This window comes from Zootoca vivipara, chromosome 14 (genome assembly GCF_965207765.1).
Source record: "Zootoca vivipara chromosome 14, rZooViv2.hap1.1, whole genome shotgun sequence".
NCBI classification, from domain to species: domain Eukaryota; kingdom Metazoa; phylum Chordata; class Lepidosauria; order Squamata; family Lacertidae; genus Zootoca; species Zootoca vivipara.
Genome location: NC_142597.1, coordinates 27927879 through 28042522, shown reverse-complemented (window position 1 = coordinate 28042522; position 114644 = coordinate 27927879). Strand labels below are relative to the sequence as shown.

Below are 114644 nucleotides of genomic sequence, written 5' to 3'. Positions count from 1 at the left end.
TATTATATGATTTGGCATAATATTCGGTTTAATTGATATGTATTTGTATAATTTGAAATAACGAATGTGATATAATTGTGTTTTAATTGGAAAATTAATAAAAATAGATTATTAAAAGAAAACTGCATCCAACTAGGTGCAAGCGTCCCTGACATTGTGCATTTTTGTAGGCTTAGTTTTAATGCAATGGATGTGTAGGTGGAATCAACACGAATTCAAAAACTTATATCACATGGAATGGCTTAATTTTAAAATAAGAGGTATGGAATCAATTTTTTCGTGAAAATCTTTATTGGATTCTCTTATATGGAAGTTCTTCACCTGCCCATAGATGTGCAAAGAAAAATATATTTTGTTCAGTCAGGAGACAAAGACATTCTGCACATGTGTAACAGCACACTTCCTTAAAGGCTGCACAAGCCCTATTGCGATCAAAACAACAAGGTTAAACATTGCAGTCCTGCTGAATCAAAATGTCACCAGTTGCTTTGCATATTCCCTAGCAAGGAACTGCAGCCAGTTCAGACCCCATCAGTGTTGCGAAATCAGGATTGTTATTATTATTGTCCCAATGTGCATCTCTTACCACTTGTATTTCTTTTGCCTATTCATCCAATCTGGAAAGTTCACAGTCTGTTTAGGCTTTCACCATCTTGAATAATTGGGTGCCATCCACAAATCTGGCTGTCTCATGGCTCACACTTTATTCCAAATGAACAAGTTAAAAAGAACCAATAACCAACACAGATCCTTGGGAGACCCCACTCCTTCCTTCCTTCTATTTCAAGACTTGTTTACTCCTATTCTCTGCTTCTTGTTGTTTAAAACTAGACAGGAATCTTTAAGAGGACTCATCCTCTTATCCCTGTCTGCTAAGTTACTCAGGAGCCCTTGATGAAGGATCTTGTCAAAATCTGGTTTAAAGGACCAGTTACAATGGTTACTGGACCACCTTTCTCCACATTCTTGTTACTCTTAGCAGGCAGCTGATGTCCAAAATAAGGGATTCTCCTTGAGATCAGAGGTGTCTATGCTAGAGCATGGAACAGATTAAGCCCCAGGGCTGTCAGCTGCCAATCTTCATCCTAAAATATAGGAGATGTGTCTTCTGGTTGTAGTGCTGCTGCACATGCCTTGGATCACCTCTGACAAACTAAGTTAAGGCTGGTCCCTTTAGGGCATGTGGGGCACATCCATATTTTTTGTGGCCATTTTGGGTGTTGTGATCTCACCATAGCTGCCAAGTCTCTCGTATTCCTCGTGAAACCCCCGTTTTTCCAGCTGTTCCCAGCCGGAAAACACGGATTTTTTTGTTTCCCCCCGGTTTATTTTGACGCGGCGGCCATTTTGGAACTGGGCGGAGCATGCTCAGAAGCAACTTTTGATGCTGCTCTGCCCTGTTCCAAAATGGCCACCGCACCAGAAGTCGTGCTGCAGCCATTTTGGAACTGGGCAAAGCAGCATCAAAAGTTGCTTCTGAGCATGCTCCGCCCAGTTCCAAAATGGCGGCAGCGCTACTTCCGGCCTGCTACTTCCGGTCCAGTCCCTTATTTCTCAGGCTGGAACTTGGCAGCTATGGATCTCACACACTCTTGCTCTGTGCTCTTGCCCTGAAAAAGTGCTTTTGGGGGAGCGAGAGCAACGCTCGGGTCACATGACTCGCATGGCAGCTCATCTTGGAAGATGTTTGTCCCGGTTTTGGGTCTCCAAATGTTGGGCGATATGGTGGGGTGCTGCCCCCACACCCCAGTCCACTGCCACCTGTTCGTCTTTTTCAGAACCAGCCCAAGAGGTGATCTTGCCTGCTAGCTGCTTTTTCCTCCTAAGCTTCATGGTTTTCATTGTAGGGAACAGCAAGGAGGTGGATGGGGACAAAACTAGGATTTGTTGGCTTTGCCTGTCATTGGCTCTGGTGCCACCTGTTGGGCCTCCATCCTTCCACCCCACCAGTCCAGCAGGCACCAGGTGACACTGGACCAACCTTATGTTCAGAGCAGAGTCGCCCAGAGACCACTGGAGCCTTCTGTCTGTGCAAAGGCCTGCTCTCATTTTCAGACATCCAAGATGTTCTATGGGCGTGAGCAGCCGGGATAGCCCTTGTGATCCTCAGCCCACTCCAAAAGTTGGAGGGTTGTGTGGTTGCTGTGTTTACAGGCTGTTCAGAAAAAAGGAATGAACTGTAAAACCATTGGCCTGGCCCGTAAGTGTACACCCTTGGTATTTGGGTTGCAAACATGCTGAGAGCCAGGTTTATTCCAGATGTGTAAACTTTGAGCAACCTCTTGTGGTCTGTTGCTTTGCAATACTGGAGAGGCAAGCTTTCCTCCGACCCAAGCTAGGGCTCTGCCTACGCACTTCCAACAGGGACACTCAGCACGAGGCTTATTAATCTGGAATGAACCCTGTGCCAAACAAGTGTGTGCAATATAATGCTATATCAATATTGGCTGGGCGCTCCGGGGTTGTCTATTAAACCTCAGTCCCAGGCTCTTTTGCTGCAAAAACAGAACAGCCTTGCCAAACATTTCCAATCTGTCTTTTGGCCCAGCTCACCTCTCAGAGGTTCACACCCAGCTCTAAGCACTTTCTCCCATCCCAGGGGTAGGAGATCTGCTCCCCTCCCACTGAATGCTGCTGCTTCCCCTCCCCAGGCCAAACTCTAGGCCACTAACCCAGGTGTGCTGCTGAGTTTGCCCAAAGCAGGAGGCTACCACTCATTTTGTCATGTGCTACAATGTGTCTGCAAACACATTTTTGCGGCATTAATGCATTATCCTTTCAACACGTTTTTGTTTCATCAATCAATTACACTTTTAGATGCACGCACTGTTAAATGGGAAGAAGCGGCCCTGCATTTGATTGTCTGGAAGCTGTGGGCTCTCATCAGTACAGCACATATTTGGATGCAGTCAGTTAACCTAGAATAACAGCTCTACTCTCAAAGTTCACTTTAACTTCTGTGGTTTATTTTCTGCGTCAGGTCTGAACATCTTGTGATCTGTTGAACTGAGTGCAGACTACCAGAAGAGAAGACACAGAGATGATATGATAGACATCTTCAAATATCTGAAGGGCTGTCACACAAAGAGGGAACAAGCTTGTTTTCTGTTGCTCCAGAGGGTGGGATCTGAACCAATGGATTTAAAATACAAGATTAACAGAGACAATTAGGGACAGCATAGCTGCCAAGTTATCCCTTTTTAAAAGGGATTTCCCCTTATGCTGAATAGGCTTCCTCGCGAGAAAAGGGAAAACTTGGCAGCTATGTAGGGACAACCCAGAAAAGAATTTCAAAAAGAATGGGGAAAATGCAGAGAATAGTTTACCAAACAGTGCCCCAAAATATATACCTGGACTTGTTTCGATTAATTTCTACAGGAGACTTTGCTTTTTTTAAAAAAAAAGTCATAACTAGGAAAAATTGTAATAATCACGTATAAAAGAAACAGTATACAAGAAGTAAATAAGGAGGCCATTTACAGGATAAAAGAAATATTTTATTTTTATGTTACGCTTTCCTTATGTAAGGGAATAGGAGTTTAATTTTGATAATTGTCAATGGTGGTGGGTTTGTTTGTACGTATGAGTTGTTGTGGACTATGTTGTAAATAAACTATTAATTAAAAATAAATAAATAAAATACAAGACAAGATCCTGACTAAACATTTGGAAGAACCTGCTGCTGCTGAGAGCTACATGACAGTGGAATGGACTTCCTTGGAAGGCGGTAGACTCTCCTTCATTGAAGGTTTCTGAACAGAGGTTGGGGGGGGGTCCTCTGTCAGGGGATTCTTTAGCTGTGATCAGGGGCGTAGGAAGATAGGGGAGGTGGGGGCGGTGCGCCCCGAGCGACACAATCCCAGGGGCGCCATCACCGCTGCCCGCCCCGCCCCCAAAACGCGTGCCATGCTCTTGCGCGCGGTGCGCCCTGCTCCTGCGCGTGGCACGCTCCGCCCTAAAATGCACGCCACGTCACTGTGCATGGCGCACCCCGCCCCAAAACACGCGCCACATCATTGTGTACGGCACGCCCCACCCCAAAACACACCCCGCCCCCAGAACGCGCACCACGTCGCTGGGGGCAGTACGCCTGCTCTCCGCCCCCAGTGGCGGAGCATGAAGTTCCGCCACTGGCTGTGATTGCTGCACTGCAGGGGGGACCTGGGCTAGATGACCCTTGGGGGTACCTTCTGCAATTTTGTTATTCTATTGTGCCCTGCCAGGCACTACTTCAGAAATCCTGCTTCTGGAATCCCAAGCAGGCAGCAAAATAAAGCAACATCTTGAGTCGCTGGTGGATGAGTCAACTATTTGTGGTTGGTGGGTTGCTCCCGGTGCGGTGGCTCACGCTCAGCACTTTTAAACATGTTCAGGGGATGAATCAGAAGCTGACACTAGTAATAACCCTGAATTTTGCATTTATCTTATTCAGAGTATGGGTTTCTGTGGTTCACAAGGCTTCAATGCACTTGGTGATTTCATACAAAGGTTGTGTCCACACCAGAGCATTTAAGTGCACACCTGGGTCAATTGGAACCACCTTGTGTTCCATCATCCACACATGACCTCATTCCGCTTTATGCATCTTGAAATGCAATGCTTCTCGTCCACATTGGTGGGTGGGGCTTGATGGGATGGGGTACACCAACATCACTTGGATAACTCATTCTGTAAGAACATCTCAGTTACCCACCAGGAACCTTTGCATGCAATTAATGCCCATGGTGTAAGAGCCAATATGAATTACTTTTGACATTCGCCGTTCCATTGCTCAAATGTGTTCTCAAAGGCTGTTGAAGGAAACTGCACAGTACTATTGATGAAATGCCACTGTCTCAGTTTGGGGCCAACGAAATAAAAAAAATCGACAGACCGGCTAGACGCTGATGTAAGAAAAACCTGCACCCTCCTTGGATTCTTCATCCCAAGTGTTGCTTATTGATTTATTTGTTGGCAAAACAGGCTAAAACTTTAAGTCCCTAATGCAGTACAAGCCTGTGGTTTTCAAGGTATGTTAAAAACCCAACATCAGTGTTATTTGGCAACAGGGGAAGAACCTTCAAGACTCTAAATCCATCACCTGGAGTTGTTTAAATTCCCCAAACACAGACAATCCCTTTGCAATTGCTAGAGATGACCCATTACAGTTCAGTCTAATAGGGTGTCTCCCCAAATGTTCTAGGGTACAGATTTGGAAAGCAGTAAAAAAAGAAGAAGCCAATCTGACGGGCATCCTGTTGCTCTTCTAATATAAGCCCTTTGGGGGCTCTGTTGGCATGGCCAGGGCTGACACCGTCGCCACTGCCTTATTTGGCGACCATTTTGATGACTCCAGAAAATGGAGGACTGTGTGTTTTGGTTGCTAGGCAATGCCAGGATGTGCTTTCCAGCCACATAGGTGACTGAGGAGCATCTCCTATGGTTGCTTAGTAACCATGACTTGCTCTCCCTGTTTGTTGGCCCTGGCAGAGCGGCTGGCTAGATTGTAAAGGCGAGGCTGGAGAATGCCACAGGCAGCCATGTCGTGGGGAGAGGCAGCAGTAACCATGTGGTTTTAGATGTACTGAGGTTGTGTTAGGTGTAGCTTTCAAAAATGCAAAATGAACATGGCAAACAGGTGTTTGAAAAAAGCTTGGGCCGTGCTAGTGTACCAATCAGGGAGCCCGGACTGAAAGCACACCAGGGTCTGTTACCAGGAAGGAGCAAGGGTGGGTAGGAAAAGAGCTGAGTAGATGGCAGAGGTGGGAGGAGTAGGGGACCTAGTTCTGTCTGGGTTGCAGCTATGGGGGTGGGCTGGCTATCAAATAATAATAATAATAATAATAATAATAATAATAATAATAATAATATCAGTCCTGAGTGCTCACTGGAAGGACAGATCGTGAAGCTGAGGCTCCAATACTTTGGCCACCTCATGAGAAGAGAAGACTCCTTGGAAAAGACCCTGATGTTGGGAAAGATTGAGGGCACTAGGAGAAGGGGACGACAGAGGACGAGATGGTTGGACAGTGTTCTCGAAGCTACGAACATGAGTTTGACCAAACTGCGGGAGGCAGTGGAAGACAGGAGTGCCTGGCGTGCTATGGTCCATGGGGTCACGAAGAGTCGGACATGACTAAACGACTAAACAACAACAAAATTAACTGTCCTTCACCAGAAGTTCCCAGGGTGGGTTACGGCAATAAAAAATGCAGCATTAAACACAGTTTTAGACAAATTACAAATGTATCTAGAATGGTTGTGTGTGTGTGTGTGTGTGTGTGTGTGTGTGTGTGTGTGTGTGTGTGGCCAAAGGTCATGACAAAGACGTGTGTCTTCAGCATGCAACAATAGCTGTCCAATGAAGGTGGTGGGTGCCCCTCGGTGGAGAGGGAATTCCAAAGGTTAGGGGTCACCTCTGTGAATCTCTGAAGATAGTAGAACCAACAAGAGCCCACCCACCCACCACAGATCACAACAGCCAAGAGGGTCTGTAAGGAAGGATGCCATCTCTTATTTATGTGGAACCTTGGACATTTAGGGATTTAAACACTAGTGTGAGCACCTTGAACTGGATCTGGAAACAAAATGGCAGCCAACATGACTTTAAAAAAATAAGATGGGTGATAGAGTTCTAAAGGGAAGCCAAGCTGGTATACCACCCTCTCCAGGTCCCAGATTGAAAACTCAGCACAACAAATAATCCCTCCGCCTTTTCAGGATAAAGCGTCATACCAAAATGCTCACTAGGGAGCCTGACTTGGGTGTGTCTGCTGGCACAGCAGGTGGCGTTGTGGTCTAAACCTTGCTGATCAGAAGGTTGGCAGTTCAAATCCCCGCTACGGGGTGAACTCCTGTTGCTCTGTCCCAGCTCCTGTCAACCTAGCAGTTCAAAAGCACTCCAGTGCAAGTAGATAAATAGGTACTGCTGCGGCGGGAAGGTAAATGGCATTTCTGTGCGCTCTGGTTTCCGTCACGGTGCTCCGTTGCGCCAGAAGCAGTTTAGTCCTGCTGTCCACATGACCCGGAAAGCTGTCTGTGGACAAACACCGACTCCCTCGGCCTGAAAGTGAGATGAGCGGCACAACCCCAAAGTCACCTTTGACTGGACTTAACCGTCCAGGGGTCCTTTACCTTTTTTTACCTTGCTGGCTAGCAAAACAAAGTTTACCACTTTGGGATGAATGAAATGGCCATAAGTCCCATGATGCAGCTCTTCCACAAGCATCTGATTACATTTAGGTTGGGCTTGATCTTGGTCCATCGCAAGAGTCCATCCTTCTTGGTCAGCCTGAGAGCTGTTGGCCCAGGAAACAGGAAGAATGTCCCTTGCACGCTCTTGGGCCGGTATCCAGCTTCTTGCTGCCGCCAGCCTTTCAAGTGAAGGCAAGTGGAGTGGAGATACAAAGACAACATTTCCTCAGCTTCTCAAGCCCTTTGCAGTCTATCTTTGGCTTGGAACTCTTGAAAGGGCTATATTAAACCAGAGTGGTTGTTGTTTTCGAAGCAGAATATAGGGTGAGATCTCTGGGTTTTCCCTCATCTTTCTTCTGGCTTTAAATTACTGACATTTCACACAAGGCTTCCAGAAGAGACAGAAATGTGCTTTTGTAGTAGGGGGAAATGGATGCAGTCAGAGAAAGAAGAGGGTGAATGTGCATCCAGAATAAGTGCTCTGATTTCCATATTAGGGCAGGGTAATTTGGATTCACTCAGCCAGAAAACTCCATTGCAAATTTTTGGAGAAATCTGAATTTCAAAGGATAGCTGTGTTTGAAAAAATGCAAATTTGCTTCAGTTCACTTTTAAATGGGAACTGAATCAAATTTCCCCCTCTTCCCTACTCCTCAGTTTAGTTAAGTCCACACAGACTTTGAGTCACAGATCTTGATGTATTTATGTCAATACACTTAACTTTAGTTTATCCAATGGCCTTGTGCTTGATCTCTTTATCTGGTGGTCCCTGGCAAAGGTACGATGCCCCCAAATTATGGAAGTTTGCTTTGTTATGAAAAACATTGTGTGGAGATGTGATGTTAAAGGGTGCATACTATATCACAAATGGGGACTCAGGTGGCGCTATGGGTTAAACCACTGAGCCTAGGGCTTGCTGATCAGAAGGTCGGCGGTTCGAATCCCTGCGACGGGGTGAGCTCCCGTTGCTTGGTCCCAGCTCCTGCCAGCCTAGCAGTTCGAAAGCACGTCAAAATGCAAGTAGATAAATAGGAACCGCTACAGCGGGAAGGTAAACGGCATTTCCATGTGCTGCTCTGGTTTGCCAGAAGCGGCTTTGTCATGCTGGCCACATGACATGGAAGCTATACGTTGGCTCCCTCGGCCAATAATGCGAGATGAGTGCACAACCCCAGAGTCGGTCACGACTGGACCTAATGGTCAGGGGTCCCTTTACCTTTTTACTATATCACAAGGCACTCAACCAAGATGATTGGTCGAAAATTGGTTTAGAACTAACTTTCATGGTTTTGACTGATGAGTCAACTGATTTAAATGACTGTTATAGTCCCTTGTGAACTGGAGGTGGTTTGATGATTCAGAATGAAGAAAATGGAGCAGTATTGCTGGAGTGTAATTTCAATCTATAATAGTTTGCCCCATCCCACAAGTTGAAATCAGATTTAGGTGGCAAAAGCGGCATTTTGCCATGGGCCCTTGAATCCTTCTCCAGATGTTCCTCTCCATCAGAAGCTGAAGTCCACACCCCTCATCATACATGTTGGCTCAAAAAATGTAACCAAAGCAGGAATTGTCGTTTCAGTCCTCTCTCCTTCCTCCTGGCTCTTGATATTTTCCCGTGAGTTGGCACAGATGAGGAACATGTTCACACGTCGTCATAATGCGCCACAACCACCAACGTCTAAGACAGCCCACATGAAATCTTCTGGCCATAGGACCTCACCTTCTGCATCATAAACCATTAGTCTTCTTGATGTACTGTGGCTGTGCACACACCGTAACTTGAAAGCACACTTCTCACCCCCATAAAGAATCCTGGGAACTTTAGTTTACCCCTCACATTCCCGGGACCCTTAACAAACTACAGTTCCCAGGATTTCCCTTTTCGGGGTGGAGGAGGAAATGTTCTTTATGTGCTCTTCAGCTGAAGCGTGTACTTCTGCCCTTAATGATACAATTAAAAAGGGCTTTGATTTCATGGGTCTGCGTGTTATCAGGTGCCTTTCGAGAGTCGGTGCCCTGCCGGATGGAGTTGACCTGCCCATTGTGTTTCTGTGCCCCTCCTTCGGCAAAGTCCTCATTCAACCTTTGCCAAAAAGTCTCCAAGTGCCCATTAAGGGGAGGCGTTTCCTGTTGACTTAGCAATTAATGACCTTTTCCTCGACTGCTCCCCTCGCCTTCCTCTTTACCGTTCCGTACTTGAAACACAAATACAAAAACTAAGGGGTGGCGAAAAGAGACCTGTGCAAATGCTACAGTGGGGGTAAGGTGACTGCACACAAGGGGAGGGTCAGGATTTCTTCCGGAGGCTCTTTCGGAAGTTTCCCCCCCCCATCTCTCATAACACTATAACTTAGGGTTACCGTATTCGAGCTATTTTTATGGAAAATCCAGACATACGGCAACCTACTAACTACTGACATCCAATGGAGCTTAAGGTTGGAAGATTCAGGTCGTTTTGGATGCCCTGAAATAACGTGATTTGGGGCCAAGATCTTGTCCTGAAACACCCCCCAACTTTTCATGGCCGCAATCATTTGCGGCACCCAAAATGTGCATTTGGGGGTACCATGAGAACACATGTTGGACAGTATGAAAGTGTATTTTAGCAGATTCCTCCCCCCCATTTCTGTCACTGGGTCCTGGTGGGCTTCCCAGTAATAGGCAACTGTGGGCAGCAGTAGTGCTCCAAGCAGTTACCCACAATGCACTTGGTGCAGGGTTACTTGCAGCTATTTGGGGACATTTAAATGGTGGCAAGACCCACATTCCTTGCACTGCTTGAAGCACACAGTCAGAAATGTTTTTAAAAGGAGCGGGGGCTTAGGGTAGAGGTGGGGAACCTCCAGCTCACAGTCTGAACATGACCCACTAGTCCAGAGTGGGAAAGTTCCAGCCCGCTGTAGGTATGTTGATCCAATGGCATCAAGGATGGGTAGCAGATTTTAGGATTACAACTCCTATCAGCCCCACCCAGTGCATAGCTGCCAAGTTTTCACTTTTCTCGCGAGGAAGCCTATTCACCATAAGGGAAAATCCCTGTAAAAAAGGGATAACTTGGCAGCTATGCCAGTGTGACCAATGGGGTCACGGATGATGGGAATTGTGATCCAAAAATCTGGAATGCATCATGTTGACTTTTTCTGCAAAACACACACACACACACACACACACACCAGTGCATAATGCCTATTAATAGGATCATATACCCTCCAGCATTTCTCCAATGAAAATCAAGATGTCCCATTCCATAATGATAACTTCACTATTTATACCCCACATATCTTACTCGGTTGCCCCAACCACTCTGGGCAGCTTCCAACATATATAACAACATAATAAAACATTAAACATTAAAAAAAACAACTTCCCTATACAGGATTGCCTTGGGCGGTTGGGTAACTCCAGACCCTCCAACATTTCTCCAATGAAAATAGGGACATCCTAAGGAAAAACGGGATCAAATCTGGAATCCAATCAGAAACCGGGACAGCTTCTCTAAATCTGGGATGTCCCTGAAAAATAGGGATGCTTGGAGGGTCTGGGATCAGCATAACTGCAATCCTGTGCACAGTTTTCTGGGTGCAAATTCCATTGAACTCAGTTGGGCATCCTTCTGACCTCATACGTTAAACGCCCTGAGCTCTCACCTTTGGCCTTTAATTAGAAATTTTGACAACTTTGCAAAGAAGTGCCACCACTGAAACGCTTCATTCAAAACTGTGTATCCCTAAAAGAAAGAAGGGCCCAGCCTCTGCCTGATTCATCTCCTCATCTTCTGCTTTATGCTGAACTCCCACCCCAAAATGATAAAACTTGAAAGCCATGTTATCCCCTCATTCACTTGCTAGAGCCACAAGGATCCCTCAACGACCCCTGGCAGATGACATCATCACTCTTGCTCTGAGAAAGGTCCCTGAGGAGCCCCACTTGCCTGCATTCTCCCTCGCTTCCACCAATGATGGGAACGTCATTTTTGTCTCTGAAGGATCATCTGACATGCATCTCAAGAGGTACACACAATTAGGGCCCAGCACTCTTGCGGAGGAGACAGTTCCAATTAAAAAAACCACACGTCAAATATGCAATTACTGAATCAGCCCATTCAGCTATACTCATTCTTTTTTCTTTTCTTTTCCTTTTCCAGCAATAAACTGTCAACGTCCCAGAATAAGGGAGAATCTTTTCAAACAAGGAACATCTGACTTTCTCTCCCTCTCTCCAAGTGAGTGAGGTGCTTCGGGGTGGGGAAGTTCTGTTAAGTCTCTGAAGTCCTTGAGCCCTGTAAGTGCAGCTGAATAAAAGCCCCTCTTTTCACCCGCAAGCAAAGTACTGTTCATTCAAGTAACTGAGCTCATTAGCTAAATTCACCCATTCACTCACTCTGAGTTGCTCAGAAAGCTTTTGTGGGTCACAGGTTTGGCCCAAAAGAGGCCTTGATGATGGCTGATGTGAGCACTAGCAACAGATCTCTAATTTTATGCGCTAGCAAGACAGGCTTGTGGGGTAGAGGGAAAGCTCTCTCTCTCTTTCTCTCAACCTCCTGGTAGACAGTCCCGTTGGTTTAGATTTCAGAAATGCATAAAATTCTTCAGCTGCAGCTGTCTCCCTGCCAAATCTTTAAATCAAAGCAGAAACCAGCTTGTCTGCAAGGACGGCTTCATTTACCATTAAACCATTTCAGGGCAATAAAAACAAGCATTGATTTTGACTACGTGACTTATGTGCAAACGTTTTGCACAGGGGCGGGGAAGGCGGGCATCACAGGGTGGGTGTGTTAGAGTGGGGCAGGTGTCAAGGGGCACAGATTGCTGGCAGAAACTGGCCAAGTTGATTTTATCAAACTATTTCCGTGTGATTTGCACCGACTGCCAGTTAATTTCTGGGCTCAATTCAAGGTGCTGCGGTTAACCTTGAAAACCCTTAATGGCTTGGGAGCTGGGGCATCTCTTCCCCAGTGCTTTGTGCCACCATTAGGCAGAGTGAGGCAAGTTTCTATTGGGGGGCAGAGCTGGGTTTGCCACATAGCCCAACGCGGGTCTTTCCAATGCCACAGAGGACCCTCTCCCACCTTAAGTGCTGAAGGCACATTGAACCACCCGTCGAGACAGCTTGTGGATCAGTTCTGCTTTCCCCATATATTTTTCCTTGCATGTTCCGATTGCCACCTGAGCCCCTGCTTCAAACCTCTTGGCCTCAGGGTGCAAGGCTGCTGTTAGCAACCAGTGGCAGGGCCTTTTGTGTTATTGCACCTACCTTGCCAAGTGGGGTTTGTCAGGCTCCATCACTATGCTGCTTCAGGTGATCGGAGAATAAGAAGAAGAAGAAGAAGAAGAAGAAGAAGAAGAAGAAGAAGAAGAAGAAGAAGAAGAAGAAGAAGAAGAAGAGGAGTTTGGATTTGATATCCCGCTTTATCACTACCCAAAGGAGTCTCAAAGCAGCTAACAATCTCCTTTCCCCTCCTCCCCCACAACAAACACCCTGTGAGGTGGGTGGGGCTGAGAGACTTCAAAGAAGTGTGACTAGCCCAAGGTCACCCAGCAGCTGCATGTGGAGGAGCGGAGACGCGAACCCGGTTCCCCAGATTACGAGTCTACCGCTCTTAACCACTACACCACACTGGCTCTCAGAAGGCCTGGCATTTTTCTTTTTCTTTTTATAAAAAAAATCTTTTGTTACTTATGTTCTTTCTGTGCTACTGAAATTTCCTAAAATGCACTGCATATTGATATGTTACTCATCAGAGGGCAATATAATGGAACTCCTTCCCTCGAGAAACTAGACAGGCCCTCTCCTTGTCCTCCTGTCGGCAGGTGAATATGTTCTTGTTCCAACAGGCTTTTGTAAAATAACTGCAGTGGTACCTCTAGTTACAAACTGAATTCGTTCCGGAGGTCCGTTCTTAACCTGAAACTGTTCTTAACTAGAGGCGTGCTTTTGCTAATGGGGCCTCTGCTGACGGCACATGATTTCTGTTCTCATTCTGGGGCAAAGTTCTCAACTCAAAGTAACTCTTCCAGGTTAGCAGAGTTTCCAACCTGAAGCATTTGTAACCTGAGGCATTTGTAACTCGAGGTACCACTGTACTTTTAATGAAATGGTTGGTGCCGTGATGTTTTTATTGTAATTACTAGTATGGTTTTAATAGATTTTAAGGCTGGCAGTTCAAATCTGCTCTGCATGATGGGGTGAGCTCCCATTGCTCTGTCCCAGCTTCTGCCAGCCTAGCAGTTCGATGGCATACCAGTGCAAATAGAGAAATAGGTACCACTGCGGTGGGAAAGTAAACGGCATCTCCGTGTGCCAATAGCAGTTTAGACATGACCCAGAAAGCTGTCTGTGGACAAACGTTGACTCCCTCAGCCTGAAAAGTCACCTTTAACTGGACTTAACCGTCCAGGGGTCCTTTACCTTTACCTTTAATAGATTTTAATGTATTTATGTAGCTTTAAAAACAAACAAACAATAAAACACTGATAGAATTAAAGCTACATAAATACATTAAAATCTAGTAAAGATAAAGGACCTTTTGTTATTTCCCTGTGGTTTTAGCTGTTCTTATTTTATCTGTAAGCCACTTTGAGTCCTTGTCCAGGAAAAAGGTGGGGTGTAAATAAATATTTGATAATAAGAATCATCATATAAGGGGGTTGTGTATGTTTTATTCTGTTTCTATTACTTTTCATTAGCTGCCTCAAGTCTCTTTGGTATAGTAGGTGGGATGGAACTTTTGAAAATAAATCAATAAAAATAAATCACCTCTCCTGGCAGAAAGCCTTTCAACCATGTGACTAGAATAAAATTTAAGATGAATGAATGATTCATCTTCATGAAGGAATAATCCTACTTTGATCAGGGCACAGGGATGGAACAGCAAGTCACAGGGGAGACCTGGGCAGGATGCCATCATCCCTTTGATGATGAAACCTTATAGCCTCCTCTTCCATCTTGCGTGCCTGTCCAGCGGACTGTCAAAACCTGCCTTTTCCTCCTCCCTGCTCTCTGCTGCACATCCATAAACTTTATTTAATTGACCCTGCACACCAGCTCAGATAAATGTACAGCAATATACGCAATAAGACATCAACCACCAATAAAACAATACCTATTAACCTGCACCTCTTTTTATCATGTCTTTAACTGTCTTGAGTGCAGAAACAAACAATTCAAAAACACTAAATAAGCCTGAACAATAATCGGATGTTATCAGTGTGTAGGAAATACTTTACATCTTCTGAGAAGGTTGCGGTCCTACAAACAACATGAGGGGTTTGTGCCACTGAACACAATATGGTTTTTATATAGGATTGCATCACATGTTATAATCCCAAAATGCAGACGTCTTGTATTTTTTGAAGGGACGTTCTTAATTATTTCAGATTGCTTAATAAACGCCTCCTCTGCAGTTTTCAAAAGTTTGACCTTTGTGTCTGTTTCTACTATGGATGGGAGTTAACCATTTTCAGTCTTGCATTTCTTTCTGTTTATGCTTTGGCCAGCTCTCTCTGCTCTGTTTTGCAAAGAAAAGCAACAGACAGCATCCTCTCATTCCTTTGCTGATGTCAGCATACAAAGCTCATATGATGTTGCTAGTGATAAGAAGAGGTTACTGGAGGGTTGCGAATCCCATGGAGACTTTTTCACATCCACATGGACGCTTCCCTTACAATTCATTGCAGACAACTTGAAAATAATACTGAGCATTCATATAGTGCTTTCCCAGTGTTCTGGGGGTGCTTTCAGGGGGGGGGGAGAGGGGTTCTTACTGCATTGGGTGAGATGGAGGAGAAATATGGGGGGGAGCAGCGCAGTCCTGCAATGTTGGTGGGTCTGCCCCAATCAGAGGGGACCTGAGAAAGCGCTTTCTGTGTCCACACGTAGGCAGTAAGCGCTTGAGAAAGGCATTCTCATTGGCACAAAACGGATTATAACTTCTCAGCGGAACGCGATTTAGGTTGACAAAACAGTGTGGGACAGGGACAATATAGGGAATGGCATCGTGCATGCAGCCAGGGCCGGCGCATCCATTAAGGCGAACTAGGCAGCTGCCTAGGGCGCCAAAATGGAGGGAGTGCTGGTCAGCTTGCCCGCCGCCCGCCACCCCCCTGGTGCTGCCTGGGGCTGCCTCCTCCGCGCCCTCAGCTGTTGAGTGGCCTCGCCCGCCTTTCAGCCAAGGAACACTCTTTTTATTTTATTTTTATTTTTTCTACTTTTTTATTTTTTCTATTTTTCTTTTTTTCTATTTCTTTTTTTCTTTTTTCTATTTTTATTTATTTATTTATTTTTTATTCCACTTATATATTTTTTCTAAAAAAGGTCAACAACTCTGGGAAATGGGGGGGGGGCGCCAGGAGGTGATCTCGCCTGGGGCGCAAAAAACCCTAGCACCGGCCCTGCATGCAGTACCCCGAAAGGCGCTTGCCAGCAGCACCGAATGCACACTATCACATAGTGTGTACCTTATATATTTGTTTCATAAAATTTATACACTGCTTGTTTTTTGTTTGTTTTTTAAACGACAACAAGAAACCAAAGTGATTTTCAATGAGATTAAAGAATAAAAAATTACAACGGTACTTTTAAACATACAAGTTGAAATACTGAAACAGATTAAAATTACCGCAACTTTCTAAGCACCTGGGCAGGCTTGTCTAAACAAGAATGTTTTTTATCAAGTGCTGAAAAGTATAGATGGAAGTCCCCCACTAGATCTCAATAGGCAAGGAGTTCCAAAGAGCTGGTGCTGCCACACTAAATGATTAAGTTCTTACAAATGCAGAATAGGTATTGGGAGGCAGCTGCAACTGTGTCCTTTCCACTGGTAGAAGTGGTTGAGTGGGTTATGGCATTGTTGTAGGCTGGGTCTAGCCAGACTTCCACCGTCATGCACTGTGAGTTTATAACTTTCTTCTAGCAAGACTCCTCCCCTGGGCCTTACCGGTAGACAAGCTCTGCCATGGCTTGCTCATGGAAACAGATGGATAGGTAGGCAGGTAAATAGAATCAAGGGCCAGGATAAAGGCAAACAACTGCTTCTTGAATGTGGCAGACACAACTCTTTGCCAAGGGAATTCCATCATAGACACCCACCAGGAAGCACCCTCCAAACCCTGACAGACAGGAATATTGTCACAATCCTCACAACAGTCCATGAAAGTCTCATCAGCAGAAAATTACGCCCATTTTTCTGATGAGGGGCTGAGGCTGTGTGAGCAAGAGTGGTTTTTCTAAGTCCGTCTCTGGACTTTGTAGGCGAGGCGACAGTCAAAACCCAGGCCTTTGCGACTCAAGAGTTTGTGACTCCACACTGGCTGTTGTTAACCCACCTTCTACTCCAAGGAGCTCAAGGCAGGGTACAAAGTAGTTCTCCCCCCTCATTTAATCCCCACAACAACCCTGTGAGGTTAGGCTGAGAGGCAGTGGCTGGCCCAAGGTCACCCAGTGAGCTTTGTGGCCACATGGGGGGATTTGAACCCTGCTCTCTGACAGGTCCATGGTGGTCACACTGTTCTGAGCTGCACCTGCAAGGTCTTTGGTCTCCAGGCTGCAAGGTGTGTGCAAACACGAGTGTGAAAATAAAGAAGGAATTTCTGTGGACGAAGGAAGGAGGACAATGGAAAAAGTTATTTGTTCAATTGCAAGCGGCCGGTAACAGGCGGTGCTCAGAAGTGCACACAGAGTGCTTTCCAAGTCGGAAATGATAAGGCGAAGGCTAATGAAGAGAAAGGAGATGGAATGCAGCAGCCTAAGGCATTTTTTGGCACACTCAGAGTGCATCTTTCTTTAGAAAAACACATACATGCACACACAAACATCCTTTTGGCTGGCTCTTTTGGCTTGTGAAAGCTTTCCTGGGGTTCAGGAAAACGCAGAAGATCTGGCCACAAACACAACGCAACAGCCCTGTGAAAAAAAGCAGAGTCAGTGGAACTGAGGAACTTCAATGAGAGGGGCTGCGCTGAAGTGGGGCGAAGGGGCTGCAGAGGAGGCAGGAAAAAGAACAGCAAACGTTGCAGATGGTCTCACTCTCTGAGGAAGAGAGAGAGAGAGACAGAGAGACAGAGACAGAGAGCGAGAGAGAGAGCAAAAGTCAGCTAAACTCGCTCTGGCTCTTTAAAACGCGAGGCGAGCGCGCCGCGGCGCGCTACTAGGAGGCACCGGGCGAGCTGCAAGTGGCTGAGGGCAGGCCCAATAAGCGCCTTCAGCACCTCCCCTCGGAGAAAAAAGCAGCAGGCGAAGGAAAAGCAACTCTGGCTCCGAAGCCTTGATTTAAAAAAAAAGAAAAGAAAAGGGACAGAAATTGGCACACGGCGGCGATGTATATAAAGCTCTCCTAGCAAGCGCGCTGCCTGTTTGCAAAGCCAGGCACCGTCGAGGGGGGTGGTAGCAGGAGCGCGCCGGCCGCGATGCCTCGCTGAGTGAGTGAGTGAGCGGGCGGCAGGCTGCTCCCAGACGCGAAGGACCTGCAGTTGCCCCGGCCGGCCCTGCCCGCGTCCTCCCCGCCGCGCCATGCCGCTCCTCCTGCTCCTCCTCCGTCGGGGTGCCCTCTTGCTCTGCCTGACCGTCCTGCGAGGGTTGTGCGCCCCGGCGGAGACGGAGCTGGTCACCCCCATCCGCCTGGACCCCTCCCCGGAGGGCGGCCGGCCGTATTTCTATGGGCCACCCGAGGGCGCCCCCGTCGGGCAAGGAGCCACCTTCCAGATCACGGCTTTCCACCAGGATTTCTACCTGCACCTGCGCCCCGACGCCCAGTTCCTGGCGCCCGCCTTCGCCACGCAGTACCTGGGCAGCGCCCCGACGGCGGGAGCGGCCGAGCAGGAGGGAGACCTGCGTCGCTGCTTCTACTCCGGGGACGTCAATGCGGACGCGGACTCTTTCGCGGCTCTGAGCCTCTGCGGTGGGCTCACGGGGGCTTTCGGCTACCGCGGCGCCGAGTACCTCATCCGCCCCGTCGAGAACGGTGGTGGGAATCGGGCGCTGTGGAGCGGCCCCGGGGAGCACCTGCTGCAGCGCCGGAGCGCGCCGGGTCCCGCCGTCCCGACTTCCCGCTGCGGCGTGGGCTCCGGCTGGAACCCGGCCATCCTGCAAGCCCTGGAGAAGTACAAGGGGGCCCCCGGGGCCCGGCGGGGCCCCCGCAACGGGACGGGCCACGCGCCGCAGCCTCCGCCGCCCCGGGCTAAGCGCTTCGTCTCCATCCCGCGCTACGTGGAGACGCTGGTGGTGGCGGACGAGTCCATGGCTAAGTTCCATGGCGGCGACCTGCAGCACTACCTGCTGACACTCATGGCCACGGCGGCGCGCCTCTACCGGCACCCCAGCATCCAGAACCCCATCCAGCTAGCCGTGGTCAAGTTCCTGGTCATCGGGCAGGACGACAAGGGGCCCAAGGTGACGAGCAACGCCGCCCTCAGCCTGCGCAACTTCTGCGCGTGGCAGAAGAAGCTGAACAAGGGCAGCGACAAGCACCCCGAGTACTGGGACACCGCCATCCTCTTCACGAAGCAGGTGGGTGGTGGCGATCTGACGGGGTGGGTTGACGGGTTGCCTCATGGCTCCTCCGGCTCATCCCGCAGGGCAGGAGGACCACAAGGTGCTGCCAAGCGAGGTGGGTGCGTCTCGCCTCCACCCTAGTGGTCCCTGCAGGGGCTTCGAATGGGTCCTTCGAGGGAAGAGCCTTGAGGTTGTACGGCAGCGCGGGTGAGGCTGATTCCCCTCCTTGGCCAGCAGGAGGCGCTGTAACGATGGTGGTTTTTACTAATAACATTCGCTGTGTGTATGGGACGGGATTCTGGTTTATTGCATCTGTATCCGGCCTTTTCCTCCAAGGAGCTCAAGGTGGTGAGTGTGGTTATCCACACCATCATTTAATCCCCACAACAGCCCTGTGAGGTAGGGTTGCTGTGAGGCGACTGCCCCAAGGTCAGTGAGCTTCATGACTTGTGTGTGCGAACACGTGTAAATGTGTGGTTGAACCCTGATCTTTCCCAGGTCCTACTCTGACACTGTAATCTTCATAATGCCATGAGGTAGGTTAGGCTGAGAGGCAGTGACTGGCTAAGGTCTCCCAGTGAGCTTCATGTCCTGAGTGAGAATTTGAACCCTGATCTCCCAAGGTGCTGGTTTGACACTCTAACCACTGCACCACTCTTGACTCCTCCCGAAACCGCATTAGTCCCCTTTCCCTTAGTCCAGCCTGGGGCGTTTCAGATGTTGTCAGATTACAGCTTTCATCACCTCCTCACCATTGGCCATGCAGGGCAGGAGCTGATAGGAGTTTTAGTCCAGTGTTTCTAGGGCATCATGCTGCTGTGGCCTCAGTGACCTTCAGACTACCACGCCCAGTACACACTCAGGACTAAGCCCCATTTGTTCTCAAAGGGTGGAGACTTCTTCCCAAATTAATTCAGGATTAGGTGGTACCTGCCCCCAATGAGCCACTAGAAGATGCCTTCCCAAATGAAAAGCAATAGCGCTTACTTGGCCGGTCACTTTCGGCTTTGCTGATTTTTCGAGAGAAGTGCAGGGAAGCTGCTTTGATGCCGTTCTCCTTTGTTTAGCCCACTACACTGCTGCCTGCCTGGATTGGCAGTGCCTTTTGTGGGTCCCGGGCAGGTCCAGCCCTGATGTCTTAAGGAAGCTCCAAGTTATGATGGCTGCACTCTGCCTCTGGCGTTCAGGTTTCCCCAGATGAGAATCCTGCTGGCCACTGAACCGGATGTTGGTCTAGATTGGCATGATCCCTGAGCCAGCAGGGCTCACTTTTTATGTTCTGATCTTTTTGCTGAAGCTGCCAGGGGAACGTGGGTTTGGGACCTTCTGCGTTGGGATGCATGCAATCTAGCCTTGCTCTCTGCCACCACCACCCCAATTGCTTGGTTGCAGCTCAGAGGGGAGCACGTGGGTTGTGAGCTTGGCATACATGGAATTCCTTTTGAACAGCAGCCCAGAAAGAAATAAAAAAAGTGGGTAGAGAAAAAAACACCCGTTGGCACAGTTTTTTTGCGAAGCCAGTAAATGGGTCAAGAGAGAGACATTCTTCAGGAGGAGTCATTTGTGACAAGAAGCTGCCCTTTGCCAGTGGAGCATCTCGCTGGGCGGGGCGGAGCCACGATGCTTCTCCTCTCTCCTCCTTCTGTCTCTCCCTCCTTCTCTCCTTCCTGCCTCTGCCAACTGGGTCAGAGCTGCCAATTACCCAATGCAGTGTCTTGGTTTGCCTGCCATGATGTGGCTGAGAAAACCATTGCAGGATGAATTTGTAGTTGCACCTTGAGAGTAATAAAAAACACACGGAAAACTTCAAGAGGAAAAAGGCAATTAATAGAGGCGATTAAGAATATAAGAAGAGCCTGATGGATCAGGCCAATGGCCCATCTAGTCCAGTATCCTGTTCTCACAGTGGCCAACCAGATGCCCATTATGGAACACCTGTAAGCAAGATTTGAGCACAAGAGCCCTGTTGTTTTCAGCAACTGGTACTTCAAATCATTGCTGCCTCCTGTTGTGGAGGCAGAGCGTAACCATCCTGGCTCATAGGCACCGATAGCCCTCTCCTCCTCCTCCTCCTCCTCCTCCTCCTCCTCCATCATCATGAATTTATCCAATCCTCTTTTCAAGCCATCCAAGTTGGTGGCCATCACTGCCTCCTGTGGGAGGGAGTTTCACAGTTTAAGTCTGCACTACATAAAGAAGTACTTTTAAAAATCTGTCTTAAATATTTGAACGTTCAACTTCAAATATTTTTATTATAATTTACAAAATAGGAGATACATAAATTGTAGGAACCATGTGGAGAAGGTGGAAAGAGATGCATCCATTCCCCCGCGCCCCGACCCCTAGGATGCTAAAATGTAGAGCAGGGGTGGGGAACCTGGAAGTCCAATTGCCCCTGGAGCATTGGAGGTCCCCCTCCTGACTTGGGATCACCCTCTGAAATTAACCGGCAGCAGATTCAGCAGACAGAAGAAAAATATCTCTTTTCTCCTTCCCTGCATAGTGAATTGATAGATTTTCCTTGCACCATGAAATGGTTATGGCTGCTGACATAAGTCCTGATACCTAAATGGAGACCCTCCATATTCAGAGGCAGTCTACCTAAAGCATAGTTGTTGTTGTTGTTGTTGTTGTGGGATGTGGTTGCGGTGGGAACCTTTGATGCTGCTGGATTCCAGCTTCTCTCCACCCAAGCCGGCATGATCCATAGTCAGGGATGATAGGAGCTGTAATCCAAAAACATATTGAGTGCCATAAACTCCTATCTCTGCTGTAAGAGAGGCAGGGAAGTCCTACGAAAAGGAAGTTCGGATCAATGGGCTCTTGGTTTCATCCAGATCTTCTCATGTTCTTGTCGGTCACACAGAGCCAGGGATTTGCTTTGTTTTCTGAACTCCCCCTCCCAACAGCTGGGCACAGCACTAATCTTTTTCTGAAATCTCTTGCAGAACCCTCTTTTCATTGCATGAGGTTTTGGAAACTTGAGACCTAATGTACTGTCTTTCTTTAGAAATTGTTAACTCTCACTCGCCTCATGTGTGAAGTGGGATTTATTCCCCCAGAGTAATTTTTCATGTCAACATCCGTTTACAGTGGACGTAAACAAGTTAAGTTTGTCTGGCTGCACGACTTTGCCCTTAAATAAACATTCCTGCGATTTCCCTGCTTAATTAGAAGGATTTGCTACTTCCTTTCCTGCTGTTCCTTTTTTGTTTGGGGGTGGTGTTTGTGAAATCCAGCGGAGAGAGCAAAGTTAAGTCCTTAGTTTGTCAGTGGAAATTTCATGGCAGTCAGGGGTGTCAGATCAGTGGTGGCTGCTGTCCGTGGGGACTGGTAGGGTAGAAGTCCGGGAGCCCAACAGTAGGTGGCGCCAGAGCCAATGATAGAGGCAATTCATTTTAGCTTGGTCCCTGTCCTCCTCTCTGTTGAGGGCAACTCTGAGACAACGGAGGAGGATGACAGGCAGTGCCACCCCTGGACTGGGTGTAAGTGGGAAGGCAGGCAGGTGCGGACAGCCTAAGATTGGTGGACAACGTCCAGTTTGCCCTAATGGACCAATCTCTGCTGACCTCCACCATGCATTTCCTTCTGGAATCTATTACTTATTGCATTTATTTCCCACTTTGTTCTCCAGGGGGCTCAAGGTTCTCCCCACCGTCATTTGATCCTCAAATCAACCCTGCGGGGTAGGTTAGAGTGAGAGGCAGGGACTAGCCCCTAGGGTCACTCAGTAAGCTTCATGGCTGAGTGGGGATTTGAACCCAGTTCTCCAGAATGCTAGTCCAAAACTCTAACCACTGCACTGGAACCCTGGCACATGCACACACACACTAAACTTTCAAGGTTCTAGTTCCCATTTCATCTTCACAACAACCCTGTGAGGTAGGTCAGGCTGAGTGGCAGTGCCTGGCCCTCAAGGTCGGGGGGTGAGCTTTGTGACCAAGTGGGGATTAGATCCCTGGTCTCCCAGGTCCTAGTCGGGCACTCTTTCTGCTGCACCACACTGGCTCTCATCCCCAAACCAGCATCTTTTTCAATAAGGCACAAGCTGGCTGGGCCTGTTCCTAACTCCTCCCCTCTGTAGCCCCTGTGCTCCTGCATCTCCATGTTGATGCTGACAGCCTGAGCATCCTCTGGGATTGCTCCTTGATGCTGTGGGCTTCGTGCCCGACAGGAATGCAACTGCTCCCTCTAGACCCGGTCGCTAAGCAGCCATCATCGCCTAAGAACGAGTGGTTTTTGCTTCCCTACACCTGGACGGTGATTCAGGCAGGTGATTGACTTGGAAATCTCCTCAAGGAATCCCTTGTCATCCTCGGGCTGAACCTTGGCTACACACACTGTTCTGATCCATGGCAGCCTTCCCAGTTTTGCTCGCAGGAAACATTTGGACACATCCAATTGGGATTTTTCATTTGACACGGCAGGAGCTTTGGCCAAACTTGTACCGGGAAACGTTCTGACCGTTCTGTTTCCATCTCCACCATTTGCTCATAGCCTTCTCCTCCTCCAGGGCTCTGTTGCCTAAGTGAAGGCTTCCTCCTTCCGTGTTTGTGCAGCCGGCTGCTGGGATAGGCAAGATTAAGGAGGCGCTTCTTGCCTTGGGTCTCAGGCAAAAAAAATGCCTCACCATCTAAACCTCAGATACATAGCCATAGTCTGGGTGTCAGAAACCAGTGGCCCTCTAATTGCTATTGGACAACAGCTCCCATCATTTCCAACAATAGCTGTGATTCCTCCATTGCAAGGCATTGGACTAGCAATGACTCAATGACCCTTTGGCTCCCAGTGATGCAATGAATATAGGGAGGGCCACATCTCTGTTTGCTGATGGAGAAAGATTAGAACAAACCTGTTGGTAGGAATGGAAGGCATCGCGATTGTGTATTTGTGTGTGTAAGGAACCAGCACAACACACTTGACCACTAACGTGTATGAAATATCTCCAAGACTATTCCATCCTTCTTCGTTCCTTCCATGACTACAGCCAAATGTCCACAGCTACCTGCATGACTCACACCTAGACTTGGGTTTTTTTGGGGGGGGGGCAGGCACAGCCCCTGCAAAGCTTTGAGCCATTCTGTGAACTTCCATAGGCACTTCTGTTTGTGTGAATCTCAGAGAAGGGGTCGAGGGCAAGGGGGATGGAGAAGCAGACCCAGAGATGTTTTGGGGTGGCCTGCCGTTTTTACTCATGTCACAGGGATGGCCCTCTTAACACATGGCAGAGGCTGCAATCATATGCACTCTCACCTGGAGAAGGGTCCCATGCATTCAGTGGAACTTGTTTGAGAGGAGACATTGCATTTAAAATTTAAAATCTAAATTGTATTTTAACTACTTGTTTTCTTTTTATGTCTTATTGCAATTTTATTGGTGTCAGCCGCCCTGAGCCCGGTTTTGGCTGGGGAGGGCGGGGTATAAATTATTATTATTATTATTATTATTATTATTATTATTATATTGGTGCGATGGCAAATTCTGAGGTGCACTAATGCATTGTGATGGCAACTCCTATTGCAGGGATGGGGAACCTCAGGCCTGGGTGCTAAATGCGCCCCCACCCAGGTCTTTCTGTTTGGCCCCCAAGGATCTCCCCTTTCGAAGCACAAAATGAGCCTGTTCTATGGCATCTTGGAGTGCTTTTGCCTGGTTGGATTTTAACTGTGATCCTGCTCCTTTCTTGCTTGTATGGAGGACAGGACAGGTGCAGTTGTGTCAAACCTCTGATTTCTGCCTGGCTGGTATGCAGCTTGTTGTAAAAAAAAGTAAGAGTCACATCCATTGCTCCGCCCAATGTTGTATCTGGCCCCTGCATACCACTGCATGTGTCACCTCTGCAGTACAGCTATAGGGACTGTGTGTTCCTTTAGTCTCTAGCCAGACCAAAGACATACTAACAAATTAGACCATCGTTCATGGCATTGACTGCAATCCCGTGCATCGCTTTCTGGGAGTAAGCTGAGTTCCGTGGATCTTCTGACTGTAGAGCAGGCACCCCCAAACTGCAGCCCTCCAGATGTTTTGGCCTATAACTCCCATGATCCCTAGCTAACAGGACCAGTGGTTGGGGAAGATGGGAATTGTAGTCCAAAATATCTGGAGGGCCGAAGTTTGGGGGTGCCTGCTGTAGAGGTTCAACTTGCAAAACACATTGAGCTTCAAGAACAAGTTTTTCTGCCAGCTGCAATGGCAGCCTTTTCAATTAGGAATGCTATCATCTTGCAAAGACATGTTGATGATGACAGCAGCAACAACAAGGCTCCCATCTGACTGGTGTGAAGCAGGTACCTCATCAAAGAAATGGAAGGAAGTACCCAGCCTTGATTATTTTTCTTGTTCTCTGACTTCCTCAGTGCTAGGTAAAAGTAAAGGGACCCCTGACCATTAGGTCCAGTCACGGATGACTCTGGGGTTGCGGCGCTCATCTTGCTTTACTGGCCGAGGGAGCCGGCGTACAGCTTCCAGGTTACGTGGCCAGCATGACAAAGCTGCTTCTGGCAAACCAGAGCAGCACATGGAAATGCTGTTTACCTTCCCGCTGTAGCGGTTCCTATTTATCTACTTGCATTTTGACGTGCTTTCGAACTGCTAGGTTGGCAGGAGCTGGGACCAAGCAAAAGGAGCTCACCCCGTCACAGGGATTCGAACCGCTGACCTTCTGATCAGCAAGCCCTAGGCTCAGTGGTGTAACCGCAGCGTAACATCCCACAAATCCTGGAGGTGGGGGAAACAACAACCTTGAAACCTCATTCAGTTGCTGGAGAAAATAGAGTCCATCAATTCCTCTGCAATAGATGATGTCATCGCTCATGCTTTGAAAAAGGTCCCCAAACTGTGCTCCCTCACATCCTCCCTCTGCTCCACCACTGGGAATAAACATGTGTGGGATTGGATTGTAAAACTCCTAGAAAGAGATGCAGAGTTTGAGGCAGTGAGTGAACATGGGACTCCGCCCTGTGACGAACCCTCCTTTCCTTGTCCCCTCAATTCCTCCCATGATATCAGACTGGAACAAGCCAGGTTTGGCTGCTCCTTCTCTGCCGGTCTATTGAGTTGGGACTGCAGGAGCCTCAGATGGAATGCATTAGAGCAGGATGTGGCTCGGGCTCATGAGACCCTTGCCTTGTTGAAAATGAGACCTGGAACTTTTCCACCGACTTTGGAAGGAGGGAGCCAGAGGCTTCCCCCAACTGCTGCATCCCAGCAGTGTGGCAACGGAAGTGAATGTGACAAATGTGATATTATTTGCAGGATTGTCAAAAAGCTGCCTTTATGGAAAAGGGGGAGAGAAAAGAACAGTTTCTGCATGTTAGGAATCCGAAAGAGTTCTTCAGCCCCGCAACTGCCGAGGGAACAGTAAAAAGAAAAAGAAGGGGGGAGAGGAAGAATACATATTTTTAATAGATAAAGCAAGGTGTCTTAGAGTTTCATTTTCCTCCCGATTCTGTGGAATTCTATCCTGGAGCAGATCAGTAACTCCCATTTCCCTTTTCTTTTCAGGGTGAGGGTTTCCACTGAGTAGGTTCCAAAATAAAACACTTTTTGGAATCGCAGGAAATTGGGCTCCATGAGTTTGTAGCTATTTAGGCAATGTTGATGACTACAAGCCTCAAATTTAGTGTTGACCTTCAGTTCAACCTAAGCTGCGTGTCCTGATCCTTACAAACATCAGATGGAGAGATAAACGTGGGTGCAGATTCATGTGACTTCAGACTGATGGGGCAGGGAGGCTGGAAGGAAACAGAGAATCACAGAATAGAATTTGTAGAGTTGGAAGGTGTACCAGTGGTCATCTAGTCCACCCCCTGCAATGCAAGGTTTATTTAAGCCAGACTTAAATAAAACAAAAATCATTGCATCTAGAAAACTAACATGTCAGGGAGGTGTGATTAGAACTCTTCCTCCCTTGATATCTGTTGCCGGTTGTTTGTTTGTTTTTGCAGAAGCAGGAGCTTTCAGCTCTGTGATTCACTCCACCCCACACTGCAGACTACAATGGTAGAATCCAGAGCCATTTCTACTCTAAAGTCTTGTAAGGACTGTTTGCTTTGAGTTGGGTGCCCTTGAATTCGATCTCTCCCTCTGGGTCGGTTGTGAACAATGACAACAAAAGAGTGGGCGGCTTCTCCTCTTTGCATCCGTGGGTTGTGTTCAATGCTAGTCCTACTCAAGAGCAGACCCTTTGAAAGGAATGAGCCACATCTGCTACCTTCAGCAGGTCTCCTCTGAGAAGGACTAGCATTGAGGGCAACCAAATACCTTGCATCTATTGGGGAAGCTTCCCAGGGATGGGGTTACACTTCTTTTTTTTGGATCAGAACCTGTCTGATTTAAGAAGATGTAGACCAGGCATCCCCAAACTTCGGCCCTCCAGATGTTTTGGACTACAGTTCCCATCATCCCTGACCACTGGTCCTGTTAGCTAGGGCTCATGGGAGTTGTACGGTAGGCCAAAACATCTGGAGGGCCGCAGTTTGGGGATGCCTGATGTAGACTCTGTGCACACTGTCCCTTTAAAGCACACCTGGAGCACATTTTCTCCCTCAAAGAATTCTGGACACTGTAGTTTGTTAAGTGCTTTTGGGAACTGTAACACCGTGAAGGGCAAACTACAGTGCCCAGGATTCTTTGAGGGAAAGAATGTCCCTTGAATGTGCCTTAAAGGTGTAACACAGCTCACAAATATGAAAAAGGCAGCCTACGGTGTTACATTTGGGGAGAGTTTGTGCTGCAGCGTTCCTGGGGCCTTGTCCCATCTTCCCAATAATAGCCAGCTTGCATTTTTTGTGCATTACTGAGCTGCTCATTCCTCAAACCCCAATGTGAGGGCACTGGATCAATGGAGACATCTGCCTTTCTTGAACTCCTCCATCTGTGGTCTCTTGATACCGCAAAATGTATCTGCCTGCCAAAAAGGCTGTTACGTAAACCCTGAGCTCTTGTTTCATTAAAAAAGGAGGGAGGGCGACAAGCTAATTGATAGGCAGTTTGCAGTGGCAGTCGACAAGTCCCGTGCAGAGCAGCTGGTGGGCAGGTTGGGGTGTTTGCCTTCTCATTCTGGTATCAGGAAATTCTGGAAAAGGCAGGTTACTCAGGCAGAAGCGGCACGAAACTTGAGAATGGCTGCAGCTCAGTAGCAGACATCAGTTTTGCAGGCAGAAGATCTCTGGTTCAATCCCTGGAATCTCCAACTAGAACTGGGAGAGAATCTCCTGGAACTCTCGTGATCTTAAGCTACCCTTCCATACCTGCAGTTTGGGGATAATAATACTGAGCCTACTTTACAGGATGGTTGCTAGGATTGCAGCAAGTTAATGTTTGCAGTAGTGATGTATGGAAGTGAGAGCTGGACCACAAAGAAGGCTGATCGCCCAAGAACTGATGCTTTTGAATTATGGTGCTGGAGGAGACTCTTGAGAGTCCCATGGACTGCAAGAAGACCAAACCTATCCATTCTGAAGGAAATCAGCCCTGAGTGCTCACTGGAAGGACAGATCGTGAAGCTGAGGCTCCAATACTTTGGCCACCTCATGAGAAGAGAAGACTCCCTGGAAAAGACCCTGATGTTGGGAAAGATTGAGGGCACAAGGAGAAGGGGACAACAGAGGATGAGATGGTTGGACAGTGTTCTCGAACATGAGTTTGACCAAACTGAGGCAGTGGAAGACAGGAGTGTCTGGTGTGCTCTGGTCCATGGGGTCACGAAGAGCCGGACACGACTAAACGACTAACAACAATGTTTGCAAAACACTCAGCTCGCTCAAAAGAGGGCATCATTCCATATGATGCACTACTTGCTTAGTTGCATGATGAAACTTGGGAGAATGCACCAACGGTGACTTTTAAAGTGATATTGGAAAGATGTGCAGGACCTTGAAGGCACATCAGAATGCCATCTTGGTGAGGTCCAGTTCCGTGGTCTGTTCTCTTGGAGAACAGAAGAAAACACGGTGTAAATGCAATCAACAATATTTAGCATTTATATAGAGCAGGCACATCCAACTTCCAAGAGAGTGCAATCTACTCACACTGGCAGTGATCTACCCACTGTATTGATTTTTTTAGGGAGGGTGAGCCATGAGCCAAAGTTATTGAGCTTTTTTGGGGGGGGGATCCCGCAACCGACCAGGGACATCATGTGGTCGACCTGTTGGACAAGCCAGATATAGAGGTAAAGGCACTTCATATACATTATCCCAGGACTCCTCCTAGCTTGGGATGCCCGAGGAACTCGGCATTCATAAATTCTGATGCACGTTGACCTGATTTACATCTTCAAATGCGCAGGTCGATGCAGAAATGGGATGGGAAAAACTTATGAATGAACATGTGCAAAACACGTCAGGAAATAGTGATCTGCCCATCTCTCTGCTTACAACAGTTCTGTAAGGCAGGCCAGTCTTATTCTTTCCATACTGCAAATGTGGGCAGGGCAGGGAGTGGTCTGGCTGAAAACAGCAGCTGACTTATAGCTACTATAGGCACCTTCTGTCATAGCACTGCACGATTCGCTTACAATTTGTTTACAGAAAGACACCTTTCCTGTAAAAAAAGAAAGGCTTTCCTTTAACCTCTTACTATCCACCAGCAACCTCAAGCAATGATACTGGACAGGATCCAGGGCCTGTCCTCATAAGCTGCATCCTAGATCAATGTGGGTCGAATGATCTCCAAGGAAAAATGACTTTGGGTGACCCAGGTCTGGGGTGGGGCAAGAGGGCATTAAAGGAGGGCCTGTTAAAAGCTCCTTGTTAATCTCTGCCTGCAACCAGGAGGCAAGGCTCACTAGAGAAAGTGGGTCAGTATGTCAGTGCAAGTCTTAGGCAAGAAGCCAAGAGATCCTTTCAGCTAGCAAGGCAAGGAGAACTAAAATAAAGAAAAAAAGGAATCGGTAAGGCAAAAGAAACAACCAACTTCCATTTTTTGGTCAGAGGCAGTAATGCTTCTGAATACCAGTTGATGAAACCACAGGAGAAGGGGAGCTCTTATGTTTGGGTCCTGAATGTGGGCTTCCCCATTTGGGCACCTGTGATCAGGATGCCTCTCTAGATGGGCACTGGCAGCAGAGCTCTTATGCTGTTCCCATAAAGCAACATTTCTCCCTCTCCAATTAACTAAGGTATGACTTGTAGACCGTACTTTCTGAACCTAGAAGGTTTTCAGGAACTAAAGACCCATCGTGCTTTGCTTCCTCTGGGCTGCACATTTGGACAAGGAGCAGGGGCAAGGTAGGGTTGTGTCCACAGCTGGCATCTTTGCCTCAACACTAAGCTGAGCTGCCCTGCAGATGCCACTGGACTCCAGCCCCCACCAGGTCCAAGCAACATAACCAATGGCCAGGGATGGTGGGAGTTATCATCCCACAGCACCTGGGTTCATTGTTGTGGACTGCATTTCTCCAACAGAAGAAGAGTATATGTGGAGTATATGCAGAAAACGTTTCTGGAGATGGGTGAGAATCCGCATAGACTTTGCAGAGAAGATCTGTGAGCATTAAGATCTGCCTTCCTGGATCAGAGCAAGGGGGTCCAGCTAGCTTTTCCTTATGTTCTCAGCTGGAGCTATCCAGATGCCTTTGAGAAAGCCACAAGCAGGACATGATGCTTGAGACAGCCAACCCCAACCTTTCTGGGTCCTGCTTACAAACCTATTTATACATTCAGCATAATGAGGTGGCCACATCAGCCTGAGAGAGGGGGTGAATGACATGTTTAAAATGCCCCCCCTTTATAGAAAAGTGACAAGCAAACAAGCACAAACTCCCTGCACTTAGAAAGCTAACATTTACAGAAGGAAGCTTCTACCCTGGTCCTTTCTCTCGTGTGCTAGATATCTGCATGCAAAGTCACCTTTTTATTTTTTAAAAAAATGCAATCTTGCATTTTAAATCTTGCATTGCAATCTTAAGCATATTTACTCAGCAGTGACTCTCACTGTGTTCAGTGAGGCTTACTCCCAGGTAAGTGTGCCTTATAACCTCAAGCAAGCAATCCTACACCAATAGTCCCTAAAGAATGTTGCAGCGTACATTTTTTTCTGAAACGTAAAGATTGACTTTCAATTTGAATCTGGTGGCCAAGTTATTTTGCAGGGTTTGGAGTTTCTCTGGCAAGGCATGTTGTATTTCAGAGTGGGCGTGAATGGAGAAAGCGTCTAGAGGATGAACAGAGAGTGCAACGTAGCTGGATACCATGAGGGAGGAATGGCTAGCCTGCTAGCCACGCAGGGCACAGGTCCAGTGACCCTGAACTTGCAGCCTCTCACAGGAAGTTACTGTGTGTTCTCAGATGTTATCTTTGCATGTGCAAGGGCTTGAACATTGTCCTTAAACTAACAAAATCTCAAAAGCTTAGATTCTTCAGTGAGAGATTCCAAAATAACCACAAACAGTCATGCTTTTTTTAAAAAAATATTTTTTATTGAATTTTATAAGAACATTAAAAAATATAACACATTAACAAAATAACACTACAAAACATAAAAATACAAAACGACATAAACAATAAACACATTTCATCTTATATCTTCTTTAAAATCATTGTCTCTTTTGCTTCCCCAAGTCCCTTCTATCTGATTTTCATTTTAAAGTCATCTGTAACAGTTTCTAGCTCATTACTTTTTAAATTCATCATCATAATTTTTTCCCCTTAATTCATTTATAACTCAATTTATAACTCAATTTCCAGTTTTATAATCTTTTCCTTATATCCCTAATGCCTTAACTTCGGTCTTTCCCTAGGTGATCCATCTTTTATTATTCAGAAATAATTCCCTAAGTACACTTTAATTTTTTTCCAATCTTCCTCCACTCTCTCATCCGCCTGGTCTCGAAGTCTTCCTGTCAATTCTGCTAGTTCCATGAAGTCCAACATTTTCATTTGCCATTCTTGTAAAGAGGGTAGTTCTTCCTTCTTCCAGTATTTCGCAAGCAAAATCCTCGCCGCTGTGGTGGCGTACATAAACAAGTTAACATCCTCTTTTGGGATTTCCTCCCCGATTATTCCAAGCAAAAAGGCCTCTGGTTTTTTCAAAAATGTGTTTTTATATATCTTTTTCATTTCGTTATAAATCATTTCCCAGAAGCCTTTTATCTTGGGGAAGTCCACCACATATGGTAGAATGAGCCCAAACAACCACGCTTTTAAGCAGTATGCCAGGGGGTGGGGGGACATCTGTGGTCCTCCAGATGTTGCTGAACTACAACTCCCACCATCTCTGACAATTGTCTAGGCCAGCCGGGGCTGATGGGAGCTGGAGTCCAACAACACTCCTCGCTGTGCAAGGCGATGTATTCAGCATGATGGCCTTGGCTGTGAACCTTCTGTGGAGTTGGCAGGTTGACTTGGAAATTATATTAACATGGGTCATTGTAAAGTGTGATAAGTGATCAGCAGAGCTGTCTTGTGAGCTGAGAATTTATTCCCACCCACCCATGTTCCTCTTCTGCTAGCTGCCACCCTGCCTGAATCGTTCCAGAAAATGGACAGAGATGGGTGCTGACCAAGGAATTTTGTAGATTCTTATCTTGATCTCCTGAGAAGCAGGACACGACAATCTTGCTGATGGACGACCTTAGCTTCCTCCTGAAGCCCATCTATCACAATGAGGTGAATGTGATTCCCGTTCCCTATGGCTGCAGGAAAACTGCCCCTGGGGAACAACCAATCTCTTGCTTCAAAATGCCTGTCAAAGCTCCTTAGTGCAAGCCTGTAATTGGCCTGTCATCACTTTTGCATCATTATACCCAGTTTTGCACTTGATAATCCTCAAGTTGTTGTTGTTTAGTCGTTTAGTCGTGTCCAACTCATCGTGACCCCATGGACCATAGCATGCCAGGCACTCCTGTCTTGCACTGCCTCCCGCAGTTTGGTCAAACTCATGTTCGTAGCTTCGAGAACACTGTCCAACCATCTCGTCCTCTGTCGTCCCCTTCTCCTAGTGCCCTCAATCTTTCCCAACATCAGGGTCTTTTCCAAGGATTCTTCTCTTCTCATGAGGTGGCCAAAGTATTGGAGCCTCAGCTTCACGATCTGTCCTTCCAGGGAGCACTCAGGGCTGATTTCCTTCAGAATGGATAGGTTTGATCTTCTTGCAGTCCATGGGACTCTCAAGAGTCTCCTCCAGCACCATTGATCCCCTTCATGGATCAATGCCTTGTCGTGGTGAAGGGGCTTGAATAACTCAGAGAAGCTATGAGCTATGCCATGCAGGGCCACCCAAGATGGACAGGTCATAGTGGAGAGTTTTGACTAAACGTGATCCACCTGGAGAAGGAACTGGCAAGCGACTCCAGTATCCCTGCCAAGAAAACTCCATGGACAAAGACAACAGGCATATAATCCTCATACTCTGTGCAAAGATGTGCCAGCAGGGGTCCTGCCTCAACCTGACCTCATATAATCCCTTTTAGCCCCTGGGGGTGGATCTACACACAGGAAAAAATGCTACAAATAAGCCAGAAATTAAATCAAGGTAACAAAAGAAAAAAAGGAACGCTATGGAAAATTGCTTAGAAATTTCTTTTTGCTCTCTGGTGCCATCTGGTATTGCATGTTTATAATGCATTCAAAACGCTGTTTCTGGACTAACGTAGCTGAGGCCTGGGACTCAGCGGAAAAAGCCCTAGGGCTCCATTGCGCCTTGAGGGGTACCAGGGCCACATTCACACCATACATTGATAAAACTGCAATTTCACTTCAAGCAGTTATGGCTCCCCCGCAAGGAATTCTGGGAGCTGTGGTTTGTTAAGGGTGCTGAGAGTTGTTAGGGAGACTCCCCATTTCCCTTCCCTGAGCTGCAATTCCCACAGTTCCCTGGGAAAAGGGCTTGACTGCGAAACCGCTTTGGTAATTAGAGCTCCTGAAGAGGAATAGGGGTCTCCTAACAACTCCCAGGACCCTTGAACTACAGCTCCCAGGATTCCTTGGGGGAAGCTACACTGACTCTTCAGAGTGGGATCATCATGCTTTGGCTGCATGGTGCGGATGTGGCCTTTAGAGCCAGCCCTGTAGGCGCCTCTCCACTTACAACACCAGTAGCCCTTTAGTCATCTTGAGGCTCTTACTGGGGCGAGAAATCTCATGTCCCTCTCTTGCATAAGGGCCAAAAGTTACATGTAGTGGCTCTCTAGACCCACCAGTGAGCTGCTTTACCAGATTGTTGTTAAGGACCAGCGATTGCCTAACAGGAGAGAGTTTTTGGCTCATTGCTCTCTATTCACTTTCCTCTTTCTCTTTCTTTTATTTTTTTTGGTTAAAGCCAGTGCCAGATTATCTGCTCCATTGACCATCATCTGCCACAGAGAGGAGCGTGAGCTGGCTAGGGAGAGGCAGTTTGCGCAGAGACAATGGAAAGCTCTCTCTGGGTCACAGTGACGAAGGGCTTCTCTGGTTAGCATCCAGCAGAGGAGGGGGAAGATCTTGGCTACGTTGGCAGAAGAAAATTCCAGAGAGAGAGAGAGAGTCTTATGGCACCGTGAAGATAAACAGCTGTATTGTTTGTGCAATACAGTGGATGCGAACCATTCAGGCGAATGGGGGCACCACCAGGGGGCTAGCATGGGCAATAATAATAATAATAATAATAATAATAATAATAATAATAATAATAATAATAGTTACAGGTAGGTAGCTGAAGAAGTGTGCATGCACACAAAAGCTCATATCTATGACAAACTTAGTTGGTCTCTAAGGTGCTACTGGAAGGATTTTTTAAATTTTGTTTTAATAATAATAATATAATTTATACCCCACCCATCTGGCTGGGTTTCCCCAGCCACTCTCGGCAGCTCCCAAAACATGATAAAAGATCAAACATTAAAAACTTCCCTAAACAGGGCTGAGTTCAGATGTCTTCTAAAAGTCAGGCAGTTGTTTATTTCCTTGACATCAGGTGGGAGGGCGTTCCACAGGTTCCATCTTCTTCCACCTTAGTCTTGGTCAGGCATCCCCAACCTGCGGTCCTCCAGATGTTTTGGCCTACAACTCCCATGATCCCTAGTTAACAGGATCAGTGGTCAGGGATGATGGGAATTGTGGTCCAAAACATCTGGAGGGCTGAAGGTTGGGGATGCCTGGTCTTGGTGTTGCCTTTGTAGATCTCAGCAAGTCAGAGAATAGGAATGAAGCTCTAATTCAGGCATAGGCAAACTCTGCCCTCCAGATGTTTTGGGACTACAGCTCCCATCATCCCTGACCACTGGTCCTGTTAGCTAGGGATGATGGGAGTTGTGGTCCCAAAACATATGGAGGGCTGAGTTTGCCTATGCCTGCTCTAATTAGTAGGCCCTGCCTGTTACTGGCTCTGGCGCCACCTACTGTTGAGCTCCCTGCTTTCCCACCCAACCATTCCCCACGACCATTAGTTAGCCCACTGGTATCCCAACTCCTCCAGTCCTGATTCTTTTGTGTAATATTTATGACTTATCACGGCCGGCTCCTGGTGGCTCACATCCGAGCATCTTCATCCTGGATTCCTTCAGTTGTCGGCGAGATTGCAGAAGACGATAGCCTTGAAATACGATGCATCTTCCCCAAAGGTTGAAGAATGCCCATGTGTGAACTCCATGCAGCCATTTATCTTCCTCCTCGCTCTCCCCACCTCACTCTCTTGTGTGGGCGCACTTCAAAGGAAATGATCCGCACAGGAAAGGAGGCGGCTGCATTTGCCTCTGAGAAGGAGGAGCACACACAGGGACCTGAGTGGGGTTGGATGACTCAGGATGCAAGCCCAGTCCTGGAGGTCGGCCACCCCTATGATGTTTGGAAAGGAATGCTGTCCTGGTGGGATCATCCGTCAGCTGACTGTGCGCTGCTGGTGCAGAGGCATGGCGCTGATTCTCAGGGCCTTCAGGACTCGACAGAAGAAAGGCCCTCTTCACAGAAAGGCAAAATCGCCCAAAGACGCAGCGATGTAGAGTTAGGTCACCTGTTTTCAGAAAATGAAAACAAAACTGCCAGTACAGTGGTACCTCGGTTTAAGTACACAATTGGTTCCGGAAGTCTGTACTTAACCTGAAGCGTACTTAACCTGAAGCGAACTTTCCCATTGAAAGTAATGGATAGTCGATTAATCCATTCCAGACGGTCTGCGGAGTACTTAAACTGAAGCGTACTTAACCTGAAGCGAACTTTCCCATTGAAAGTAATGGAAAGTGGATTAATCCGTTCCAGACGGGTCCGCGGAATACTTAAACTGAACGTACTCAAACCGAAGCGTACTTAAACCAAGGTATAACTGTATCATTATGACAAATCTGTGCTGTCAACGCATTTGGAATACAGTGTACAGTTCTGGTTGCCTCACCTCAAAAAGGATGCGATAGAGTTGAAAAAGGGCAACCGAAACGATGATTAGAGGAAAGTTTTTTTCTTCTCTCGTAACACAGGGACTCATGGACATCCAGTGAATGTTGGAAGATTCGGGACAGATAGAAGAAAGGCTTTCTTCAGGCAGCACTGAGTTAAACTGTGGAGCTTGCTCTCTCGGGAGACAGGGATGGCCAACAACCTAGATCCAGGCATAGGCAAACTCGGCCCTCCAGATGTTTTGGGACTACAACTCCCATCATCCCTAGCTAACAGGACCCAGTGGTCAGGGATGATGGGAGTTGTAGTCCGAAAACATCTGGAGGGCCGAGTTTGCCCTATGCCTAACCTTGATGGCTTTAAAAGAGGATTAGACAAATTTGTGGAGGAGAAGGATTATCAGCGCTCCTTGCCATGACGGCCACAGATGGAGGCAGCAATGCTTCTGAATGCCAGTTGTCAGGAGTATGGGCAGGAGTCAGGCTCTGGGGCCTGTAGTGCTTTGCAGGACTGGGGCCTGCCTCAGCTTGTGCTGGAGAAGCAAGGCGTGGTCACACAGGTGAAGTCCTCAGCTTGTGCTGGAGAGGCAAGGAGTAGTCACCCAGGTGAGGCCACTTGAGATCTCACTGCACCTGGTGGCAGGAGCTGGGAGGGATAAAAGCCCAGCATTTCCCTTCAGCTCTTTGCCACAGCAACGCTATCCCTGCCTGGTTGCATCTGGCCTCCTGCTCCTTGGACCCTTGCCTTGCTGCCGCCTTGCTTCTTGTTCCTGGATCCTCCGCCTTGCTCCCTGCTCCTTGGACCCTTGCTTCGCCTTGCTTCGTGCCCCGTGGACCTTCGCCTCTGCCTTGCTCCTCGACCCTGCTTCTTCACCACCATCTTGCCTCTGGTCCTGACACCCGCCGACCGGACCGTGACACCAGTTGCTGGAAACCACAGGAGGGGAGAGGCCTTTTGGGCCTCAGGTCTTGCTTGTGGGCAACTGGTCGGCCACTGTGAGAACAGGATGCTGGACCGGATGGGCCATTGGCCTTATCCAGCAAGGTTTTTCTTTCATTTCCCCACCCCCCACCCCCGGAGCTCCCTGCTGTCACCAGGGAGCACCCCCCAAAATCCAAAATGATGAAAAGAAGGGGTGGGACCCATGCCCTTGGTGTAACCCCAAGAAGATATGCTATGCTGCATTTGGGTGAGGTGTTATTAAGGCGTTCTCCCCCCCTGCCACAACCTGCTGTGCTCTGCACCCTGTCCTTTGGGCTCCACATTGTGATCGCGGAACATGACAGCACGCGTTCCCATTGTTGTCTTAGTTTAACGTCGTTCCTGAGGGCATGCCTTGAATCTGTTCGCTCTGCTCTTGCGACCGGAGGATATGGAAGCAATTTGTAAGAAGGCTAATGCCCTAACTGAAGCTCACGCGCTGGCCTCGGCAGGCAACATCTGCATGCCATGATGTCAGACCTGGCTCCTGACAGCAGCAACGGGGCTTATCGCTTAAGATGAGGATGTGGCAGAAATCCCCCACGGTGCCTCTGACGCTGGAAGCCGATGCTCTTGTCTTTTCCAGCTGGGCCGGTCACGGCCTGGGGCTTTAATGCTTGCGAGATGAGAGGACTGAGAGCTGCAAGGAAGTAGCTAACCTCCAGGCTTCCAGCCGGGGAGCCGAAACCCTTTGCTCTTTGCTTGCCCTTTGCCGATCGAGAGAGCATCTCTCGCACATGTGCACCGCAGAGGCCTTTTTTCGCCTGCTTCCCTTCCTTGGCTGCAAAGAAAGCTGGAAAGTCTATCAGCAGCACCTTGTCAAGAGCAGGAGGGACGGCCTCCCCCATTGCGGAAGGAACCCTTTCCAAGCTTTGAAAGCAAAACCGCCTTGCTTCCCTTTTTGGCCCTGGGGGTTTTCCATCCCCTGTCCAGTTCTGTCGATGCTTTTTGAGGCCTATCTCCTGCCTCCACGCCTTGATGCCAATAATCCTTCCTGCCCTGCTCTTGTGCTACAGAACAGGGGTGCCAACTTGAATAAAATATTGGGGGGGGAGTAAGCCCCACCTTGTATAATTGATCACAAGATACAGCATGCACACACCCTTTGAATGGGCAATGCCCATCAATTTTGGGAGGCCCCAGCAACTTCACATATTTTATTTGAGGGCCTGAAGGGACCTTGGCCCCTAGGACTTGGCTCCTATGCTACAGAAGGTAGTCATGTCCAGCCGCTGAGACCCCCATTTTCCAGCTCTTCCACAGGTACAAGGGATTCTCAGAATGGCAGGTTTACTAAGCTGAGCTGCTCCACAAGGCATACACCCAGGTTTGGATTTTAAAGTGTGAATGTGACATGCAGGCGTTAGCAATCGCAGGTGTCCTCTGTGGCTTGGAGTGCCTTTTCCCAGCCTGTCTGGTTCACCAACTCTGGCTGTTCCTGGACAGGGATAGCCTGACCGCTGTAGTCAGGGTCGGATCTATTATGAAGAAGAGTTTGGATTTGATATCCCGCTTTATCACTACCCTAAGCAGTCTCAAAGCGGCAGACGTTCTCCTTTCCCTTCCTCCCCCACAACAAACACTCTGTGAGGTGAGTGGGGCTGAGAGACTGCAAAGAAGTGTGACTAGCCCAAGGTCCCCCAGCAGCTGCATGTGGAGGAGCGGAGACACGAACCCGGTTCCCCAGATTACGAGTCTAACGCTCTTAACCACTACACCATGAAACTAATAAGTTTAAGAATTGGGGCCCCTAATCCCCAGACTTTAGTCTACATTGCTTTTATTTTTTTTGCATCTAGTAGACCTAATTTGAATCGCACAGCTCAAATCGATTAATTTCCCCCTGTATCTATTTCAACAATCCCAAAGTTTGAGAGTCGGTTGGCTCAGGGATATTATTTTTCTACTCACAATAATTAGCCGATAGAGGAAGTTAAGATGGGAAGTGCTGTAGAATTTCATCTGGATTGCATTTTAAAGTGAACTGGTCTAATCTTTTACTTCCCAGACTAATGTGTGGATTGGAATGCAGTTATCCTGCAGACAGCATTTCTAAGAACCTTGCAAAAATGTGTAAATGATTGTGCATTATTGGGGGGCGGGGGGGAGAGACACATGCAAAAATGCAGACTTTATGTGTTTTAAAGCAATGGCAGAAAACACGAGAAAATGGGCATTTGAGTCAATGTGTGTGAGAACGACACAGATCCAAAATAGGCTGATCCTCCCATCCCTAGTTACGACTCCATTGGCAATTTTTTTTTAATAAATCAATTCTATGGATGCAGAGCTTTGGTATGGACACTTGAAGCTACCATTGATCCCCTTGCCTGCGATCAGCTTCAAAGACCTGCTGTCTCGCTTGTTGCTATTATTAGTTAGTATAAACCTGGCAGCTGCAAGGCCTGTTCAGTGGTGTCTCCACAGCTGTGGAACTCCTTCCCCAATGGACTCCCTCTTTTCACCTTCTCTAGACATGCAATGAAGGTCTCTGTGTTCCACAAGGCTTTCTGTGTGCAAGGCTTCCTGACTGTATGTTGATTCAGTTTTTAGGTTCTTCTGCTGAAATGTCTTCCAACGTACCTTTTTGTTCTTTGCTGTTGTTTTTATTTCATGGAATTGTAGAGTTGGAAGTGACTCAAAGGGCCGTCTAGTCCAACCCACAGCGATGCAAAAATCGCAACTATTTCTCCTGTTGTAAACCACCTTGGGAAGATTGTATCTCGAAAGGTGGCGTATACACGAATAAAACAGATAAATTGCGGTTGCCTTGAAAGTTCATGTTCTGGGCCAAAAAAGTTGCTCTTTAGTAACCACCTTGGCTGCAGCAACCAGCAACCCCTGGTACCTTTCTTGCCATGAGATTAAAAAGCGCCTTTTTGTTCTTGGCAGGATTTGTGTGGTGCTACCACCTGCGACACCTTGGGCATGGCAGATGTCGGCACCATGTGTGACCCCAAACGTAGCTGCTCTGTCATTGAGGACGATGGCCTCCCTTCTGCTTTTACAACAGTTCACGAGCTAGGTAAGTAGTAGCTTTGGCAAAGTACAAGATTTAGCCTGAAAATGCATTCAACATCATTTACTTATTGCCATTTCTTATATGATGTAATTATACTATTGACCCCACACTCTTCTGCCAAAAGGGTTCCTAGAGCAGCTTGCAGTTCCATAGAAACAAGCAAACAAGATAACTCATGCCCTTAGGCTTTCTATCTAAAAGACACAACACACATGGAAAAAGGGAGGAGGGCGGAGGAAGAAGAAAGTAAGCTCAAGTGCCAGGAAGGGAGGCATAAACATGCTCAGAGCTGGGATCCCCCAGAATATTGCTTTCAATCCAGCACCACAGAAAAGCGTAGTAGAGTCTTTTGCTGCCTGCGCTGTTGCATCTGTCTGGTTTTGCCGGCTCTCCTTCAAATGTTCGCCAGACCGTTCTTGGCTCGAAGCCTCCATCCATCATTTTGTGGCTTAGGAAGTGGCCACTTAAACCAAAGCCACAGCAAAGAGGCAGAGCCCCTGTCTGTGGTTTCCACCTGGGAAGCAGATTTAGACCAGGGGGAAGTGGAGACACAGGATTGGACCCATTTATGTATAAGTGTGTGTGTGTGCGCGCGCACACGTGTGTGTGTGCGCGTGGAGAGAGAGAGGGAGAGAGAGTCAGCCTTAATCCATAATTTGGAGATGAGCCTGATTTTATTTTATTTTAAACTATGACTACTTTGCTCAGGAAGTTTAGACAATAGCAAAACTTCCAGAATAGCTTTCTTGGGAAACTCCACATGTGCGTGTGAGTGAGAAAAAGAAAGCAAGTGAGAGTGCAGCCTTGTTCCCTGTGTGTGTGTCAGAGAGAGAGAGAGAGAGAGAGAGAGAGAGAGAGAGAGAGAGAGAGAGAGAGAGAGAAAGAAACGCCAAGTTTATTCCCAAAGGGGCAGGGAGCTTTGAGTTAAACTGTTGGGAAAGCAGCTGTTGGGAAGACAAGGGAGCCCAAGCCACAAATTCGCCTGCTCTGGCTTGGTCACTACCTCGTTTCCCAGGCTTTAGAAATCCTGAAATAGCATGTCATGGCCGGGACGCATTCGACACACACCTAGATCCGGAGAAGTGGAATGCCAGATTGTCAACAGGATTCGTAGCCAAATTGCTAGACTCTCATTTGGATAACAGGAAAAGGTTCTGCTTTTTTTCTTTACTTTTTTTAATTAGTGCCACAACAAATTCTGCACTCGCAATTTTAATTTGGATTCCACTGCACAGCCGGAAATGGAACTGCCAGGAATCAGATTTCCCTGGTGGGAATGGGCTGGTTCACACACGTTCAGCTGTGAATGAGCAGCCCCCAGTTCAGGCTGCCTCTGGGCCATGGGTTGCATCAAAGTTTATAAAATTATGTATGGTTTAGAGCAGGAATTTGGATGTGGGCCCTCCAGGCTTCTCCACCTGGTCTTGGGACTATCTCTGAGCAACACCTAGAGAAGGGCCATTGGCCTGATCCAGCAGGCTCTTATTGTGTTCTTAATGGCACCTGGCTGATGATAATGCCTCTTTGTTGCCTGGATGGAGGATGGAGAGGCATGTCTGAGGATCAGGAGCAGCTGACATGATGTCATGGTGCTGTGACGGAGCCAGCCTCCCTGAAGCAGCAGCGCTACTACTCACCAGGATGGGGTGGGGCAGGGTGGCAGTCAGGATGGAGTGGCACATGTCGTTGCCTGGATCTCGCCTCCCCTCCTGCTCTGTTCTGGTAAGTGGAAGGGATGCTCCTGCTGGAATCCTGGATGCATAAAGCCACATTGCCTGACTGTTTGCTCTCTAGAAACCTCAGTCTCTTGTGTATACTGGTGCATATTGTACAAAGGGGAAAAGCCACGTCTATTGCCCTGCCCACTTTTGTCTCTGGACAACATGGGCAAAAGAAGAGCCTGGGATGGATCAGGCCAATGACCCATCCATAATAGCATCCTGTTTCTAACAGTGGCCAACCAGATGCCATAAAGGGAAACCCCCAAGCAGGACCTGAGCGCAAGAGAACTCTCCTCTCCTGTGGTTTCCAGCAGCCGGTACTCAGAAGCATTGCTGTCTCCAACTGTAGAGGCAGGGCCAGGGGCGTAGTGAGGCGCCACGACACCCGGGGCGGCAAATTGCCATGCAACCGGGGGGGGGCGCATCGCTGCTACGTAACAATGCATGCGTGTTACGTAATGATGCATGCGTCGTTACGTGGCGGGGTATTGCCGCCCCCCCCCGTGCCTCCAAATCCGCGCACCTCCAGCTACAAAACTCCAGGTAGAAATCCCGCTCAGCTTTTAATGTTTGATGGATTTCTGTATTTTAATATTTTGTTGGAAGCCGCCCAGAGTCCCGCTGCGCATGCGTGTTATGTAGCGGGGTATTGCCGCCCTCCCGGCGACTCCAATCCATGCGGTGCGGTGGGGTGTGTGTGCCACTTGGTGCGGAGTTTTTACCAGGAGGCTGGAGGCTCAGCTTGGGAGTTGCGGGGGTGGGGGTGGAACACGGGGCGGACTGCCCCCATCGCCCCCCATTGCAACGCCCCTGGGCAGGGCAGAGCCATAGTGGATAGTAATCATTAATAACCCTCTCCTCCTCCATTAATTTGTCCAATTCTCTCTTAAATCTATCCAGGTTGGTGGTCATCCAAGAGCATGTGGTCCTTGGAAGGTTCCCCATGAGGGGATGTGACCCTCAGGCTGAAAAGGGGTTCCCTATCTCTAGTGTGGAGGACTGAGAGGCAGTTTTCCTCCCTCTCTCAGAATGCTAGAACTGGGAGTCACCTAATAAAGCTAAACAGTGGGAGATGCAGAAGCGGGCAAAGGGAAGTTCATCTTCTCACTACAGTGCATAACTCATTTGTGGAATCTGCTGCCCACAAGGTTGTGGGTGGTGATGGCCAGTTGTCTGGGTGGCTTAAAAGAGGGATTAGGAAAAAAAAATCATGGCAGGAAAGCCTGCCAATGGCTGCTAGCCATGATGGCAGTATGCAGTCCTCCCAGATCAGAGGCCACAGACTACCAGTCACTGGGGAGCAACAGCAGGCAGTGGCATAGTGAGGGGGCACAAGAGTGGTTGCCCCAGGCACAAAATTCTTAGGGGTGCACAATTTCAACAGCCTGTGCTGCCTCAATACAGCTGTGCACTTCAAGAGCTCTGTTGAAAACCAGTGAACCAGCAAGTGACCTCCCCAGACAACATAATTACTCTTCTTTTTTTATCTCTGTGGCTGCAGTCTCCCGAGTGATGAGCAGTTGAATGCTCATGCATCCTCTGTTTTGTTCCCTGCCACTCACCCCTGCCATGCCCCCGGCACTGGCAACCCATGTTATGCCACTGACAGCAGGAAGGAGCTATTGCCTTCAGGCCCTGCTCATGGTGTTCCCAAAGCCTTCAATTCCCCTACTGCAGAAAACAGGATGCTGGTCCAGCAAGGCACAGGAATCTGCCTTATACCGAGTCAGCCTATTGGTCCATCTAGCTTAGTATTGCAAGCAGCTCTTCAGGCAGGGGAGTCTCTTTCACCTTTACCTGGAGATGCCATTGAGGACCAAACCTGGAGCCTCCAGCATGCCCAACGGATGCTCTGCCACTGAGTTCTTGCCCTTCCCCACGAACATATTTGTATGCTTAACACAGATGCCCAGGGATGCAGGTGCCTGCAGGATGAATCAAATCTTCACATTGCAAGTTTGCTGCCTGGTTTTAATGTTAAGGTTTTGGCAAGTGTCAAATTTAGAGTGGTTTGTTTTTTTAAAGCAAAACAAAACACGTAGCCCTAATTTTAACAGCTTCCCCAATCACAGGAGGCATCTGCTTTCAGATGTCCAGGGGAAATGGGCAGTTGTGGCAGGACCTTCCTCTCGTAGAAGTTGGCAGGAGTTGGAAGGAGGAAATCATTTCTTGCCTCCCCCTCGGATTCTCAGGTTTCCTCCTCCTGCCTTCTGCAAGGGCGAGTGTCCACACACAAAGCAGATGGTGTGAACCTTGGCCAGGATGTGGCTGGCTTGCAGGCTCGACCCTGGCAGGGTTACACGCATCTGGTGTAGCTTTCCCCCTGCCTTTGGGGGGCAATCTGATTAGAATGTGAGAAGCAAAAAACAACGCAGAGCCAGGAAGCAGATCCAACAGAGCAAAGGCTTTACTTGCAGGCTTTTGCAGAGAGCCGGGAGTCCCAGGAGCGACCGAGATGCCTCTTTTATGGATTATGCAGGGAGGGTGACGGAAGAAGCGAAGACACCATTTGTGACCCACCAGGCCAAGCCACAGTCTACCAGCTGTGTGTTCAGGGGCCTGCCAAGCCATTGGCGCTGCTCTTCAGACTGTTTTCTGCTAGCCCACGCATCCAGGACAAAGAGGAGAGGTTTATCAAGCCCCTTGTGGGCCGCAGTACGCTGTTGATGAGCTGTGTTTGACCAGACATTGTGCAGGCACCCGCCGCAAGATGCAAGTCAAAAGGGGATGTGCAATGAGCATCCTGGACAGGCTTGGGGGGAATCTGATCTGGGGTGTGTGATGGGAAGCTTCAAGGAACATCAATGAACACCTGAAGCTGCCTTGTCCTGAGTGTTATATTAGCCTAGTATTGTTTACTATGATGGGCAGTGGCTTTCTGGCATCTCTTGTGTCTAAGGATCAATGGTACAGCATCAGCCTTGCAGTCAGAAAGTCCCAGGTGCAATTTCCAGCAGGGTTGGCAGAGACCCCTGCATGAAATTTTAAGGATGTGTAATATGTGGCTACACGGCTACACCCTCCCGCTGTCAGGGCACAGTGAGAGTGGCTCTCAGAGTCCTCTCTAGCAGACTTACAGGAAAACTCTGAGGTTCAGCTCCTACCATGTGCCTATCTAGCAAACATGCATTGTTGGTTTGACTGCAGTGTAAATATCCCACAGTGCAGACTAGAGTAGTCTAATTGTGCTCAACCTTTGCAGACCCAGGACCCACCTCTTGCCCACGCATGTGTTTGGGGACCTGCTTCTTAATTCTTTACCGTCTATATGTATGGTTAATAGGGCTGCTGTTGTGACCCACCTTTGGTCAGGCTGGAGAGAAATTGGATTCAGTTTCAAGTGAAAGATGAACGTACCTGATCTGCATTGTCCCAATCCACACACAAACTGAAATAGAGCCATCCTTTGACATTTGCACTTCTCTGAATCTTGCAATGCAGCTCTCCAGGAAAGCAATAAATTCAAAATGCATATATTGCTGTAAAGTGTCCATATAAATACATGCATTAGTGAAAAGCATTATATGAGGAGAAACTGAAGATGCTGTGTGTGTCAATGACTTGGTCTCCTTCCACTCCTGGGTTTAGGGTGGCAGTGGCCCTGGAATGTGCTGGGTGGCTCTCCAATGTCTGCTATCATCAATCTGAAGTGCAAACCCACAGCGAATTTCTGCATGGAGTTTGGTGACTGACTAGGGATGGGGGAGTAAATTGATACAGTTTGCATTTAAAGCCAAATCTATCCAATTCACATGCTCTGAGACAATATGAAAACCGAAACACAGACATCCTTCAAAATATGTACTCGTCTGGATTTTATGATGCAGTTCTCCAACCAAACAGTGTTTACAAAAATGCATCTATTTCAAAGAAGTGTGCCTAAATAGGAATATATTAGTGAAAATAGCATGCAAAAATGCAGGCGGAATGTGTTCAAAATTGCATACAAAAATATGTTTGAGGCCGGAGGAACATCGGCCGGCTGTGAGGCATGAAGGCCGCTCCCTGCAAGGCCTTTTTCACCTGGCCTAGGGGGCAGGGCCCAGACTCACCAGCCCCACTGAAGAGGCTCCTCATGAGGCCGGAGGAACTCGGCTAATGTTTTATTGATTGATTGATTTTAACATGCTGTACCCTGCTTTGACATTTTTATTAAAAAATATGAATGAATGAATGAATGTTTATTAGGAGACATTTGCACTAAAATGGAAGAATAATTTTTTAAGTTTAAAAAAATGCAACTTGCCGTAGAAACGTGGGAATTTAAGATTGAAAACATGAGAAATGGAGAGAACTGAAATTGCTAGATCCATCCATCGCTATGGCTGACCAAATAATTTAGAGTCCACACTCAGCCCCCCATGAAATCACTGGAGAGGTGATTGGTTGGACACCTTGGTTCACTGTGAACTTCGTTGCCCAAAGGCTGCTGGAGGTACTCTCCGTGGTTTTTGAAACAACTACTGTTTCTCCTTCTAGGACACGTCTTCAACATGCCCCATGACAACGTGAAGGTCTGTGAGGAGGTCTTTGGCAGGCTTAGGACCAACCACATGATGTCGCCCACTCTTATCCAGATTGACCGCATCAGCCCTTGGTCAGCTTGCAGCGCTGCCATCATCACCGACTTCCTGGACAGCGGACATGGTGAGCAGGGGATAGGGAGTAGGTAGGTGAAAAGGGGTGAGCGAAGGAGGCATTTGGGTGCCACCCTGTGTATTGCTTTGTTGTCAAAGCTAGCCAGAATTAGGAGGTACCTTACTTTGACATTTGCTGGGCGTACATAGCAGTGAATGCTAAATGGTTTCAGTCACAAACAAGGAGTCAAAGGGGAGCTTATAGGAGCGTTCTTCCAGGCCTGAAGGATAACAGTGGAATGCCATTTCTGGAAGACCAAGGAGATTGGTTAGGCCAAAGCTTCTGTTCCCATTCCTCTCCCTGGCAATGATGAAGGCTGGAGCTTATGAAGAGAAAACATATGGAGGCCTCCGAGTGCAGCATTTGTAATCTTCCACCGCCAGTGAACTGAGTCCTCCCCACCTCTTGGTTGTCATCCAGCCATGGCATTTGATGCGAACACAAGTCTCTCCCCGCCTCCTGCCTCCAGACCACCATTTGGCCAGAAGCTGCCAGGAAGATTAACTTATAAGGCACCACCTTCCTATAGAGCTGCTGCTGAATTTTGCCCAAAGTGTAATTTTAATTGGAGGATATTGGAGGTTCCTCCTCAGGTAAAGCCCTCAATGGATTTTGGAGTCTCCTGCTCAGGTGGAGCACCCAACCATTTCAGTAAGACAAACAAAATTTCCCAGAGGAGTTCTGCAGATCTCTGCAGACTTTGGCCCACAAAAAATATGAATGTGTATTGTTGGTCAAACTGTACACTTTGCGTGCCATCCTTTGTTCCTTGCCAGCACTGCTGGGAATCTAGAGCTGGTGAAGGAAGCCTTTATTTATTGCGCAAAGTTGCTGGGGCCTGGGATTAGAATTGCCATAGGATTTTGCCTAAAGTTGAATCTGAAGGTTCTCGCTTGAGAAAAAACATCTGAGACATTGCCGGTCAATCAAAATCTTTTATCAAGGCTAGGGGAAATTATCCAGTGAGTTCTGTACATCCCTACCATGTTATTGTACAGACAAAATGGTTGTGTGGCTCTGCTTTTAATGAATGTGAGGCATGAGGCCTCAGCAAATGATGGGCCTAGAGAAGAAGGGATGTCGGAGAGGCTTCAGTCCAACTGCCTCCAAGGTTGGAGTCATCAAGCACTGACCCAGAAGACTTGGCCTGCTCCTCTGGTTTTGTTAAACAGTTTATACCGGGAGGGCTGCAAGTCTTTAAAAATGCAAAACCTGAATGCTGCTTGAAACAGCTGTGTTACGTGGCGCCCAGAATTGTGTTACGACAGTTCAGCTGAAGCTCTCTTTCACTGGTTTTTGAAGCCTTCTTATATTAATTTAATTCATGAGATTTTTACATCCCCTTCCAATACAGACGTCCAATGCAGTATACTATATAATACTGCAAGTCAGAAAACACCAGATCAAGTAATAATCTATTTTTTTAATGTTATAAAAGTAAAACGGACAAGTAAGCAATCAGCAGACGTGACAGCCCTTGGGATATCGGAATATGGCTATACATATCTCCTCTCATCCAGGCTAAACATACCCAATTCCCTCAAACGTTCCTCATCAGGCTTGGTTTCCAGACCCTTCTTGACCATTTTGGTCACCCTCCTCTGCACAGCTTCCAGCTTGTCAATATCCTTCTTAAACTGTGGCACCCAGAACTGGACATAGTATTTCAGGTGTTCAGGTATTCTGACCAAGGCGGAATAGAGCCCTTGATCACCATCATCATCATCATTATTTGTTGAATTTATATACCGCCATCTACCCGCAGGTCTCATGATAATGTTGAAAGTGCACCTGATTTTCCGTACAGTCCCTCTGGGAGCCGTTCTGTACAACATCTGAGACACACATCCAATGGAGCTGTGCGCACGCTTTAGCAGAGTTCAGCAGAAAGCCAGACTGTGGCAACTTACTTTCTTGGGGAAGCTGTCAAAAATCTATGAAGTCTCTCTTTTGCTGACTCCCTCCCCGTTCCCCTCCTCTCCCTCCCTCTTCCAGGCGACTGCCTCTTGGATGAACCCACCAAGCCCATCCCACTGCCTGAAGACCTCCCTGGTTCCAACTACAACCTCAACCAGCAGTGTGAGCTGGCCTTTGGCATGGGCTCCAAGCCCTGCCCATACATGCAGTACTGCACCAAGCTGTGGTGCACAGGGAAGGCACGGGGACACATCATGTGCCAGACGCGCCATTTTCCTTGGGCGGATGGCACCAGCTGTGGAGAAGGGAGGTTCTGCCTGAAGGGTGTCTGTGTCGAGAGGCATAACATCAGTAAGTACCGGGTGAGTACCTATTGGCTCCGTACTGAGGATGTGGCTTGGGGAGGGCTGATATCTGTGGAGGTCTAGACTTATGTGTTACAAAGCTCTAAATCAGGCATCCCCAAACTGCGGCCCTCCAGGTGTTTCGGCCTACAACTCCCATGATCCCTAGCTAACAGGACCAGTGGTTGGGGAAGATGGGAATTGTAGTCCAAAACATCTGGAGGGCCGAAGTTTGGGGATGCCTGCTCTAAATCATGTGTAAATGAAACAGATACTGTGTTTCTCCGAAAATAAGACACCCTCTTATATTTATTTTTCCTAAAACATACACCCACAGTGGCTTATTTTCAGGGGATGTCTTATTTTTTATTACGCGTCCAGCCTCGCCTCTTCCTTGGGGCCCTCCAGAACTGCGCCTATCACTATGTCTTATTTTCGGGGTATGGCTTATATTGCGCAAATGCTTAGAAATCCTGCTATGGCTTATTTTATGGATATGTCTTATTTTAGGAGAAACAGGGTATATGAAAAGCATCTTAGCCTCTTCCACTGACTAAATCGAGGGCTTTAGAGAATTTGAATCTTTGACAGGCTTCTGAGATTTCACCAGCCATCACTGACCCGCTTCCTCTTTTGCAGGCATAACAGCTAGAAACTTGCTTTAAACAAACAAACAAACAAACAAAAACAAACAAACCCTAAAAGCTGAGCTTCTCAGAACGCTGAATTCTCCACCCAGTATTAACTGCATGCTTGCACAGAATCAAGGAGTTCACAAGTTCTGCATGAAGGGGTTCCCCAGAGGTAGTGATGCTAGAAACCTATCCCTTTTCTTTCTACTGATTTTTATTTTTATTATTATTATTTGCCAATGTATGTCTGGGATACTTAGCAGCAAGAGCAGATTGCAATTTGTGCAGTGCTGATCTTTATCCTTGCTCCCCGTTGCATGTTGCCTTATTTTTGTTGGAGGGGCACACAATTAAGGTTGAAGTAGATGGGTCGATGGATCAATTGGTCACATTTGCATTGGAATAAATACAGCTTCCGAGCAGAAAGCAGTGTTGCATGCTTGTGCCTTAGCAGGCAGGCATCAGAAAAGGCATTGCCTCTTGTGTGAAGAAGAAAGGGGTGCTACTGGAGAGGATGCTTGCCATCTGCAGACTTTTACAGTGGTACCTTGGTTTAAGAACAGCTTAGTTTGTGAACAACTTGGATTAAGAACCCGGCAAACCCGGAAGTAGGTGTTTTGGTTTGTGAACTTTGCCTTGGAAGCAGAACATGTTCCGCTTCCTGTTGAGTGTGTTCCATTTGTAAATTGAGTCTCCTGCTGCTATGGGAAAGCACGCCTTGGTTTAAGAACGCTTTGGTTTAAGAACAGACTTCCGCAACGGATTAAGTTCATAAACCAAGGTACCACTCTGCAATATTGCATCAGCACCATCATCCAGAGTACCAGAGTACTCTTTTAGCCCATCACGAGGGTTTAAATTAATTACATATTGATTTAATTACATAATGAATTTTCATAATTGCATGTCAACAGGGCTTTTTCACTCAGTTCCGGCACCTGTCAGGTGTTCATGAGGAGTTCTGGCACCTCTTTTCCAAGAAAAATAGCACTGCATGTCATGTCATCCACAAGTGTGGCCATATCTGGACCAGGGATGGGGAACTTGTGGCTCTCCAGGTGTTGCTAGACTACAACTCCCATTATCCCCTGGTCGTTGGTTTTGCTGGCTGAATCTGTTGGGAGTTGGAGTCTGACATCTGAAGCGTGCCACGGGTTACCCATCAATACAATGCCAGACTGAATTCTTGTGCACTGCATGAGCAAGTGACTTGATTAATAGCTTGCTGGCTTTCTCTCTTGTCTTTTGCTTGCAGAGCAGGGGATAATATTATTGAAGCTACTGACTACAGAGAAGGGCATTTTGCACGTGCTCAAAAGATAGCCTTTTCTTGCCTAACATGGCTCGAGCAAACCACGGCATACAAAGTTGTTGTTGTTGTTTATCAAGGCTAGTGATAAATCCTAAGTAGAAATGTGATGAATATAATTGGCTGTGGTTTTCACGTCTGCCTCTCTGCGGTGTGCTTTGGCAGGTGGATGGCAACTGGGGGAAATGGGCGCCCTACGGCCAGTGCTCTCGGACCTGTGGCGGAGGAGTCCAGCTGGCAAAGCGGGAATGCAACAACCCTCCCCCTGCCAACGAAGGGAAGTACTGCGAAGGAGTGAGAGTGAAATACCGCTCCTGCAGTCTGGACCCCTGCTCTGATTCAGGTGAGCTTTGCAAAGGCTGAGAGCCAGCGAATGGTCTGAGACCATCTGAGGCTGCAGCTTGGGTGGAGCCAGTGAATGGTTTCGGAGCATCTTCTTGCCACCAGCACCAGCTTCTGCTGCCACCACCACCAGATGATTGACAACACCTGTCACTGGACAGGAATGTGTGGATTGAACTTTTTTTGTGACTTGCTTTATGCATATTTTCATTTTGTAGTTGTTTTAATTACTTACAGTGGTACCTCGACTTACGAAGGCGATCCATTCCACGGCACTCTTCGGAAGTCGAAAACTTCGGAAGTCGAAGCGTCCATTTTGCGCATGCGCAAAGTGCGATTTTGCGCTTTGCGCATGCGCAGACCGCATGCGGGGCAAAAATACTTCTGGGTTAGTGGACTTCGGAAGCTGAAACCTTCGGAAGTCAAGGCATTCGTACGTCGAGGTACCACTGTATTTAATTTTGTTGTACATTGCCCTGTGCTATGTTTGAAGAAGAGTGATTCAGTAGTAGTAGTAGTAGTAGTAATAATAATAATAATAAATAAATAAATTAAATATCTGAGGCTGAAGCACTGATGAATCTAAGCAGATGAGGAGACAGGCAAATCCTGGATGAGAGGCTTCTGGGGGGAAATATATCACAAGAGCAGGATATAGTAAAAGCAAACATATAGTATATGATTTCTCATATTAAAAATATATGGGAAATGAAACTCAGTACAACTTTTTCCAAATAATTTTTTATTAGTTTTCCAATATTCCCCCAATAGTAGCCGAATTATAACAATATCAAAATCCAGTACTTTGTTGTTCTCCTGCAGTCATTCCAAACTGCACCTTAAATACCAGGCTCTGACCATCGGGCCGCGCTGTCTGGGGCTGATGGGAGTTGGAGTCCAACTTCACCTGGAGGGCAACAGGTTCTTGTCTCCCTGCTCCCCCTATGTAAACTCATGTATACAACATGCTTCTTTTATGAGACTTTGGCCCTCCTTCAAGTGTAACCTGCATCATATAATGCATGCAGCAAAGAGACCTGCCTTCTTCAAAACAATGGTCACTTGGAGGAGACCCTAAATCAGGGGCAGGGAAGGTGACGGAGCATCTGCTTTGCATGCAGAAGGACCCAGGTTCAACCCCTGGAGACTCCAGGCTGGGCTGGAAACACTTCTGCCTGATACCCTGGAGAGCTGTGTAGGCAATACTAAACCCAATAGACCAGGCATCCCCAAACTGCAGCCCTCCAGATGTTTTGGCCTACAGCTCCCATGATCCCTAGCTAAGAGGACCAGTGGTCAGGGATGATGGGAATTGTAGTCCAAAACATCTGGAGGGCTGAAGTTTGGGGATGCCTGCAATAGACCAACAGTCTGAGTTAATATAAGTCAAGCTTCCTTTGAACAACTTCAGTTCCCATCAGCCCAAGCAAGCAATAGCCATAGATGATGGGTATTGTAGTCCAACCACATCTGGAGGGCCACAGGCCTCAAAGAGTTTTCTCAACCGCTGCCTGAAATTGTGAGCATGTGTGAAATAGACATGGCAGGTGAAATAGCACGTCAAACACTGGGGACAGCTCCGACACTCAGCGGAGAGTCGCTACACGATGGTATAACCTGATAACTTGTTTGCATGTGTGAATCAGCCCCAAAGGGTTGTTTCTTTTCTTTTTTTAACTGCATGAAATTGTTTTCACACAGTCCCCGGAAAGAGCTTTCGGGAAGAACAGTGCGAGGCTTTCAATGGCTACAACCACAGCACAAACCGGCTCACGGCCACAGTCTCTTGGGTCCCCAAGTATTCTGGCGTGTCTCCTCGTGACAAGTGTAAGCTGATCTGCAGAGCGAATGGAACCGGGTACTTCTACGTCTTGGCTCCTAAGGTGAGCTGGGATCCCAAACCGTGGTCTCTTTGGTAAATTGGGAGAGGAAGGCTGATGTGGGGGCAAAGGCTATTTGCAGAGTTGGCTTGAGCGGGGAGGGAAGGGGAATGAAATGCAGTGCAGAATTTAATCAGCGATAATGTGTTTCTGCAAACTTTCAACTAAGAAACAATGAGAATTAATAATGGAAAAGAACCGTCGTTGGAGAAAGAACATACTGTATGAGGTTGTTTTGATTGAATGTTACTTGAAATATAAATAAGTCCCGCCCCCCTGTTGAGCTAAATGGAGATGTTTTGGAATCACCTGAATGATGTGGATCGTAATCTGGATTTGCGTGAATCATACACAAATTAGCAGTGCCTACCCACAACCAATCGATGCTTCACTTACCCTTCGCCCCACGCATTTGGTACAGCTGTTCTGGAATGCAAACACAACATAGAGGGTGTGTCCCAAACCGTTCCATCTCCACGGGTGGAATATTGGCATTCTACATTCCAGTGCAAGTGTGCATTGGGCTCTGCTATTGTTCAGGACTAGTTCTGGTCACGGTGCCCATTCTTTCAAGGGGAGTATAATAGCATACCTGCCTTCCAATCAGATGTCTGTAGGAAACCCACATATAGGACCAGGGCACAAGAGCTCTCTCCCCTCCTGTGATTTCCAGCAACTGGTCTTCAGAAGCATTGCTGCCCCCAACCAGGTGGTAGAGCATGGCTAGTATGCATTCCTAGTCCTCTCCTCCATGCATTTATCTAATGGTTGTTTTTTTTAACTGCCACCTAGGTTTGTGGCCACCACTGCCTCCTGTGGCAGTGAGTTCCATAGTTTAACTATGCATTGCATGAATAAGTACGTACTTTTTTCTGCCCAGGTGGTGGATGGCACGCCATGTTCTCCAGATTCCACCTCGCTGTGCGTCCAGGGCAAATGTATCAAGGCTGGATGCGATGGGAGACTGGGCTCTAAAAAGAAGTATGACAAATGCGGCGTGTGTGGCGGAGACAACAAGACCTGCAAGAAGGTCTCTGGCTTGTTCACCAAACCCATGTGAGTGAGCTTCTTTTTTAAAAACCTCTGCCTGCTTCCATGCAGACACCGCTCAGTGGGGCAGCGCCCGGTTTGCATGCAGAAAACCTGAGGTCAGATCTCTGGCATGCAATGTAGAAAACCACCTTACGCCACGTCTCGCCATAGGCCCATCTAGCTCAGGGATGTCGACACTGACTGGCAGCAGCTCTCTAAGCCCTACCCGGAGATGCCAGGGATTGAATCTGAGGCCTTCTGCATGCAAAGCAGATGCTCTGCCCCTGAGCTGTGGGGAAGTGTTGGGAAAGAGCCCTGCTTGAGATCCTGGGGGGGCTTTCTGTAGACATTACAGAGCTACACCCAACAAATGTCTGATTCAGTCCATAGGAGGCTAGATTTGAATAATGGAGAATAAGCATCAACATTTAGAGTGGGGGTGGTGGGGAGGTGCTGTTGGGCTCCAACTCCCACCAACTGCATCCAGTCAGGGATGGTGGGAGTTGCAAAGCTACTACTGCTGCCCAGCTAAAGACATCTTCTGTATGTTTGTTTTAAGCTTTCAATTTATGTTGCAAAATGACTATCGACGCCTAGTTCAGAATGGAAATGCTGGTTTCAAGGCCAGTTTCAGCTGATGCCCTTTTATGGGGCTCTTGTAGGGCAGGCAGTGGCCCTCTGATTAGCACGGGAAGGTGAGCCTCCATTTAAATTTCCCACAGTGCCCTAGAATGACACTCATACCTTACATTTAAAGTGCTATGATACTGTTTAAAGTAGTATCATGGTGCTCTAAATGTGTGGTCTTAGCCTCCTGACACCAAAGGCCCACAGCAGGCATGGGGGGGGGGGCTGGTAGGATGTAGTCTTCCCATCAACTGCTTGAGGATGCCATTGCTAATTCTGGGCCCAACTGGCTCAAAAGCTTCCATCCTGAGATATTTTGAGACTGAATTCTGCACTCCATGCAAGCCCTATGCTGTGTGAACTTGCTAACTTGTATCACATCTAATCTCCCCCCTCCCTTTTCTCATCCAGGCATGGCTACAACTTTGTGGTGCTCATCCCAGCTGGAGCGTCCAGCATTGACATCCGGCAGCGGGGCTACAAGGGCTTGGTCAGTGATGACAACTACCTGGCTGTGAAAAACGGGCACGGCAAATACCTCCTGAACGGGCATTTCATTGTCTCAGCAGTAGAGAGGGACCTGATGGTCAAAGGGAGCGTGTTGCGCTACAGCGGAACTGGGACAGCTGTGGAAAGCCTCCAAGCCTTTATGCCCATCCAGGAACCATTGACAGTGGAAGTGTTGTCTGTGGGGAAGATGACCCCACCTCGCGTCCGCTACTCTTTCTACTTGCCCAAAGAAAGCAGGGAGGACAAGTCCTCATACCGCAAAGATGGGAAGCGCCCGCCAGTCCTCACCAACAGCATCCTCACCCTCTCCAACCGCCTCGATCCTGGCAGACCGGATTACAAACGGCCCTCTTACAAGTGGGCCACCACCAGCTGGGAAGAATGCTCCGTCACCTGCGGCAATGGGCTGCAGAAGCGCATGGTGCAGTGTCGCGATGCACTTGGCCAGGCGGCCTCTGCGTGCGATGCCACTCAGCGGCCCACTGACATCAGGATATGTGGGGACCCCTGCCCGGTGTGGGAGGCCTCCTCCTGGTCACCGTGCTCGAAAACATGTGGCCGGGGTTTCAAGCGACGCATGCTGAAGTGCATGGGCAGGGGGGCTGTCCTGCTGCCCCGCGACCGCTGCAACCTCAGGAAGAAGCCACAGGAGCTGGACTTTTGCACCCTGAGGCCGTGCTGACTGGGCTGGACCCTTGTATTGACCAAGGCCTAATGAGCATAATTCTGGCTCTTGATGATCAAGTGGCTGAAAGTGTAAAAAAAAGAAGAAACAAAAATAGCCTCCGGGGGGAGGGAAAAGGGAGTCGACTGAGTGGAGTGGGATCTGTTACATAGTGCATTTGGACGAACAAAAGGATTCTGAATGGGCCGAAAGAAAGAGAGAATGAGAGCAAGCAAGGAAGAGTGCCAATGAGAAGGGGCTGAGTAGGGGGGTTTGACAATCTGGGCGCTCAGTGGTGAAGCAGGAATAAACAACTACCTCGAAGCTGCCAAACCACCCAATCTCTGCCTTGCATGGCCTCGCATGGCCCAACCTGCCGTCATGAAGTAGAAAGGCAAGATCGGAGATTGAGAGAAATTGCCGTCCAAGATGGACCAGAGACAATGACGGCCGTTCCTTAGAGTCATGGCCCCAACCTATCCCGAAATACAAAGGGGTCATCTCCTATTGGGGACCCATCACCCCAACACCCTCCCATTGTAAAGGACCATAAGGGATTACCATTGCACCCACAGCAAAATGCAAGGCTTTCCAACCGGTACCGTAAGGTACCTCCAAGGCCGACCAGCCCTGATGCGTTGTGGGTACCTAGAAATTCCCACCCCCTTGTTGCTTTCAGGCTTCTGTGCAGGGCTGGCGATGGATGGGTTGATTTACTTCTGTTCATGTTTACGGGCCAAACATGTGTAGGTTTAAATGGTGCTTGACCTCTTTTTCCCTTTTTTGTCTTTCTTGGTTGAAGTAAACCATTTGTTTGTTGCCTATTTCCCTTGGAACAGCCCCTATATCAGTTTGAGGGGGGCATTTTATCTCCCCAACACATGTACACGGGAGTTAGAAAACCCAGGTTCTTCTCTTCTCTTCTTAGGAGTTATCCATAAGCCACACCTCTTCCAAATTCATTGCTGTATTGTGAGCATTTCCAGAGATTGCAGTAAGCCTCTGCAAAATACCTGTGAATCTGAATGCCTCTTTCTCTGAAGTGCTCTGGATATTTGCCAAGCTGACGTTGTACTGTGCATGAAAAATCTTTAAGGGCCAAATTGAGTTTCCCACACCATCCTTGTCTGCTACTTGAACAATTTGCAGGGAAGGGGGAAATCATACGGTTAGGTGGATATTTACAGCTGCTCTGACGCCTGGGGCTAAGTCAACCATTATACTAAGGATATACTGAAGAGGTGGTCCCCACTACTCCACTTCTGATATCTGGAGCTTATTAGTGTGATATTGCACCTTAAGGTTTTTGTCTTTAACTCTCCAGGCTGGAATGCTATGGTTGTTCCCTTATAGTGAGAATAGCGTGCTTGTTCCCACCATGAGAGGATGGGCCATAGCTTAGTGGTAGAGCATCTGCTTGGCATGCAGAAGGTCCCAGGTTCAATCCCTGGCATCTCCAGATTGGAGATGTTTGAAATTCTAGGGGACGGCAGGTTTTCTCCAATAAAAAAAAATTGTTGCTGCTGTTAAACAGCAATTCAGCCAGAGATCTCCTAGTCAAGCTGCCTTTTGCCCACCCATGTCTTAGTGCCCCTTTGCCTTTCAGTTCAACTCTGCTACTGCCTTTTCATGTGTCTGCAAATGGGTTAATCAATACCACCATCACCACCATCACCGTCACCACAAGTTATCTTCATTGGATGTAAGGTGGTCAATAGCTTACATAGCATTGTAGAGTTGGAAGTGACCCCCAAGGTTCATCTAGTCCCGCCTGCTGCAATGCAGCAACCACAGTGAAAGGATCCCTGTTTAAGAACCTTCAATGAAGGAGAATCCACCATGTTCCCAGGTGACCCATTCCACTGCTGAACAGCTCTTAGCATCAGAGGTTTAGTTGGAATCTCTTGAATCAATTGGTTCAGGTCCTCCTCTCTGGAGCAGCAGAAAATTAGCTGGCTCCCTCTCCCATGTGATAGCCCTTTAGATATTTGAAGATGGCTGACTATCATATCACCTCTCAGTCACCTCCAAGTTCAACATGCCCAACTCCCTCATGGGAGTGTTCCTCATAAGGCTTAGTTTCCACACCCGTCATCATCTTTATAAGAGTCCCTTCCAGTTTGTTTGTTTCTCTGCCACATGTAGCAAATAGGGGCACTCTTGATTTCAATATGGTGCTGATTCTATGGTATTTGGGGATGGGAATTTCTGTTGACTAAAAACAGTGGCATTCCCACTTCTTCCTTATCCAATTGTTTACAAGGTTGTAAAATGGAATTATATATTAAGAGAGGTTGTTAATTCAGGTTGCTGGGCCTGATATTCTGCTTGTCCACACACCCTTGGTGTGTTCCATTGAAACTAAGATCTGCAGCGATATTCAAAGAACTTGAGAATGGGATCAGAACTTCTGGGTTTATTTCTTCTTCTTCTAAAGATGGTGAGAAGAAAAAAATTGTGAAGGTATCAGGTTGATATACATATATTTACAACATGGAGGACATTGGGAAAGTCACTGGGTGGGGCAAAATGGCCCCAGTTGACATTCTTCTCTAAAAGCACCATGTGGCCAAAGTTCTAGATCTATGCCCTCAAAATTCTAGACCTGGCAGTCCCTCTGGGCAACCAGTTACACCTGTCAAAACATATTAGTGCAGCTCTAGATGACAGAGATGGGGGACTGATAGAGTCCAGATGTTGATGGACTCTATCACTCCCAGCCAGCTTAGCCAGTGGCCAAGGATAATCACAGATAGGGGCCAATAACACCTAGAGGCCACATGTACCTTACCTTAGGCTTTAGATCAGGCACCCCCAAACTGCGGCCCTCCAGATGTTTTGGCCTACAACTCCCATGATCCCTAGCTAACAGGACCAGTGGTCGGGGAAGATGGGAATCGTAGTCCAAAACATCTGGAGGGCTAAAGTTTGGGGGGTGTCTGCTTTAGGCCTTTGTACACCACATGTGTACATTGCATTTATACCAGTTTTCCTAGGCTTGCAAGTAGCTGCTTGCCTGTCTGCCAGTGAAGAGTAAGGAAAAGAACCACAAAGGGGTAACAGAGTTGCATGTGGTATGATGGGTTAGTACACCTTGCAAATTTACTTGCAATGGTGTATGGTGGGTTCACTCCAAAGAATCCTGGGAATTGTAGTTTGGCGTGGAGGAGTCTCAATTAGAAATCCCACCCTTTTGCAGAACTACAGCTCTCTGGGGGAGACAGAAGGATCTGCTCTTAATTCTGTAATGCAGATATCACACCTGTGACTTGTACAGACTTCAAATCTGACTTCTCTGAAAATGCATTTTAATTTGTGTTGGGTTTCCCCCCCTGTTGTCTTCTGCCATGCCCAGTAATGCATTCACTAGCCTTTGATGGCTTCAGAGGCTTCCCTTTATCAAAACGGTTGGTTTCCATGATCAGCTATGCAGCACTGACATCCTCGCCCATTGCAGTGTGTTTGGGAAGGGAGGGGCTTTTAATTTTTGTTAAAAATATGGTTCTTTTGCAAGATATACAGCAAAAGGATGGAAATGCCTATTGTACTGGCTGCTTTGTGTATACCATGTATACTATGTGTTGGTCTCTGCTGTTTGTGTGTGGATAGCAAACCTAAAATAAAACTGTTAAGTATTTAAACAATCTGGCTGTAGCGCAGTTTTTTGGGTCCTGGTGCACATGTAATCACTGATGGGCACATTGCATCTTCTATAATCTATATTACAAACTTTCAGATTTCAAAAGGTTTGTATTCTATTTTTCTATACTGTTTATATTCTAATTCCCTACAAGCGGTATGCATGAAACTCACTACAGAAAAGGTCAAAATCGGTCAAAACTCTAAAATCAGACCCAGCTATTTATTTATTCATTGCATTTCTATCCCACCTTTTCCTCCAAGGAGTTCAAGGTGCAGTACATGGTTCTCCCCCCCTTTTAAACCCCCACAACAACCCTATGAGGTAGGTTAAGGCTGGGAGGCAAGGATTGGTCCTGGGTCAGCCAGTGACCTTCCTGGCCAAGGGGGTGGGGATTTGAACCCTGGTCTCACTCACCTAGATATTAGTCCAAGACTGTAACTTCAATTAATATGTTTGGTGGAATAAAATATGTCTTCAGTGGGCACTGGAAGTTCAATAGCTTGAGCTGGCTGGGAGTTGCACTAAATTGGACCCGCAAGACAGAACGTGCATGGCTTCCGGTGGATATGGGTTGTGTGTCTGAGCCATGGGGGACCACTAAAAAAAAGATAAAGGACCCCTGTATGGTTAAGTCCAGTCAAAGGCCGAGGGAACCAGCGTTTGTCCACAGACAGGCTTTTTCTGGGTCATGTGGCCAGCATCACTAAACCGCTTCTGGCGCAATGGGACGGAAACCAGAGCGCACGGAAATGCCATTTACCTTCCCGTCGCAGTGGTACCTCTTTATCTAATTGCACTGGTATGCTTTTGAACTACTAGGTTGGCAGGAGCTGGGACAGAGCAACGGGAGCTCACCACCAACACACGGATTAGAACCGCCGACCTTCCGATCGGCAAGCCCAAGAGGCTCAGTGGTTTAGACCACAGCGCCACCTGGGTCCCTACTGTGGGACCACTAACAGTGACCAGGAACGGATATAAGGGATTAGGTGGCCCTTGAGGTATACTGAGCCCAAGAACCTTGAATCTGTCCCAGTGGTGTGGGCAGCCTGCATGGTCTTTGAAGCACTGGAGTTACATGCTGGCATAATTCTGTCCCCATAAACAGCCCTGTGGTTTTTACATGCTGGGGTAAGGAACCTTTTCCCATGCAAGAGCAAGATTCTCTCACTCCCTGCTGCATAACATTCTGACGACTTGCTACCCATGCAAGATTCAGAGGTTTGAATGTCATCTCCGAGATGGCAACATTTGAAATGTCATTGGAGGCCATCATTCATTCTTCCACTGCCATAAGGTCCCATGACAGCCCACATCAGATTCAAATACAATATTAAAAGCAGTTGTAAACCAGTTAGTCACAAGAATAAGGTAGGTCCCTAAAAAATCTCTCTCAAGTGTCAAAGGCCAATGTAAACCGATGTGCCTCCAGCAAACGACAGAAACTGCAAAATGAAGATGCCATGTTTTCACTGTCAGATAATCAAGGCAACTTCATCATGCTTCGAGGATACATTCTAGCCAGGCAAAAGCATTGCAATTAAAGAATTTAAAGCGGATTGGTGACATTTGCCTTCAAAATTATAGGAAGGGCTTCATTTGGTGCAGGTATTTTATTGTTAGTATAAACAGGGCTCCATTTTGGCACCTCTCTCTCACTCACTCACTCTCTCACACACACCACTTTTAATTGTTCTCTGAAACGTGGAGGGGAGGAAAAAGGAAAACCTGGACATTCCGAGATCAAATCAGAAACTGGGATGGCTTCTGTAATTCTGGGATAGTCTCTGGAAAATCATGACACTTGGAAGGTATGGAAGATGACTCAACCAGCTTCTTGCCACCTTTCCCCCCAGCACATCCTGGATGAAACAGTCTATTCTTGGGAAACAAAATTGGCTCCAGCCTTGTGATAAGGGCTCCAGCCCCATCCCTTTTCTCCTCAGAATGTGTTTGTGATGAGAGGTTTATCCGAAACAGAACAAGGGGAGGGGGAGTCTGTTCTAGGGCACACCATCCTGCTCTCTCTTAGAAAAAAAATACTCCACTCCAAAATAAATGAGACTCTCTCTTTTTTTATTGCAAAATTTGGCAAATTTAGAGGGCCTCTCGATTTTGTGGCAGAGACAGAAAGGTTTATTTGCATAAAGATGGGTGGGTGGGAAAACCACTATCCTTTTCCGATAGCAACACCCTCTACCAAAATCCTCGTTAAACCATTCACGGAAAATGATTGATAGTTTTGTCTTCAGCCAAAAAAGGTCTTGCATATGTTCCATTTTGCTGTGACAAACAAGCTTTATTAAGAACATATGGCCACCTCTTCTAGCAAACCATTAGGCAGAAGGCCCCTGCATGGTGACAGGACATGTGCCTTGCATGTAGAAGGCCCTGGTGTTGCCCATTACAAGGCTTGGAAAGTCTCTGGAGGGCCAATGTTAGTCTGATGAGGCAGCTGAGAGTGAAATGCCTCTCCAAAAATAGCCTCAATGTATGTACAACTGCAGCAGGGTTACCTTTTTTTTGCAGTGTTTTATCAATGCATACATTGATTGTTTTATTCACTGCAAAAGTGAATAAAGAAACAGATTTGTTGAGGACTTCCGGTTTGCCGCGGCCATCGCTCCGGAGGCGCGAGACGACCGTTCCGGGAGTCTCGAACGTTGCGGGGGTTTTTTTAGGGGTTTTGTGAAGGCTACACAAACCCCGGTACCTCAGGGGGGGTTACCCTGAGGGAGGTGTACCCAGCGGCGCCCTAGAAGTTCTCCTTAACTCAGGATTTTGTTCGTAAATCCCGGAGAAGGATCGGAGCTGTGGGCGCAAAGGGGAGGTAGCGCAACCCCCTCAGCGCGAAGTCTCAAGCCTCTGATGAAAGTGGCAGGCTTCCAAGGAAGAAAAAACGAGCCAGGATCTCTTTTAGACGCATTGGACTATTAAGAACACCTAAAGTTAAAAGATCCTTAGACTCGGACTGCTGCGAGTGTAAAAAGGGAGTCCGCTCCAGCAGATGGGAGATCATGGCGTACGACGATTCACTGTGAGAGGGAGAAGCTGGTAAGAAAGTATCCATCTAACGAGAGAACGCAAAAGACCTCAGCTACTTTGTAAATTTTCTAGCAGAGAGCTGAGGCAGAGTTTATTTGTTGGACTTTATTTGACTTAGCTGGTGGAAAGGTGGGAGTTTCCACTTCGTGCTGCCCGTGATTCTTTTTGGAAGGGGAGGCATGACTTGCATTTTCGCTGCGCTCCTCCATTTTGAGTAAAAGAAAACGTACTGACCTAGATTTCAATACTTTGCAACTAAAGGTTTGGGACTGTCTATCTCTCAACGCTCTTCTATCTGGTTTTTTTTTTATATCTTCTGGATATTTCGAATATTCTGGGACATTCTGCGTTTGAGGAGAAGAAGAAAGGCTTGTGACTATCTTCGCCAGCATTAGAAAATAAACCCTCCCCCCTCTTCTCCACCGCTGGCTACAGCAGTGCAACGATTGTCTTCTTGGCGACTTTGGACTTTTAGATCTCAACAACGGTAGCCTCAGAGCCATAGACGTTTTGAAAGTACTGTGTTAAACGCCCAGGGGGATCCAGTGTCTTGTCTCCCTAGAGGAGACCAGAGCAGAGGAGCAGAGTTTTGAGACTCCATTTCAAAAAGGAGGAAAGCTGGAAGAGTTCATTTTCCGTATACTCTAAAAGGACTGGAGCTGACGTGTGGTGGAAGAATGAACTGCAGTACCCTATTCTAAAGTAACGTAGTATCAATCTTAGAGGGGAACCAGACTCTGTATAAGAACTCTTCCAAACGCAAGAAGAACTCTGATTTGATTTATACTCTGGGGTTTGAGTTGGGGTCCAGGCTTGGCCTGAGAACATTGATTGTTGACTCTTATTAGACATTGACATACTGATATTTTGAGATACTGATACATTGGTTTATTGCGGTGCCTAACCAGCCCCAAAGTGTTTCTCCCCCCTAAAGGAAAGATTTAAATTTACAAAAGTTGAATTTTTTCCACTCCTCCGTGAATTTATTTTCCCCTGTTTTCCCTTACCCCCTCCCCCCCTTCTTTTTGCTTGTTTGTCTGGTTTGTTTTTCCCTCCCCTTTCTTCTTTTTTTTCTTTTCTTCTTTTTCCTTCCTTTTTTTTTCCTTTTCTACAGGTTGAAGCTATGTCAGGAACGGGAAAGAAAGGAGTGGCAGGGTCTACTGAGAGACGCTCTTCAAGACAGGAGAATGGAAAGGAGAGCAAAGAGATTAAAGACTATGACACCTTAATGGCAGAGATCAGAAAGGAATTTAAGCATAATGAACACTACATTGACAAGAAGCTATCAGAAGTCCAAGAGACACTGGATAAAAAACTCGAAGGCTTAGTAACAGAAGTAAATGACCTAACAGTAAGGTCCAAAACAATGGAAGACAATATTAAAAAAACTCAAAAAGACTTCAAAGAAATCATGAAGGAGACGGAAAAAATGAGGGAAGACATGTCTGATATGAGTAAATTACAAGAAGACATACTGGATAGCATCGCTATGCTAGAAATGAGACAAAAACAACTAAATTTGAAGTTCAGGGGGATCCCAGAAGAGATCAACGAAAACATCCGGCCGAAAATAGTGACAAATCTAGCAATGTGGCTTGGCTTGCAAGAGGAAGAAGTAGATAGCAAAATAAGCAATGCCTTCAGGATAAAAGTAAGATCAGTTAAGGCAAAAGCCAAAAAATTACCTGGGGACTGCTTAGTATCATTTACCTCGATGGATTTTAAGAACAGGATCATGCGAGAGAGTTACAGTAACAACCTTAAGATAGAGGGAAAGACGATCATCCTTTTTAAAGAGGTCCCGACTAGATTTTTGAAAAAAAGAGAACCGTTTAAGGAACTCGCTGGCTTGCTAAATAAAAATGGGATCTCCTATAGGTGGGAGTACCCACGAGGGCTGATCTTCTATTACAAGAATAAAAGATTTACGTTGACTAATGAAAATGATGTAGATAAATTTGCCAGGAAATATTATAAATTCCTCGGAAAACCAGAATCGTCAAATCCAAGAACAGACCAAGACCAAGAAGAGGAAAAGAAGGAAGGTACAGACGAAGAAGAGGGAGAGCAAGAAGAAGAAACCGAACCACCCATAGACATTAACACCGAAATGCAATCTTAAATTGATTTTAAACTCAACTACCGAAATGACATTAAAAGTAATATCTTGGAATGTAAATGGCCTTAATGACAAAAACAAGAGAAATAAAATTGAACATGTTCTGAAAAAAAAAATCTCGATGTAATTTGTTTACAGGAAACTCATATTGCAAACAAACATAAAAAAATTCTGAGTAACAAAAGATTGGGCAATGAATTTATAGCATCGGATCAGAGTAAAAAAAGGGGAGTGGTTATCTATGTTAAAAATAAGTATGAATCTGAATTAATTTACAAAGATGAAGAAGGTAGAATTTTGATTGTACAAGTTACTTTACAAGGGGAAAGGATAATTCTTGTAGGTATTTATGCACCTAATGAAAGAAAGGCCGAATTTTATTCTAAATTAAAAGAAATTATGCTAGACCACCTTGATGCTAGAATTATCCTTATGGGAGATTGTAACGGGGTAGTGATGCCAGAAATCGATCGATCGGAAAGAAGAAAAGATAGAAACGAAGGCAAACTCCCGAGATCCTTTTTCGATTTGGTAGAAGACATAGGAGTTACAGATTTATGGAGATTTAAATATCCCACTACTAAACAGTATACCTTCTTCTCAGGATCCAATAATAGCTGGGGAAGAATTGATTATATTTGGGCTTCTAATGATCTAATCCCCAGAGTTGCGAAAATAGACATCCTCCCCAGAACTTTCTCTGATCATAACGCAGTGTATTTGGAATTGAAACTAAAAGATAAAGTCAATTTTAGATGGAGAATGAATGAGAATCTCTTCTATGATAAGCAGATAATTGGGAAAGCTAAAGATACAATTCGGGAATATTTCAATTTAAATATGCATAAGGAGACATCAACCCATATTGTATGGGACGCTAGCAAAGCCGTCATGAGGGGGTTCCTCATACAAAAAAATAGTCACAAAAGAAAAGAAAGAGGGAAAATAAAAGAAGAAATCTTGACACAAATAATGGATTGTGAAAAACAGTTAACATCAATGCCGACAGACGAAACTCTGAAACAAACTATCAAAAGACTCCAGACACAGCTTTCCATACAAGTAAACTACGAGGTCGAATGGAAAATCAAATGGCTAAGACAAAAAAACTTTGAATTTGCAAACAAATCGGGTAGATTTTTGGCATGGCAGTTAAAAGCACGGCAAAAACAGAGTACAATCACTAAGATTAAGGATGAAGGATTAGAAATAGAAGATCCTAAAGAGATAAGGAAGGTCTTCTTAAGATACTATCGAGAGTTATATAAGAAGGGAAAAGAAGACAAGACCAAAATCGAAACATACATTCAAAAATATGGCCTCCAGAAAGTATCTCCAGACCAAAAAGACCTCCTTAACAAAGATATCACTAATCAGGAAATTGAGAAAGCCATTAACAAAATGAAACTGGGCAAGGCCCCTGGGCCAGATGGTATATCCGCAAAGTACTATAAGGTCCTAGTAAAAGAAATCACACCCGTACTCTGTGAAGTTATGAATAACATCCTTAAAGAAGGGATAATCCCTAATACCTGGAAGGAAGCCCACATTACCCTGATCCCCAAAAAAGATACTGACACACAAAATGTTAAAAATTTTCGGCCAATCTCTTTACTTAACAATGATTACAAATTATTCACAGATATTTTGGCAGACAGATTAAAACAAGTTTTAAACACAATAATTCATAAAGATCAGGCGGGGTTCCTTCCAGGTCGTCAGATGCGGGAAAATGTGAGAAATATTGTCAACATAATCGATTATCTTGAGGTGAGAAACGAAAAGCAAGCGGCGCTTTTATTCGTCGACGCTGAAAAGGCGTTTGACAATGTCTCTTGGCAATTTATGTCGTACAACCTAAAAAAGATGGAAATAGGAGAACAATTTAGGAGAGGCATCGAAGCAATCTACACAGAGCAGACCGCAAGGCTAATAATAAATAACAACTTGACAGAAAAATTCGATATCTCTAAGGGGACTAGACAGGGCTGCCCTATCTCCCCCTTGTTATTTATCATGGTTATGGAAATCTTGAATAATCGTTTGAGAAATGATACAGAAGTAAAGGGCATTAAATTAGGGAAAAAAGAATATAAAGGCAAGGCTTTCGCCGATGACCTCGCAGTAACTGTAGAACAACCAGACACAAGCTTACCGGAAGTCTTGAAAATTTTGGAAGAATTCGGCAAGGTGGCGGGTTTCAAGCTCAATAAAACAAAGACCAAGATGATTCTGAAAAATCTAAAAAAAGAAGAAAGTGAGAGATTAGAAGAACAATTAGGAATTTCATGTGCCAAAAAGATAAAATATTTAGGAGTGTGGCTAACGGCGAAAAATATTAATCTGTTCAACGATAATTACAAAGCAGTCTGGAAAGAAATCAACAAAGATATGGAATGCTGGAAGAAACTTAAATTATCTTTCTGGGGAAGGATTGCGGCGGTGAAAATGAATGTTCTGCCACGGCTCTTATTCCTATTCCAAAATATTCCTATAATAAAAGGGACTTCCCAATTTAAGGAGTGGCAAAGAGCACTATCTAAATTTGTGTGGCTAGGAAAGAAGCCCAGAATTAAGCAAAAAATTCTTGTAGATAAAAAAGAGAGAGGAGGGTTTGCCATGCCTGAGTTAAAGCTATACTATGAGGCAGCTTGCCTTGTATGGATCAAGGATTGGATTATGTTACAAAATACGGATTTGTTAGACCTTGAGGGATATACAAATAGATTCGGCTGGCATGCCTATCTGTGCTATAACAAAATCCATACTGGCTTTAAAAGTCATGTATTCAGGGGTCCAATTTTGGAAGTATGGAACCGCAATAAAGCTCTATTAGAAAGGAAAACACCATGGTGGGTTGCTCCCTTAAATGTTTTAGCTATACGAAAAGTGAACATGGATAAGAAAGGAATTATGTATGAGGATATTGTTGTAAAAACGAAAGATGATTTTAAATTAAAAATTTATGACCAGATTAAGGATAAATTCGCCGGTTGGCTACAATATTATCAAGTTAATGATTTATTTAATAAGGATAGAAGAGAAACTGGTTTTGAAGCAAAAAAGTCGAAATTTCAAATCGAATTATTGGAAAATAGTCAAAAATTATTATCAAAAATGTACAATTTATTACTGGATTGGTACACGTTGGATGAGTTGACAAAGGATTGTATGATCAAATGGGCGAGAGATTTCGGGCACAATATACCCACCGATAGCTGGACCAAATTATGGAAAGAACATCTAAACTTTACGGCATGTACTTCTCTTAAAGAAAATGTAATGAAGTTAGTACACCGTTGGTACCTAACACCAGTAAAATTATCTAAAATATATAGAAATCAAAATAAGTGGTGCTGGAAATGCGAAACATCGGTGGGAGAATTTTACCACATGTGGTGGGAGTGCAAAAAGGTTAAAAAGTTTTGGGATTTGGTTTACAATGAATTAAAGAAAATTCTGAGATACACCTTTCCCAAAAAGCCGGAGATTTTTTTGTTGGGACTTTTAGATAAAGAAATAGCAAAAACTGATAAAAATTTCTTTTTGTACGCCACCACAGCGGCGAGAATTCTAATAGCCCAGAAATGGAAAATTAACGAAATGCCATCAATTAATGAGTGGCAGTCGAAACTTCTAGAATATATGGAAATGGCCGTACTCACCAACAGAATCCGGGATCAGGATGAAGGAAAACTCAAATTGCAATGGAGTAAATTTGTTGAATATGCAAAAATTAATTATAAAGGTATGAAAACGTTAGTGGTAATAACATAACTCCCACAATGATACATATATAATGAATTAAATAATACGATATGAGATTGAAATAACTTACCATCTACTGGAAGGAAGGAAGTCGTGCTGTCAATCTTGATGTATATAATGTTTTTTTTTTCTTGTATGTTTGTATGTTGGAAAATCAATAAAAATTTATTAAAAAAAAACAGATTTGTTTTTTAAATGCTCATGTAATTCTAGGTTGCATCAACAGACTAGGGTCCAGGTCAGGGGAAGTAACAGTACCACTCTGTTTTGCCTTGGTCAGCCCACACCTGGAATATTGTGTCCAGTTCTAGGCACCACAATTTAAGAAGGATATTGACAAGCTGGAACGTGTGCAGAGGAGAGAGACCAAGATGATCAAGGTTCTGGAAACCAAGCCTGATGAGGAACATTTGAGGGAGGCTTTTAAACAGAGGTTGGATGGCCATCTGTCGGGATTCTTTAGCTGTGGTTCCTGCACAGCAAGGGGTTGGACTAGATGACCCTTGGGATCCTTCCAACTCTATGATTCTATAAGATGAAAGAAATCTGAAAGCAAACCTGTCAGCAAAGTTCAGGAAAAGCAAAAATGGAGACTGCTGGTGCATCTGTTCCATTTTGGAAAGAAGACCAGGTAATTCAAAAGGACAGTGAGATGAGAAATTTGGATGAGGAGAAGCTCAAAAGCAGCCCTCATTTTTCTGCTGAGCAAAGTTCAGCAAGAAAAATTCAAGCTTGGTTCTAACTATTCCAAAGCTGGATCTAACGAGATGTTTTCCTGTCCCTTCATGGAGAAATCTTACATTCAGATGCAACATCAAGAAAGGGGCAGGAAAGATCTGTGGGCAGGAGATTAGATGTCTGCACCCTGTTGTGTGTGTGGTTGCGCACATGGATTTCTACATTTGTCAACATTGTTTCTTCCCATGCATTCCTCCATGGGTGTTCCTCTGTGGTGGGAAAAATGTGACACAGGAATTCATCCTCAGGCAGCATAATATACAGTATATCAGCAGAGGCCTGCAGTCATAGATTTAGCTGGGCTCTTGAAGGTTGTCTCCGAAGGAGCACCAGACTTCCACCAGTACAGTGGTGCCTCGCAAGACGAATTTAATTCGTTTCGCGAGTCAATTCGTTTTGCAAAAAATTCGTCTTGTGAATCACGTTTTCCCATAGGAATGCATTGAAATTTCTTTTTTTGCCCATGGGAACGCATTAATTAAATTTCAATGCATTCCTATGGGAAAACGTGATTCACAAGACGAATTTTTCACAAAATGAATTCGTCTTGCGAGTCACCATCAGATCGCAAGACGCATTCGTCTTGCGAAAAATTCGTCTTGCAGGGCATTCATCTTGCGAGGTACCACTGTACATGGCTTTCTGCTTGCACAGTGGGACTGCCTCCCCCTCTCCTCCCCTGTATGTCCCCTTTATCTGTTCTGGAGTTCCCCCAATCCCCTGGAGCAGATATGGGGAGTGTGTGGGGAGTGTACAGGGGGGTGGTCCTGTTTCCGATCACATATCCTTATGCTGATGGGGTGTGATAGTTGGCGACCACTCCTTGTCAGTATGGAACCTGAACATTCCTCACTTCTTCAGCAGCTGTCCTGGCCGTGCACAACTCTCCTCTCTGTATTCCTTCTTTTCCCAGACCCTTCTTTGCACCAATTTTCCCCTGGAGTTTTTGCTTTTCAAATCCCCAATACTAATTTCCTAAGTCTCCTAGTTTGTTTCTTTTCCCCCCGTCTCCCTTCTTCTGCTTGGACTTTGTTTGCCCCATCTTTCCTAGGCTTGGTATCCCACAAAGGGCTTATACACGAGTATAAGCCGAGGCACCTAATTTTACCACAAAAAACTGGGAAAACTTAGTGACTTGAGAATAAGCTTAGGGTGGGAAATGCAGCAGCTACTGGTAAATTTCAAAAATAAAAATAGAATGCACCTACCGATTTTATTTTATCTGAAAACCATGAAAATCTGGAACAGCATTAGCTCCAGCTATGTGTTTTGTAGATTCCAAAAAAGTAAGTATTACTATGGAATATAACCTAGGCAAATCATATTTAAAAGCAAGAAAGCTGGATTTGCTACTAAATGCTATGTGAAGTCTCTTGGTTGTTCTTGAAAAGACCCCTACACTTTGCTACAGACTGCTTGCATCATTCTACCAGAGAGAAATTAGATTACCTGTGAATGAAATACAGCTATTAAAATAAATCAGGGCAGTATAGAATCAGAAGTATGGGGTTCTGATCAAGGGACCTAATAATACTGCTCTATTCTGCCTTGGTCAGACAACACCTGGAATATTATGTCCAATTCTGGGCACCACAATCTCAGAAGGATGTTGACAAGCTGGCATGTGTGTAGAGGAGGGTGTCCAAGATGATGAAGGGTCTGGAAATGAAGCCTTATGAGGAACAGTTGAAGGAGTTGGGTGTGTTTAGCCTGGAAAAGAGGAGACTGAGAGAGAAAAATATATGGTAGCCATCTTCAAATATATTAAGGGTTGTCACATGGAAGATGGAGCAAGCTTGTATTCTGCTGCTCCGGAGGGCAGGACTTGAACCAGTGGCTTTAAGTTACAAGAAAGGAGATTCTGGCTGAACAGCAGGAAGAAGTTCCTGACAGTAAGAGCTGTTTGACAGTGGAACCTTCCTCAGAAGGTTGTGGTCTCTCCTTCCTTGGAGGTTTTAAGCAGAGGTTGGATGGCCATTTGTCATGGATGCTTTAGCTGGTAGACCTGCATTGTAGAGGGTTGGAGTAGATGACCCCTGGGGTCCCTTCCAACTCTACAATTCTATGATTCTAGAAAGGAGATGCCAGGCAGAAGCTCCTGCCTTCTCCTGCAAATATGCAGCCGGTCAGCTAGTTAAACCAGAGGGGTGGTGTCGGAAGACACTGGGCAAAGCAAGCTGGGGAGCAATCCAGAAATGGAAAGGGAGAAATTGTTTTGTGCCAGGCAGAGCTCCTTAGAGGAAGGGTGGGCTGCAAGGATAACAAACAATCATGTACAGGAAGCCCGAATCTCCACAGGGGTTGTGGGGCAAGGAAAAGGATGGTGCCAATGAGGAAATTTACCAGCAAGAGCAAGGAGAACGGATTGCCTGTGTGTGGCACAAGTGACTCAGCTGCCCATGGTTTTGGGAAGCCGGTGTGCTCAGTGTTCCTGTGAAACAATGGGGATTATGAATGGCTCAAGTGAGAGTGGCTATTTTTGGTAGGCATTGTTGTCAATGGATGAAGCAGGTGATGTGGTCCCCAAACTGCCATTTCCTCTGACTGAGAATTTCCCCTGTTTCGCTGATTGCCAACTTGGCCGTGATCATGTATCGGCAGGAGACTGAATCACTGCTTCTGCATTGTGCCTTTTGAGCTTTCTTGTACAGGGGCCGGCCCTAACAAGAGGCAATATGAGGCAAGGGGCCTCTAGCAGCAGAGTTTGGCTGTTATTACAGGCTGGGGTTTTGTATTTTATTCTATTTATTGAGGCTCAAACAGTATAAGTATCTGAGAGAGCAATGAGAGAGGTGCAAGAGAAAGTATATTTCCATGGAACATTTTTTTTGGGGGGGGCTGTTTGCAGAATAGGCAAGGGCGTAGGATGATGAGGTTTGAGGTTAGGTATAGGTCAGGAGCATCCCAAAGATTTCAGGGCCCAAACCTGAGACCTAGAAGTGGCCATTGGTGATGTCACAGGGGTAGGTCCCATTGATGGCACCAATCACAACACATTAAGCATTAACCACAGTCAAGGAACCCAGAGTGGCTTTGCCATAATTTGCAAGCTGCAGACATCATCATCATCCTCACCACCACCACCACCAATAATTGTAAGGTTAACTGACCCACCTGCAGATTCAAACACTCCCCCTGCCACCTAGGGGAGGGGCAAGGAAACCTGGAGACTTCAGGTGATCCATGGGGGTGGTCTCACAGCCTTAGTTAGGAGGGATGGGGAAAGGGCCTTGGGATAAGGAATGAACAGAAGGAAAGACAAGTGACAAAGGTGGTGTTGGCGATGAGGTCAGGAGTAGAGCTTCCTCCTACCCCCAGTCTGATCACTTTGTCTTGGAACATACATGGAGTTTGATCTTCAACTAGCTTCTAGTTTATTGTATTAATAGCACTCCTTTTAAGATCTTCCATAGATGCTGCTGTGACCAATCTTGCTAAGTATAATGAATCAAGATGTTTAAACAAGCTTGGGGTGGGTGGGTTAAGGAACAGAAAGGCTGCACAACAAGTTACTTCTAAAAGTGTGCTTTGTCACATTATTTGTGCGCACCCTTTGGTCGGGCGGGGGGTGGGGGTGGGGGAGGTCCAGCTCCCACTAGAAAGGGTTGCCAGGGGGATCTTCTGCCTCAGGCATCAAAATGCCTTGGGCCGGCCATGGTTCTCACTTCTCTGCCCCTTCCAAAAATTCTCTATGTGCGTGCATATCTTTGGAAAGCCTTATCTCGCCCCACTCTCTCTCCCAGAGTCAAGCTTGTTGCTGCAATTCCTCTGGGTGGAGCAAATTTTGCAAATGCCATCTGTTTATCATAAAAAGCAGAACCTCGTCTACTGCTCTTCCATTCCAAGGTCAGAGTAACCCCAAAGTTTTGCGCTGCTGTTACCCAGGCGAAGCTCGAGTGGCCAGGCCAGCTTTCTTATTCTCCTGATTTATTTCACTTGAATAGTTCAGCAAACTGGAGGCAAAACACAGCAAGGATAGGCCATAGCTGCCAAGTTCTCCCCTTTTTTAAGGGAAATTCCCTTATGCTGAATAGGCTTCCTCGCGAGAAAAGGGAAAACTTAGCAGCTATGGGATAGGCCACTGCTGGTAGCTATAAACCCTTCTATTTCAACAATTTTTAAAATAAAAAATATGATGCCCCTGTTTAGGGAAGTTTTTAATGTTTAATGCTGTACTGTTTTTAATATTCTGTTGGGAGCTGCCCAGAGTGGCTGGGGAAACCCAGCCAGATGGATGGGGTATAAATAATAAATTATTATTATTACCATTATTATTATTATTATTATTATTATTATTATTATTATTATTCAGCACCATAATTTGATTCCTTTGCACATTGGGCCTTCAGGCGTCTCAAAAAATGGGAATGGATGCCGTGAAAGTCAAATGGGCTTTTGATTGACAAGGGAGCGATGATCTGTCAATTTCACTTTTCTCTTCTTTTTAAAAATATATTAAATTCAGTTCTCCACAGTTCTGCAGCAATTTGCCATTTGTTTTAAAAATCCTCATGAAAACTCACCAGCATTTTAGAGCTGATTTCCTCAAATCCGCACATTTTTTTAAAATTATATTTATTGACATTTTCAACTTACAATTTCCATTCCCATCATCATCTTATATCATAAACAACCATCTAACAAAGAAAAAAAAGAAAAAAGCAAAAAATTGCAAAAAGAAAAGAAAAACAAAACACGAAAACCAAAAACCAAAAAAGCACAAACAGAAAAAATACAGAATAAAAAAGAAAAAAAGAAAAAAAGAAAAAATCAATCTAATGTTATTAACTCTGTCATATCTTTGACTTCCTCGCTCCTCCCCCTCCGAGTCTAATCCATCCTTTGTTTGGCAATTTCCCCTTTTTCATTATTTCACTTACAAACTTCTCCGTTTAATTCTTATAATAATACCGTATATAAAAAATATTTCTACCACTTAACAAATTTCTTATTACTCTAAGTATTCCCTTTAACCTCTTGTTTATTCACTAAAATTTATTCTAGTTTAATCATTTTACATTCTAACATCTCACTCAGTCTCTATTCTAAAGTCCCCCCTCCATCCCCCGGCGACCAGTCCCTGGAAGTCCCAGATCAACTCCTGTGTACAGTCCAATTCCAATTCCAAACCGTTTTATCAATCCCTCATTTACATTACCTCTCAACCCACACCATCTCTCACCCACTCCAGCCCCGATTCCTCCCCCCCGCACCCCCTCTGCCAATCCCCCTTAAAATTCTTCTTTTTCTTGTCCCCCCATTTAACAAGACCTTCGCCTGGATCTCGCCTCCTTTCTCTCACTGAGGAGGTTCGAATCCAGGCCACCTCTTTATTCTTCATCACAGCTTGGTTGTTGTTACCAGGGGCACATTCTCCCTCTCTCACTGAGAGAAGCTGCCCCTGGGAGTCTGAATCTAGTGTAGCTCTTTTGTTATAACATAGGTCCCGTGCAGCCTCTCCCACCGGTTGCACTTCGTTCACAATACAGAGTTCGTCTTGGTCCTCTTCTTCTAGTACATTCGAATTTTTGTCCTCTATAATTTCCTGCTGTGACTCTAAGCTGTCAGTTGGAGCGAGTTGGTGCAGGGATTCAGTCAGTAACTTTGTAACTCTTCGGTACTCGTTTACTCCCATCGAAACTTCTTGAATTTTTTCCCAGAGACATTGTAACTTGTTCTCCCACATCTTGTCCGATTGTTTTGTCTATCTAAGTCCTTTGTCTTCTCGGGTTACAAAATGGCGAATAGGCTGTTGTGTCCGAGACGGAATCAAAGCTGAGCTGGTCAGTTCCTCCAGGTTCCCGTCGCCGGGCTACTGGTGGGTTCGTTGAAGGTCCATTCCCAATTTTGCAGAAATCAGCATAATAATTCACCCCCCTAGGCTCTGCTACCCCGGGGAGGGGTTCAATTTTTCCTTTTTAGCAAAGTTCAAAGCCCCTTTCCAGCGTTATGGCTGCAGGCTCGGCAATTGCATCTTGTTTCCTCGATAAGGGGGGGGGGACGACCTCCGTTAATTTTTGAAATTCCCCTCCCAAGTCCGAATTCTTTCCAAATTTCCAAAAGATCTTGATTACTCACGGCCTGATTCTTCTTAATTTGAAGGTATCTGGTGCTCTGAAGCGACGGCTTAGGGCTTCACTCCGCCGAGGTAGCGAATGGATCCAAGGCTCCGTCCCGGACTGACTGCTCTCGGGGCTCAAACTTCGAGCTTACCGGGCATCAGCCAGGACTTAAGGGGCACAGCTGGATCTCCACGTCCCCCGAAAGCCAAATCGGGGGGGGGGGTTTCCGGGCGGCCGCTTCGCCCAAGCGGCTCACCCCTCCTCGGCGGGGCCAGGTTTCTCGGAGACCGAGAAATCCGTGCCGATCGCTAATGGCGCCAGACCGGAAGTCCAAATCCGCACATTTTTAATGCAATTTTGAATAATAAACACGTTTTTGCAAGGGTTTCCTCCTAATATGTTGCAGCTCTGTACATTATTTTCACTGTTATATGCATTTCTATGCACACTTTCCCCTAATATATTTATTTTGGTGCATACTGGTTGCAGAACTGCATTGCATTTTTTAAAATATAAATTTTTTAAAGGGCAGCTGTGTTTTAGTTCTCACATTGCTTCAAGAAGTGCAAATTTAGTAGTTTCTTGTTGACATGCAGGCTTGCAATCGATTAGACATGACACAAAAGGAAAAGGGGACTGAGGAGGGAAGAGGAAAGCAAGCAGAGGAGCAGCTACTCCTTCACTAGCCAGTGGATGAAGCCAGGCTGGTCTCCCCCTTGCCATGATTTCCACATGGCACAGTCAGAGTCAGAGAATTTCTGCGCACTTATTCTAAATTTCACACACCAAAAAAATAAAACATTGGCCCAAGTAACCCCTGCTACAGAATATATTCAGATCTATCCCCTTGCACTGCCTCATACCTTCCAGTTGGGTTCTCATCCATGACAGGAAACCTCCCTGTAAGGATCCAAGAGTTGGCACTGAAAGTTCGTTTAATGCAAATTTCAAAGCAAATGTGAAAATTTAGATGGCAATCGTATATGTACTGGATTTGTTTTTCAAAATAAAATAAAAATATTAATACTGATGACATTTACCATTCGCTTTATAAAAGAAAAAGTATTGAAGTGACTTGACAAGATAAAATGCAACAAACCGAAGCAATTTAAAACCAGAAAAGTATGAATATGAGTATGAATAAGGGCAAGTCCCACCCACACCACTAAAAGATGAGCCTCAGGGAAGGAGGAAGTTTAAGGGAAGTATGTGAGGAACTTCAAGGGCAGTAGAAAGAGTTTCTACTTGCCTGGTGAAATTTCCTGGTTGGGTAGAGAAGGATTGTCCACAAAGTCTCAGGTTGTCAATGGTTTTTGCATCAAGTGAATCACTGACACAAATATGGAATAACTGAAGCCAAAAGAGTTCCGAAATCAGCCCCATTACTTTCCTCTGGGGGAGTGTTGCATTTTCCTGGCTGGAAGGGCTGCACCTAGGTGGGGGAGCATCAGCTTTGCATGCAGAAGGCCCCAGCTTCCTGCATCTCTTGGTAGGGCTGTGAGAGATGCCCTTCCTGAAACCCTGCTGGTCAATGTGGATGAGACAATGAGATGCTGCTGGTCAATGTAGTAGACAATAGTGAGTTGGATGTCCCTACGTACAAGGCAGCTTAGTTCATGACCTGGAAAAACCTGATATTGGGCAAGAAAGATGACCTCTTCTTGAAGCAGCCAAGAAAGCTATTAATGGTTGGCGATTGTGGTGGTGTTTGAAGGGGGAATGTCACAACAGGATCTGGCCTGAATCCCACCCATCCGTCCGATGTAACCCCTGCTGAGCTGTAAAGAGGAGAAAACACTTCAAGTTGAAATGGGGAGCAAACTGGGCCCAATTCACAGGAGTCACCAAGATGCTGAGTGCCCCCAGCTCCCCCTCAACTCTCATTTCCTGTTCTCATTCATTACCACCCCCCTTGGCTGGAATGTTTAAGTAATTTGACCGTGGTCTTTTGGACAATGCTAGAAGCTGCAAAAGTTGTTTCAGAGGACCGGTCTTTAACACCTTCTTTCTCACTCTTGGGGACTTTGCTCCATCCTTGTCTTGTAATATGAAAATTTATGTGTGTGTTTTAAATGATATCATGTTGATGTATTTTTTCCTAAGCCTGATGATGTTGTATTGATGTTTTTTTTGTTTATTGCTGATTTTAAGTATTCAGCATGTTTTAAATACAGTGGACCCCACAGATACGAATTAAATTCATTCCGGGGGTCCGTCCACAACCCGAAAAGTCCGTAGGCAGAGGTGCTGCTTCTGCACACACATGCGGTGCGATTGAGCATTTCTGCGCACTCGCGGGCAGTGAAACCTGGAAGTATACACTTCCGGGTTTGCCGTGTTTGTAACCCGAAAGTTACCTCTCCAGAGTGGTACATAACTAGAAGGTCCACTGTAGTTGTTTTAACTGTTTCTACCAATAATTTTATTGTTTTATTTTTTATGTAAACCTCTTTGAAGTTTTTATTACAATCAAGTGGTCAATGGATAGCTCGGCTGATAAAGCATAAGACTCTTAATCTCAGGGTTGTGGGTTCGAGTCTCATGTTGGGTGAAAAGATTCCTGCATTGCAGGGGGTTAGACTAGATGATCCTCATGGCACCTTCCAACTCTACAGTTCTTTGATCCTGTGAATCTGTTGGTCTACTGTTGGCATCTCTCTGTCTCGGGAGACAACAGAGGAGTGTGCCTTTGGGGCTGAAGACAAACTGTTGAAAGGTTACCTTCTGCATGCAAAACACGTGCTCTACAACTAAACTACCTGGTTTGATGACCAGGACTTAACCAACACGTGACTGTTGACGTGATAAGAGATTATAACATGCTTCCAAAGTTTATGTCTGAAACTCTACACATCGGGGGAATCAAAGGACTGGAGAAAAACAAGCAGCTGTTAAAGATTATAACCCTTTTAGCTAGGTAAATCTTCCTGCTGTTGTGGTCAAGGCTGACTGTGGTAGGTTTTTTGATGGACGCCCCCATTGCCATGTGGTTGCCGGGGGTTTCCATTTAGTGTAATTAACACTGACCTCAGCAGAGAGATGCCGAACCCTCGAGGCTGTTAAATGCATGTAAAGGCGGCATGAGAGTAATTTAATTTTGGTTCAGCCATTTATTTTTGAAATGTTTGATATTGGGAGGGGGGGAGGGAAGAGAGAGGGGGAGTGTAAATGAATTCAGCACTCCAAAGAGGTGCCAGACAGAAGGCTACAAAGAATCAGGAAGGCCTGGAGCATAAATGAGACCTGGAATCTTTGATGGTAGATGGGCATCTGCACCAGCAAGCAGCCAGCTCTGAATAGCTCAGGGGCGTAGCGTGGGTTGCCTGTGCCCAGGGTGGGGCAAGGGGCCTGGGCACTAGTCAGTCCTTTCACTGGGACCAGCATCTAATCAAGGGAGTCTCTCCTTCCCAAACAGCTCAAACTTGGGAGCAGAGATAAAACAGGAAAACACCAAGCCAGGAGCGCCGTGGTGTTGCCTCAGCTTCCTGTCCTTGCAGCAAGGTGCTTTGGCTATGCATGTGGCTCCAGCAGTGCTTTCCTGCTGCCTTCTTCCTCCCTCTGTCCATGGGGGGAGGCAATGGCAATGGCCTCAGCCTCCCTCCCTCTCAGTCATCCCAGGGGAAGGGCACATGTGGGCATCCCTTCGCTGGCCACAAAGAGAAGGAGGAGGAGGTAGCTCCCCAGCCCTAAAGGCCCAGCCCAGATGCAGCTTGCCTCCCTGCAGCTCTGGCCTCAGTGAGGGAGCCTGTCATGGGAGCCCCTGGTTGCTCCAGCTCATAAATTTGCACCTGGCCCCCCATGCCACTGAAATAGCCCCCCGCATTGTCATTTGTTTAGAAAAGAAAAAGATAGGAAGAGGAGGACAAAGTCTTGCTTTTGCACCACCGAGTTAACACAATAGCCCTCTGCTCTGCAGTTGGGGACGCGGGTGGCGCTGTGGGTTAAACCACAGAGCCTAGGGCTTGCCAATCAGAAGGTCGGCGGTTCGAATCCCTGCGACGGGGTGGGCTCCTGTTGCTTGGTCCCTGCTCCTGCCAACCTAGCATTCGAAAGCACATCAAAGTGCAAGTAGATAAATAGGTACCGCTACAGCGGGAAGGTAAACGGCGTTTCCATGTGCTGCTCTGGTTCGCCAGAAGCGGCTTTGTTATGCTGGCCACATGACCTGGAAGCTGTACGCCGGCTCCCTCGGCCAATAACGCAAGATGAGCGCCGCAACCCCAGAGTCAGTCACGTCTGGACCTAATGGTCAGGGGGCCCTTTACCCTTTACCTGCAGTTGGGATGGCCTAATTGCAACCTAGACACAAATCTTAAAAAGCCAGAGGAAGCCACCTTTTACCAAGTCAGACTATTGGTCTTGCTTGACGAGTACTATCTGCATGGACTGAACATATGAAGAGCCTTCTGGATCAGGCCAGTGACCCACCTAATTCAACATCCTGTTCTCACAGTTGCCAACCAGATGGCCTGGTTGACCTCTTACTTTCCTTTCCTTCCCTCCCCTTCCCCCCTTCCCCCCAGAAACAGCAACCTTTCCTCCTGGGGAGCTGCCCCACCCCTTTCATCATTTGGGTTGCCCTTTTCTGAACCTGTTCTGGATGCTTGCCTGTTGCCTGTCTGATAGGAAAAAGAATTGCGAGGGAAAAGATTGTAGAAAAGCTGCCTCTGAAGGAAATAGGGAGGTCATACGATGATTCCTGTAAAAGTGCATTGACCTCATATCACCTTGCTATGAAGGCTGGCTTATATACAGCTCTGGTCACTTAACAGAGATGGATTTCTCTATGGAGAAGCTTTTCACTGCATGTTTGCAGTGCACACATGAGGGGCTCTGCTTGCCTGTTGTCGTATGGGAGCGCCCAACACCTCCCGGAAGTGGCCTGCAGGAATCTCGGCATTGGCATCCCATATCCATCTGGCAACTATCTCAGCAAACATAAGTGAATGCAGAGAGCAGATAAGACTCAAAGCCACGGTTTCCCACATGGCCTGTGCAACACACAAAGGAACCGGTGATAAAGAGAATAAAGCAAGAATCCAGGCATGATCAACGAGGCAAATCTTTCGGACTCCTGTGAGAGATACCAGAAAGGCAAAAGGCCAGAACAACCAGAAAATAAATGGGAGTTTATGATAAGGGATGCGTCCAGAAAGCTCAGACCTGGCCACATCCGCACCATAGATGTAAATCACTATTATACCACTTTAGATATTCAAATGATAGACTGGGAAAGGCTATGGAAGACACATCTGAAATTTGCGGCATGTACTTCACGGAAAGAAAATTACATGAAAATGATGTACCAGTGGCACTTGACCCCGGTTAAGTTAGCAAAAATATATAGAATATATGTTGGAAATGTAAAGAGACAGAATGCACCTTTTACCACATGTGGTGGAAATGTAAGGTAGTCAAAACATTCTGGGAAATGATTTATAATGAAATGAAAAAAACTGCTTAAAGTAACTTTTATTAAAAAAAAAAACCTGAAGCTTTTCTGTTAGGAATTATAGGTACAGAGAGCCCAAAAGATCAAAGGAAGCTGTTTATGTATGCTACAGCAGCCACCCGGATGGTGTTAGCCCAGAAATGGAAGGAAGAAGCAGTCCCGACAAAAGAAGAATGCCAAACCAAGTTAATGGACTATGCTGAAATGGAAAAATTAACTAAGAAGCTCAGAAATCAAGACGACAACAAATACAAAAAAGAATGGGAAATGTTTATTATGTATTTGCAAAAGTATTGTAAACAGGTTAAAACATTAGTAGGATTTTAAGAACACTTGTAATTTAAGGAGGATTTATAGATAATATGAACTGTGAAAAACTGGAATAGTATTGATATGCAGGTGAAAAGAAAATTTGAAGGACCCAGGGATGAGATGGGGGGAAGTCGTGAGATTCATAGAATCTCAATTTTTTTTTTGATTTGTTATAGTTTTGGATGTATATATATTATCTTTTTCCTGTTATTTCTTTTTGAGAAGCAAATAAAAAAATATTAAAAACAAAACAAAACTATTACACCACTTTGGAACATAGTCATTGTGGTTGGGAGCCACTGGTAGCCTGATCCACCATATGTGTAAAGCCATACCATACCATTATCAACAGCTATGATTCCACCCCCCTCCCAAAGAATCTTGGGCATTGTAGTTTGTTAAGCATGCTGAGAATGGCTAGGAGATGCTGATTCCCCTTTCAAAGAGCTTAATTTCCCAGGGTTTCCTGAGAAGAGAGATTGAATGTTAAACCACCCTGGAGACTGTACAGGATGCAACCAGGTGTAGAGGTGCTGTCTTGGTCTTCTTTGGGACGAAGACTGGAATGCAAATCTAATAAATGGATGACAGTTTTTGGAAATAATTTCTGCCATTTAAATAAAAACGCATCTCGCCATAAGTGGCAAACACGTCTGCCCAGGTACTGCTCACCTACCTCAAGGCTCCTACCTTTTCTCTCTCTTCCTATCAGGGCTCTTTAACCTTAAACTGGACTTGGACACTGGGCAGCCCTTCAGACAGAGGACCGTCCCCTGCAAAGCAGGACACACAGCCACCCCATGCAAGGTGAGACCCACCTTTTTAAAACAAAAACCCTCCAAAATCTAAGCTCCAGGAAGAATGTCTCGCATCTAAGGATTTGTAGGCTGTGCTGACCTTGTTGTGGGTGTCAGAAAGTCCAGCTACTTCGGGCTGACTAATTTGCTTTCAACTGGGAGCAGTTAAAAGGCCTCACTGGTGACGCCTGAGACAGCTCGAAATGAGTAATGAGAGGGTGGAGGAAGCTGTTTTACAAGGGAGGAGAGACCCTTCGTGCGTTCAGTGGGCCAAAGGCGCAGGCTTTTCTCGGGGGCTGAAGGGGGCCCAAACTGGGAGGTTTGTTGAGAGGAGGAACATGTAGATCTGGGGGAAAGGGGATACAGGAGGTTGCGGAAAACTCTGGAGAATCAAGGGAAAGGTTGGGCCAGGCCTGTTAAAGCGAGGTCAAACCGATAAAAAGTTTCTGCGAGTCTGAGAAAGTGTGTGTAATTGGTCACCCTCGGGAGCTAGTTTTGGCAGGGCTGCACATGTAATAGCTATCAAGTGCAATTCAGTGCTTTAGCAGATTGGAAAGGACTGGTGCGGCATTGGGGAGGCGGGCTGGGCATGCCAGGGAGGCTCCGCACTTTGCACAGTGCCCAAAATGCAATTTATTTATGCCACTTGAACGCATTTGCCTCTTAGCATCTGCAAAAACGCTTGTCTCTTGCTGCGTCATAGTGTTGCAAGCAAGAAGAAGCTGGGTGCTTCCATTCAGCTGCCAGCTGTCGGTGCTGCATGCAATGAGGTCAAAAAAATCCCCTCGGTTTTCCAGGGTATGGCCAGCGGTGGAGGAAGCCGTTTGGAGGAAGCCATGGGGCGGGGTGCACCGCAGAGCCTCCAGAGTCTGCCTGCCTCCTCCCATTCAGCCGCCCTACAACTGGGGGGCAGGGTAGGTGAGGCAGCGGGTGAACTGTTTGGGCAGCACAGAGCCTGCGTGCGCCCAAGCCACCGCGTCTCTCCCAGGAGAGATGTGTGGCTCGGGTGCTCTGCAGGCCCCACGATGAGGGCCGCCCAGAATTTTGTCACCCCTCTCAGTAGTGACACCTGGGGCGGACCACACCTACCGCACCCCCTTCCTCCGCCCCTAGGTATGGCAAAGTCAAGGAAAGGCAGATGGAGATGGTGGCGGATGTCTCAGGGAGAACAGGAAGCAGAGACTGTAAGGACACCTATGACGTGTGATGTACAAAGATGCTTGAGACTTGGCGTTCCCTCTCTCCTTTTCTGAGGATTTGACAATCTGCCACCTGTCCTCTTGCTTTAAAGAAACTTGCACACCTAGGACAAAGGGCCTCTGAGCATTTGCAGAGTTGCTTTGCTCAAAGAGAAAGAAATTGTTATGATGTACCCAAGCAGAGCAGCCTGGGCAATCTCTTCTGCGTTGCCCTAAAACAGGACAAAAGAGAATGGCATAATATTTGCACATCCTAATTCCTAGGTACAGAATTAAGTAGCAATCTGATACATTTCACCATTGTGGGGAAAACTGTGGCTAGGGTTGCCAGACTCAATAGAGGACAGGACTTCTGTGCCTTTAATTGCCCTGCTCTCTTTTGAGTCTGGAAACCTTAAAGAGAAACCAGCAAACCCTTTGCTTGGAAATTAAACAACAGGTCTGCTGGTTTCTCTTTAAGGTTTCCAGGCTCAAAAGAGAGCAGGGCAATTAAAGGCACAGAAGTCCTGTCCTCTATTGAGTCTGGCAACCCTAACTGTGGCCAAGTGAGCTGTGTGCCTGCTAAGTCTATTGTAAATGAATTGTAGTGCTTTAAATGCATGGTGTGCTTGTGGCCTAAGTGTCTGTACCACATCTTTGCCAGTAGCTGGGAGGGGAGGGGATGGAATGGCAGGCCATGAGCTCATTGGTTCCCAGGCCCCCTTGGTTCCATGAATTCATCCCAAGTGCCTCCTACCCTATCAAAACCACCATTCAGAATTGCGGTTAAAGAAGATTCTTTAAATCTAAAAAACACAGCAAGATTCAAAACTGTAAAAATATACTCCTTTTGGGAAAAAGGTGTTTCACGTTATTTCCAAAATTCCATAGCAATCCCAGTTTGGCTCTTGCCTTGTTATCATTTGTCTCAAATTTAAACAATTACCTTAAATGCAGAGATTTAGTATTTCTTCTATTATCAGCAGCCCAATTAACAAAAGTCCAATACTGGAAACAACATGTAGAAATCCCCATTGAAATCTGGTTGAATAATATTTGGAATGTGGCTCCATTGGAATGCCTTATTCGCTACAGACGGGTTATTAAAGGATGGACACTTTTGGCGAGACTTGGCTTCCGGTCTTTAGATAGATAGACAGACAGACAGACAGACAGATACTTTATTGTCATTGTACATAGTACAATGAAATTGAATGCCATCCCATAAAAAACAAAACAAAAACATAATTACACACACACACACACACACACACACACACACACACCCATCACAACTCCCCAAGATTATATTATTTAGTTACAGCATTAAAATGGTTATAGCTCTTGGATAGAAACTGTTTTTTAATCTATTCGTTCTTGATCTAATTGTTCTGTATCTCTTGCCCGAGGGCAACAGTGCAAAAAGACTATATCCAGGATGAGATGAATCTTGAAAAATATCATTTGCTTTTTTAAGGCAATGGGAATTGTATAGTTCTTCCAGAGATGGGAGAGGATGACCGATAATCTTTTAGAAACGAGACAGAATATACTTTTATTCCACCAACAACACAAGAATCTCTGCAGAGAGGGTAGTTGAATTGATAATGCATAAATAAGTGCATTGCTTGTGTACTGCATATGAAACTGAATAAGACGGGACAAATTATTGTAGTTATATATTGTTCTTGTATTTACATGAAAACCAATAAAAATTATTTGGGTGGTGGTGGGGAACCAGTAACAATTATTTGCACATTTATTCAAAATCCAATTAAAACTAAAATGGGTGAACTTGATGCAGTTATACCAGCTTTTCAAGGTCTGGTCGTCATTTGCATCTTCAGTGACATAGCTGCCAAGTTTTCCCTTTTCTCGTGAGGAAGCCTATTCAGCATAAGGGAAATCCCTTTAAAAAAGGGATAACTTGGCAGCTATGATCTTCAGGGCCCCCCTGCTGCCCTCTTGCCTCTTAGAGTCCCCCTAGATAACCCAACCCTCCCAGGGGCCAATACCGCCAATTTGGGAACCATTGGATTACAATGGATTTCGTGACAGCAGTTAAAGCTATGGTTTTCCCAGTAGTGATGTATGGAAGTGAGAGCTGGACCGTAAAGAAGGCTGATCGCCGAAGAATTGATGCTTTTGAATTATGGTGCTGGAGGAGACTCTTGAGAGTCCCATGGACTGCAAGAAGATCAAACCTATCCATTCTTAAGGAAATCAGTCCTGAGTGCTCACTGGAAGGACAGATCGTGAAGTTGAGGCTCCAATACTTTGGCCACCTCATGAGAAGAGAAGAATCCTTGGAAAGACCCTGATGTTGGGAAAGATGGAGGGCACTAGGAGAAGGGGATGACAGAGGACGAGATGGCTGGACAGTGTTCTCAAAGCTATGAACATGAGTTTGACCAAACTGTGGGAGGCAGTGCAAGACAGGAGTGCCTGGCGTGCTCTGGTCCATGGGGTCACGAAGAGTCGGACATGACTAAACGACTAAACAACAACAGATTACAAGAATGCACTGTGCATCCCCCTCACCCCAGGCGATGCCTCAATGCACAAGCATGCTCAGCTAGGGCATAGTGCGCACATGTTCAAGAATGGCCCAGCTTGAAATTGCAGCCATTCTTTCCATTCTCTAAATCTGGCAACCGGCCAAGAGGATAACATTTCGGCTGTGCCAGTAAAGTGCTGGCTGCGTGGATACCCTGTAACATTTTCAGCCTGATGTCCCCCCCCACCCAGCCAAAGAAACTGGAATTGAAATGTTACTGAAGTGCTTGGATTACATCTTGAAACGAGTTGTTATTGACGCAAGTGAAACCACCAGCAAAATGTTGCAGCGTGGAAGGCTCCTGTTCAGCTGCGCCTCCTCCGAGAGTCCTCAGTTCCATGCCTCCTTCCCGCACACTTTTTTGGGTTTCCTCCCTCCAGCAGTGTTTATTTGTTGGTCCATCTAGCTGAACATTGGGCATCATTATTGCAGGTATTTCAGAGAGAGATTTCATCCAGTCCTACCTGGAGCTGCCAGGGACTGAATCTGGGACCTCCTGCATGCAAAACAATGTGAGCAATGCCTTTCCCCCAGCAATTCTGCAGACTGCCCACCCCCACATTCCTCTTTTTTCAGTGTTTTGCTTGAATTCCAAACTTTAGGAAAGAGTTCTGCCTTGGACTGATGAGCATCATATTTAGATGTAAATATGTGCTAGTCCAACGATGGCTTGTTGAAAAAAAAAAAGATTTAGCTGATTTCTTTTTTAAGAATTCACATGAAAGTACAGTATATCAGGACTGACTACAAGATAAACACCTGGTTGTTGTTGATCTTTCAACCAGATGCAACTGTTTTCTTTTTGTCCCCTCCAGGGCCCGTTTCACATAACTCCAGCCTAGTGATTCTCTATTTTTCTTTCCCGAGCAAAAGATCTCTGTGTTGCTCAAGCTAATCTCTCCTCTCTGAACCTCCTCAGGGCTGATAATGGGGAACTTTTCCACTGCTTCTGAAATGTTGCTTTTCCAGATTAAGAAATAATCCCTCGCAGAATCCCGGTTTGCAATAACAAGGGCAGTTATTAATGAAATGTAATTTGGGAGGAAATCTAGCCTCCCTTTTGGGTGACACGCTCAGCCGTTTGGGAAAAAGGAGTCAGGGTGTCTTCTCATTGGGAATCCAGCACAATTCCGCAGAAGGATGAAACTGGCTAGCTTGATCCCCTGCCAGGAAACAAATACTCCTCACAATAAAAGAAGGAAAAAAAGACTTTAAAGGAAGTGGTAGCTAGGAGGCTTCTCCTGTAACTTTATGGATCATGCAAGATGTAATTATTTTTCCATTCTGATTTGCAATTTCTATTCAGTCTTTTTGGCCGTTGTTCAGCGCTCCACCTGACCTAAATAAATAAACAACAATAATAAACTCTGCATGAGTCACAATACAAAAAATTGTCCTTGCTGACTTTAACTCTGTAAATGCACCCAAACCTCAGTACTCTGTGGATGGCTCCCATCATCTCAGGTGCCGTTCGAGATTTCCCACACTACGCTTTTAAAAAGGTGACAAGCAAGTGTCTGACTCACTGGTTTGTTACACCTCAAATGCATAAGTTGTGAAGAAGTCCGTACGAATGCCAGTTTAAGGTTATGGCAGGCATGGGGGATCTGTGGCCCTGCAGAAGTTGGACTACAGCTCCCATCCTCCTTGACTGTGGGCAATGCTGGTCAGGGCTGATGGGAGGGGAGAGTCCCAACATAGTGGGTGTGGGGGACACAGGTCTCCCATCCTTGGGTTATAGAATGGGTTTGCCCATCAAAGAACAGGAATTAGCTGCAGCTGCATTCAGGGGTAAAGCCAGAATGTTTGCTGGGTAATGTGTAAATCAGTTCTGTAGGATTTTTGTTGGAAAGTGAAGACTTGAAGTGGTAGGGGCTGTCACTCTTAGAATTGTAGCATTGGAAGGGACCCCTGTGTCATCTAGCCCAAGTCCTTGCATACAGAAGGTCAATTCTTCATAGTTCCAACAAGGACCAGGAAAGACCTGATGTTAACCAGGGTCCTGTCCGCACCATACATTTGTTGTTGTTGTTGTTGTTGTTGTTGTTGTTTAGTCGTTTAGTCGTGTCCGACTCTTCGTCACCCCATGGACCAGAGCATGCCAGGCACTCCTGTCTTCCACTGCCTCCCGCAGTTTGGTCAAACTCATGTTCGTAGCTTCGAGAACACTGTCCAACCATCTCGTCCTCTGTCGTCCCCTTCTCCTTGTGCCTCCATCTTTCCCAACATCAGGGTCTTTTCCAGGGAGCCTTCTCTTCTCATGAGGTGGCCAAAGTATTGGAGCCTCAGCTTCAGGATCTGTCCTTCCAGTGAGCACTCAGGGCTGATTTCCTTCAGAATGGATAGGTTTGATCTTCTTGCAGTCCATGGGACTCTCAAGAGTCTCCTCCAGCACCATAATTCAAAAGCATCAATTCTTCGGTGATCAGCCTTCTTTATGGTCCAGCTCTCACTTCCATACATCACCACTGGGAAAACCATAGCTTTAACTATACGGACCTTCGTCGGCAAGGTGATGTCTCTGCTTTTTAAGATGCTGTCTAGGTTTGTCATTGCTTTCCTCCCAAGAAGCAGGCATCTTTTAATTTCGTGACTGCTGTCACCATCTGCAGTGATCATGGAACCCAAGACAATAAAATCTCTCACTGCCTCCATTTCTTCCCCTTCTATTTGCCAGGAGGTGATGGGACCAGTGGCCATTATCTTGATTTTTTTTTTATGTTGAGCTTCAGACCATAATTTGTGCTTTCTTCTTTCACCCACATTAAAAGGTTCTTTAATTCCTCCTCCCTTTCTGCCATCAAGGTTGTGTCATCAGCATATCTGAGGTTGTTGATATTTCTTCCGGCAATCTTAATTCCGGCTTGGGATTCATCCAGTCCAGCCTTTCGCATGATGAATTCTGCATATAAGTTAAATAAGCAGGGAGACAATATACAGCCTTGTCGTACTCCTTTCCCAATTTTGAACCAATCAGTTGTTCCATATCCAGTTCTAACTGTAGCTTCTTGTCCCACATAGAGATTTCTCAGGAGACAGATACATTTAAAGTACTCTTATACCACTTGGACAGCCATAGCTTCCCCTTTGGTAGTCTGTTAAGGGAACTGTAGCTCTGGGAGAACCCTCACCACCCTTAGCAAACTACAGTTCCCAGGATTCTTTGGAGGAAGCCATGACTGGGGGAAGTGGTGTGATGCAACTCAACTTGCTGTCTCGTGACCATCACCTGGCCTCATGCTACTAAATTCAATTAAGTTCATAGACTCATGGGATTCCAGAGCCGGAAGGGACACACAGCTAAGTTAATGGCCGATGAGTAGGGATGTGTGAACCTGGCAGTTTTGGCTTCTTTGTCTCATTTTCCCCCTATGTTAAATTCAGCTACCCACATTTCCACATCGGTCTCTCTTTCTGTGTGTGTGTGTGTGGTTTTTTTTTTTAAGTCCTCATGAAAATTCATCAGTCTTTTAACAGGCATTTCTACTCACATGCATATTTTTGTAGGGAATCTTGGCTAACGTGCATTTTTGCAAAGCAATTTTCTCATATATGAGGCACTCTTGTATGCTGTTTTCACTAACGTAGGCAATCTCTAGGCGTACTTTGCCCTGGTGTAGGCATTTGTGATCACATTACTTGGCTGGAGGACTTGCACTACAAAATTTGGCGAGAAGAGTGAGGAAATAATGCAGAATGTACCTCTTGTGTGGCTTATTCTTCCTCAGACAGACAGGGTAATGGAGACAGTGTTGAGAAGGATATGGATCCATGATAAGGTGGGGGCGGGGGGCGGGGAAGGGGTCTCACTGAGGACATCTTGCCCAAAGTCGCCTCCCTGCAGAAAAACTTTGATGACCCATGGAAGGCTATCCTTCATGGATACCATTTCTCAAAGGGGTATTTGCTAATAATACATTTTGTCACAAAGCATTCTCTGAACGGGTTATATTTACCAGTCCTTGGGAAAGCTGTGCTTCCAATGGTCTTTTAAGAAATAAACAAATAAAGGTCTTTATTTTTACATCAAAGTATTTTTCAAAAGCTGCTTTTTTCTTTTGAACCTCTCCGCTCCCCCAAAAGTTAAAAGGTTCTGAGTGACACCAAACCAAACATTTTGTCCCTTATGTACACACTTGGACCAGTCCTAAGCAGTAAGAAGTAATGGAAAACCTTCTCCTAATAGACAGAGCAGACACAGAAGAATGGTCCAAGTTCCAGGTACAAAGGATTCTGGGAAATGTCGGCATCCTCCCCCCCCCCCAGTCAGTGCTCTTGCTCCCTGAGAACCATCATTTGGTGTGTTTATTTGTGAAAATGCCGTTCCCGTTTCGTTCTTCATTGCCTTATATAGCAAGGCAGCCGGGGGCCTAGACTCCAAGCAAGGAGGGTGGGGGGGAAGCACATCCAAGTCCCAGCAGTGGAAAGAGGTTGAAAGCAACTAAGCTTTCAGGCTTGGAAAATGACAGATACGTGCATTTCTGGAATGCGGATCTCGCTGGCATTTTTATTTTATTTTTTGCAAGTTCCTTTTCAAACAGTGGGCTCCCATTGCAGTCACAAAGAAACTGGTTTTTATATTGTGTTTGAATGCTGCAACCTGCCCCAGAACTTTAGGGTGAAGGGCTGGGAATGAATGAATGAATGAATGAATGAATGTAATACTGTATCAATGTATCTACCAAGCTCTATTTTTCTAGAAAAAGAAGTGCTGGAACTCACCATGAATACATTGCTGCTTCTCTTATAATGGCAATGGCTCCCAACTGAGAGGTGCCAGAACTGAGTTCCAGTGAGTTCCAGCTGAAAAAGAGCCCTGGATGTTGTTGTTGTTGTTGTTCCTAATCTTTGTGAGCTCCCACTGCTCTGTCCAAGCTCCTGCCCACCTAGCAATTCAAAAGCATGTCAAGTGCAAGTAGATAAATAGGTAGCGCTCTGGCGGGAAGGTAAACAGCATTTTCATGCGCTGCTCTGGTTCGCCAGAAGCGGCTTAGTCATGCTGGCCACATGACCCGGAAGCTGTACGCCAGCTCCCTCGGCCAATAACGCGAGATGAGCGCTGCAACCCCAGAGTCGTCCACAACTGGACCTAATGGTTGGGGTACCTTTACCTTTACCTTACTTTTGTGATGGGGGTTGTAATTAATAAATCCCTTGGGATGACACCCCCTCACACACAATTACCTTCCCTGCAGATAACACTATGTGGAAAAGGAAATTTATTTTCACTGAGAGCAGCAAAAAAATTGCCTGATCGCTTTCTGCCCAGCTTATGGTTGAAGTTCACGACACGTCAGGCGCCTCACTATGGATCTGAATCAAAACATTACAGGCTCCAGTTTACACATGAAGATGTCCAAAGGTTTCCTTTTGATGCGGTCTCCTTCCTTCCTTCCTTTGGGTAACCTGAATCCCCTCCAGGTTCAGGAAGAGAGGGGGGGAGGTGTTTCTGTAGCACTTGCAGGCCACTTTCTCTTTCAAGACGCTCTTCAAAGTGATGTTTCTCATTCATGCTTTTGAAGCCCAGCTCAATCGAATGCTTCCTCACCTCATCAGCTGAGCTTTTGAATCTTGGCACCGGCTTGACCTGCCAAAGGTAGGTTGTCTTTTGAGGAAACACAGGAGGAAACCTAATCTCTGGATCCAATCTTGCCTCTCATTAGAAGTTCAGAGAATGGCTCTGGCCCAGAACTTAACTCCAGGAAAGGTAAATAAATGGAAACTCAAACAAGGCCCTTGAAAGGCAGCTCCCATCACTAACCACCTCTCCTGACCAGCTTGAGCTCCGTGTTCTCGGTGATCCTACAGCTGGACCCTTAGGTGTTCCCACCTCTGGTTTGGCTCCTTGCTTTCTGGCAAGCAAAATGTAGCGTGAATGCCCAGAGCTGACCAAAGCATGAGCCAAACTTAAGTGTTGATAGGCAAAAGATGCATTCACGCAGCTCTCTCTCTCTCTCTTGGACGTTCCTCTCAAATGTCAGCCAAGTCATGATGCTGCCGGTGATAAGGTTTCCCCCTCCCACTTCAGTGGCACCCCCTCCAATTCAGTGCCTCAGTTTCTCTCAGAGAACTGAAGAGCAGCATCCAGGAATGTTCAGGGGCCAGAGGTACCAGCTTCTCAAGTTGATTGAAGGGGCCCTGCACAACATCATGCAATGTCCTGACGACTTCCTCTGGACCATAGCTGCCAAGTACCCCGTTTTCCCTGGGAAACCCCCGTATTTCCTTACCATTTCCCGCAGGTGTCCCGAATGGCAAAATACCCCGTATTCCCCCGGATTACGGAGCTCCTGCCGGTGGCCCATTTCCAAAATGTCCGCAGCGCCAGAAGTCGCTTCTACGCATGTCCGGAAGTGCGTAGAAGCGACTTCTGGTGCCGTGGCGCTGCTGATCCCAGATTTTTCAATCCAGAACTTGGCACCTATGCTCTGGACATTGAGACGGTCTGGCCCCCTCAGAAGAAATGTATTGGGGGCTAGAAGTGCCAAAGGCCCCAGGAGCCAGTGCCTAAGTCAAGGACAATGGGCAGGTGGCTATATCTCTGCCCTGATTCTGTAGACCTAAGTTTCTTAGGACTCACTGGAGCCTTTTGGGGAAGAAATGATATCCTCGCTGATGGCCGCCATTTGTTCCTAAAACCACAGACCTGGGGACTGAGTGTGTCTCTCCAGAATTCTCAGTCTGGTCCTTAAGCCAGATCTCTTTTCCGCAAGCCACACCCCTCCCTAACCCTGCTTTGCACTCAGAGTGTTTTTGCCTGGCTGGAAAATGTCCCTGAGCTCTGATCATACCTCTTGCTTGTCTGGATGGAAGTCGGAGATGAGCGCATCATGTAGAAACTAGCCTGCTCTACAAAGATGTTGTTTGTTGCTCCACCCCATTTTGCTTCTGGCCCCACCCACTGCTGACATGTGGCCCTCGCGAGGTTGCCCAGAAGGAAATGTGGCCCTCAGGCAGAAAAAAAGCTTCCCTGCACTATGTGATGAGGTAGCTTTGCTCACAGGTACATTACGGGAGAAAGAGAATGGGAGCCACCAATGAACCTGTAAAACAGGTGGTGCCGTCTGGCAGAGGGAAAGCAGTAAGTGAATTTTCCTCCTGCCCCCCTCTCCAAAGATCACCCCATCAAACACCCCAAAATTCACCTGAAATCTTACAGGTTTTAGCCTGGGCTTAGGTCAATGCCTGCTCTTCATGTGATTCAAAAACCGGTACCGTCAACCTGCTCTGCTGACCTGGCTTTTAGCTTTTCAACCTTCAAATCGACTCTGCCAGGTCTCCTTTGGGGAAAAGTGAGATTTGCCTGAACACTAAGGGAGAAAAATGCATTTTTCTGCCAGGTCTCCTTTGGGGAAAAGTGAGATTTGCCTGAACGCTAAGGGAGAAAAATGCATTCATTTGTTTGACTGTCAAAGGTGACTTTAAACAAGCCTGATGTGAGTAAACATGGGGGTGGGTGGGTGGGTGGGTGGGGGGAGCCTCGATTGCCAGGACTTTGCAGGGTGAGGGATTTATATACATTAGGCAGATGTTTTTGTTTAAACAGAGAGCGGCTGCAAGGTTGAAATTACGTGCTATTTGCAGAAGTAAGGAGAAATTTAAGGTGTGTGTCTGTGTTGGGGAAGAGGGTGAATTCCAAGCTCTGCCATTATTGGACAGTAATCACTGGGCTGGAATTTCAAAATCACAGCCTTGCACAGACACTTAGAGCTGGGGTGAAGCAGTTGTTCGGATGTTGGACTTTGCCATTTCAATCTGCATCAGCCATGAAGCTCACTGGATGCCTCTGGGCCAGACGTTCTCTCTCAGCCTAACTTACCTTGCAGGGCTGTAGTGAAGGTTTCCCACCTTTCTGAGCTCGTTATTAGTAACACCCATAGCTGCCAAGTTATCCCTTTTTTAAAGGGATTTTCCCTTATGCTGAATAGGCTTCCTCGCGAGAAAAGGGAAAACTTGGCAGCTATGGTAACACCATTAAGATACGGATTCCTTGAGATGCCAAATAATGTGATCTTTGGTGGTTTCAGAACAGACACTATAAGCAGTGTAGAATCTAAAGCGTTGTACTCCAACTCCCATCAGCCACAGTCCACATGGATGATGGGGGTTGTAGTCCCTTGACATCTGGAGGACCACAGTCTCTTGGCCCTGTTCTACGAAGTCAACATTTTCTTATCCATTGTGTATATGCATATTTTTACATGCATAAAAAGGGCTCCACAATTACAGTAATCCCACAATTTATGTGGGGGTTACGTTCCAGGGATCATGCCTTAAGCCAAGATACCATATTTACTAGAAAACAATGTGCACCTTTTTGAGCCAAATTACATCGCGAAAATTAGGGTGTGCATTAGATTTGATGGCGCATTTACATTTGCCACCAAATACTTTTTTGGTTTCAAAGTTTCAAAAATTCAGGTGCACATTAGATCCGATAGTGCATTCTAGGCATATCAGCAGTGTGGTGTAGTGGTTAGAGTTTTGGATTAGCATCGTGGAGAACTGGGTTCAAATCCCCACTCAGCCATGAAGCTCACTGGGTGACCCTAGGGGCCAGTCACTGCCTCTCAGGCTAACCCACCCCACAGGGTTGTGGGGATTAAATGAAGAAGGGGAGAACCACTGAGCTCCTTGAAGGGAAGGGAAGCTGGGATATATGTGTAGTAATAATAATGGGTTGTTTAATACTTATAATTAGTTATTATGTATATAATTGTCTGAATTGTAGATTGTAAATTTAATTACTGTATAGGATTGTTGTTCTTTCAGTACCCCTGGGGAAGGTCTGAAGCATAGCTGCCAAGTTTTCCCTTTTCTCGCGAGGAAGCCTATTCAGCATAAGGGAAAATCCCTTAAAAAAAGGGATAACTTGGCAGCTATGGTCTGAAGTGAAATATGTTTGACATTTTATAAAATTTATATTCCCTCCCGCCCAGACCATTTTGAGGCTTTCCCTCTGGTTTTTTTTTCTTCTTCTCTGGACTGATCTGGAACACTTCCAGAAAGGAGAAATGTCATTTGTGGCTGAACTCAGTCAAAAATGAAGACTCGCTTGTTCAGTCATGACACCGACCCCTTTCTTGCCCTAGATTTTCTGGCCCTAGATTGTCGTCTTCCAAAAGGCAATTAATCAATCAGTTATAACCCATGAAACCTGCCGACACAATAACCAGATTATGAAAAAGAATACCTCCCAGATCACATGCTTGACTTTTGAGGGCAGGTCTCAAGGCCAAAATTCTGCATTTTCTACCCCCCACCCAAAAAATAATCAAGTAGAATTTTGTTTCAATTTTAGCTCTGGCCCAGCCATTCTTGAGAGTATGAAATCAAAAGACGCTTGGGGAGAGGAGTTAAGAATGTGAAAACGTTTTTAACAAGACCCAGCCCAACCCAGTTTTGAATATCTGAACTGAAATACCCAAGGCGGTTATTGATTGCTCCCTCAAGGAGAAAGCAGCCCCTGTCCTCCCTCTGTATTAAGACTCAAAGAGCTCATCCTTGCCTGGACCTCCAGCCTTGCTGGACGGATGATCTGAAGCACACAATTAAATTCATTGTCAGAGACATTTTGAATGGGTGGTTCAGGGCCCCGGGCTATGTCAAAAGGAGCTTTTACCAGCTCCCTTCTTCTTCTTCTTCTTCTTCTTCTTCTTCTCAAAGCCAATCATTCATTGTCTGCAAAGAACAGCAGCCAGTCTATTATACAGTGACACAAAGTGGAGAGTCAAAACAGGTCATCACGACAAAAAGGGATGCGTGGGTTTTAATTCACCTTCTCCATCACCAGACAGAAAAGTCACAGAGTACCACAGCCATGCATATTTACTACAGTCGGTGTGTGGGCCAAGTCATGCCCGCATCGAAGTGCAATAATTCATTCACTTGTTTTTAAGAGTTCCAATTCTTCATTTTTTAAAACACAAAAACACAGAAAACACAGAACATAACAGAAAACCCACAAGGGCATTGTAAAAAGACCAGAAAAAATGTTCACAAGATTTCAACTAGGGTCTTATCTCATACAATGACCAATGCATCCTGCTTAGTTTTCTCAAAGGATTTAACTTAATTCCCACAAACTATAAAATGGTCTCAGTTGTTCCCAAAGCAACAAGGATTGGGGTCAGTCTCTTAAAATAAAGCTTTTGATCATCCACAGAGTTTGCCACATTCTCCCCCTTCCCTTTGCCCAATTCCTCTTGAGTAACAGCCAAGTTAAGTCATTGTTTGGGTGAAATAGAATGGCTCCATGGCTGTTTCCTAAGAGCCATAATAATAATAATAATAATAATAATAATAATAATAATAATAATAATTTATTATTTATACCCCGCCCATCTGGCCGGGTTCCCCCAGCCACTCTGGGCGGCTTCCAAAAAACAGAAATTCTAAAATACAGAAATCCATCAAACATTAAAAGCTTCCCTAAACAGGGCTGCCTTGAGATGCCTTCTAAAGGTCTGGTAATTGTTCTCTTTGACCTCTAGTGGGAGGGCATTCCATAAGAGGCAGTATGGTCCAGACCCTCCAAGTGTCCCTATTTTCCACGGACGTCCCTGATTTAGAGAAGCCGTCCTGGTTTCTGATTTGATCTTGGAATGTCCTGCTTTTCCATAGGATGTCCCTATTTTCATTGGTGAAATGTTGCAGGGTATGGAGTTATCCAACCCCCAAGCCGCCTGAAGGCAATCCTTTAATGTTGTATTATATTTTTGTATATGTTGGAAGCTGCCCAGAGTGGCTGGGGCAACCCAGTAAGATGTGTAGGATATAAATAGTAAAATTATCATTATGGAATGGGACGTCCCTATTTTCATTGGAGGGTATGCTGATCTAGGACCTGGGAGACCAGGGTTCAGATTTCCACTTGGCCATGAAGCTTGGACCAGTCACTGCAATTCTCAGAGTGGTTTAACAACCAATCCCTTTCCCCAGGGAACTCTGGGAATTGCGTCCCTGCAAAGGGAATAGGAAGGCCTCCTCACAACTCTCACCACCCTTAACAAACCACAGCTCCCAGAATTCCTTGGGGGGGGAGCCATAAATGTGTAAGCTGGCATCACAGTGCTTTCAATGTATGGTGTGAATGTGGCCTAAAATGGCAATTCCATATGCCCTGACCTCGGATTAAATCCACTGAACTTCTTGGGGCTTGCGGCTGCAGAGAGATGCATAACACTGTGCTGCCTATTGAGGAGGCACTGGCTCTCCAACTCTCCAGGCAAACAACCAAGGAGGGTCATGGGAAGTTGCTTTATACCAAGCCAGACCATCAGTCCTTCTCATTCAGCATTGTCTGCACCAATTAAAAATGGCTGTTTAGGTTTTCATGCAGGGTTACCTGGAGATGTTGGGGATTGAGCCTGGGGACCTTCTGCATGCAAAGCATCTCCTCTGCTCCTGAGCTATGGTCCTGCTCTCCTGTCTGGCTTGACGAGCAAGGTTTGATTTTCAAATGGCTCATTGCACGATAAGAGACTAATGGCTTTCTGTTCAAGTTTCCCCCCAGTCCTATCTGGAGATGCCAGGGATCAAACCTAGGGCCTTCTGCATGCAGCAGTCCTCCTCATTACAGTGTCCTGTCCTGTTTGAGGGCTCTGGAGACATCTCTGACTAGCCTCTCTTGGCAACAGAATGTGGACATAGAAGGATGGCCTGTCTGCACAAGGCCTCTTTTGATGCCCTTTTGAAGCTTTCTATTACAATGTGACCATCTTTCAAATGGGGATGTGCGGCATCACGCCAGTGAGGGACTCGGAGTTCTTGAAGGAATAAGCATCCTGTGCTTTTAGCAACAAGGTCAACCTCCTTGAGGCAGTTTGTTCTTTCCCCTCCCGGCTGCTGACCTTACCTCATTGTGAAAGCAGTAAAAGGCATTGCATTGTATGCAGATACCCACAGTCAGGGGGTCTCCTGCCATGTAAGATCATGGATGTCATACAATCCTCTCCACAAGGAAAACAAGACCTCTCTGAAAGTTACAGGCGGTACTTAGAATCATAGAATCTTAGAATCATAGAGTTGGAAGAGACCACAAGGGTCATCCAGTCCAACCCCCTGCCGAGCAGGAAACACCATCAAAGCATTCTTGACATATAGCTGTCAAGCCTCTGCTTAAAGACCTCCAAAGAAGGAGACTCCACCACACTCCTTGGTAGCAAATTCCACTGCCGAACAGCTCTTACTGTCAGGAAGTTCTTCCTAATGTTTAGGTGGAATCTTCTTTCTTGTAGTTTGAATCCATTGCTCTGTGTCCGCTTCTCTGGAGCAGCAGAAAACAACCTTTCTCCCTCCTCTATATGACATCCTTTTATATATTTGAACATGGCTATCATATCACCCCTTAACCTTCTCTTCTCCAGGCTAAACATACCCAGCTCCCTAAGCCGTTCCTCATAAGGCATTGTTTCCAGGCCTTTGACCATTTTCGTTGCCCTCTTCTGGACACGTTCCAGCTTGTCAATATCCTTCTTGAACTGTGGTGCCCAGAACTGGACACAGTACTCCAGGTGAGGTCTGACCAGAGCAGAATACAGTGGTACTATTACTTCCCTTTATCTAGATGCTATACTCCTATTGATGCAGCCCAGAATTGCATTGGCTTTTTTAGCTGCTGCATCACACTGCTGACTCATGTCAAGTATGTGGTCTACCAAGGCTACTTGATGCAGCAATGGTTTGGAATATCTCTAACGCTCATAGTTTGCAACCAAATATAAGTACTTGGTAATAAATGGAACTGAACTATTGTTTTTAAATGAATTTTGGCGGCTGCTTCAGCCAAGCTCACCAAAGTCGCTGCTCCCAGTTCCCCTACCTAACAATCCTGTTTGAGATATAGGGAGTAATTTTGCTATAAATTATCTGCAGAGCTTCAACAGCGTTGAGATTGTGTTGGGGCCCCGATAAGAAGAGAACATGAAGACCCTGTGCTCTGTCTTTCACTCATGTTGTTATTCCTGAAGAGATTCCCTTGCAAAAGCCACAGTGTCCCAGCCCTGGTAAGTAGCAGCGGAGGACATCCATAAACAATGAAGCAGAGCTAATGCAAACCAAACCATAACAATGGCGATGAAGAAAAGGAAACAGCTAGAGGTCAGCTCAGTGCAAGATCGAAATCTACGAAAGCAACAAAAATAACCAGCTATGGGAGGAGGAAGGGAAAAGAAAACCTTTATGAGCAGAGGGAAAAGGGCAAATTAGGGCAAACCACTTGGTGTGTGAACATAAGAACATAAGAAGAGACTGCAGGATCAGGCCAATGGCCCATCTAGTCCAGCGTCCTGTTCTCACAGGAGTCAACCAGATGCCTCTTCTGGGAAACCCACAAGATGGACCCGTGCACACAAGCCCTATTCTGCTGCTTTTTCCAGTAACTGGTATTCAGAAGCATTGCTACTTCTGCCAATGGACGCAGAGCACAGCCAGCAAGGCTAGCCACTGATAGCCCTCTCCCACATGAATTTGTCCAATCTTCTTTTAAAGCTATCTAGGTTGGTGGCCATCACTGCCTCCTGTGGAAGCAAGTTCCACAGTTTAACTGCGTACTGCGTGGAGAAGTCCTTTCTTGTCTCTGTCCTGAATCTTCCAGCTTTCAGCTTCATTGGATGCCCACGCATAGCTGCCAAGTCTCCCGCTGAAAAATGCGGGATCAGCAGCGGCGTGACACCAGAAGTCGCTTCTACACATGCCTGGACATGCGTAGAAGCAACTTCCGGTGCCCAGGCATGGGCAGAGTGGCACCTAAAATGGAGCCTCCCTGGCAGGTAGGAAATCCGGGGGATTTCCGGGATTTTTTCTATTCGGGATAACAGCAGGAAACGGATTAAAATCCGGGGGTTTCCCGCGAAAAACGGGAGACTTGGCAGCTATGTGCCCACGAGCTCGGGTGTTATGAGAGAGGAAGAAAATATTTTCTCTCTCCACCTTTCCCCATGCCACGCAAAACTTTTAAACTTCTGTCACGTCGTCACTTCCTCGCCTTTTCTCTAAACTAAAAAAGTCCCAAACACTGCAATCTTTTCTCGCAGGGGATTTGCGATTTTTTTTGCGAAATTTGGTTTTGCTGTTTTCCGAATCTTTTCCAACTCTACAATATCTTTATAATAACCAGAACTGTACACAATATTCCAAACGTGGGCCTGCCCATTTCTGTATATCAAGTCTTGCAAGCGATAGAATAGTTACAGGTAGGTAGCCGTGTTGGTCTGAGTCGAAGCAAAATAAAAAAATTCCTTCAGTAGCACCTTAAAGACCAACTAAGTTTATATTTTGGTATGAGCTTTCGTGTGCATGCACACTTCTTCAGATACACTGAAGCGATAGAATGACAGCCTTATCCAACCTGGTGGCCTTCAGACGTTTTGGACTATGACTCCCATCAGCCTGAGCTAGAATGACCCATGGTCAATGCTGATGGGAACTGTAATCCAAGCACACCTGGAGGGCTGCAAGTTCCCCATGCCTGATTGACTTCCTGTTCCCAATGCCTTTGAGTGCTTCTCCCTTAAAACCTGCAAAGAAAATGGCAGAGGGGGCTTCCAATATGTCTTGGCAGGTAGGAGGGCAAAACAGGAAGGTCATTCAGCTCTGTTTCCCCTCTCCCAAGCCACTAGATGCATTATAAGGCAGATTTTCCTCCCACCTGATGCCCTTTCAATTTTTTTTGACTGCAACTCACATCAATTCCAGCCAGCATGGCCAATTCTGAGGAATGATGGGAGTTGTAGTCTGAAAGGCCTTGAGTAGCGGAAAAGTGCTATGGAAGAACTTTTGGGGCCATGGAAGAACTTTTGGGGCCATTGCTAAAGATGTCCATATAGCTAAGGGGTCACCCAGAGATCCTGATAGGAAGTGTGTTAAGGACAAACAACAGAAGGTGCATAAATATAGGGTTGCCATATTTCAAAAAGAGAAAATCAAATCTGGACACAAAAAAGTTGTTCAGCTAATTTTAAGGAAATCCGCCTAAATCTACACTTCTGACATGGGTTGCCATACAACCAGATTTTCCTGGACATTTCAACAACTTCTGTTCATGGTGGCCAAATTCCAGTTACGCGTGGGAAATTCCGGATGTATGGCAACCCTAAACAGCTTATGGAATACACAACCACAAGATGCAGTGAAGGCTGTTAAAAAAGAGGGATGAGACAAGCGGCTGGTGCTCTGAACCAAAGAATCAAAGAACTGTAGAGTTGGAAGGTACACCAAGGGTCATCTAGTCCAACCCCCTGCATCCATGCATAAAGCATCCCTGACAGATGGCCATCCAGCCTCTGTTTAAAAACCTCCAATGGAGGAGAAGGACACCACCTTTCAAGGTCTTAACTCTCTGGTGAATCACCCAGATTCTTCCTATGCCTCTATAAAAATGCTCACTCCAAAACATGGAACTTAATCATACAAACAGCTGCAGTTTTTTGCAGCTTTGCCAGTAGATCAGTATCTGCTTCCAGCTAAAATGTGAAATAACTGGGTCAGGATCACAATCGAGTCCAGGCAATCTGTGTAGTGAGTCTTCATTCTGATTTGTTTGCGGAGAGGCCAGACTTTTTTGCAGAAAAACAAGGGCTCTTATCCCTCACTTTCCATCCCAAACATTTCCCTGTCACTTTGCTTACTGGAAAAAAAAGTTTGATCTTTTGGGGAAGCAGGTTTGTTTTGCAACAGCTTCAGAGTGGCTTTCACTGTGCAGGCGGAATTTGTCAGGGTGTGATTTAATCCCACCCGTCAAAATAGTGACCCTAAGAGATGAATTTAAGGCACCTCAAACCAACAAATTGATAAGGTTGCTCAGCAGTGATAAGGTTGTTCACCAGCCCATTTTTGCCTCTAGTTCAGAATCAGATATCCATTATTTTTTTACTGGATAGGGAATCTTCCTTCCTTCCTTCCTTCCTTCCTTCCTTCCTTCCTTCCTTCCTTCCTTCCTTCCTTCCTTCCTTCCTTCCTTCCTTCCTTCCTTCCTCCCTCCCTCCCTCCCTCCCTCCCTCCCTCCCTCCTCTTCTTTCTTTCTTTCTTTCTTTCTTTCTTTCTTTCTTTCTTTCTTTCTTTCTTTCTTTCTTTCTTTCTTTCTTTCTTTCTTTCTGTCTGTATTGGTCCTCACTTTTACCTTCCAGATCCTGCATGTTTGCATTATCCATAAGAACCTAACCCCCCAGACCTCCCTGCCTGGTTCTGGGGACACCCCTTCTCTCCAAGCCATGCCCCTCACCTGCTTTGCACTACCCTTGACGGTTTCGCCCTGCCTAAAATGTCTCAGTGAACTCTGATAAAGCTTCTTGCTTGCCTAGGAGGGAAACCGAGGGGGAATTTGTTGATTCTGCTCCTGGCCCTGCCCACCACTGCCACATGGCCCTCAGGGGCTTGTCCTAGAAGGCAATGCGGCCCCCCAAGCTGAAAAAGCTTCTCCACCCCTTCCTTAGGTACCTGAAGCTTGTGTCCATGTTTGCACCTGCCAGGTTTCCGAGAGCTGTTCTTGTCCCTCATATCGTTGCTCGTTTTTGGTGACGCTTCTGCACGAGGGTGCCTGCTTTCTCACAGGCACACTTGTCCCTTCCCCTCACTGAGTTGCTCTCCCCTCCCTCGCACTCACCACCCACCATTGGAGAAGAGGGGAAGGGAAGGATGGGGGGGGACCCTGAAACCAAATGCCCTGCCGCAGGTCACAAACTTTTCGCTGCGGCATTCAGGGGTGTGTGTGGTTTTCCCTCCTCTAATCCCACAGTTTACACTGCTGAGCTCTGAGCCAAACTTAAAGGCTGCGTGGACCTGCCAGGAACCTCATCTTTTCCTAACTCCCATATAAACAGTTTCCTGCACCTGCTAGCCTGGTTCTTCCTCAGGCAGCTCGTGTGCCCCGGGGAAGGCACTGAGGGGTAGCAGCAAGACCATGGGGACACAGGAGGGTGGTGGGGTGAGCCGAGCTCTGCCCCTTTTCTTCCTCCTCGGCCTGCACTCTCTGCAGCCGCTTGGCAGGCGCCTTGCTCAACACTTGGTTTGCATTGGGGCTGGCTCTTGTGCTGATGGGAAATGAGCTAATTACACAAAAGGCAGCTAGTCCCCCAGGACAATGTCGTTTTTCCTGGCAAGCCGGGCACGCCTTCTTTCCAAAAATACATTCCTCTTTCTTGCTGGTCCTTGAGCTGCTTTTATTTTTAATTTTTTTAAAAAACTGTTTTATCTCACAACTTGCTCCTAGCAGAATTGTCCTCAGAGAGCTGGGTCATCGGAGGTCCAGGATAAACGGAGGTTCTCGGGTGGATGTTGGACTTCAATTCCCATCAGCCTTGACCATTTGACATACTGCCTCTGGCTGATGGAAGATGGGAGACCAGCAACATCCCTATACCTGGTCGAATCCAGTGGCTCTTAAAGTGGATGGCAGTATCCCCTGTGGGGCAGTGAGATCACCTGCGGGACGCTATGGGGCAGCCGACTATCAGTGAATGGCTACCAGACTTTGAAAAAGTGGTATCCCTGGATCAAGTTCATCACTTTTGTTTGAATTAATTAAACTGAATAGCTTTGATTGCATTTTGAATAAATATGCAATTCAAGTCTCTCTGGGAGCCATTTTTGGCTATGAAGCAGTGCATTGATACATATAATAAATCGACAGTCATAAATACAACTTTTTTTTAAAAAAAAAAGAAATAAAAGAAAAGCTGCACGTTAAATTCTCCACACAGCACACCCTTCTGTTCTTTTAACACCCTTCTGTGGGACTGCAGAAGGCAGAGAGGCATAAATACAGCAAGTCAAGGTGAAGCAGCTCCACCTTCAAGCCATACCCTCCAACACAACATGGCCCAAAGCCAGGATGCCATCTTTTGGGGTCACTGCCCCATGCGAGTCACGTGACCTGAGCAAAATCATGGCCCCCCCAGCACTTTTGGGGGGATGAGATCATGGCCCAAAATCATGTGAGATTGTGGTGGCCATTTTGGCCACTGCCCCGGTTTTTCTGGGACAGTTGAGGGGTATGCTTCAAACTCGTTTCCTCCTGCTGCTCATTCGCCTCATCCTAACTACATTTCCCCCCAATACATATCCAAACTAATCTCTTCTGAAACCGAACACAGTTGTGTGTGGGGGGGGGAGGGATTTGATCCAACCTTTAGGCTGGGGGCTTTTGTTTATGAAGACCATACTTTTATCATTAGCGTCGTGTGATCTGCTTAACAACTCTTAGTTGAAAGCTCACAGGGAGCCGTGGCAAAGACGAACCACATGGACTATGATGCAATATCATTTCCCCTGCCCTACCATCTCTCTTTCTCTGGAGTTCATGGCTTAAAAGCAAATCACATCACAGGAAAGGCTTAGATGCAAGGCAATGCATCCATTTGCTTGCATTTTACAGCATCGCTATGCCCTTGGTTCTCCTTCCTCAAGGTTGTGTGCAAAGGTAAACGATGGAACGGGCTCCTACGGGAGACAGCAATGGCCACAAGCTGAGATGGCTACAAAAGAGGGCTAGACAATTTCATGGAGGGGAAAAGGGCTAGCAACATAGCTGCCAAGTTTTCCCTTTTCTCGCGAGGAAGCCTATTCAGCATAAGGGAAAATCCCTTTAAAAAAGGGATAACTTGGCAGCTATGGCTAGCAATGGCTACTAGCCACAATGGGCACACACTGTCTCCACAGGTGGAGGCAGTAAAGCTTTTGAATACCAGTTATTAGAAACCACAGGAGGAAAGACATGCTTTTGTGCCCAAGTCCTGCTTGTGAGTTTCCTACAATAGGGACCTGGCTGGCCACTGTGAGAACAGGATTCTGGAGTATGTGGGCCAGTGGCTCTTAATAATGGCATGGGGGGGGCGAGGAAAAGGGGAAGGGGGGTCACCAACCCATCAGTTTGAGGTGATTTCCGGTTGCTTCATTCAGCTGTGGTGGTTGTAGATACAGCAGTTGCAGGGTCGTCAATCTACGGTATGTTGGCTTGGTTGATTTGGTTGAGGTTGTCTTGCCGTCTTGTGGTGTATATTCGGCGGGACATACTGTGAGCGATGCTTGCCTGTACTGGTTTGCATCATCGTGTCGTTTCTGTGGTTTCTTCTTCCTCTTTACTGTCTTCTAGTTGCTTGCTGTTGTTTCGTCATGGCAGTCGCTTGGTGGGTCTGTCGATTGCCATTCTGGCCAAGGGTTGAGTCCGAGGTTCTTCAGTGGTTGCAGGGCTTCAGGTATGTTGGCAGCCATGTGCTGTGCTGTATTGGTTGTTACAATGAGGCGGAAGGGGAAGCCCCATTGGTACTCCAGCAGGTTCTTATGTTCTTAGGGTAGGACCAAGTATCTTCAGGCCCAGGACTCTTTAACCCAAACATGCATTTAGGGACCCTATTTCTTCATCTTTACCACACATTTGCATGGTGGTACTGTTGTGACGCATAGGGACGCAGATGGCGCTGTGGTCTAAACCACAAAGCCTAGGGCTTACTGATCAGAAGATCGGCGGTTCGAATCCCCGTGACGGGGTGAGTTCCCGTTGCTCAGTCCCTGCTCCTGCCAACCTAGCAGTTCAAAAGCACCTCAAAGTGCAAGTAGATAAATAGGTACCCCTCCGGTAGGAAGGTAAATGGCGTTTCTGTGCGCTGCCCTGGTTCACCAGAAGCGGCTTAGTCATGCTGGCCACATGACCTGGAAGCTGTACGCCGGCTCCCTCGGCCAGTAAAGCAAGATGAGCGCCGCAACCCCAGAGTCATCTGTGACTGGACTTAATGGTTAGGGGTCCCTTTACCTTTACTGTTGTGACGCACCTTGAATCAGGCTGCAACCCGCCAGTGCATCCCAAACCACCAGTTGAAGACCAGTGCTAGGGACCATACCTCTCTATCAAGCCAGTGCAGGCATGTAGGGGTTTTAGAACTGAATGCCCCAGTAGAAAGGGTGGCTCTAAGGCAGTGTGAATGTGGATTGTCCTCCGAGTTCTTGCCTGCAGATTATTATTATTTTTTGGTGTGTACGTGCATCAAATATTCTCTGGATATTGAAATGTTACCCAAATAATCATTAAACAACTGATTTCAGCGTTTGGCCCCTGATTGTATTTGATCTTCATACTTAATATCTGGCCTTAGCTTTGGCCCCTCCCTAAAAAGTAAGGAAAACACACTTCGGTATGTTCAAGATGGGCTGGTTCTTTTAGGGAAGCTTAATAGGCAGAGAGCTGACTGTGCGTTTTCAGTCTGATAAATGTCCCCAGGTCCCAGGGTTCATTGTTTAGGTTTATTAACCATGCAATATGGTACATGTTTTCTGAGTAGGGGTGGAGGAGAAATTTGATTCGGTATGCATTTAAAGCTGAATCTATCCAAATTGCACTGCTAACCGACACATGGCCATCTTCGAAATATGCACTGTTTTGCAATGCCGTTCTGCGTTCCGAACAATGTTGACCAAATGCATATGTTAGGGGGAAGCGTGCCTAAAAATGAAGATGTTCATAGAAATAACATACAAAACTGCAACATATTTGGAGAAATTGACTTTAGTGGACTGGTGGGCAGCAGACAAACAAAGACAGGACTCTCTCTCTCTCTCTCCTTTCAGTTTCATTGCACTTTTAATTTGTATACAGTATTGCCTTTCTAGATTGCTAAACAGGCTGAGTATTACATACCTGCTACATTCTGTAATATAAAGTCATGTTACGTTTTACGTTGACACCAGCAACTAAGGGACTCTCTCCATTTCAGTGCTCATTTGAATTATAATTTTTTGTTTTCATCACCGCCCTGTGATCCTCGGATGAAGGGCTGTACAGAAATTTAATGAATAGAATACATGAATTTTATTAGTATTATTTAGATCTGAGCTATCCTTTCAGGATAGGTAAGAGAGGGGGAAAGTGGGATGTTCAGCTTGTCAACCACCCTATATATATATATATATATATATATATATATATATATATATATATGAGAAATACATAGCAGCATGTGCCTTTTTGCATCTACTACAGAATCATAGAACTGTAGAGTTGGAGGGGTCTCCTAGGGTCATCTAGACCAACCCCCTGCAATGCAGGAAATGAGGCAAAGGAATCCCTATTTGGGTGTTATAATTTAATATGTTATGTTTTTATATGCCCTGCCTTTAACTGGATATATTATTAAATTTGTGTTATTGCTTTCTTGTCTCTGTAGGTCCATAATTATATGAAAACAAATTTAAAAGTTTTTTTAAAGTAAAAAAAAACCCTACCAGCTTCCTGAACACATCAGGTTAGTAACAGGATCCTGGACAGGTGGACCTCTCATCTGCTCCAGCACAGCTCCTCTTATCTTCTCCAGTCACTATGCAGTCTGCATGAAGGCACTTCCTGACTGAAATAATAAATGGAGGCTAAGCTATGCTCAGGCTTTGCAGCACATACAAAACTGGGGACTACTGTAAAAACGTCCAAACCTTCCCCCCACTACCCGCCATTTGCAGATCAGCCTTAGAGTGTCTATCCCTTATGCAAAGTAAAAACCACATTGTTTTGAAGAAGGTTCGTTAGCCTTTATTGCCAGAATTTGAGAGTCCATTGGAGAGGGACATAAAGCTGTTTCCTCTTCAATAAATCAGCCAAATGTTTTTAAACTCCCTCTAAGGATCTCTGGATCCAGCTTGCGGCTTGGTAAGGCGTGTGGGTAGCTGTCGCCGTAAATCACCGGCAAAGATGAAGAGCCCCCAGTTTGCGAGAAGTGCTGATTTGTTCCTTTGGCCAATAACTCTACATCAAACAATCACACTCCGTTTCCAGCTAATATTTTGACAAATGGAGCCCCTCCTACCCACACAAGGGCTCTGCTTGCTATGCTGTTCACAAACTCCTGCAGGTCAGATGTACCGCAATGCACAAAGCGATTGTTGGAGTTGTAACACCATCCGAGAAGACTTCAGGCGTACATTCTGGCCTCGTCCAATAATCCAGATATTCTGGAATGCTACGTGTAATCTTATTAGCAAAACCATTTGATATTATAATGCCACAGGATCCCTGAATAATTCTATTAGGCTAGCTGAAAAACACAGTCTTGGAGGGAGATTTAGAAGTGGTGTTGATCTTATTATCTCTGCAAAATAAAATTAAAAAATTAAAAAATGCAATGTTAAAGCTAGGGGGAAATGTGCAGCTTCTGTGATCCCTGACTGGTTTGAAAACAAAAACAGAAACCACACTCAGATTCTTGGGGGGAAAGACATGACTGTTTAAAGTGGTATGATACTGTTTCACACATACAGTGCGGATGGAGCCCTAGTTAAAAGGATCTCGGGTCTGGGAAAGACTCCGGAAAAGCTGCTGCCAATTCAGACAGACAGTACACTGGGCTAAGTGGGCCAGTGGTCTGAATCAGTAGAACATGGCTTCCAATGTTCATATTGATTGAACTGATAGCTGGTGAACCTACCAGCCAGTGTGGTGTAGTGGTTAAGAGCGGTAGACTCGTAATCTGGGGAACCGGGTTCCCGTCTCCGCTCCTCCATATGCAGCTGCTGGGTGACCTTGGGTTAGTCACACTTCTCTGAAGTCTCTCAGCCTCACTCACCTCACAGAGTGTTTGTTGTGGGAGAGGAAGGGAAAGGAGAATGTTAGCTGCTTTGAGACTCCTTAGGGTAGTGATAAAGTGGGATATCAAATCCAAACTCCTCCTCCTCCTCCTCCTCCTCTTCTTCTTCGGGTGTGCCAGGATGGGGGGCACTACCTGCTGGCCAGGAGGAGCATGTGAGCCTCTAGGTTCTTTTTTGTGACCCCTTCAAGCCGAGGGAGAGGAGGGGGAAGGGAGGGAGAATGAATCGGAAATGGCTGAATGGAGGAAGGAGAGACAGTATGAGAGTGTATATGAATGGGAGAGCAGGGAGTGGGATCCTTGACATATCGCCTCCAACCACATTTCCCCAAAGGGAATGCAGTTCTTGACCCTGAAGAGGTTTGCCCATCTTCTGCCCTACAATTAAGTAATTTCCACACTGTCTTTAAGCATAAAATTCTTCCCAAGGAAGTCAACATGGAATGCAATGAATAAAATACAATAGCTGTGATTCCCGCATTTCTCCTTTTTGGCGATCACTCGTAGCTGAGTAAGATTATCTTCCATAAACACGGTTTTAACAATGAGTCCGTAAGTGACTGTGGAGGCCTATTCTAGATCCATATGTCCTTTCACAGTGAGGACATAGGTTTCTGGGCATGGTGAGAGTTTGCCACGCGTGCCTTCCGCTTAGCACGTTTCTAACTTTCATCCTGAGTTCGAGTGTCTTCAAAGCCCATGGGGTTGGACGAGATGAATTTTGGGGTCCCTTCCAACTCTACAATTCTGTGATTTTAAATAAGGAGAATGTAATAAAATATAGCTAATCAAGGCTGTTGTCATAAAATACAGCAATGTAATTGTAATGTAACAATGTTTCTGGTACCTATCTATGCTGAAATATTGCTGGTGTTGTAGGGTTGCCCAATACGTCTGGAATTTCCCAGACATACACTGGATTCAGCCGTCAGAAGCAATGTCTGGGCAGAAATTGCTTAATTGTCCAGAAAAATTCATCAACTGCTATGTCCGCATTTTCACTTTTTGAAATATGGCAACCCTAGGTTCTGTTATTTTCATTTATAATAATAACAAAATATTTTATTTATTCATTGCATTTATTTTTGTCCAAGGAGCTGAAAGTGGTGTACATAATTATTTCCCTCATTGAATTTTCCCCACAACAACCCTGTGAGGTAGGTCAGGTGGAGTGGCAGTGACTGGGCCCCGAGGTCACCTAGCGAGCTTCATGACAGGGTGGGGATTTGAACCCTGCTCTCCAAGGTCCTAATCTGACACTCTTACCACTATACCACAGTGGCACCACAGTGGCTCTCTTCTAACGGATGAATAGCATATAAAGTTTTTACAAGTATAAAAAGCTATCACAGTAACATAAAAATCTAAAAGAGGCAGTATAAAAGAAATATAAAAGGTAAAGGCGCCCAGAGTGGTAAAGGACCCCTGGACGGTTAAGTCCACTCAAAGGCGACTCTGGGGTTGCGGCGCTCATCTCGCTTTCAGGCCAAGGGAGCTGGCGTTTGTTCACGGACAGCTTTCAGAGTCATGTGGACAGCAGGACTAAACTGCTTCTGGTGCAATGGGACATGTGATGAGTGTCAGAGCGCACAGAAACGCTGTTTACCTTCCTGCCACAGTGGTACCTATTTATCTATTTGAACTGGTGTGCTTTTGAACTGCTAGGTTGGCAGGAGCTGGGACAGAGCAACAGGAGCTCACCCCATCGCAGGGATTCAAACTGCCGACCTTCTGATCGGCAAGCCCAAGAGGCTCAGTGGTTTAGACAACAGCGCCACCTGCGATGCAAATGAAACCAACCACCCCTGATATTTGTTTTCAGAGGAGGAACATTTTAAGCAGACTGTGAAAACTGGGTGCATGGTTGTGTCTGCTAAACTTTACTCCTCCATACATTTCCCCCGTCTTCCATGCCTTTCTGTGGGTGAGGCTTGTGTGTATTTGTCAACTTCAGGCTTTAACGGGGTTATTTCAAAGCTGCTTTGAGCTGCATGATCCAAACTAAAGCCTCCTCATAAACAACCCAGCCTCCCAAAAAGGATGTTTGTGTATTTGTGTAAAAAGGAAGCACTGGCTGAAAGGGGCTTAGAGGTGAAAACACATGTTTTCCCAGAAGACAATGATGTTTTTAAAGGGGAAAAAATCAGAGCGGAAGAATCTGGTGCTAAGGGGTGAGTTCTGCAAAGTGCAAAGGCTTCTTCTAATCCCGAATACTTTATCTCAGATTGGAGTTCTGGAGGATGTGATGCAGGTGTCTCTTCTGTGAAGCAAAACAACAGTTTGAGGCAGATGGAGAGAGGCAGAGAAAGACACAGAGGGCACTTGAAGACAGTCAGAATTTTGCAGGAGGAATTCCAGTGCATGCTAGACATTTAGGTTTGCACATTTAATGTGCTCTGCTGCTCTGGCACCAGAAACCCACTTTGAAAAAGAAAGTGACTTTTTGCGTTTAGGAAAGTGATGGAGAAATTCAAGTGTGGAATGACAAGATCAGGCATCCACAAACTTCGGCCCTCCAGATGTTTTGGACTACAATTCCCATCATCCCTAACCACTGGTCCTGTTAGCTAGGGATCATGGGAGTTGTAGGCCAAAACATCTGGAGGGCCACAGTTTGGGGATGCCTGGACAAGATTATTAAGAGGAAGGTGTATAAACACCCCACGAGCAAATCAAGATAGATGCACATTGTTGGATTTTGTTGTTGTTTGGTCATTGTTTAATTGTTGGATAACCTCCCCACAAAAACAAAACAAAACCCTCAATAAAGGCTGGATATAGGACACTTCCAGAGGACCTGTTGATTGAGCATTCATTCTGCTTTGTTTTCTGGGATATAAAATTACGCTGGCTATTTAATAGGCATTTATTCTGATTTGCTTACAGAGAGGTTAGATGTTGGTGTGTCAAAACGAGTGCTATCCCACACTTTCCACTGCATCTGCCTGTTGTTTTTCCTTCATGCAAAAAGTCCAACCTTTTAGGGAAGTGGGGGTTTTTGTGCAAGGCCTCCCAATAAACTGTAGTTGTGCCTCCTAAATCTGCCACAGCTGGAGACGGCAATGCTTCTGGAATACTCACCGGCGCCAGGTATATTCCTGCTAGGGTCTCCGCCCCCTCAATATCTTGAAACAGGAGGCCCAGCCCCCCAATAATAAGGGGGGTGACATCCCCCATCACTGCCAGGACCCTCCGGTCACCCCAGCCCCCACCCGAGAGCTGGGAGGGGGCTGGGACGAGCGAGGGCAAAGATCACCCTCTACGCATCCCCCCCCCAGCACATGCCACCGTGACAAGAAGATGTTGAATGAGATGGGCCATTGGCCTGATCCAGAAGGCTCTTCTTATGCCAGCACGCAAGGCAGGATTAAGACCTATAGAGGCCATAAGCACTTAAAAGATTTTGGGGCCCGTATATATATCTAATTCAAAATATAAGCAGTAATAAACCGTAAAAAGAAAATTATTCTTTTTTAAAAAAATGAAACAAAACCTACATTAATATGGAAAATTATGTTTATTTCTCTATAGTTGTATAAATAATGTCCATTTTCGTTCAGCTTCCCCATAGGATACATGGTAAATCTGCCAATGGAAAATTTCTGCAGTGTCGCCCCCCTCCCCCCATGCTTATTTTGCATGTGGTGGAATATCCCACCCCCAAAACAGTGACAGTCTGGAAGTGCCCATAGTCTAACCTCCTTGTAGGCTCTGAGCAAGCAACTCAGGACCAATACTCAATCGAGGAACCCAAGGAGTTGAATTTTGGCTCTGAGAGCAACTTAGGGTACTGCCTATCTTTGTAAATATTTGAGGGAGGGGACACTTTGATTTCCTATTGGATGTCTACGCTGTATGTCTAACTGCATATTTGTAAATTTGTAAATTTGTAAGTTCCCCAGCCTCAGAGAGGGCCTTCTCTGTGGTGGCTCCTGAGTTGTGGAACTCTGTCCCCACAGAGGTGTGTCCGGTGCCTTCACTGGACAGCTTTTGGAGAGCGCTGAAGAGACACCTCTTCACCCTGGCTTTTGACATCCGAGGTGTACGTTTTTGGGACCCACCTTGATTTTATGGGCTGTTTCAAATTGCTTTTAGTGTTGTTTTTAATGCAGTAACCTACCCTGGGACTTTATGGTGAAAGTCAGGTAACAAACAAACAAACAAACAAGAGATACAGGCTCACAGTAATTGGAAGGGGTTCAGACTCTCGCACACCCCTTCCAAACTCGCAACAGTTTGTGTGTGTGTGTGTGTGTGTGTGTGTGTGTGTGTGTGTGTGTGTGAGAGAGAGAGAGAGAGAGAGAGAGAGAGAGAGAGAGAGAGAGAGAGAGAGCTTGTGTGTGAATGGAGTGGGGTGTGCATTTTTCCCACCAGCCCTGAACAAATGGCAGCTTTTCTGGAGGCCGGCAAAGGCGGCTGACCCACACCCACTCCAAAGCCACTTCTGCCCCTCCACCCCACTGCACCTGTGCTTTGCCAGCATTTCCAGCATGCCAGTGTTAATTTTAAAGGCAGAAAAAGGATGGGGAAGGTGGAGTTTCCTGCACAGAGTTAATTCCCAGGCTTCCTATCTTCATCTCTGTTGACTCTCCCAACCCTTGTCCTCAGAGGGCAGTGGAGAAAAAGCCACATTCCTGCATTATCACACTTCCACATTCCCTCATTCCCTCCCGCCTCCTCCGTCATGCCAGTGCCAGGGAAAACCTCCCAGAGACCAGTGGGAACCTCTCCCAGAGAGAATCTTACCCGTTTAGGAAACTTATCTTCCTGCACCTGCTCTTCCAGCGAAGGGGGAGGAGGGGAAGCAAAGCCCACCCCCACCCCACTTTTTTGGGAAGTTAGCCAAAAAGATACTGAGAAACAAGAGTGTCAGGGGCCTGCTGGATCAGGCCAAGGATCCATCTGGCCCAGCTGGATGTCCCGATCTGGAAACCCAACACGCCTCTAAGGCTGCCTCCCCACTAACCCCAGTGATATGCATAGCAGCCTCTGCAAAGATTGCTGAAGCAACTGAGCAGTTTTTCCTTCTTGGAAGCTGGTCAGTAATATTCATAATATACTTTATAGTCTCCAAATACCTGTAACATATAATGATTTATAATCTCCATGATGAGTTAATAATAATAATTATTTTTAAAAAAAGAATCTGCAAGGTTCCCCCCCCCAAGAAAATGAAACACCCCCCTCCCCCGCCACGGGCTCACTTTCCCAAGCCATTGTGGGAAACAGTTAAGAGCAATTATATTTTCTTGGCAGTCCTCAGGATTCCTTGCAGGATGAAACAAGCTTCTCCCAGTGAAATGCTGCTCAGTTTCCCCCACACCTTGACAAGATGTTCAAAATTACTGGAAACAAAAGGGAAGCTGCAACAAATTTTTGCAGCGCAGAGTGTTTCTGTTCAGGGTTCCGGCCCCTCCACCCTCACCCACCCAGTTTTCTGTCCACTCCACCGTCAGTCAACATTCCAAGGCGGCTGGAAATGGCCTGTCCCTGTGCATGGAAAGTTCATTTTGAAAAGGAATTAGCTCCAGTGCCAATTCATTCCCTCCGAAAAAGGAATTGCCCTTTTCTGAACCTTATCCAACTCTACAATCACCTTCGAGGTGGAATACTGTACACAGAATTCCAAATGCAGTTGCACCTTTGACCCCACCCATTTTCTCTGGCCCCACCCTGTCCCCCCTCTTGTCCCCCCTTTTGCTTTTGCCCCACCTTCTTTTTGCTTTTGGCCCCACCCACCACTGTCACCTATCCCCTGGAAGGTTGTCCATGATGGAGCACAGTCTTTGCCCAGAAAAAAAAATCCACTCCCCGGAATTCAATCTTCGGTACCCTACTTATAAAACTTGGCACATGTAGCAATGCGGTCTGACAGATGGACAAAGCTCTGCGATTTGGCAAGTGTTTATCTTTGGAGATCCATCTGCCAAAGATCTATGCGCCACATCTCCACCATCTCGTTCATCTGCCATTTGAGAGGGACCTGCATGGGCCATTGCATTTGCCTAGGCAGTCGGAACAAGATCGCGTTTCCTCGCTCGCTCACGCTGCCTCACTTCCCGGATTGCCGTTTGTGGTGATTCAGATGAGAATAAATCTCGGCCATTTGGTGCGTCACAAGCTTAGAGGAACTGCATTTGGGGCTTGAGTTACGGGAATAATTGCCCATTGTGGGAGCAACCGGGCATCCTGCCAGCACAGACTGGAAAAAAAATAAATGATTGAAAGCAATTGTGCTTGCCCTGAGGGTGAAGTGCCCCACCAACCTCACCCTGCCCTCAACCAACCCCCAACCACCTGCCTGGGATTGGGGTGTGGCACTGCCTGCCAGCTCTTCTATCTCCATTGTTGGAGACAGGATGGTTCTAAATACCATTGGTTGGAAACCTCAGGAGGAGAGGGGATTGTTGCCCCCAATCTTGCTTGCATGCTCCCCATTGGCATCCACCTGGCGGTCACAGTGAGAATAGGACGCTGGGCTGGATGGGCCACCAGCCTGATCCAGCAGGCTCTTCTGATGTCCTTATGTTTCTCCTCCATAGTCTTGGTGTTGCCCTTGTAGAACTCAGCAGGGAGGAGGCAGCTGGGGACAAAACGAGAATTAGTTGGCTCTGCCTGTCATGGGTTCTGGCGCCATCTACTGGTGGGCTCCGTGCCTTCTGCCCTACCAGTCCCAAGGGGCATTAGCCACCATCAGTGCATGGCGCTCATCCCGATAAACCGATATGGAGCATGGGACAGCCACTCTCTTAGAGGATGGGCACTTTATAAAACTAGGGCATATCTATGTCACAGGTAAACTGATCAAATGGTCGTT

At 46.3% G+C, this 114644-nt stretch overlaps 1 protein-coding gene, 1 long non-coding RNA gene and 1 other non-coding gene across 4 annotated transcripts; 2 read left to right on the top strand and 1 right to left on the bottom strand.

Annotated features, from left to right (window-relative positions):
• The first annotated feature begins 17480 nt into the window (after window positions 1–17480).
• On the top strand, window positions 17481–59235 carry ADAMTS15 (ADAM metallopeptidase with thrombospondin type 1 motif 15). Its single transcript, XM_035139258.3, has 8 exons — window positions 17481–18678; window positions 39846–39978; window positions 46176–46343; window positions 48330–48613; window positions 50702–50879; window positions 52580–52761; window positions 53639–53814; window positions 54829–59235. The coding sequence occupies exons 1-8, from the start codon at window positions 17683–17685 to the stop codon at window positions 55607–55609; spliced, it is 2898 nt and encodes a 965-aa protein (XP_034995149.2). The 5' UTR covers window positions 17481–17682; the 3' UTR covers window positions 55610–59235.
• On the top strand, window positions 56980–57050 carry TRNAA-GGC (transfer RNA alanine (anticodon GGC)). Its single transcript has one exon. It is a non-coding gene; the product is annotated as a tRNA-Ala (tRNA).
• Window positions 59236–65984: 6749 nt separating the features above from the next.
• Window positions 65985–68336, bottom strand: LOC148683542 (uncharacterized). Of its 2 annotated transcripts, XR_015947022.1 has the most exons (3): window positions 68237–68336; window positions 66554–66639; window positions 65985–66255 (listed from the first exon to the last, which is right to left on the bottom strand). It is a non-coding gene; the product is annotated as an uncharacterized LOC148683542 (long non-coding RNA). The 2 variants fall into 2 exon arrangements; XR_015947021.1 differs by having other exon boundaries at window positions 66554–68336.
• Between the last annotated feature and the right edge of the window lie 46308 nt (window positions 68337–114644).

What these genes read in the sequence shown, in the direction of transcription:
- ADAMTS15 (XM_035139258.3), top strand. Translation starts at nt 17,683, where the DNA reads ATGCCGCTCCTCCTGCTCCTCCTCCGTCGGGGTGCCCTCTTGCTCTGC. An exon ending in TACAACAGTTCACGAGCTAG is followed by an intron (nt 39,979 to 46,175) that starts GTAAGTAGTAGC and finishes TTCTCCTTCTAG; the next exon opens with GACACGTCTTCAACATGCCC. An exon ending in TCTACGTCTTGGCTCCTAAG is followed by an intron (nt 52,762 to 53,638) that starts GTGAGCTGGGAT and finishes TTTTCTGCCCAG; the next exon opens with GTGGTGGATGGCACGCCATG.